We start from the raw sequence: 125631 nt of genomic DNA, 5'->3' as shown, positions 1-125631 counted from the left end.
CTATGGGTCATTAGCAGGACAAGGGAGGTGGTTCTTCCCCTCCTTCTACCATTCGTGAGACCACATATAGAATACTTTGTCCGCTTTTGGGCAACCCAATACAAGACACACGCTGACATACTGGAAGGAGTCCAGAGGGCCCCTGGAAGGTCAGTGGCATACAGCACGTAATGTAGAAGGAGAGGCTGAGAGAGATGGGTTCGCTCACTCTGGAGGACGGAAGGTTAATGGGGATCAACTTGCTAAGTACATAATGTGTGGTTCTAGAGCAGATGGGGCCAGAGTCCTCCCCTACAAGGTGCATACCAAAAAAATTAGCGGAAATGGGCAAAACTTGCAGAACAAGAAATTTTTAACAGATAATAAAAAAATATTCTTCACAATGAACATGGTCAAACATTGGAACCAGTTGCCCAGAGCGTGCTGTAGAATCTGCAGTCCTCAGAAATGTCCAGAACTAATCTGGGCATGACAGTGAGCAACATGGCATAGCCAACTACCAAGGTGCTTTGAGTGTGTATGTGGGGAGAAAGGTCAGATCAAACGTCTTCCAGACATTCCTTCCAAACTAACTTATTCTGTGATCCTGTGATCAAATGAAGCAAGTGGAAAACAAGTTAAAAAAAAAAAAAAAAAGAAGAAAAATCATACCATTTTGAGCTGGAATCCTCAATTGAATTCAACAATGTTACTCTATGCCGACATCAGAATTTTCAAACATATTTCAGAAGCATTAGAGTGCTTTGATAATCGTAAGCTCCTTTGACACAAGCATTTAGAAAGCTTTCTTCTCAGTTTTCATCCATCATTTACACTGTAGTCCCTGACACCAGAACCGCAGTCCCTAACCTAATTCTGTGCATTACAGCTCACACGTGCAACTGTGCACTGGGTGCTAGTCCTAGTTTTTCCCAGCACAAACTCACAAACTGCACACAAACCTTTTAAGCCCTGGCAGGCAAAACATCAAAATACAGAAAGATCAAAGCCAGACAATGTATTTACTACTATTTTTCTGAAAAAGACATCTAAACTTTCAATGGCTGGGAATGAATCATTCATCTCTTCTCTCACACTGCTGTTTATGCCAGAGTGCTTTCAGTAAGCTCGTTCATATAAACCCAGCCCAATAACTATCAACAGTGAAAAAAGGAGAGCTGGCATCCATCAGTACTTGAAGCATTTTTTTTTCCATTAGCTAAATTACAAAACCTATTCTGGAAGAACTTTTCACTAATTTCTGTTCATATCCTTCACGGTACAGGTCAGGAAAGCAGAGGCCAGTAATCTAGAATGGATGCAAGTTTAATCAAAATCTGAAAGAGTTCCCGTATCTGTAGTCTACCCTGCCCACTGAAACCCTGCCTCATCCTCCCCTCCTGGATTCCATCCCCCGCTTTTTCTGAGGAGAGGGGGCAATCTTGAACTCCTGTGACTGAAGGGAGTACAGCATAGAGTATAAATTATGGGGGGGTGGGCATACAATTGTCCTCAAATGTTTAAAAAAAGGACAGAATATTGGTAAGGGAGGATCGCCTAAAACCTACCATGGTTTTAATCCTTAGGGCCATACGATTATATTGCCATTATCCTACTGTTGGTTAAAGCCATATTTAAACATTTTAACCCCAGTGTGCTTTCTGGGGCTAACTATCCCATGGTCACTTTAAAAGTGCATAAGGAACACCCGACTTCTTTCCAGGCTTACCTAGTAACTGTTTGGAGTTGGCTAGACTTAGATGCTGGATGGGACAGCCCACATTACTGAAATAACTGAATGCTAGCAAGGGAAAGCAATCTGCCGCTGGCTAAGCTGGGGATGGTTTTGGCAAGTTATGGACAGTGTTCACTAGAACAGCAGCTTTGGCACAGGTAACACAGCATCCTGCAATGACCTCAAAAAAGAAAAGGAGAACTACAGAAGAAACTCCCCCTTCTGTGCCCCTCTGCCTACCTCTTTTGCCTTGTGAGAAGACCGTATTTTTACTCCCGTGGACTGGTAAGATTCCCTCTGCTCCCACTCCCCAAAACAGGGAATCAGCATCTGCAGGCAGCCGCTGCACACACGCTAGAGAGGCGTCAGATGCTCAGGCGACACCAGGAGGAGAGCTCGGTAACTGTAAGCAGCCGCTTGCAGGCATAGCAAGCTGCCTGTTTTCCAGCATGGGGAGGACACTCTGTTTTTGCCAAGTCTTTTTCAGGACAAAGTTTTATCCATCAGCACAAAACTGAAGCAAAACAACAAAGTGTTTCTTCAGCCTTGCTGCAACTACTTCCCAGAGCCTTTCTTTGCCATCCGTGTGTTTGGGGTTACGAGGGGAGCCCGTCTCTTCCCCTTTGCTCTCTCAGACCTTCATAGACAACACTTAATCAATCACTTTTTAGCTGGGCTTATTATTCAGGCAGGTCTGCCTGGCTCCAGGTTCTTAGAGGTAAGAGCATAGTAGTATAGCAAATTAGCATAAAACTAATATGTCCTTCAGAAAAAATTTAATTGCTTATGTAGAACAACGTTCTGTATGTTTCCTCTTGGGCACAATTCATATACTACATAGAGTACGTGGAATCAGAGAAGTAACGAAACTCCTTCCAAGGTCATCTGGTCAAAACGCACAGCAGATTTGCAACCCGCAGTCAACATTGCAACTTAATTTTGTAATCTTATTTTGTCTTCTTTTACCTCAGAGAAAAAACGGCATGTTGACCTTCAAGTGAGTATGACTCCTTTTCCCATAAAAAAATTGAGCTATCAGGGGGTACTCAATTAAGCTAGAAACAGATGTTAACTCCCAATCCAAAATTACTCTTCTGTTTTTGTTACTTTGCTCTTGCAATAAAAATTATTTAATTCTATGCAGTTTACACTGTGAGACATGTTCTTTGATTGCAATTTTTGGCTGTTCCTGTTCAGCAACAGATGCTCGAGCGACGTTTCTCACCAGGCACGCTCTCCAGAATTCAGCTCCCCAATAATCACATTAGCTATTATGCACATCATCACCTTAAAGATAGTGTCAAGCTTCCATCTTGAGCCTGAGGCTGGCCAGATATTTAGTAGTGCAGATGACAGGACAGCATGGTATAGATTTTCAAGCGTGTTTCGTGGATACTTAAGATGCAGATGGAAGCCATCAAACCCCTGTAGCCTCCTTCACGGTCTTGGGAGACGTGCCCAGCACTGTGACAACAACAATTTACTTCAATTTTTTTTTTTCCTTTTAGGATTTTGGAGACTGTTGCTTGTCAGTGGGACATACAGGAGGAGGAGATGAAGAAGGAGTCTCAGTGGTAACATCTACTGGCAGGTTTCATCCCACACCGTTTCCCGCATCAAGAAGGCAACTGGTTGCCCAGCCTTCCCCAGCAGGCAACCAAAATCCTCGACGCTTCTACCTGGTCACTTCTGCGACCCGGCTGAGCGCCTGCGAGCCCCGCGCTCACCAGAAGACGCGGGCAGCTCGGAGCACCTACTCCCGGTGTAACCCCACCGCCTGCCGCTTTTCAGGGCCCGCAGAGGCGGGGCAGCAACGCGGGGGGGGGGGGGGGGGGGCAGAGGCGGCGGAGAGGCGGGGGCAGCCGCAGGCCGCGGCCGAGGGAAGGACGGCGCGGCCGCTCGGCACGCACAGCGGCCGGGCAACGGGCACGCGGCGGAGCACGTCACCCTCCCCGCGCGCACACCCCCAACCGTCACCGCCCCCACCCGCCTCTCGCCCCTCTCCCGCCCACGAGGCGCCGCCCCCCAGCACCTGTCACGCGCACGCGCAACCCCTCGTGACACCTGCCTGGAGGGCGGCTCCCCCCCCGCCCCCCCGTGTCTGGTGCGCGGCTCGCGGTGACGTCACCGGCGCCGGTGGGTGGGTGGGGTGCGGGGGGTAACGGCTGCGCTCCGGGCCCCGCCCCTGGCGCTGCCCGGCCGGGCCGCGCCCCTGCCCCGCCTCCCGCCAGCCCGGCCCGGCCCGGCCCAGCTCCGCCCGGCCGAGCGGCAGCCCGGCGGCCGCCGACGAGCCATGGCGAGCGCGGCGCCCGTGCAGCCCCGCGAGCCGGAGGCGGAGGCGGGCGGGGAGCGTGGCGGCGGGCGGGAGCGGCCGGAGGCCCTCGAGGAGCGGGGCGCGGCGGCGGCCGGCGATGCGGAGCCGGCGGAGGTGTCAGGCGGGGCCGGGGCGGCCGCGGCGGCGCTGCTGGGGAGACGGGGCTGGCGGTGGGCTGCTGCATCGCGGCGGCGCTGAGCTGGGAGCGGCCCCTCCACAGCCTGGGCGGCTTCGTCTGCGCTAACCTGCTCTTCTGGTGAGCGAGCCGGGCCGGGGTGCGGGCCGGGGCCGGGGCAGGGGCCGCCCCCCCCCCGGGAGAGGAAAGCCCCTGCCCGGCCCGCCGCCGCCCCGCCCGGCGACGGGCGCCTCCTTCCCCCACCCCGCGCTTCGCTCGTCCTCCGGAGGAGCGTTTGCCCTGCTCCCCCCTTCCCCGGCCGGTCCCCTGGCTGCCCTTTGAGGGGGGCTGACCCACTCCCCCTGCGCTTCCGCGGGGAAGGTCTTGCTTTCCTCTTCACCTGCGCCATCTCTTCCCCTGCCCCCGGCAGGCCGCTCTGGGGCAGGGTATGGCCCTTACCTTGTGTGCATCTGCTTTATCGGGTTCTTTCACCCCCTACGTCTGCTTTCTGCCCCCCCCTTCTCCCCCTATTGTATACAGTAGTGAGGAGCCTCAGATCGAAGCTGACCTGAGCGGCTGCGGCACACCCCGCTGAGAAGTTGCGTTTCTTGCAGTTGAGATGAGCGATGGGCCTGCGTTTCTGTACAGAATTTTGAAACCTCATGAAATTAGGCCTCGAGCCCATAGTTAGTGCTGCGCTGCTCCTGTGGTCCATTACTTCAGAGTGCATTTTGGGTGTGTGTGCTTTTCCATATTGGTGGCCTAGTTAGTGGAGGCTTTGTGGAGTGGGGACAGCGGGAATGTTACTGCAGTGCACCAGTTCTCTTTTTTGACTAAGCTTTTTCTAGTCAGGTACAGTTTTGTTGAATAAACCCCAGAAATTAACATAGGGACGTGTTCATTGTTGTGTTTGCAACAACTCTTCTGTTTATTTCTGTAGGGAAAAAGCTTGTCTTTCTATGTGAAACTTCTTCAGGACTTTCCCCTGATCTTAGGTTTTGGCGATGCCTACGTTTTTCGTTTTCTGATCTAAAATGTTGCTGTATGCCTAAAATGCTGCATGCTTGCTCACGTAGAGCGATTTATGAATTAGGGCTCTGTCTAATAATACTGTTGAGACTGTAAGACTGAATTGTGTTTCCTTTCCTGCGACTAGAACTGCCTCCTTCCCTCTTAAGTGAATGAGAGGCAAACAAGCAAAGAGGTGGATTAATTGCAGACTCCGCTTAGTTCTCTATAACCCTAGCAGTGTGATGTTTAAACATGAGATCCAAGTCATGGAAAGAGAACTTTCTGAAGCTTTGCGTTGTACAAGAAAATCTCTCTCTGCAAATATTTTGAAAATCATTTTATCCTCTTTAATCCCAGGAGCAGTGTATGTGATGTCTAATTTAGGTTGACTTTTATTATCCATCTTGCTCCTAGGTATCCATGGTCAATCCTTTCATTGAGAAAGTTACATGGTTTTGCTCTCATTTTCTGCATACCTCAGAGATCATCTGTTCTTTCAGCGATTTGGAAGAGTCAAAATGCTTTATGTTTCTTTGTGACATGGCTCTGATAAAATTTTCAAGGACAGCGTCTAACAGAATACATTTCTGTGTCTCAAGGAATAGTAGCTGCTGGGCAACCTGTTTGCTATTCTTTTGTCCAACTTTGATCATGAGCAAGGTATATAGTGCGTGCCTTATGTAGTGCCTATAGGAAATCTCCTTTGGTAGTCTTACTGGCAACTTGTTATGTGACCAGTATTTGAAGTTATTTTATGAAAATTTATAATTCACTCTGCTTTCTTACTGTCAAGATGAGTCAGAATGGCAAAAGTTAGGGCAAGGATTGCTTTTACTTTGGTGGTATTGTACCTCAGCAGGAAGCTCGCTATCCTAGTGCCAGGGAGATTTGAGAGGTGGAGACAAACTAGGAAGCATGTAGGAGCCAATATGATGGCCAGTAAACTTCTATAGTTTGAGACCGAAGAACATCAGGAAAGATCTTGTTAGCAAACCTATGAAATCTGACACTCTGAAAATGAAACAATCGTTTAGATCTAGTTTCACGTTTCCCTGCTTTGGTGTTGGCATTGTGAGTGTTTGCAGCACAGCGTTTGCTGCTGCTCCTTTTCTCGTTTGAGATCCACCTGGTCAGCCTGGTTTGTGATGGCTCAGCCAGTCGCTACTGCTTCAGGACTGGGAATGAGAGTTCACCCCTGCTGCCTGTGAAGTCTCTCCTAACAGAGCTTTGTGCTGGCCGGAGCCTAGGTTGAAGAAACATTTCCCAGTTACTGCTTCATGTGCCTCATCTTTCTTCATCGTGTGCCTGCAAGTATCCCTATCCCCATGAAGAGGTAGTTTCACTCCCAGTGTGTAGGGCCTCTAATCTCAGTATTTCTCAAAGTTGAGAAGTCTGTATTGCTGGATGGGAGACTTCTCTCACTATATCAGCAATAGTGTTGGTGGAAGAGGGAGGAAGGGGAGGTGAAGTTTAATTTTACAGTTGGAGAAACAGTGATAGTTCCTTCCTCGCATCCCTTTAATTTTGGTGGGACTGTGTTTTCCCTCACAGTTGGTTTAGTTCTTGTATGTATGCCATTCAAAACACTTCATGTGTAAACTGTTGCAGTAGGAGCTGCTGAGGGTCAACTATTTCTCTGATGTCACAAAATCCTTTGGGTTTTGTTTTTGGGTTGGGTTTCTTATATTCGATTGTAACCTCTTTCCCATTAAAAATCTTTTAACCATGGTACTGTATATAAATGCATTTTTGATGTTTACTACTGAAATAATATTCTTGTAGGTACAAGAAATTTACTATTTAATTTCATTCTGTTTTCCTTCGTTTTTTGAATATTCCTAACAAATAATCATGGACTCTTTAACAAGGCTTAAAGCAGCTAGTTCTTGATCGTGACTTCAGGACCTTCTTAGACTAGGCAGTACTGTACCATTTTTCAGTTTCCTTGGATTTCTAACATAAAGGCTGCACTAAAGTTCAGACCCTGCAAAAGCTGATGCGATATGCTTTACTTTAATATTTTGAATAAATATATCAAATATTAATTATAATACAATTTAGATTTTATATATACTGGCATATTTAGTGAACTAACATTTCATAAAATTTTTCTCAAAAGTGAATGAAACAAGGCTGGCAGTTAAAGTAAAAAGAAATCTGGTTATTGAAAAAGCATTTGTCACTTACCACTTCCATTATTTATTCACCATGAAGAGCTTTAAGCCCCCCGCCCCAAATGACCCCAATTGAAAATATTTAAAATTAACAAGGGCTAAATATATATTATTGAGCATCTAATCATCTGAAGTGTGATATGGATTCTACTTTTCTGCTGTAGATAGTTTACAAACTGAAGTCAAAATTTCACATGAGGAAAATAAGATATTTTTTTCCTATTTTACACGCATAGTACTGAAAAAGTGAGTGGTTTGCCCAAGAGCAGAGAAACTCTGTGCTGATGCCAGAAGTTTAGTCCAGGTATTCTAAGTGTTCAGCTGCTGACTGATAACTTTCAATCTTGGGTTTAATCTTAGGCAAATATTAATAGTCAGTCCCAGATTTTAAGCTAGTATTCTAGCCTAATTATTACTTTGTGTGTGTGTATGGGGTAGAGAGGATAGTGGCAGCTTTTCATTTTTGTTCTCCCAATCTGTCATCTTAAATATTTCTATGAGGTCAGGGGCACAAATTTATTTTTGGTAATTCTGTGCTGTTATATGTCTTTTGTAGTTTGCAGATATTTGTTTCAAATATATGTTTTATATTTATAGATATATGTTTGAAATATAATACAGTAATGTCTGCGAGGTTATCCTTAGATGCACCAGTTGCATCTATTCGCCAATTGCCCAAATGACTAATTTCCATAGGGTTTCTTGGGAAGAGAGGCAGTAGAAAAACTAAGATGTAATAGATCTTTTCTCTCTTTGTGTCTCCTTGTGGAACGAATTTATTGCGTTACCCTTTTTGCTGTTCTCACTGCTAGCCCGAACCCAAATTTTTCTTTGAGGATTTTTATATGCTTTCTGATATACAAATTTGTATGTTACTGTAAGTCTGTTAACAACGTTATATAATGTTATTGTACTGGATGAACAAATTAACTGACCGACTGTGTAAAATACAAGTATCATTCCTTGATTTAGACAGGTATGCTGGCCAAATTTACCAGTAAAAAGAGTGTCTTTTGTCACCATCCATACTCAGATTTTTTTTTTGTTGTTTGTTTGGTCTCAGACCCAATGAATATTTTCATTGTATGGGAGAATTAATTAATCAAGAGAGGAAACTATTTCTTATATCTGAACTGGTCGTGTGCCTTGCATCAGGTAAAGACTGCAGTAGGAAGGTTATTCCAGATATAAAATCTAATTCCTATTTAAATGTTAGTAACAAAAACACATTCAGAGTTTAGAGGTTTGGTGTGTTTTGTTTTAAGTATCCAATTTGCTTTAAGATTTGTTATTGAAGTGTTTGTTTTGCTTTGGTTTTTTTTTTTTTAAGTATCCGATTCACTTTAAGATTTGTTATTAAAGTGTTTCTTACTTGAAATCTCTGCTTGGCAATGATAATGCTTACCATGGAGAGATCTCAAAGTACTCTTTCGTTCATTAATTTATTCTTTTGACGTAAGAAAATAGTACTGGGCTAAGCATTTCTTTCAGGTGTTTGCACACAAACTGTAAATGCTGCCACTGCTACATCTTGATGGATAGCTTGCCTATAAAGCAAGGTTTCTGCACATTGAGAGAGCAGAGTGCATACACAGTGTATGCTTGCATCTGGATTTTTATTCTTTGTTACAAGACAGAAACTGACCTATTAGACATGCAGCGGCCACATTTGCATAGCTGTTCATAACTCTATATATGTGTTGGTACAGCTATGTCATTATGTTCCATTTCGAGTGTTTGAGAAAGGGGGCTGTAAATTTCTGCCTGCTATCAACATTGACCGTGGGTACCACTGGAAATGTGGTCCTCAGGGAACTGCTCCGTCAAACAGGACATCTTAGTGAACTTGGCATCCTGAACCTTAGGAAGTCTACTGCTTGCAAACAGTTGCTTTCTTCTTGGACTTGTCTGTATTAGGTGGTCTTCTTATGCTAGTGATGTTATTCCTAGAAGGCTGGTGTGGTGATTAGTGTTTTTCAGTACTGCCTGGGGGTTGTGAGGTTGGTGGTTGTTTTCCGCCAGTAGTGTGTGTGGTCCCTTCTTTGAGGATGACTCACTTAGTCCTTGTACAAGGATCATGTGGCTTTTATCCATCCAAACCACTCCTCATTACCAGCATGTCACCAGATGTCATTAGTAAGAAATTCACAGAGACTCTGCATAGATTGTATTGGCTATCTAAATGCAGTTTTTAATTTCACTTAAACAACTCTGGATTTTTGATGAGTCCAGTTATTGAAATTGCAAGTTGCAATATATAAATGGTTTACTCCCTATTGCATTAATTCAGGTACACAGTAATTCAGCTGTTTCAGAATCCTTTTTTTTTTTCGTCTCAGACATATGCTTTCCCAAAACCACACTCAAATCTGAGAGCATACCGAGTGAAATTAATACACAAAGAATTCATTCTGCCCAAAGTTAAATCCTTAGGAAGAAAATATTTGGTTCAAAATACTTGCTTTCATTTAGAATATAAGTAGGAAATTCATCAGTGGTGGTGGGCAGGAGGGACATTACCAAACTAAATTAAGTGAGAATTGGAATAAAAGAAATCTGTGAAATCAAACCATAAAGAAAAATGCATGAAAATTAAGTGAGTTGGAGTAAGAAGGGGTACTGACATTTTGAAGCCAGTTTGTAGTATCTTGGCCTTCAGATCACTATCTTAAATTTGTAATATCTCCCAAGTCAGGAGAACACATCTATATGTTTCTGTGACAAAATGTTTTTCTTCTTATAGCAACCAGATACTAAATGTGGTTTTGAATTTGGGAAATTTCAGTCTTCAGCTACCTTTGTTATAGGAAATCTTAGAGCTACCTTTTTAGTCGTTTTGGGATTGCTTTCCCAAAATCCAAAGTATCAGGATAACACACAAGTGAATAGTTTAATACACATTGTAATCCTGCCTCAAACCCTAATAATAGTTTCTATCTCTTAACCTATTCTACTACCCTTATTTAAGGGATATGTATTGACGTATTTCTCTTGTAATTATAATATATTCATTATCAGAAAACAGAAGAAAAAAAATTCTGGCATAGGCAGTTTTGAAATTCACTGGGCATCCACACGAATGGGTTCCTTACATGGTTGCTAGTTTATGTTTCTTCTAGTCTGATAGTCTTAACTTACTTAATCTGCTGCCTTTTACCAAGGTTTTGTAACTTATTGGTATTGTGATTATTTTATTATACCCAGCTACAGTACAATAAATTGCTGTTTGTTCTGCAAGCTTAAAAAAAAAGTTTGTGGTTTGCTCCCCCCCCCCCCCCCCCCCCCCCCCCCCCCCCCCCCCCCCCCCCCCCCCCCCCCCCCCCCCCCCCCCCCCCCCCCAGGTGATATTCCAAAATACGCTTTCTCAAGTAAAGCTAAAATTCCAATGGCAGCACAAGTTGTGATATAATTTTAGGGTCTACTTGTTTTCACTCAGGCAATTTTAAGCTTATGTTCACTTTTCCAGTACAACTTATTAAAACTTTTGAAGGCTTTGGAGGTAAAAAAGTGAAACAGAAAGTTAACTTAATTTAGTTAGCAAAAAAACTTAAAGCCATCATCTCAACAGCTTTTTAGTGACAGTTTCCATAGTTTTGGCTGAGAGATTGATTTATAGGAATGAAAATTGACATTGTTTGAGAGCCAGACAGTGTTACATAAAAACCTGGACAGTTAAATGGGATAATTGAGGAACTGAGGGAAAGCAAGCATTACTGAACAATTTAGGACCAAATCCAGGATGAGGACTTTGCAGAAGATGGAAATCCCGAACAAAGGAGAATAGACCAATTGCAGCATGGCTTGGGTTTATTCTGTCTTGCTAAAACTTACAAATGCTGTGTCTAAAGCAGTTGTCTTAAGAAAGGAATGGTAATTTCTTCATGTATTAACTCAAAATAATGAGACTTTTCAAATAGTAAGTAGAATTTTGAGAACAATGGAAGTTTTAGGGGGATATGCTATGCTCCATGGTAGATGTTACAGGACTAATGAGAGCATTAAAGAAAAGGAGATTTAGGGCAGCATGGTAGAGGTGGATTGTTTAACATCAAACTGCTGCTACTGTATGAGAAAATGGGATTAAGATTTCTTCTGTACTTTGCCAGAGTACAGGTTAATTAAGGTCATCTGGGCATGTTTCTGCAAAAACAAAGGAAGCCAGGTTATTTGATGTTACGTGTTTAATTCAAAATACTTTTAACTTTCATGGAAATATCATCCCCTGTTTTCACTGATGTGACAGCAGCATTTGATGTCACAGTATACTCAGAAGGTATGTAGTTTAGGTCATTTAAACGTCCTCAATTTTTTATTTTATATGCCTATCTGAATGCAATAGGTTGCAGTAAATCTGATCCACAAGCCACAGATGTTGAAACGTGATTCTAACTGCTGCATTCCCCAAGAGGTGTCCTTGCAAACAGTGTGAGATAATTTTGCAATGCGACATTTTATTATTGACTTGATCCTATTTCCCAGATGACCAATATACTTCCAAATTTACCAACTTATAAGCAAATTTCTCTTTGGTGATTAAATGCAAAGCATTTTAAAGATTTTCTAATATTTTTGCTTAGAGAATTGTACTATTTTCATTTTTATTTAGACTTATTTATAAGTTTAAAATGTTGTTTCTTGTAGTTGAGGTAGAGAGAATATGGAATTTGAATTCCTATCCTGTGTGTTACTAACTTTAGTTAGAATTGTCCAGCAGTCTTTGCCTTTTGCCCTGCAACCTGTGCACAGACCTCTGAGAGAACTACCACTTCTACAGGTGGCGTTCAAAGTAATAGTAGTTTAAGTTTGTGGGAGTCTGTTTCTTATGACAAGAGATTTATTTATTATTCAAAAATCTTTATTCCTAATAAGTTCTAGAAGGTTTTCTAAAGAACAGCTGTCGAGGTTTGATTTGATCTGTGCTTTCTGGCTGAACAAATACAATCCTAATCTTTTGAATAAAACCTGACAAATAAGCTTCTTGAATAAAAGGTTGATGACTGAATTGTTTTTGTCTTAACAAAGAATTAAAGAAAATGCTGCAAGTTTTAGAATAATAATCATGCCTCTTCTGTTTTTTTTATTTTTGTGTACTTAATGATAGAATTTTTAGTCTTCTCGGCACTATCCAATGGAAAACTCATTGCTAGTTGGCACATAAGTCACGAATCAGCTGCTTTCCAGTTCATTCTATTCTGGTTGAAATATTTTATTAAAAATCGTAGATATCTAAGTTCCTGGGTGGCATTCTTACTTAGAAAAATCTTTAAGTGAAAAAGGTGTTTCTTCCTAATTTATATCTCTACAGAAGCTTATACTTTTCTCCACTAAATTAAAAGTAATTTTAAACATTTTTTAATGTACATATTTTAAGAAGCATTCTATTACAGTTTTTCACATGTTTTCAGCTAAACAGATACATAGCTATTTGAGTTCAAGCTGCCAGGCACCCGAAGTGGTGGTATGCATATTTTAAATCTGGATTAACATAAGATGTACAGTATATGTTTTTAAAATTATTTTATTCAACAAATTATGCTTTTTCTAGGGGTGAGGAGGTTTTTTAGACAAAATTTATAAAGTCTTTGTTCATTCTAAAATTTTTCGCAGCACGTATGCAAATATATTTTGTTACACATAATATGTTTCCCTCTCTGCAACAGGGAATCTGCTGTACCACAGTTTTTGTGTATCTTTCAGACATGCAGATTGACAGTTAAATACCATATAACTCTAATAGGATTCTACCAAATTCTATTCTATTCTATAAATAGATTCTACCAAAAAAGCGTGCATAACTTGTTCTGCCTTAAGTGAGTATCTACACTTTTTGTGCAGGGATGGGGAAAGGATTTTTGCACTGTAATTCTTGAACAAGTATCTAAATACTTCGGCTCACACCAAGATGTACTAAAGGAACAACAGGAAAAATACTGGATTATTGAGTTTTGGATTTCAAAAGTGTTGAATACTTGAGCATTTGGATTTTAATATTTATAGATGCTGCATTTTGATATTTACAGAAGCTTAATATGAAAATCATTTACATCTAAGAGCAATTCACATAGAAGTTGTAAATTCACATGTTTAATAGATGTAAAAAGCAGGTTTTGCAAACCTGCTTTGGGATGTTTTTTCAATTAGGAGAGTCAAGGTGTTAAATTACCTTTAAACAAAATATAGTTGAATTTAATATATATTATTGCTTCTTGATTTACAAGAGGGCAAACGAAATGATTAAGCCAGTGATCAGTAAGAGCACAAGCTTTCTGATACTGCCTTTGCAGTGTATTTCAGCAGTGTTCTTCAGGAATTGCATTTCGTGCTGTATTTAGAAGAAAACTAACCCTCCTCCCCTTCCCCAGACCTCTTGCTTGAGACAGGCATCAGAATTTGTTGGAACCAGACTGATGCTGATCACTCCAGCAGTAAGCATGGAAGAATGGTCTACATTCAGCTCCAATCAGGAAACAGTTACCACCGGGAAACAGTTATGACCACATCTTTTCCTTATCTACATGCCATCACTGTAGACATTTGTCTGAAACAGTGTTGGGCAGTCCCCTGTAAGAGCAGTAGACATACCTTTAAAATCAGCAGATAAAAACCCCAGAATATCCATTGTTGGCAGTTGAGCATTCTCAAAATGCACTAGAAATATTTTATCTGTGCAGGTGAGAGCCATTCTCTATCTGTTTTATGTCGTAGCCCATGCTTGCTTACCTGTGTCTTATGGAAGAAGACTGGTTCTATGGAAAACTATGGCTGGAAGGTGTTGGTGGATTTTCACCTTAGCATTTAATGAGGAAACAAGTATATACCAACCTGCGCTATTTAGAACTCCACAAAAATACTCTGAAGAGTTTGGGCTCTGGTTTTAAGATGTAAATACGTGTTTGTTGAGCAGTGAACTAAAGTCCGCAAATCACTCATGCAGCCAATAAATGCGTCGTAGTAGCTGACAGTGAAGCAAAGCTCCATGTTCACGTCTGTGTTATTCACAGCTTTCATGTATTTGTGTGATTACCTCTGTAATTCATCTAAGGATAGATGGTTATTAAAAGTGTACCTACTAAGGCTTTCCAGAAATAGCTACCTCTGGATGCTGATAGTCTGTGTCGTTTAATTCTTGATGAAATATTTTCTTAGGGTTTGTGTTTACAAAGTACAAGTCATTCATAATTCTAGAATGTGTTGTAAAAATACGTTCACAGTTGAAATGAGGCTTCTATCATCAAATTGATTTATTTTACTTAAAGCAATTTAGTAGGTCCGTGCCTTCCCTGTATCTCACAATTGCAATTAAAAATGGCTTTTGTCATGCCCTGTAAGAATTCATTATGTTTACAGACTGCAATATTGTATGACAATGTTTGCCTCTGAAATTTCTTAGCTGGCTTGTGCCACTTGAATGACTCTCAACGATCAGGTTTGTGCAGCTAATTGTCCCAGGAGCTCTGCACTGGGATGTGGCTGCTTCTTGATATAACAGATCCAATGGATGATTTGTTGTGTTAGTTAACGTATCTTGCCAGTATTGATATATGGCCATCCCATACTATAAAGAGTTGGAGAGAAGTCAAGAAGGATGAGGTACCTTAGGGTACTTTTCTGTCTTTAGGTGATGCAATATTAGATAATATCACCTCCAGGAGCAAGTAAAGGAGCTTTCTAACCAGATTAGGCCTAATCATTAGTTTTAATGTGTTGCTCTTTTACTATGTACAGTCTTGCTTTTGCCATTGGGATTTCAGCTGCATTCGTTGTCCCATCTTTTCATTCCATCTGACCTTCACAGCTATGGGAAGCTTGTCAAAAGGATATTCTTTTTTTATTTTTAGTCAGAACATGATTCTTGAACTTAAACATAACATTTTAGCAAAATATGGAAGTTGCCAAAATACTGGAAAGGTTACATTTTAATTTAGCAACTTCTGAATAGGCAGTAGAGATTAATGGCAATGTGTATTTATTTGTGTGACACTAAAAATAAAGAAGCATGACTTGCTAAGAAAAGTTGCATTGTGGGATTTAAGAAAATGATTTTGTACTCTGTAATTGTCTGTAGGTAGGAAGAAATGAAGGTGACTGAAATGCTGAAGAGCAGGTAGGGTAGCTCTCTGGAGTTTCAGAATGGTGTACTCTTTTCAGTAAATCTCACATTTGTATGTAGTATTGTAAATATGTATTATTTTAAAATTGCAATAGAAAGAGTTTACCGTTATACAGTTGAAGAATTTTGACTTTTAATTGTGGAAGTTGTCAAGTTTGACTTAATTGTGCAGTTTAGAATAATTTCAGTCCAACTGCAGTACAACCAGGCCAAGAAATAGAAACTCTTATGCCTTAAAGTTCTAAGTTCAGCATCTTACAGAAAAGCATTTGCCAGCCACTTTTAATAGACTAAAATAGTCATCGAATGAAAATATCATTCAGGTTGGTAGGGGCCTCAGGAGGTCTCTAGTCCAACCTCCAGCTCGAAAAAGATCAGTACTTAAATCAGAACAGAATGCTCAGGGTTTTGTCTTGACAGCCTTCAAGGATGGAAGTTCCACAACCTCTGTGGACAGCCACTGCTTAATTATCCTAACAGTCAATAGTTGATATCTCTCCTATTTCACTTTATAGTCATCGTTTCTCAGTCTCCCACAGTGGAGTGCAGTAGCAGGCTTGGCTCCATCGAGCTTACGTTCTTCCTTTGTAGAAGAATGTAGGTTGGAAGGACAACAGGAGGTCAGCTAGTTTGACCTGCTCAAATTAGGTCCAGTTAGACCAACTTGCTCAGGTTGTTACACAATCAAGTTTTTGGAGATCGTACTCCGTAGTGGTCTGCCATCTGCCTGCTGCCTCCGGTAGCTCTTTCACTTGACTGCTCTATACGTTAACCAGAGGACATCTTTCACAGGTGAGGCCACTGTTGCCATCAGCCCAGGGGAGAGGCATTTCTTGCAGCCCCAAAACCAAATGGCTGTATCCTGCCTCTGGAGCTGTGTCTGAGTGAAGGCCTTTCATGTCCTGGGGATACCTATTGCAGCCAGTGGTGGGGAGCAGGAGCGAGTCCTGTGGCACCTCATGGCCATTTTTGTGCAGTCCCACACTGTCTACAGCAGAGTTTCTTGCCCCCTTGTCATGCAAGCTGCCCTGTTAACTGCTGAAGTCATTATGTAAAATGCATAATTCTATACATTGTTTTAACCTTTACTTTCTGAAAAAAAACCCCACCGTATCTCTCAAAATACTGCAGAATTTCGGGGGGGGGGATGTTGTGGTTTAACCGCAGCCAGCAACTAAGCACCAGGCAACCGCTCACCTCTCCCCTCCCCCCTTCCAGTGGGATGGGGAGGAGGATTGGGAAAAAAAGTAAAACTTGTGCGTTGAGAGAAGAGCAGCTTAATAACTAAAGTAAAATAAAATATAATACTAACAATAATAAAAATAATAATTGTAATGAAAAGGAATATAACCAAACAAAGGGAAATAAAACCCAAGAAAAGACAAGTGATGCACAATACAATTGCTTACCACCCGCTGACCGATGCCCAAGCAGCAATCCGCCCCTCCCAGCCAACTCCCCCCCGTTTATATACTGGGCATGACGTTCTATGGTATGCAATATCCCTTTGGCTAGTTCAGGTCAGTTGTCCTGGTTGTGCTCCCTCCCAGCTTCTTGCACATCTGCTTGCTGGCAGAGCATGGGAAACTGAAAAAAATCCTTAAGATAAGTACTACTTAGCAACAACTAAACCATCAGTGTGTTATCAACATTATTCTCCCCCTAAATCCAAAACACAGCACTGTACCAGCTACTAAGAAGAAAATTAAGTCTATCCCAGCCAAAACCAGGACAGGACAAATCTTGTTTATGTCTCTAGTAATGGTTTTTACTTCCACACCACCTGTAGAAGAAATTAAACAATTTGAACTTCAGTCTGTTTTGTTTATTGCTTAAAAAGAGAGCATAAAAGTTTGTTGAATAAGTATAGCTATTGATTCTTCTACTAAACAGGAATATTTTTGTGCAGTATATGATGATGTCATTCTGGAGCCTTTCAGTTTTGTCAGATATGCACGTGTGTTAGAAATACTTAAGTAAACTCTGTTCTTTTCCTTAAAAAAGAAGAAGGGGAAAAAAGCCCTAACTCCTAATAATAAGCAAAAGTACCACTGAAACTTTTTGTTAGTCTGGTTGCTATGCATCATGTTGATAATTCCTGTAAGAATTTTGAATCCTGACACTGTTAGCATAATAAGTGGTTTTCAGATCCCAGCATGTTGGACTAACCTTTTGATAAGCTTATGATAGACATATGCCAAAAAAACTACAAGGGGACCGTATCAGCTTTTGACCAGTAAGGGCTTCAAGGACATAAATCTCTCTGACATAGGCTCACAGTTTTTCTAATCCATATTGCTGGAGCACCTGAGGGCTGACACACACTGGCTGTGAATGAATTCATAAGAGATGGTCTTTCTTGCAAACAGCACAGTCTAAATAAACTGTACTGAAGCAGGGGGAGGAAGGAGTGTGACAGCTAATAATGTTATGGCATGGGAAGTCCAGTCAGAACAATTCAAAGCTCTCCAAATAAGTGAAGAGCCCTTGTTTGGCAACTACATTAGCTGCTCCAACTAGATTACAGTTTTTTCCCCAAAAGCTATGGAGCAGAAAGACTGCAGTCTTGAGAAGGTAGAATGACATGACTTGGAAGCATCTTTCAGAGAGGATGCTACGTTGTTAATCCTTGGTTGCTAATCCTTGTCCGCATTAGTGCAATTGTTTTTAACAGCAGGTGACAGCTGTGATTGCAGTGAAACTAGGAGTATGGTTTAGTTGTGAGCATAAAGTAGGTCAAACGTGTTCTGTATAGTCTTTGAGAGACAGACTAAACCTTCGTAGTAAACACCTGGTCTTACCTTTAAGAACTAGTAAAAGGTGTGTGTATGTATGCACATGTGTGCATGCACACATACATAAATTTCAGTATTGATGCATTTCTTTGAAACCATTGAGGACTGGCCAATGGTAATCACTAAGTCAGGGCATACTGTTTGATTTATAAAATATTAATGCACAAGCACCATGAAGAACCTATAGAATAGGCATAGTATGAAGCCCACATAACTTAAAGGTCTGCATTTGTTATAAACTTCTGATGCCTAGAAGTTGTGTGAAAAATTCTTCATTTGGTTTTTCTATAGTGTCACATCTCTCTCCCCACCCCCTGTTATCAATAAGTTAAATAAGTAGGCTAAACAAAGTCTTCAGTGCAGTTGAACTTAATCCTTAAACAGAATCAAGGATTTTTAATGCTGAAGATTATTACCAAGAAAAATAGTGGGACAACATGATGCAAAGCTGTTAGGAGTTTCGATTTAATGAGCTATGCTTGGCAGCTTTGAAAGAGCTTACTTTGTAATCATTTCTCTCTACACATCTCTATTGGTTTTCTTGAGCTGGCTGAAATTATACAGAGGTACTGATTTCGTACTTTTTTTTTTTTTAATAGAATAGTCTTATAATTCAACCTCTGCCCAGATTAGAAACCCTTCATATTCAGAAAAAACTTTCAGAGTGAGCTTATCTGTTTGTATTGGAAATCATATCCTGGTCTGCTCAAGGTGATTGGGCATTATGAGTTTGTGGTAAATGTGAAGATTAATGGCACGGACATTTTCTTTGATGCAATCCTGTTTTCTGAGGTTTGCAAGGAATACTGGAGCAGTTTTCCAAAACTGCAGTGTGTCCTGAGCTTGTTAGAAACATCTGAAGGTCAATTTTCTTTTTAAAAATCCAAGTGTGCTCAAAGGGTGTCTCTTGGCTTCTTCCAGTGGCCATGCTTGCTACTCCTTTTCACTTCCCTTCCCGCTCTTTCTTGCCGAAAAACTCTGCAGCAGCAACTAGTTGGGTGGGCAGTTGACCTGTTTTCAGATCCGAGAGGTTTCTTGGAAACCTCCCAGCTTTGTATGATTTTGTTTCTGTTGGTATTCTCATTTGATCCACTGCCTTGGACAGTGGCTTCTTATTGGTTTTGGCTAGCCTCAACTTTTTTTTTTAAGTTAATTGTTTTTGCTCTTACCTTGAAAAAGATACTAATGTGCTCTTTATCTGTATTCAGATCTCTAATTTAAAGTGCTTGAAACAAGCTATTAAAATACTTCAGCTTTTTTCTATTTAATTGAATTTTAATTCTTTTATACATCATATCCTTTTTTGTGAGTTAAGATATTTGTCAGTAAAACAGATAGAAGAGCTAATCTCCAAACACACCTGGATAGCAAAGTCAGCAGTGCATGAGATTATAAATCATACATTCTGAGTCTAGGTCTGTTTGACTTGACTAGATATGTTCTAAGAATTTATGTAATGAAAAAGAAAATTCACAAAAGCTCATTATGAAGACAAGTTTGAGTATTATGCCATGAATGATACAGTTTCACCTCCTCTTTGCATTTTAAAGAATGATTTGTATAAAAGTCTTGAGTGAACGCAGGCCCTATAGGAAACATAAGAAAATGTTTAACCTTTTTTGTATGTGTTGTGCCAAGACAATTTATGTTAATAAAACTATAATTAATTTTAAAAGTAATGTTTCCTATGCAATAATTAAAATATTTTGTTTTCTGTACTTCCTCTGTGCTTAAATAAAAGTATGGACAAAAATCTTCTACAAACTCAATGTATGTTTAACGATTGTATCTTTAAATGAGACTATGTCATGCTTGGAGCTCTCAATGTTTGCTTCCTGTGAAAAGGTTGTGGGGAGAAACTAAATTCAATTAACGTAACATCAGTCTATTTTTTTCTCTTTATTTTCGGTACTAATAGCAGCTGTCAGTTTACGTATGCTTCCAGTAAGTTTAAAAGTATTCAACATTTATTTCTTCTTGATATTCTAGGTTTGTTGCACTGACCCCTTGGAGAGTGTATCATCTGACTTCTCTCATAATACTTGGAGTGCTAATTCTTCAGATAATAAAGGATTTAGTATTCTCGAGGATAAAAGGTAAGGCAGCATACTGATAGAGTTCCTTGCTTAAACACCTGCAGTTCAGAGCACGTTAGTTCATTACTAAATCCACTTGAGTATTACGATTGTTGTAAAAGTATTAGCTAATTTCAGAGAGAAATAATATATCTATGATGATCTATTACCATTTTCAATGAAGTTTTGCTATATTTTATAGAAAGGGCATTAGGAGATTTGTTTTAGCATAAGTATAATTGGTATCAGTGAACAATCATTCTTGTTTCTTAACTGCTAGGTCTGAAAATGCATTATTTTCTAAAACATGAAGTTTTCCTAAACATTTGTACTTCTGACATGACTCTAATCACATCATTGTTGGAAAGTTCGGGAGACCCAATATAAATTGGTCAACTTTGTAAATAGATTGAGAAATGACGTATCTTAGCACAGTTGAAATAAGAAGTGAGCAGTATTTTTTTCTGCTTTATGTAGTGTTTAGTTTCCAGTGTGTGTAAAGTCTTATGTGAATACAACCAAGTTTGAAAGGGATTTTGAGTTTGTTGGCTGGGCTGGTGGTTTTTTTTAATTCCTGTTCTGTACTTCATTACTGTCTTGAAAATTCTTTGGCAAAATGCTCATCATCAGTCTGTAATTTTCATTGTCAGGAAGATTTTTTTAAAAGTGTCTTATTTTGCCTTTTTTTTGATGTTGAATCCCCATGCAAAGTGTTTGAAAAATCACCTGAACATAGTACAAAAGCAGGAAATAGGTGTCCGAGAAGCATGGTATTCCTCTTTGATGTACTACCACGTAATTTCTGACTGCCAAAGCCTATTGCTCCCTGCTAAGTTATGGCAGTGATTTGCAACCTTTTCTGAAGCATGGTTTATTGTCATTGCCTTCTCTGGAGTCTTCATTACAATTCCGTTTCCTGCCTGAGCATTACAAGCTCAGAGGCCAACTTCTAAGGCTTAGCAGAGTTTAATTTTTAAGCTCCGTGTTGTATAAATCACCACTAATGTTGAATACCTCACTAGTTGGAATGTGGTGATTTACATAAATTCTGTCTTAGCTGTAATTACTACTATTTTTGTATTGACTAAATCCAAGATGTACCAATATTGACCAAGCTAAGAGAGTAAGAATACCATCGCATCTTCATTTGTGTTTCACTCCTGTTTCTATGTGATTATTTAACCATTCATCACAGAGATGAAGCTAGGAATACCTGTGTTTCCCAGCTTACAGAATGATTATTTTACTATGTTTTTTTATTTTACTATTGCCTTTGATGGCATTGTACACAGAGTTCAAGAACAATCAGGTTCTTGAAGTAACACTGTAGAAATCTTGTGGTAGTGACTTGAAATCAATGAAGTGCCACTCCAAAAAGCAGAAAAAAATTCTTCCCAGTATAACGCTTCTGTGTAGCTACTTCACACTTCCAGCCAGCCACTAGATGGCAAGACTATTACAGATTCATAAGGAATGTAGAAAGTGGTTGTCAGTTTGTAGATGTAAAGCATAAGTTATGTTGGTTATCTTCTCCTTCCATGTGAAAATATAGCAATATAAGATACTGATTTTTTCCATTTACATTTTCAACTGGTATGTTAAGTTTACAGAAAACAATTCAGGAACTGTTACTCTTAAGTTAATATACCCTTCCTGTTTTGACTGTTACAGAGACTTCCTTAGTCATTTTGTCCCAAATTTGAACATTCCTTGTGAATACAGAAAAAAAAAAAAAATTGTTTCTGTTTTAGTGCATTGTGTTTCATCTTACATTCCCACAATTGCAGGTGCGCAGCTTTGGAGGACCATCACTGGCAAGTAGGTATATTATTTTTGATACATTGGTTATTTAATATCTTTTTTATAGTTAGTCTGGAATTTAAAAAATAGTCTATTTTCCCTCTAATTAAAAGAGAACTGAATTATTTTGATCTTAGCATCTTTTCTAAGTGTATTACTGCTTGTTCATCAGTTTTAATTTTTAATAATTTTTAATAACTTTGTAGAAAGTGTATTTTTTCCGATTTGAGTTATATTAAAGTATACAGTAACATATCAAAATAATTTTAGAAATGCTTTTTCTTACAGTGGGATTATCATGATTTGTGTTTTCTGGGAATTGGTGTTTTCTTTGAAGTTGGTTATTAGGGAAAAATACTTGTTGGTTAAGGAAGTAACTTTCTTTTAGAACATCGTTATACCAGTGCTGTCTAGAAGTAGGTAAGCTTGCTGGGGTTTCCCTTTATCTCTGTAGTAGCCAACACAAGTAATTGATCATTATAATTTCAAATATATATTAGTTGATATCCATAGGAATAGAAATTAATCAATAATTGTGAAGTCTGTTGACTTGCCATTGGACTATCTTAGTCCACAGGCAAATGTTTATATCATGTTGTTAGTGTAGAGTATATAATTGATTTAATTTGTTTGCAGTGTAAACAACATCTCTAAATGGCTTACAGACAATCCATTTTCAGAATAAAAGTTTGTATATTTAAGGCATTATTCTTCTAAACAGACCACCAGGAATTATTGTATATCTGACATAAGTTGAAAGCATATCCATTAGTATACTATTGCATTACACCCTGACACTGAGGAAACAGTAATGCAAAGTTGAAAAGGGAAGATGCAGGTTTTTGTTTTCTGCCTAGAGATAGATACCGATATCGTGGCAGTTACAGAAAGCAGTTCAGATGTGCAGTCATTCCTAAACTTCTAGAGGTACGAAATATCTTCAGGCTTTCTTACAAACCTGAAGTGGAGCTATATGGAACTGATGACAGGTTAGTTCATGAACTGAGCAGTATAAAATGGTTCTTTTACCATAGCTAGTGCTACTCCATGTATCTGTGTAGACTGGCAGTGCTTCAAAGATTTTAGTTGAGAAGCCGTTGCTGTGGCACAATAGATTAGTGTGATTTGTGTTTCATTCTTTCTGAGAGAAATTTACATAATACTTACTATCTTTGGGGGTTTTGACATCTGAATTTACCTGTCTGTTTACATTCTAGAAGAGGAAGGCAAAAAAAATCAAATTGCTTGTGGAGTAGAAGGAAACATAGGCTCTTAACTGCCTTTTGTTTCCATGAAAAATAATTCTGCAGTCTGAGACAATTTTTTTCTCTCACTTCCCAGTTCATCGGATCCCAAAAACAGAACAGTTGATTTTCAGAAAAAGAGTATAAATAGTACTTTCAATATCTTGGGTTCAGGTTTTCAGGTGTCCAGAATCTTGGACTTGACGCACTGTTCTGTGGGAAGCCAATACAGAGAGTGGAAAAGAGAATTTGATGAGCTCACCATAGCCTATGCCATTGGGTAATATAATACAAGCGTTGTATGTCTCTGTGTAAAATAATTTGCAATGGTAAGAACGCAAGGTCAATCCATAAGTCCATCTAGCCCAGTATCTGCCCTCTGAAGACAGCCAGCCAGGAGAAACATGGCCTCGGGTAGCATATAAAAGCAGGACAAGCTTGCAAGGTACTTCTCCTGGTGTACTTTCCCAGTCTCCAGCAGCTTCCAGTTGAAGGACTTCTAGGTACCAGAAGTTGTGTCTTTGCTCCACCCTGCACCAAGCTGTTCTAGGTGGCCCTTACATGAATTTTGTCTCATTGCTTTTGTTCTTAAAAACTTCTACTATTCACAACATCCTGTAGCACAGATATCCACAGCTGAATTATGTGTTTAGTGAGCACAGCCTTGTTTGTTTACTGCTATATAATAGTTTCTTAATCCCTCTACCTTTTTTTGTGTTGGAAGAAATAGTGAGCAATCACTCTCTATTAATATTCTCCAGCAAGCTGTGACTTTATAAACCTCTATCCTGTCCTGTTCAGTTCATGACTACTTAATTGTTCCTAAAATATAAGTTTGCTGTAGCTTTGATCTCTTCATTGTGCTTTTCTGCACTTTTCTTCCATTTCTGTTATCCTTTTTGTTGGGGGGGGGGCAGAATTAGAAATAGTGTTCAGCATTCATGGAGACCCTTGGGCTATATGTTGGCATAGGACTACACATTGTTGTAAGAATGCCCTCTCTTCTTTTCAAGATAAATCCCAATGCTTGATAGGCTTTTTTAACCTCTACTGAGCTGAATTTCTGTTTTCATGGATATATAATTATCTCAAGATTATGTTCCTGAGTAGTAAAGGTCAGCTTAAAGCCCATGTGACTTTAAGATTATTTTTTTTCCTCTGTGAATCTCTTCACATTTCGTCTGCCTTTTTGCAAGCAAATCACTTGATACTTGGTTAAAGTTCTGCAGTTCCTTGCAGTTGGTCTCTTTACCAGAATAATTCCTCTCATATCCCATGACTTCTCAGTCTCCGTAAGAGCATTTGATGAGAGACCTTGTTGAAAGCCTTCTCAGAAATCCAGGTGAATTTTTATGGATATCAGTGTTCATCTACAAGCTGGTTGACTCTTTGAAAGTACAGAAGGTTTGTGATGTGATGTCCTTTACAGCGTACCATAGGACAGGCATGCATGTCCTTCATTACATTTCCTGACAGTTTGCACAGAGCAGAGATCAGTCTTTACTGGTTTGCAGTTCTCTGGCTCTTGCATACCTTCTCTAAAAATAGATGTTGCTTTAGACACTTCACAGTCCTCTGGTGTTAAGGTAGCTTTAAGAGAATGAAAATTCAATTTAAGAAATGAAATTTCAACTGTTGCACCCTAGCGTTCATTTAGAAGTTTTCTAAGTTCACATAAAGACTTTGCATTTGTTTGCACTGTGGGTGGGTGTTTGTTTTTTTCTTTTCTTTTTTCTGAATGCTAACATAAATGTGCCTGTTGATTGTGTTGAAATTGGAAGAACTGCTGTAAGATGTTGAGGCTGGGTGCATGGTTGCTTTCCATTTTACTCAAGATTGGATATGAAAAACTGTTTTCGTGTTATCTTATATAAGCAAGCTGTGTCAAACGTATCCCCATACTGTCTGTTTACAAAGAACACTACCCGGCAGAGAATCACACACTCTTAAATAACATACAGAGAAAAAGCTTAGTAGATCTGTGGTACTTTGAATGAGAGGCAATGCCTATTCTAATAAATTAAATGTGTTCGTGATCATTCTCTGGCATCATGGCCCACAGGCACAAAACAACTGTGTCCATAGCATTTAACTGCCTTACAGTCCACGCAGAATGGCCCTGTGCAGGCTGGGAAGGATTCCTGGTCTGTGCCAACTTTGCAGCTACCTTAGGTTGTTTGTGAAAGTGCTAGTTGGCTTGTGCCAAAACCGTGCCAAGAGCTATTTTAATCATTTAACTGCATAAGTGACCAATTCTAGTGCCTGACAGCGTTGCCACACGCAGTTTAGCTTATCAAAATAGTCAGAAAGTAACAAATGATCTGAACAGACTCGTTTCCTGCCTTACCTTTGTGTTATGCAATTCTGTTTTTGAAAATTAATATCAATCAGTCACCATCACGCTATGATGTTTCATAAATGGTGGCACAGCTTTATGATGATTTTAATAGTGAAATGGTATGCTTTGTACTATTATTTTTGCAAGCAAAGCTTGTGGTAGTTGGAGGGTGAATGACTGCTTATCACTGTTCTGAAACTTGCATTTTGTCAACATTCATGTGCATTTTGCATCCCTTCTGCTGCACATACACTCCAAGCATCAGAGATCAGAGTACTTCAATGAAGATAACTGTTAATTTGTTGCACTTGCTTTTGGTCCTCCTTGATCTTTGTTGAGCACTGCTGACTAGTTAAAGCAAGTGTAGCCTCACTTCTTTTTCATTGCCATAACGCAAATGGAGAATGCGTGTTGTCTCCCAGGTAAGAAGACCGGTGCTTTTATTTCTAATGGAGTCCTTTAGTACTATTTTAAGTTAAAAATTTTCAAACTGAAGCAAAATGAGATCTCATCCTGAACCTTTCTCAGTGAAGCAGGCACTTGTAGCGCGTTCTGTTTCTGAATCTGCTTCTGTTTCTGAGGAAATTCTCTACTGATATCTTTCCTTTTTTAAAAATGGATAACAACTGTTAAAGGAGCACTGGAGAAGGTCACTTGCTAAATTACTCTTTTTCTTTGTTTTATTTCTTCCTATGCTAGCAAGATTTCTTTGACACCTGATGCTTCTCTAATCAGTGCTAGTAGATGTATTAGAATATGCACAGGAATTGTGGCACACCTTTGTTTCTTGAGTGGTCAAACTTAAGGAGGTCAAATTAATATTCATTCAAACTTATCCTTTTATAGCAAGCCTAAAAAAAAATCAGTTGCAGCCTGAGAAGAGACTAAGCAACAGTCCTTTAAAATGGCCATCAGAGAGTAACTGAAGAGAATAAGCCAGAAAGAAAGGAGTTAATGCTGTGAAAACTGGCAGCTCTGCAGAGCTAGTTCTCAGGCCCCCCTATGCTTTATCATTTTCTTAAACAAATTAAAGCTACTGACTTCTGGGAAGAGACTTGCCTGACCAAAGATGGTGTTAAGCTTCCTACTGCACTAAAAGCCGCATCAGCCGCACAGACTGCAATAGGTGTGTAGTACTTACTACATTACTATACGTTGAACGTCTTGGTTATAATTCTTTAGGCCATGAAAATTAAGTCCTGGAAGGGTTCTCCTTGCCCTGTAGTTTGAAAGAAAGACTTTTTCTTCCCAGAGGGGGGCTTTCCTCCCAGGTAGACTTGCATGCTCTGTTCTGTTTCCAAGAGGAGGGAAAAATAAGAAAGCGCAGCACCATGAACAGCATGTCTCATCCACTGGTGCCCATATGATCAGACCGATCAAGACTTAGACCTCTGTAAGAAGAAACAGGAACATTACAAGAAAAAAGGACACTTCTTGGTTGCACCTTTTGACTGGCAGTTGTCTTTATTGAAGCAATTTAGGACTTGATGTTGAAAACCATGGGTTAATATTGAAGCTCTCTTGAAGCTCAGTAGTTAGCCAACTGGGATATTTCTAAGATAATAGCCTTCACTGACAGAAGGTGACAAACAGACTCACAGAGGTTACTGTCCAAGTCCAGGACGTTCCTGTTTCTCGCCACCCCCCTTCTCTAGTCCCTGCTTCATGGATTCCTTTTATGAGAGTTAACTGTGGTGATACTTGTAGACTCCCAGGGCCATCAAAGTTGCTGCCTGCTTCCAGGGGAGTGTTACTCCTTGGTAGGGAACTACATCCATTATTGGGCCAGCAGGTGCTAAATCCCTGTTGTGACAGATGAGCTTCAAATTCAGGTTGTAACTTTCCGAGACCTGAATTTGTCTTTCGACCTACACAAATTCCACACTTGCATCAGCCCAGCTCATAGATGTTTGTATGCATTGCAGTGGTCAGTGCGCTCCGGAGAACAATATTCTGTACTAGCACCGTTCAAAGCTTGACAGACTCTTCATGTTATCACTAAAGATAAATGAGACAATTTCCCCTTTCATCTAATTACCATGCTTCATTTATTATGTCTGAGGCTTTACATGCCTCTGATTTGCATATGCTTTGCCTGCTAGGTTTGCTTAAGACAATCTGCAAGTCATTTGCCTAAAGATTTTTGATGTAGTCTGCCTAGTCTTATTTTGTGATCAATGGAGAAAGAGTTGAAATACTTTGTGAGATACATAGCATGATTCATCTTGTCCTAAATGAAATATCTGTAGGCCGATCAGGTACATTGTACCTTAACGGTGGCTTTTTGTTTCCCTTGAATATATACAGTAAGCCTAGAGTGGTGAGATGAGTAAGAGCATTTACAACCCTTGTGTCATTATTCCCTGTTGGTCTGAAGGCCTGTCTGTCTTAAAGATGCCATTGACTGGTGCTCGTGGTTACAATGAGAAGCTGACTCTTGCAGCAACGTGCTGGAATACCATTCCACAGCAGTAACAACTGCAGGGCTTGACAAACAAGCATGAGGACTAGATTTACCTCTGTGTCTGTGTATGCAAGCAGTTTCTCTGGAATAAATCTCCAGCACAGTATGATTGTGTATTTAGATCACTCTTGAGACCTTGAGGATATGCTGCTTAATCGTATCTCAAAAAAAATGTTCTGTCCTTCAGGGTCTTGCGAAGAGATCTCTTTGCAGATGAGCAGATTAGGAAATAAGAGGTCTTTTTCCATTAGGAAATCTAAACAGAATAAAGGTTGTAATGGAAGTGTTTCTGTTTCATGCTTGTTAATCCATTTCCTTGATGTTGTAGATAGGAACAAAGCTAATGTAAGCCGAGGCCAGTCGTGTGGGTCAGTCAGTACCGAAACATGGGACTATCGGTATCAGTTTCTGTTGCACACTCCTTTAGTCTTGGTTTGGTCATCCAGACGAGATCCATTCTGCACATGGCTGTACACAGCTGCATGAAATCTGGTAACAGACTGAAGAAAAAACTTCCTGTGGACCTACAGGAAGGCAGAGGGCAGAATATAGTCTAATAGATAAATAGATAAAAGTAGGCTTCAGAGTGCAAATATTTCATTCTTCAGTTGTTTCAATATAATCTGAAGGCATCTAGTGTACTCAAAGACTTCCACTCCTGGTATTTTGTAATGTTTGCTCTTCTGTGCATTTCAGCTCGTATATTCATATGAGTTTGTGCTGGAATATATATATATATATATATATGGCTGAATAACATACCTTAAATAATTATTCTTAAAGACATGATTCTCCCAAATGTTCTTAATATAAAAAAGTGGTTGCAGTCCTGCAGAAAGTGGATGCATACTTGTGGAACTGTAGTCTTAGCAAATGGAAATTGAGTTTTATTTGCAGTTTAAACCTGTATTTTATTTATTCAGTAGCCACTGTACTGTTCAAATATCAAATTGTAATTATCCTTTGTTTTGTATAATGCATTGTCACAACTCAGATAGCTAGCAATATGCATGGTGGGTTTTTTCCCAAATCACAAAGGCACATTATATATAAATGCTCAAACCTCCTGCAGATTGCAGACAGACTTGTCTACATTGCAAAAACTTCCTGACACTTGTATTTATTTTTTTTTTTGTTCTATTGCATGACTTTATTCCTGCTTTCTGGCTAGTTATTTCCAAATTGTTAGCTCACTTCTCAGGTAATGTGTTCTTCAGGGGTTTTTTTTTGTATTTGATAAACGATAAAATCAGCATTCTGGTACAATTTTGTGTGTTCGTTTTCTTACATGAACAAAAAATAATAATGTTTCAATAGGAAGGCTGTAGCTTTGGCAAAAGTGTCACACTTAAAGTCTGAAGACCATTTAATACATTTTCCTACACACTTACCCTTGGTTTTTGGTTGGTTGGTTCTTTCTTGTTTAAGGGGAGGGGAAATGAAGGAGATGGCACAGCCTTTGTAGGTGTTATGTACCTCACTGGTAGAAATAGTTGGTTTGTTTGGCTTGGTTTTTTCCTTATATTTGCCAGAAATAATGTGTGCTGCATATAACCGATTTCGTCTCACATAGAATGGTTTGCCAACTTTTGAAGTCAGGCCTACTATCTGTGGTTCTCTAGTAATTTGGTTATACTGTGATTCTGCCTTAGCCATCACAAGACATTTTCCTCTCTTCCTTGTCTCCAGGAGCTCAACTTACCTTTCATTATGGAGGGTGCATGGAAGAGATGAGGAGAAAATGTTGGAATTGTCCAGCCTCTTTACTACTACCAAACAAATATTGCATACCTCTTTCTGTAAGCCTTATTTGCCTTCTGTCCCTATTAGCTACAAATAAAGGTTAAACATTATCGTGGCTGCAAGAAAAGAGTCACTTCTGAGGAAGTAAGGGCAGAAACAAAGGACCAGCAGAATTTTAGTGGGGCTGCTTTAACTTTTTTTAACAAGGATATATTCCGTCAACCCAATTGAATATTTGCTGAGTCGTGAGTTATGTTTTCAGAAGCTTTTATCATTCATGTTTGAGTATCTGTATTGCTCCTAGCATGATGCTCAAATCGAGACGTTATCAGTATCGAGTAAAAGAGATGACTTGTGCTGTATACCATAAATGTCTTGTAAATGCATCCCAGGCATAGATTTATTTTTTCTAAGACTATTGCAAATGACTCAAGTAGCTTATATTCTGTTGGGAACATTCTCCTTTTTTGCTGCACTGCTTGTTTAGTAAGTTGTTTCCTATTTTGCGTTCATGCATTTGGCTTGTCAAATATAGTATGTCCCTGATGAGCTTGGCTGGTTGATTGTTTCATGCCATTTTCCAGTTTGAGCTCCTCTTTGAACCCTGTTTCTGCCCTCTACAGTGTCTGCCACTCCTCCCAGGGTATTGCCACTCACTCATCTGAAGGATTAGTGCACGTACTGAATGAAAATGCTAAGGATGTATCAATCTCATATAACAAGACACTTCTAATACCTGCCCTTTGGTATGGCTTTTCAATTAAATGTGAAGTTATCTCGTGGGGATTGCATATAAGCTGTATTTTTGCAGTTTGCTTTTAAGTGTCATTTAGGAAATTTTCAAAAGCATTGCAACAGTTGAGATGTATGCTTCTATCTTTTCTTTAGGACGGGCTATGTACTTTTTTAAAAGAAATACACTTTCTTTTTTACTTGCTTGGATACTGAATAATCCTCGTTGACTGCTTTAACAGCTTCTCAGCTGTGTTACTAACTTGGTCACTATCTCTCCAAGTATCCAAGTGAGAGCAGTTGATCTGAAATTGCTTGGATAGCCCTATTTTTTCTAGTTTTAACTTCATAATTCCTTGAGAGATGTATTACTCTCTTCATTTGTCCCACAATCCTGTCCCTTCCTCTAGCCCATTGGCTAGTTGTAGTCAAAATTATCAAGGATTATTTTAAACTTTTTATTCTATTGAGAGAGCTCTGAAAGATTTCCATATTGTATATTTTGGCTTTGCAGCACTGAGATACTAGGGAGTCATTCAGAAGATTGCCATTGTTTACCTCTGGGAAATTTTATTTCTTCTGTTCTTCTGATAACAAAAGTGTTTTTATAGAAATATTTAATTAAAATTTCAAGATACAGGAGAACACCTCACATAGTCTGATTTGACAGTTGTTTTTTGGTCTCACTGATCTCTCACAGACAGGAGACTTCAGTAATCATTTCTAAGCATACTGTTTGAAAGCTTTTGGGGTTTTTTTTAGTGTTCTGTTTGTATCTTCTCAGGGATAAACAAATACTATTCCTTGAATAAGTCAGAAGGAGTAATTTCATGGAACAACTTCAGGAAATTTCATGTGGAGGCTTCTAAAAATCCTTATACCTAGCATTATGGTTGGACTTGATGATCTTACAGGTCTTTTCCAGCCTAAATGATTCTGTGATTCTATGATTTTGCCAGTTTGCCTTCATGTTGGAAAAAAGGTCCTCTGGGCACCAGCACAGTGAGACATGTGTTTTTACTATACTTAAATAAACTAGGTTTGAAATACTTTTATTCAAGTGAAGTCACTGCATCCATGATTAAATGTGTGAAATAAATACCTGACATAAGTGCAGTCTTTGCAAACTGCAGGGTATGCTGCATCCTGTGCAAAAGTGACTCAGTAATTAATTTCCTTTGTTACTCATTGGTAAAAATTAACTGTTACACTCAGTTGAAAAATGCTAGCTCCATAATGATGGGAGGATGGAAATACAGCCTTTGTTCGTCATTTTTTATTTAAACATAAGGCAGTTTTTCCTCAGCAATTTTCAACATATAGTAAAGCCAGCTCTATTCAGTGTTTAATTTTTTGAAGTATGGAGCTGCAGTCACCGTTCAATTATTCATGAGAGTTTTGCTTCTAGATCTGCTGTGTCAAAAATGCAGTTCTGTTAAAGGTGTCTGTGAGGGCAGCCAGGTGGATTTGTACGTTGTGAACAACCTAAGAACTGCTAATTCGGAGCTGACCCAGTTCTGATAGCTCTGTGTCATGCTCGCTGGCATGTCACGTAATACCCATATTATCATCACTGGGGAAAAAATGCAGCCTCCCCACTGCGGCCTACCATCATCTAGGCTGTCTCACATTTTTTATTGCTATGTGTCGTGGTTTAACCCCAGCCAGCAGCTAAGCACCACGCAGCCGCTTCCCCCTGCCCCCTCCCAGTGGGGTGGGGAGGAGGATCGGAAAAAAAAAAAGAAAACTCCTGGGTTCAGATAAGAACAGTTTAATAACTAAAGTAAAATAAAATAAAACACTAACAATAATAATAATACAATAATAATAATAATAGTAGTAATGAAAAGGAATATAACAAAAAAAAAACCAAACCCAAGAAAAGACAAGTGATGCACAATACAGTTGCTCACCACCTGCTGACTGATGCCCAAGTGGTGATCCGGCCCTCCCGGCCAACTCCCCCTGGTTTATATACTGATGTTCTATGGTATGGAATACCCCTTTGGCTAGTTCAGGTCAGCTGCCCCGGCTCTGCTCCCTCCCAGCTTCTTGCACACCTGCTTGCTGGCAGAGCATGGGAAACTGAAAAGTCCTTGGCTTAAGATAAGCGCTACTTAGCAACAACTAAAACATCAGCGTGTTATCAACATCATTCTCACACTAAATCCAAAACACAGCACTGTACCAGCTACTAAGAAGAAAATTAACTATCCCAACTGAAACCGAGACACTATGTTTATTGTAATGATAAAATGGTTCTTTGATCACAGTATTAACTAAGCATTAAGTACAAGATATGTAGAATTGCAGGTGTTTTGGTTTTTTTAGTTCAGCTTGTTTCCAGGACTAAGAAAACAAAACAACTCCTGGAAGTTGATGGGAGTTGAAAGGAAAGTGATAAAGCAAATACAGAAAATTCCATCGAGGAGGTGAGTGGAGAAACGAACCAGAGATTCAGAAAGAGAAAATCGCCAAAATGGTTAGTGTTACTCTGGAGCTCTCCCATGCTACTTGTCCCTTTCTCAACTTTGCACTATCTCAGTGACAACTGCTTAGATCTACTCTTCCATCTTAGACAAGAGCAAGTATGGAGGTGCTGCATTTGAGTTTGCTGATTTGTACAGTGCAGCTGTGTGCCATTTGCCAAGTTTTCCCAGTTTTCAGCAAGGGAGTTTGGAGGTGTCCTTCACTTCTTAATATTTTCATGTTTCTTACTGATACAGCAATATTGGCACCAGTATTTTTCAGCAGCAGAGATAAAGCTTTAAAAGTCTAATTACAGGGAAAACAAAACATACCCTCTTCTGTGTTGAGTTGTGGGCCACACTTTGGACATACAATGAAAGCTACAAGCTTCTCTTAAAGTATTCATCTATCCCATCTTCGTGGGTTGATTTCTTAACCCTGTGAACATCTCTATAGAAAAACCGTATCTGAAAAACTGCAGAGGAATTGTGCTGGTACCATCCATCTCAGATCACTTTTTCTGTCTGTCTTCAGGGACCCCTCTTGAAGCAAGCAGTTAATCTTTGCTTGTTGTGGGGTGCAAGACCACCACGGAGAGTATCAAATGAATTAAAAGAAAAGGGACAATATTTGGGTACCTCCTGAATGTAAGAAAATGTTGTTCTCTGACCACTTTTGAGCAGATCAGCTTTCTCGTGCTAACCATAGCATCTGTTATTCTTTCCCTATTTATTTTTCAAATCTGCTTGGAAATTGTCAGCTACTGGCAGGCACACTTCATATATTGCTGTCAATTCTCAGTATTACTGCACTTCCACTATAAAGCCCTTGCTTTGTTTCTTTTTTCAACTTGTTTGTATTTACGAAGTGTTTATTATAAATAGCATACTTCAGAGGCAGGGTGTAGAAGGGTATACTCTTATTTTGGCTGCTAGCCTAAATAGCATTCTAAGAAAACCTGTCCAAGGAAGTAATTGACAGGTGTTTCCTCAATAAGAAAGTGAAGCTTGGAATAAAGTGTATGTGGGGGAAAGTGACAAAGACCCCTCATATCCTAGATAAAGGTTCTTCCAGTTGAAGGATCCAAAAGGTTTGCACATACTCGTATAAAATGTCAGCCAAAAAGTAATGTCCATTCTTAGACAGGTGTAGTTCAACTCACGTGTTGAAGTTAGGCTCAAGTTATGAACTGCCTCTTGAAGGGTAGCAAAAGCCTTCCTATCCAGCTCAGACAGGGAAAGGAGAAGACTTGGATGCAGTCGCATCATTCTGAATGGAAGAGCTGGTCAGCCCTCACCCTGAATATTTATCCCTAATCCATAAAGACTTTTGAACAAGTATTTGGTATCCTGGGATTTTCTAATTTATGGTGAGAATCCACGTCAAATGTCTTGCAATTTGTAGTTGTGACTATGCAGAAGTAGCTGCATATCGGTACACTAGAACTAATACTAGGTTACTCATTGGAGTGCAATCTTTAATTCTTTATTTTCAAGTGGAGGTGCTGTATTCCAGGGCTTTGCAGACAGCGCAAACTGGAAAAAGTCAGTTCCTTGTAAAGAATATCCTTTTTTTTAGGGCAACTCTCAAAGTTAGCAAGGCTATCTTCTAGTTAAAAGATTTCAAAAAGCTTAGGCAGGCTTAGTAAAACGTCTAGACAGGTAGACCTTAGCTGCATATTGTTGTATCTTTGAACTGGTTAACAAGCAGTAGTACTTTTTTAGAGTAGCAAGGTACCAAGCCCTGTTAAAAAGAACAGAAAACTGACATACAGTCAAAACATCCTTTTTGTAACTCTTTGTAGGGTTATACCATACAATAAATTTAACTACCACTTAGTCCAGGAACAGCCTGTCTGATTGCCACAGAGCTGTTCGGTATGTTTGCCTGCCTCAGAGGTTTGTTCTGCTTGCAAATGTAAAGTTCATATTTTTCACCTTTTGTATATATTTTAAAATGTTCTTTATTATATAATTAGGTGGGTTGCGTCGGATTATTATTAATGCCTAAACCAGCAGAATATTGTTGCAACAAGTACCAGACAGATCATGAGTAGAGAAAGACTGCATTTCTGATCAGTGTGGAGCTTTGAACAGAATGACAGACCTCAAATTGCTCATCAGGAGAGAAGTTCGCAAAACTGACCTTTTTAAAGGGTAGAGTGTAAATTTAAGTGGAAAGATTAATGTTAAAATGGTCATGTGTCCTATTCCCTATGTTTATTTCATTGCACATGTAACATTTTCACCATGGGTATTTTTATTCTATTCTTACCGCTTTCCATTTTAACAGTTGAACAACTGTGAGAGATAACTTACAATCCTGAAGTCATTTGACTTGTCATCTTAAAGGGTATTTATAAACTATAGCATTCAGGGAGCCCCCAGTGTTACTTTAAATAGAGAGACTGCTTTTAGGATTAAGAAAAAAACCAGACTGTTTCATTTTGGAATTGCTTTTCTTAAACACAAGTCAAATCACTCGATAAAAACAGACAGCAAGCTTAACCATATTCTGTATTTTCATATTATCACTAAAGACTTCATGAAAAGTAAATGGTATGACTTATGCCAAACATAAAAATGTGAAAAAGATGTTTTTCTCCTGCAAGTACAAATAGCTTTTTTCCCCTTTTAATATTGGTCTATATTATCTGTTTCCTGTAGGCAGAAATGCTGCTTTTGTTTGTTTATTATTTTGAGGAGAAGAATAGGGTTTGTTCTGCACAAAAAAGTTACTGAATCGAATACCCAAACCTGCCATAGATATATTTATCAGAGGCATTTGTCTCCCAGTTTCTGTGATCACTTGTCACAGTTGTTGCCAGTCACAGATTTTTTTTCTTGCCACACAAATCAACATCAATCTGATTATGAGAATATATATACATGATGTACAGAAACGGTTCTGGGGCCAGTTGTCCCTAAGCATTGATTTCATCATCGTGAGACCAGCTTTCAGGTCACTCTGCAGACAATGCAAAGGTTTCTAGAACCTGAAACCCAAGTCATTGAGTTGGTATCTGTTTTTTCTGCTTAGAAAGCTTGCTTTTCCGTACTATTACATGTGGTTTGAGAAACTGAATTGTTTAAATAATATTTTGTACTGTCTTATATCGCAGCAACAAGAAAAAAGATTGAAAATTCTATAGTGCTACACAGTTTTCCATATGCAATATACCCCCTGTATGCAGCAAGAATACAGAATTACATTTTCAGTTTTGTAAAAATGCTGTTTTTCACAAGGAGAAAATATGTGCAGGTCATATCTGCCGATTGAATTCAGTCCTGTCAAGTTTTCAAATTCTAAAAAATTTATAAAGCATATTGGAAATTTGAGGGTAATAAGAAGGAAAAAGAAACAAGCAATTTCAGTTAATTTGAGAATTTGATAAAAGAAGCAAGAAACATTTATGATTAATGAAACAAGGTATTTATAAATATATACTACTTATTGCCGTGGAAGGAAGAGGACATCATTGCTTGGAATCTTTAGAACGGTGATAGGAGAAAGATCAGAGTAAGTAGAGTTGAGTTCATATAGTAGTCAGGTTTTGACCTTTAATTGCATCTGGTTTGCCAAATACAAGCATTAGATTACAAAACGCACGATGGAAATTATTTACAGGGGTCATGAGAACCTATAGTCGTAGTCCTTTTTTTCTTTTTTTTTTTTTTTTTTGTTATGTTGCAGACGCCTGGGTTGTTGTAACACGTGAGGGTGTGTTTCCCAGCACAACATCTGATTAGTCACTAATTTAGTAAGGAATGTCCTGGCACACAGTTTTGTTGAAGCATGTGAGCCTATCAGCAGAATAACATATTATATTCTTTTAGGTGTTTCAACATACGGTTGATTAAAACAGCTCAGCTGTTTTGAAACAAACATTATGATATTCCTTTTTTTTTCTTTTTTCTTACTAGCAGAAGAGATGTTGCATGTTTACCTATTGAAATATATTTCATGCCTTAATTCTTTTTTTTTAATTAATATTCCAAGATGGTTTACAGTCTAAATAACACTGGAAATCAGCTCTATAAAGCTACATGTCTTTTATTTTTACACTGTGGAAAATAGAGGGTAGCATATGCTCATGTTTTTCATGCTCTGCAAGTTTCCCCACTCTTTGAATACACATGATCAGACATATTCAGGAGACCAGTTTAATAAAAATTTTCAGAGATAAATATTTACTGTAGCACAAAAACACGAAAGTTCTCTCAAGTCCACCTGAATGTTATGGTCACAGCACCGTATGACACACACTTCCTTTTCCTAGCTTAGATTTGATATAAGGAGAATAATACTCTTTCAAAAGTTCATCCTTTTTTTACCGAGTGCTTGGATTGGTAGTACAATTAGTAGATCACTGACGTAGCTGTGGCCATTGATGTTACTGTAGGTCAGTTCATAGTGTGAGGTAATGCTTAAGAGAATTTCATGGTGAATATAAAAATATGCAATATGAAAGTAGTAGAAATATTTTTTAAATACTTTAAAAGTAAAATATTAACATTCTTTAAAAATCTGTGTTAAAAATTTCAGATAAGAAGACTGTGACAGAATGCTGAGTAGAGATTGATGTAGTCCAGTTGAATTTCCAAAAGGCGTTAGCTAAAAGCAAATAAGTAACTCTGGAATGTGAGAGAAGATCCTCCCATGAATAAAAAAAACAGATGGAATATACGGAACAGCAGTGAGAGTAAATGGCTGGCCTTCGTGTTAATGGAAGGTCGGAGAATGAGTCGTGCAGCAGTGTGTGCTGGAACCATTCTGATATATGTACTCATAAGTGATCCTGAAAAGGCAGTGAATAGTGGGATGGCCAGGCCTGCTGGAGGTACCAGATTATTCAAGGAAATGAAGACAAGGACCGATTGTGAAGAATTTCAGAAGATCCTTACAGGATTCTTTCACAGTAAAACAGCATACGAAATTCAGTGTAGGTAACTGTAAAGTTATGCAGGAATACCAGTCCTGAATTCACATATAAAATAAAAGTGTCTGAAGGTGACTGTAACCCCTCATGAATAAGACGTGGTCTCACAAAACCAGCATTGATTAACAGACTGAATCTACTGTTAAGTATCAGTAAAAAAGACATACAGGGCAAAAGTAAGCACAGCCAGCTGCCACTCTTATGAATTTGTTGTATGTCCACATCCTGAATACTGTGTGTGGTTCTGATCTGCTACCTCCCAGAAAAAGATACAGGAGAAAAAAAGACCAGAGTAGAGCAACAAGGTAGAGCAAATATACGGAACTATTTCCATATAAAGAACAAGTAAATGAGATAGGACTTTTCAAAAGAGAAAAGGAATAATTAAGGGGAAATATAATAGAGGTCCCTAAGATACCATAAGGAACATGCCTTCTCTCTCATGCTGTTGGAATGAGGAGGCATCAACATAGCAGGCAGCAGGCTGAGGAAAAATAAGAAGATGTAATTAAGCTTTAGAAATCCTTGACACAGGATTGTTGTAAACATTAGAACTATATGTGGATTAAAAATATAAATTACAGGACAGTTCTTTGAAGAAAATTAATTGAAGGCTATTAAATAAAAACTCACTACCTCTGGCTTTGAAAGTCCGTGAGTTGCAGATCGTTGGAGGCTATATTGTATTTTATAGAGGTGTCATTACGTATTTTCCCATCTTCTTACTCTGTTGCCAGGGTATCCCTAGGTATTCAATTTTGGCAACTGTTGAAGACGGGGCACAGGGCTGGATGGACCTTTGGCTGACCCAGTATAGCTGTTCTTGTTAAAAGCGTTACAAGCATTGACTTTTTATTCAGTTAAGTGACATAGTAAGACTGAAATAAATACATCTATTTATTTCTCCATTTGTATATGTTGTTAATAATTTGTATATAAATGTTAAAGTCTGAGAAGTCCCAGAAGGGCACGTGAGATAGTTGTTGCCCAATTTTAGACTGAGTGTCTGTTGCTACCACCACATTCCATGGAAGTTGCAAGGTCAATGTGTTCCTTAAGAACTTGCTTTTATGCATTTAGGCATGAGATCAGAGTAATAAAATCAATCAGAGCGGTAATATCTGAGGTTTGCACATCTGATCTTTAAAAAAATACTGTAAACATTTTTAAGCAGTTTTAGCCGAACGCATGTATATGTTTTCTTAGAACGCAAACTGAGACAAAGGCATGTAAGACTGTTGTCTTGTGTATTGATAGCAAAGGCTCCAAATGTGTCTCAACAATTATTGTATGAAGTTCTCGTGTCAGAGCTGTACAGGAATAAAACTGTTTCCATTGTGAGTTCACCATAAGCAGACAATTTTCCTAGGATGTGTAGCTTGGCAACTTCTGTCCTAACTTGTTAGCTGAATTAGATATTTTGTATTATAATCAAAGTCTCAAAACGTGGGAATTCAGCTGAAAACTCCTTAATCTGTTGATAAATAGAAAAATAAAGAAGTTTCTGAAAAGGACACAAACAGAATTTTTTGTTAAAGTTTCAAATACTTTGCTCAAAACCCTTCCAGATGTACCTTGGAAAATATTTATTTCATCGATCAGTAACCAAACAAAAAACATACTGAAGAGGCTTTTTTTGGTAAAGAATAACTTTAGCATATGGAAATTAGTCTTCCGGGGCTTTCTTTGTCAGTCACTGAAATGAGGTGGAGAGAAATGCAGGATACCTGAGAAGTAGTTGAAAGATGATGTATTTAAAGTGCTCTGAATATTTCCCAAGTAAAGTCTTGGGGTTTTTTGGTGGTGTTTTGTTGTTTTTTTTTTTTTTAAATAAGAAAAACTCATCTCACTGGACTAAAGTAAAAGTCTGAGTAAAGCGTTATTTTTTCACCCTTCTACTTCCCTCCTCTATAGGAACATCTGTAGGAACATCCAGAGAGTTGGACTCAATGATCCTTATGGGCCCCTTCCAGCTTGAGATATTCTATGATTCTGTGGTCTGTATATCAGCAGAAAAGGTTTTTCAAAGCAAAGGATGCTTTCTCATAGGTATCTCAGAGATCAAGATTCTGAAAGAAACGGCAAAAGCTGTGATAAAATATCATGCATTTTACAGATTTATATAGATAAAATACATGTATTAATAACTTCTAAATTGAAAGCTTAATTTTTCAGTCTTGTGGCAGCAAAATGTACTATTGAAATTTATTTCCTACAGCTTAACAAAAAGATTTCTTTAGAAATCTTTAGACATCCATAAAAAATGAGGGAAAAGGAAGTTTTAACGGTGATAGGAGCTGCTATTGTGCTGTGCAAAACAAGGCGTTCCATACATGTGTTCTAAACCACCTTATGAAATGGATTGAATTTAAATAAAAATTAATGATAAAGGAACAGGGAAAGGAAAATTTATGTCTTTTATACTTTGAGACAAAAGTCTAGGTAACTGAAGTTAATTTAGCTTCCCAGTTGTGCTGTCAGCCTCTCAGCAAAATGTCATCCATATTATCATCCTCTCGAGGCAGGGCGAAGGTTATCGGGTGCTCAGCACTTCTGGCTGAGTGTTCTGGCAGCACGCATGCACCCAGCCAGTTCAGGGGATTCCTCTAAATCACAGATCTGCCTGTGCCCTTGATGACAAACGAGTTAAGCTGCAGGTCTTCATTGATCATCGTTCCTGGTCTGAACCGTTCTTGACTTGTATTAGCCCAAGAGCCATTTAACTCTGTAGGTTTTTTGGGGGGTGGGTGTGATTGCGGGAGGGGGTTGAGTTCTCTTTTGCAGTCTTGGCTGCCCCCTTGCCTTTTCTGTGGAGCTGTGTGGTGTTTCCTTGGCCTCCATAGCTTTAAATTTGCAGTTGTTTCACAGAGGCCTGGATGTTAAAAGAGCAGAATAGTTGTGGTTTGACAAGTATTTACTTTGGAGAAACTCCGGTAAGAAATTGGGCACACCAGTTGCTCCAGGATAAAGTTAGTTTTGTTTTCATCAGTGCGTCTCAGAATTAACCATCCTATCTAGTCTGCAATCGTGTACGTGTATGAAGTGTCATCGTGTGAAGCATACCGTTGCTTTGTATAACGTATTTCTTGCTGCTGTTTCTCATTATTACCTATCTTACCCTTCTGCGTTGTTGCCTGTGATATTATGCAGGACTATTTTCTTTAAGTTTTGATGTTAGCATTTAACAAGGTTATAAGTCTGTTTTCTCTTTCCAGCTGGTAGAGCTATAATGTGAGATTAAATGGTAACATGAACTGTGGTGAGGGGTTCCTATATTTTTTTAATATTTTTTTTAAACAAGCTGGTTGATGAACATACACAAATATGTGCCTTCTAAAATGGCATGCACTCTGACATTTTCTTCCCTGATCTGTTTTAGTTTGTAAATTCTTTAAATTTACATTTCTTTGCTTTCATTGTAATATATCAGATTTGCTAATGTGCTGTTACATGTGTTGGAGTTGGAAAGTACTGACAGGTAGCACACAAATTACCAGTTGCTCCATCAGATAAAAATATGGCCTTGAAACTGAGTCAGTGACAATTTATTATTTTTTATGTCACAGTTGCACAGTTTTATAAACTACCACAGTGAGACTGAGTAAAGAAAATTCTAATGAAAAAAGCTCTTTTTAAAGGGAAAGAATATGATTGTAATTTGACCATCAGGCATATTAAGCACTAGAGACTTTATCTCTTGTCACACAGTAAACCAACAAATAATAAGTTGATGTTAATAAGTTGATAAGTTAACAGTGTAATTTAGTAATCTGTCTCACTTTCACTATATAGGCATTGAAAAAGGCTGTGGCCTTGAAGGAATCAAGATGAATCATATTTAGTATGAAAACATTTGGCTAGCAATTCTGATTATTAATCAAAAACTTTGGCTCTTTGAGCTGGGACATAAGAATAGGGTTGATGTCAATGAAAATGATTAATAATATATAACTGTGTGCTGTGCTTCCATTATAATGTACTTGAAGTCCTGCAGTTATTCATCCTTAAGCTTGTACGGTCTAATTCAGGACTGGTGACCTGAACTTCGATCTAGTTATGGCTTGCAATTGCACTAACCACTCTCTGGTGAGATTTTCTTACATTGCACCGAAGAATAAATTATATGATTAGATGGAAAACTGGCTCATATCCTCTTCTTGATAGGATGATAGCAGCATCAAAGTAATGGTGGGTTGTCTTAGCAAACTGTGAGCATACCAGCAAAATCTTTCAGACATAGGTATTGTCAGTATGTGGCTCTGAGTGTCCTAATTATTTTAGAGATTCTGTGTAGCTGAGTGACTTCTTAATTGAATTACATATAGAATTGTCTTTCTCATTTTCTTGGTAGCTTGCTGGCAGTCTGTTTTTCTTGCATTTTTTTGCGCTGTGTTTAATACTTATATTAGAAAACACAACAAACTTCTCAGGTTTGTGCTTTAACTCTTTGTATCAACACTTGAAAAATATTTTAAAGTCTTCGTGCATTCTTAACTATTTCTAATCTTTTGACCAATTTGTTCAATGCAAGCTGATTTCATTGTATAGCTATCTTGCTATTTGGTCAGCCTTTCATATAGTTCATCTCTTTCCAGTGGGGAAAGAAACCAATTGCTGAGAAAAAACAGATTCAGATTGCTACAAACCAAAAGAGACAGGTGGAGGGGGAGGTTTCAAAATCTTGAGTAGCATGTGTGCCTAGGAAAAAAAATTGCATTCTAATGTGACTTTACTGAATTACAGATCATGATTGTAGACTAACTAGTACGTAAGTACCTTTGTAGGTCTTACGGTAAGTAGGAAATGTGGTATAGTAAACAAAATAATTTCATGAAACAGTTTGTAAAGAGTCTCTTGAAGAATTTGGAAAAACACTCAGTTATCTTTAGAAATTGCTCAGAAATTGCTAGGTGACGTATTATGTATCTTTTTTTCCCCTCCAAAATCTGTTTCTTTTATAGCTGTTTAACAAGATCCCATGGCCAAAAAGTCCCAGAGCAGTTGAGATTTTCACTCTTAGTGGTAAGATCTTCTACCGCCCTGTCTCCACCTCTTCTGTTTGTCACACAAATCCAGCATGTTCTATCATATTTGTACCAGAGGAAGATGTGCTATCTTCATGTGACTAAAATGTAGTCATTTGCTTTTTAAACTGCAGCTGAAGTGTCTCTTACTTCCTTTAACTCTTCTTTCTGCTTGTGTTTGAAAACTTGGAAATACTTTCATGCACCGTGGCGCATTATTATGCGTGCTTTATGATGAAACACTGAACCTCACAGTGACAATTCATTGTTGCTGATACAAATCAGGTTTTGGTGTCTGTTGATAGTCAGTTTGCTTTCATACTCAATTTTTTATGATTCTTCAAAAATACATATTTGTGTGCTTTGTTCTGCCGAGTAAACATTTCTTGCATGCGATATCTTGTTTAGCTTTTTGAATGTTGCATTACTTTATGTCAAAACTTAATGCTGGGGTTTTTTTTCCTGAATATGCAGTTTGTGATTTAAAAAATGTTTTAACAATTAGTTATTTCATCCAGGTGCAAAGAAGAGTCCTGCATAATATGCAGGATTCCATGAAGAAAGAAAAATCTTCCTGAGTGCTTATTTTGTTTGCTTTTATTGGTCTTCGACTGCTGAAAGATTTTTTTTTAAATTTTTTTTTTTGCCATTCCTAGTCCTAGGTACAGATAAATACAAAACTATGTTCTGTGTATAATAGGTGTCTTAAGTTTTTTTAGCACACTGCTTACCAGGTTGAGGTTATACCTGCTATAATACTCCAGCAAAGAACTGAGCATGTTCAGGAGGTCTGTCTTGATGATTTTTCATTTACACTTGTATGAAAGGCTTCCTCTGTTCTAAAACAAGCTTCCTGTGTATATCTTATAGTGTATGAAGAGATCTCAAAGTTAAGTAAGTATAATAAGTATTTGCCATTTGAAGTCAGCTTTACATAGAAAGAATTGGGACAGGTATCATTCAGCAAATTTAGATGTTGAAAATATGGGAAAATTGGGTGTGCACTTCAAATTGATGATATACAGTAAAATGTATACTTTCATGTGTATGTGGTTATAAATACATAAATGTACACATACCTGCACACACACACACAAATATGACCAGTATATTCAGTTTTCTATATTGAAAAAGAGGGGAAAAAATAGTCCATTTTGGGGGACTTCATGTATGTTATTAATAGGAATCTTTTCAGTAGCAGAAACATGCATTTCAAATTAGTTTTAATCCTAAACATGCCTTTGACAATGATGGTAATTTTTAAACACATGCTCTTGCTGAAGATAATGTCAACATAAACAGTCTACAAAAAGTAAAATGTTAGACTTTCCATTCCTTCTGGAAATATGAACTGAACTAGATGTTCTTTTTGGAGTGTGATTTTTTGCTATGAGTCAGTTGAGGTTTTTTAGGATGTCTTTAAGTATACAGTATGGTGTTTATTATTTTTTCATCCATGTTATTAGAAGTGAGACTTGTTCATAGCTGAGTAATTAGAAGAGGGTTATATGTTGAAAGCACCGTCTTACTCTCCTTTTAGATGAGGAGAGACCTAGAAGGTGGCAGTGATTGTGACTAGTTCTGGAGCTGGTTGACCAGCTAAAGCGTGCCACAGGCTGACTAATTAAAATCTTTGAAAGCTTGCAGACTGGGTGGGGTACACCATCTACCACGCAATGCCAGATCATCCCCCTTGCACTCCACATGGACAGCACGCTGCCCTTCACCCACCTGCTAAAGCTCTTGAGCATCTTCAGTATCTGAGTATGTACAACAGTGCATCCAACACCATTCCCCATCCTCTCAGCTACTCAGTAAGGCTGCTTCCTTGTCTCTGGCAAGAACATAGCTTTTGTTTTCCTTCTTTTGCTGATGACTTCCTCTGAAGTCTTTGGTGCCTGCCTGTAAAAGGAAAATTTCACATAGATGTCTATACTGTTTGGGGGGGAAGGCCATTTACTTGATAATTATGATACATGTTCAGTCCAAATCTGTGCTCAGCAAGAGCAAAACTGGTAAGATTCCCTGATCAAACAATATGTCAGGCTGGCATCTGATCTGCATGCCAGCACATCTTTTGGGGTATCTTAATATCTGATGGTAAAGCGAGGCGTTACTTACCAGCTATCAAGGCAGTTTTGAGAAAGGTCTAGAACAGGTCTGTTTAGTTGAAGAACAGGGTAATGGAGATGAACAGAAGTAAGAAGGATTGATTCTTGAAGTTATCCAAATAAAATAAAGACGACCATGTACTCTGGAAAGCTGTGTGTAAAAATGTGGTAATGAGGGCCAACAGAGCATGAGGAACAACTCACAAAAAGGGTCAAAATGTGTAAATCAATAGTATGCTGTCACCGGGAATAATGGTGTACATTTCTGGTCTCTCCCACCTTAGACTGGTTATAGTAAACATAGGAAGAGTTTGGAAAAGAACAGCCAGGATGTTTGAGAGCATGCAACAGCTTACATGCATGAAACAAGTGAGCAAAATAGGGCTTTTAAAGCTGAATGAGCTGACCAAGAGCAGAACATGATCAATAGTATCTTTCTTCTTTTGATTACAAAGTCAAGTGCTTTCATGTTCCTTTCAGAAGTAATGGGGCTAGGGGGAAGAGGTTGTTCCTCCTGTGGAGGAACCAATAGAGCCAAAGGGAGAGAAAATTTCAGAAAATGCTGGATGCAAGAAGTGAGAGAGACATAGCAAGGCTGGAAGATGGCAGCTCAAGCAAAGGTTGCTGAGAGGAGCAGGGATTAGTCATGTGAGGTGAGGCCTCAAGAGATGGCAAGAAGGAACTTACAGAGGACAGACAGGACTGACCAAAGTCCTCTGCAATTCAGAAAGTTGTAGCGTTAGCTGCAACTAAGCAAGGAAGTAAGAACCTCCCTGAAAAATAACATGGGTAGGGAAAGAGCTTTTCCTTCCTCAGTTCTGTCATTTCTAGTCACTTTGAGTTTTCCATGTTGAAAAAGTTTAAAACTGATTTTTAGCAATTCTAATACCAGGCGAGCTCTTTTCTGGGCAGCTCTACCTTTCAATTCTGCAGTCCCATCAAAAAGAAGATGATAATTGTCTGCAAAAATGTTAAATAGCTGTGAAAAGCTAAAGAGAAATAACTGTCATCTACCTGTTCCAGTATAAGACTTCCCAGAAATCAGTTGAAGTGGCTAGATAGAGCAAACAAAATTAGGTGGGGTTTGGTTGGGTTTTTTGTTTTCAAACAGTATGTAGTTAAGCTGCAGAAGTCCTTGCCACAGGATGGTATAGATGGTATCACAGAATGGAAATCCACTTGGAGCTAAAAATACAGACATCACTGCTGGTTCAGGAAACTCATGAGCCACAAGTTGGAGTCTGGAAGACTATTTGGAGAAGGCAGCAATGCATTTTTCCCTAGGCTACGCTTTTGGACACAGTAGGAGATGCCAGAAGCCCTTTGGCCTGATTCAGTACAGTACTTTTGCTCACCTGCTGCTGTTCCACCCAAGTGTACTTGGAGAGGTCATTCCATCTTGTGCGGCTGTGAAATAGTCTGGAGCCTGATCTGCTGGAAACCTCCAGATGGGCCAATATAAGCTCTAATTCCCTCGGGTGTGGAAGAATTCAGAATGATCAAAAAATTGAGATGAATTTTCTAGATAGTCATCTTTGTGATACTAAGCAAAATACTTTAGTGTGATTGCGGTTCAGCTAATTATGCGCTTACGCTGTTCTGAAGTCTGATTTGCAAAAATGATGAGCAGTGATATCAGTAGAAACTAGTCTTTGAGTATTGAAGTGTTTTATAAGCGCTCTAATTCCAAGTTAACAGGTCCTTGACATTTCAGTTAGGTACTCATTTAGTAGACACTTTTGAACCTAATCTTTCCAGGAGTTGCTTATCAATAAGTAAATAAGGTGGTATTGTCCTCCTTACCTCACTGAGGGCCGGGGAAGAGTTCTAAGGAATTGTAAAAGTAAACAGTGAACCATTTTTCTGCTGTAGCGGTGGGCACTGTGTACAGAGTGTGACAAAGAAATGAACAGTCCAAAGTTGTACTTGAAGAGTTAGGAGTACATCGAGTTCCAAGACTGAAATACAGGGATAGACACGATACTGAAAGCTTTTCAGCTCCTGAGTGTGATCATCAAATGCACTAAAAAAGAATATTTTGTAAAAAGGCATTTTACATAGTAAATGCATGTGGCTCTGTAAGACTATATTGCAATGCATGTAAACAAACAAAAGCAACTCAGGTTGCACAAGGGGTTTAGTTTTGCTTGCTTTCATTTTTGATGCTACATTTAAATTTTGAATTATGCTTTTGTGTGTTTGCAGGTTTCAGTTATTTCTTTTGATTCTTTTCCTAATTAGAGGACTTCAGAATTTTAATCTGAAAATGAAGCTGTCAAACAAAACCATCTTATTAATTAAGATTTTTTAATTTAGCAGCTCTGTTGTTTCAGGGTAAGCTTGAAGGAAATTCAGCTCTAATTATTTCAGCTATAACTATCAGAAGTAGAAAAAGAAAAGAAAAAAGAAGAGAGGATGATATTGGAATATGCAGGTATAGGTGACCATGGAACGTCTCTGTTGTGTAGGGCAGGACATTTATTAATACGTATTTATATATTGCCTTGCATAATTTAGACATAGGACTTTATTCCTGTTTTTCTTCTCCCTCCTTTCTTTTAAAAGTCTGGTATGATTAAACTGCTTCAAGAAGAACATGTCTTGTGAAAGACTGAGGAAAGGTATGAATACGCAAGACTGGATGAGAAGAAGAAAAGGAAAAAGGAACTCACTGGAATGTTGGGTGAAGGGTTAAGAAAGTTGTCATTCATAGATAGGCAGCATTCCTGTTTCGTTTTGTTTTCTCACCATTTCCTGAGATAATTTTATTAATTCAGATACATAGTAAATATAAATCATGCAATTTAAAGGAACAGATCTATGATTATATGGTTTGGGGAATTTTTGCAATTTTTATCTAGATCTTAGTAGTCATTTTGAAGCATTTTATATTAAAATAAGAAGAAAGGATAGAATCCTTTGTAGTTTTGAAAGTTAAACAGCTTTCCAGTGAATGAAGCATTACCCACAATGCACCAAATACAGCTGACCAAATCAAAGCTATGGGGTGCTTGTTTTTTAATCTGACATACCTTTTGTTCCAGCTTTGCGTATTTTTTTTTAAATTTATTTTTAAGATGTGACATCCCCAGGACAATTCCTACTATCTCATGCAGGAGAGGCGGGTCTAAATCTTGCTGGGTTCCTTCCTAGAAAAAAAGATTTGTATGTGAAGATCTCTGGATGTAATATTTATTTGAAAATATATTAAGAACATATTTATTTGAAAATGTATTAAGAACAATAGGTCAGGCTGTTTAATGGAAGAAGGAAGCCGTGTGAAGGAGCAGTGCTGAGCAATGTGCTGAACAACGTACATTTGTGATCCTTGGAGTCTTGGGCTGCGTGACAAAGCTTCATCAGCACAGATAAGGTTGCGGGGGTGTTGAAAATTAATAGAGACGTAGCTGGTGTAGCTGGAGTGACAGAATCTCTGTCATGCACGCAGCAAAAAGCCATAGGAGGGAAGTGAATTTGTCAATTCACCTTAGGTTGTTCACAGAGGCATTCGAAGTATTTTGGCAGAAAACCTCCTCCTGTCGGCATACTTTCAATTTGAGGACTCTTCCAGTACAATTTGCTGGTATTCCTATGATAGCTAAGACTGCTTGTGGCAGACAAGCTTGGAATCGGAACTTTAAAACAATGCAATTAATCTTCGTTGAAAACTTGCCTTCCTATTCCTTATTTTAATAGAATTGCTAAGGTGTTTTTTTCATCTGTGAATTTAGTCAATGGAGAATAATTTTGCTTCTCCTGACAGCTTGTGACTGACACTTTGTGGGGAGGAGAAAAAGGATGTTTTTACAGTTAGAGTAAGCTCTTTGCTCTTCTATTTTTAAGCATGTTACTTTAACGTTTGTGTCATTTCGCTTCCTATCATTTTGGTTGCTGCTCACTTACACCTGAGAAAAATGGGAGACGTTGAGGAAGATTTCCAGTGGAAGCAGAAAAATAAAATGTACTAGCTGGGTTGTGATTCTCCCTCACATGACCAGAAGAAAAAAAAAACAAACTGTTTTGCTTTTGGCTGTGCTTGCTACTAAACACCCTGTCATAGTGTGTGAGGTGAGTCACGACTTGTTTATTTATAGTCTTGGCCAATCAAAGCTGAACTCTCTGAACTTCATTCAAGACCAGCAGGCACTTAGGATGTCTTGTAAACATTTGCTCTTTGAGCAAGGAGTGCTCTTCTCGGCAGCAAACGGGACAGGTGCCTGGGTTGTCGCTTCTAAAACACAAAACAGGCTAGAAGATCGTTGCCTGGATTATCTAGATTGGTAGAGAGAGGGAGATAATCCCTTTTTACATCTGAAATGCCAGACAGTGAGGATCTGGGACAAGATGAAAGGTACTGTACGTTGATTCTGATGGCCTTCTTGTGCAGTGCAGTACGGACCGAGGCTTCGTGTAATTAATCTGTGTGCGTGCGCTCCTGAGTTCTCAGCCTAAGATCAGTTTTCTCTGCGTTGTAACAGGTCATCTGATTCTTGAGGCTGCCTCTAACGCTAACCTAAGGCTTCCTGGGAGAGAAGTATTACATCTTAATGTCTGCATAGAGGTTAAATTGTACAGCTCTTATGTGTTTCTTAAACTAAAGCTGAAGGGAAGAAAATACTGGGTGGTTTCTACCTAGTCACTCTTTCCAACCAGGGGACAACTTACAAGCCTCAAAATGTCAGAGACACAAATAGTTTAGTCGGAGCCACGTTACTGACAGAACCATAATTCATTACTCTGAGATAGGGCACTGTGTCCCTTTGAGGTATGCCTGTCTTTCTGAAGTTTAACTTTTATCTTAATTGCTTATAAAACCAACAGTGAGGACAAGAAGCAAGTAGTTGGATCTAAAACTTAATAACAATTTAACAAACACTCTTTTCTCAAATATGATCCAGCACATTCCTATGAAATAAATGCACTAACTAAATTTAGCTAAATAGACAGATTTTAAAATAGGTATTTTAAAAGTCGATGTTATTGATGTTTGGCTATGACAGAGTTTACAATCTAGGTTTATTAAAGTCCACATGGTCTTTCCATAGTTGCAGTTTTTACTGTCCTGATGCTAATCAAAATGTTGGCTCTAAAATGGTGTTAATGAAATTAACAAAATTAAATATTGCAAAAAAAAATTGTCATGTATGTGGAAATACACTTTTTTTTTTTTAGAAGTTAGTTAACAAAATGCCAGAATACAGAGGCAAATTTAAGAAATTACAAGAATCAGAAGCGAGCATTTCATTATGGCTTCGGATTTGATTTCTTCTAGTGAGATTTAAATTTGAACATTTATGTGGATGTTTTTCCGATACGTGTGTCAATGTGGTGTTGTAAGACAGGTGAAATACAGGAGACATTTCTGGTTGTCTGTTGTAGATCAGTATATTCAGGCATGGTCACCTAATTGGATGAGTGTGGGTGAATGGATCCCCAGTGGCATAACTGGGTCTCTGCAAGGGTGGGGTCACCTACGCATTTCCGTTTGCAGGGATCTAAGTTGTGCCCTATATATGACATAGATTAGAAGTAATTGTAGTAGTAGGTAGCATTTTTTCCTTTTCTTTTAGGGAAATGTTGACTCATTACTGAGAGCCACCAAAGTGTTAATTGCTATTCATTAAAAAATGTTCAGCTGGATCTCCAGTTTGTTAAATTGTATATTTTTCAATACAGGAAAACAGCAATATGCATGACATTAAAAAAAGAGGTTTCAGATCATAATCACCGTATTTTTTCTTTTGAATCAATTTGATAAAGGATATGCATCATGTCCTTCCTTGAAAACGTGTAGTGTTTTTTTTTTAAATCAAGATGGGAGAAAATCTTACCAGCTGAGAAGAAAAATAATTTTGAAAAAAAAAATTATTTCAAAATTCGGATTTGGAGGGGGAAAAAAAGCAGCAGTGTTTACCAATATGTAAAAGGATGCAACTGGTATGCAAAGCATACAAGCTTTGTAATATCTAAGCAGCTACCTTTGTTTACAATTCTTTCTCTATAAGGGCTTGTAGCAAGCCTTGGCAGTTAAATAGAAGTAATATTAGGCCTAAACCTCTAAGACTTCTTTTTTTACGAATCAAAGCTGTTTGGGGTTTTTTGTTTGGTTGGGTTTTTTTAAACAAAAAGGATGAATGTTTCTAAAGCAGTAACCTGAAAAAGCATGATAATAGGGCCTGCTCTCCCCATTTATCATTTCTGAAACTACCATTACATTAATTGACGCTGATCCTAGTCCCTCATCCTTTTGTGTCTTTGCTATTGAGCAAAAAGGTTTGAGAAAATAGTTTAATCAAAAGGTTCCGATTTTTTCTGGAATTAATTTGCCTTTTTGTCTTGGTGGTAACTAATAGTATGTAACTGGAGAACATTCCTACAGAAGTGCTAATGAGATTTGGTGGAGGCTGGAATATTTTGGTCCAAGGTAAACAAGAGGGAATAGAAGGAGGAGCTATGGGAACTATACTGGAGCAATATGGGAACTGTACTGAAGCAATTAGTTTTAGAATCGCAAAAGAAGAGAGTAATGTAAATGCACAGATAGTGGGGTAATTTTGAGGGCACACTGAATCAAAGCTACTGCTTTATATATTTTAAAAAGGAGGGCAGTGGTTTCTGTAGAAGCTGTAGAATGAGCTTTGTTCGCTGATCGGTTTCAGCGCGCTGCAGTCCTTGTAGCTCCTTCTCAGATGCAAACAAATACTTCTTAACATCCTCTCCCCTCTTGAGTTCCTGTCCTACTTCAGAAAATATGTAATATTGTGTCACAAGTGTATTTCATGAACGTTAGAACATCATAGTTAAAGATGTGGCATTGGTCAATAGTCTGTTAGTCATACTGTGAATTTAAATGTATAATAAGCAAAGGAACATACGTACAAATCCTTCTTAGTAAGGCTAGTAAAAAAGCTAAGAGTTGTGAAGATTAGGTACCCACTCATATCTTCTGTTTTGTTTTGTCATATGATCCTGGGCAATAGCAGATCAAGAACAGTGAGGAAAGATGTGGTCAAAGGTAAAGGATTGAAAACAGTTTAGCATAAGGACAATATTTTCCCCCAGTAATTCTTTATCATCAGGTCCTCTATAGTTTTGGTGTAAGATGGTATAATTTATTTAAAACAAAAATAAAAAATTGACAACTCATGAGGAATCTAATGATGGTCAAGAATGTATATACTGTGAATAATCAGTCCTGAAGTGGTGGAAGCACATAGCTGTAGGTGCTTCAAAGAGATACTGACGTGTAACTTCCTCTACCAGAACAATGTCTGTGGTGTTCTAATCTGTGTCACCTGCCTATTATTGAAGAGGATGGTGCACTAAACTGTTAGCCAGGAACCTTTTATAACTTGAGTAAAAATGGGAAAGAAAGCTAAGTTATTTTGAACCAGTTGATTTTGAACTACAGTCTTACAGTGCATGACCTTTCTCAGTATGTGCTCGGACTTAGAAAAATGGAGATCCAGTGTAAAGTCAAATCTGCATGTTATTTAATTACTCAAAGCATGTTGATTTGTAATTATATAAGAATATTTGTTTCTTCTGCTAGTATTAGTTAATAAAGTGGAAAGTATTTGACTTCCTTTTATGATTGAATTCAGTGCACAAATGTAGGCAACAAGTGGTTAGCTCATGCCAGGAACTCTAGTAATGCAGTAATGCTTCAAAGTAAATGGTCACCTGCTCATACAAAATACATTAAAACCCATTGAAAAGAGTCAGAATGAAGTTCCACACAGAAAGAGTTAAAGCCGCCTTGTAATATTACACAAAAAGTCGTTTTCATGTTTTTGTGGGTTAAAAGTATTCTTTGTCTGGCACTTGAAAATCCAGTTTTCCGTTTTTTGTGCAGCTGCCCTGCAACTCAAGGAATGCTCAGCTCATCTTTCCTAGCTGTTTGACTTTGAGAGGCCTTGAACTAGGAGTATCCCAGCTGAAGAATGTGGAGGCTGAAAGAGGAAAATGAATTGATTTTGTGAAAAAGGGTTAAAAGAGTTGTCTTTGCAGGAGAAAAATAAATGTGAAAGAATTGCTTCCAACAGCTGGGCAGAGCTGTTTAAAGTTCTGCAAACAGAACTTTACGCTCTTGTTGATAGAAACCAGTCGTCCTTACTTTTCTGAACAAAAATAGTGCAATAAAAATGTCTCTTTTGCGTTACCAGTTTCTATTACAAATGGGAAGCTGACCTGGAGGATCCCAGTCCTTGTACTGTCTTGGTAAAAAGACAATAGCACGTAGTAATAGCATTATAGTCTTTGCTAAACAGAAAGCAAGTCTATAATAGTATTTATGTGGCACTGAAACACTCAATTTTCATGCAAAGAGACATTTAAAAATCTACGCTTATTGACTAAGTCGTGACTTTGGACTAATAACACTTGACTATCAGATCACATTTCACATTTTGAATGACCTCGAACTGGAGTAGCTGGTGTTCTTCTCAGGGGAGCTGGACAAGGGTAGTACCGGTCAAAGGAAGGGTTTCCCATGAGAGCTGACCTATCAGTTTGCTTAGAAGAGTCTGTGTAGAGGAGCTGGACAACGAAATGCTCCAAGTTTAGTTGGAGTATGTTTTGTTTATTTCAGCAGGACATTCAGCAAAAAGTGACAACATTTAGTACAGTCTGCTGTGTTGAGGAACTTGTGTGCTGGAATCACCTTCAGAAAAGTTGTAGTTAACCAGTTTGTATCTGATCAGGTAAAGACAGACAGTACAGCTCCTTGTTAAGACTTTGTAAGATGACTAATGTTATACTTGAATAGAAGAGATGAGCACATACCCTCCAAAATAAAATCCTGGTAGTAATGGGTCATTTTTTTTTTTTTTTTAAGCAACCTGGAGGACAAGATGCGTTCTCCTGTCCCTTTGCAGAACACTTGAGTGTATTTTTATAACAATGGGATTGCTTTTATTTTCAGAAAAGTTTGTTCTTGATTAGTAATATAAGCAAAAAATACCTTCATTTATGGGATTGATATTGTTTAGCAGCACACCAGTGGTAAAATGTTCCCATGTCAGTTGAACAGAAGAAAATACCATTATGACTTCAGTTTAACACACTGTGCAAGAAGCGTATAAAGTCAGGGATGAAAGGTTGCTTACATTATGTTTTGTTGAAAGTCACATGTCCTGACCAGTCTGCTGTGTAGTCCTTTGAGAAAAACACATCTAGCCTCATCAAATGCTGATTATTTAAACATATTTCTTGTACAGTAATATTACTGAAAAATGTTCTTGGTCAAGAAATAAAAGGGGCATGCATGTTACTGAAAGCTGTGAAATAAGATATTTTTTCGGCTTTTTATTGCACACTTTCCCCTGGAAAAAAAAAACAGTAACAGCAAATTGGACTGACTCACTGTTAATAAAAAGCACAAAACTGAAGTGTCAGATGAAGATAGACAAGGTCAGAAAGAAAACACTTTAAAAGCTTGAGAAGCAATGTTGCACGGTATTAACAGAATTCATTTAGTTCTTAGAAATTATGTATTTGAACTATAGGAGAGGTGATAATTAAAGGAGATTTTTGGATTGGGAAATGTTTTTAGTTACTCTTTAAGGTTGGTAACCGCATTCTCCAGCTTCAATTTAAAAACAAAATCTAACTTTGTATATCTTAGACATTCCAAGTGTGCCCAAGCCTTAACATTGAAGGGATGTCAAATGTGATCGGTTAAAGGATGTTTGCCACAGTATTACATGTTGGTGAAAAGCCTAAACCTGTGCAGCACATATAGATTAGCAATGGGAAATAAAGTGCATATGCATATCTACAAGCTGGAGAGATTTCTACTAGAAAAGCTTTGTAGAGTTTGTAGCAAAAAGTTTGTAGATGAAAATGCGCCCTGAAGTTTGAGAACAGAGTGTATTTGTGGATGATTCCTGTGTTCCTCGTTCTTTCAGTGATACAGCATCCTTTCGTGGAACTCTTTGAAGCAAGCAGGACTTTACATGGTGCCCCAGTGATTCATTTAAATTGCAAGTCTTGTTGACTTGGTCATAGCCACGTGACACAAATATAATTATTTCAGTATACCTAATGATTGCATAGGATCCAAAAGTGGCACAGGATAAAGCACAATTCTACATAATCACCTTTTAAATTAGCCACATAGTTCATTAAGGTGCTATGCTGTGAGTTCAGTGGTGCCTTGCTATTATGTCTTTCCACGTAGTGCACATAACATTCACAAATTTGTTACATTGTATTACAATAAGGTTAATCAATATTACATTGTTAGATTTTAGAGGTTTTGCCATTGATACTTTAATACACTTAACTGTAAAATGTGCTTTTTACACTTTTATATTTTGGAGAGAGAGGGATGGTTATTTTCATTTTGAGTATGTGGTCACCTGAAATTTAAATGTAAAAAAACATATAAAATGTTTTTCACAAACTTTTTTTATCTAAATACTATTTTATATCCCTTATCTCTGTACCTGAATAATTTAGAAGACAAATTTTAAAATATATTTTTGGCATAGGTGTACAGGTATAAAATGTTTGTTTCAAAGAAGGGTAACTGCATCATTATAATCACTCCCTTCTGCACTGTGGTGAGTCCTTTCCTTACAGGAGAGACCTGTGAAAGCTCTGGAAAGGTAAACCTGCTTGATTGGGTTTTGCTAACAGTTTATACATTTGATTTCATTTGGTCAAGTTTCATACTGAATTCCTGGTTGCCTATGAGGTTTGTCCTTAGATATCCACATCCCTTATAGCTGCATCATTCTATAAGCTCTAGATAGTACTTTTTAAAAGACTACAAAATAGCCATATTACCTATATTTTGATTTACATATCTTTGGGAATGTAACTTTCAGCTCTTCCACCTTGACTAATACATTCTAAGTTACCCTTAAAATTACAGAGTTTGCACACGTGTCAAGCATGTGTGGTTACAGTTGGGAAATCAAGAAGGTTTAGAAGCTCTGTAATTACTAACTCTTTGTTTATGTAGGTGCAGTCCTTCAGATCCACCACATCATGGTGTACTTTGTCACTGCTGCAGTTCTGAGTAGCGTATCTACGTGCAGATACATATAAAACTGTGTACACATAATTAAAAAAAATCCAGCACATCACGAAGAGATCTTTAAACCAGTAACATGAGAGCTACTGACCTTTCTGAGAGCAATGTGACGGGGCTTTGCTTGAACAGATGTCTAGATACAAAATGAGAGCATGACACCATCAGTCATTTTTAGAGAATGTAATGCCACTGACTCTTCTGGCCAGAGTTCGTGACTGTGATGGGTTGAAGCATCTGGGGCAGGAGGGTGTTTTGTTTTTTTTTTTTTTTGCAGCTACTAGGTAACAGTTTATGTATTTGCTCAGTTTTAGAAATGATGCAGTAGGTAGTCAGGAGGATATGAATAATTAATTTTCTCTCTGAACACCTTCAGTCTTATTGACAGTAGTTTTAGAATAGAAGTGTAGTACTTTATATCAAACTCAGGATACGCGATGGGAACATAAAACTTTATTCTTTCTAAATCGTGCACAAAAACCTTTGAAGGTGTTCAGAGAGAGTTGGCTGCTTAAATCCTCAAAGGAGCACCTGGACAGGAGTCCCAAAAGCTGTTTTGGCAGGAAGTATAGGGTTCACATTTAAGTCATTTATTAAGGTACTGTAAGTAACTCCACTAATATTATGCTGAGGTGTTTTTTTATGTTCTTGATTGACTGATGTTGTAGTCATGCACTCCACGTTCATCATCTACATCACTTCACGTATATTCTTATTTTCCTTTTTGTCTTTAAATGTGATCATTGAAAAATTAATTTGTCTGAAGTACGCATCATTATGTGTCTTGTCAGATTTTGATCTAATGCAGGTTTAATGTTTCTCTACTATCTTTGCATACGTACAGCTATATGTTTGTGCCTCCTTTCTTTGTCCCTCCCCCTTCACCAGGATCTCAGTCGCTGCCCCCTTGTTCGAGCCCTCTGGCCTCTGGGTAACACTGCCGCTCAAGTGGGCTCTGAGGAGAAGGGACGGGAGGGACAGAGGGGGAGAAGGGACGGGAGGGACAGATGTTGCCAGGGCTGGTAGTTGTTGGGAGGCGTGAACAAGAAGAGGCACCATGTGCGTCTGATTGTCGTACTGAAGATCAGCAAGCTGACTTTCTTAGACCTCTAGTTGCCTAAGATCAGAATAAGGCTTCAAAATAGGCCCTGGTGTTCCTTGTAAAATAGAAAAGTGTGGCTATAGTAGAACTGACAAAGGTGTCTCGTGATTTCTTGTGGCCTACAAGAAACTGCCAAGTATTCTTTTGCAGAGCAAGCTTAATAGTGGGTTTGTAATGTTTTGAAGCAAACTTCATCTGTACCATCCGCTCTCCTCGCTTGGCTTCTTCTTTGTCAATGCACCAGATGCGGACCATGGGCCCAAAGCATCTAGCAATACATTTTATCTGCACTGCAGCTCATACTTTCAACATCTTTTCAACTTGGCAAGAGAAAGCATTATTAACAACCAAGAGAAGCAACTCCAGAGAACTTTCCCTGCAAATGTGCCATTTTTCTGCATAATTTGCATGTTTGTTTTGAATTGTTATTACTTACCCCAGTATGCCTTGTTGTATCTCCTCCTCTTTAATCTATATTTTCTTTATATTGGTGGTTAGCATATATGAAAATAGTTTGCATTATTACTGTAGTTTATGCTTTTATCTCCCCCCCCCCCATTTTTGCTATTAACTTAAACTTAGTAAGCCAACTATCTACAATTGTCCTATGTATTTAAAAGCTCTGTTTTGACAGTAGGCATCAGGCCTATCCATTTTCTCTCTTTGTGCTTCCACGAAGTTCCACTTTGATTGTCAACAATTTTAAATAAACGATAGGAGTAAAGTCTGTAAAAGGATTTTGTAATTCAGAATACTGTCATAATAGTAGTTTTCAACACTAGAATAAACAGGCAACTCTTAAAATACATATTATTAATGCTGCAGAATTATTTACAAAAGCTGGAAGTGATGTTTCTTTAAGGAGAGTAGCCTGTCCATAAAAATTGCAGTTCTCATAAGACAAAACCCTTGTATACTACTTTTCTCAAGCCGCTAATTATCAGAGAGGATGGAAATTGAAATCGCTATTGTGGATGGGAGGAGGACAAAAAGTTCTGTGTAACATTGCTAATCCCTCCTGCTGGGTTCCTGCAGTGTTCTCCATGAGTTATTTCATGGTTTTATTTACATCCTCTGTCAGAGGCAGATACCTGAATGCAGTGCCATGCATGGCTGGAAAATATGTTGCATTTTCTCTGTCTTACAAAAGTCACCTAGTCCAAGACATGAGACTCTCATCCTATGAGTTTCAGGTACACTATTTAAAAAAAAAAAACACCTCACCCTGAATATTTTGTAATGTAAGAGGAAATCACAGTACTGCAATACTATAAATACTATACTACAATAAAGTCAGGAATAGGGCAACAATTTGGGTTTTGAACTTTAATCAGTTTTACACCGTTGTTGAATATGAATCCTCCATGCATGCTATTTATGTTCTGTATGAAATGGCTCCCAAACCTTGCTGTAATACCGATGTTGCTGTGTCACCACCTCGTGGCGAAGTTGCTGTACGGTAGTTAAATATAGAGGAAGATGAAGTTTCTCCATGTGTGTTTAACTGGACATTTTTGACCGAAATTATTCCTGACGTTTTACAAAAATGAAGCTGTGGAGACTATGTATCTGAAAATAGGAGAAGGTGGCTAACCTCCATTATGTTAGGAAAGCAGCTTCCAAGTAATCAATATGTCTGCAGTGCAACAAAAAAGAAGGTATGTAACATTCCCATGTACAATAAAAATGGCTATCATGTATGTGGGAGAAGAAGACTTATTCCTGGCTTAGATGTAAGTATTTAAAAATTCACAAATTTAAATGTGGGCAGCAGCTGGACCAAGTGTACAATTCAACATAAGCCCAAAATCCTCTTATCCTGTGCGTTTAGGAGAAATGAGAGCAAGAATTTATAATTGTAAGAAAAAGTGGCTTTAGACCTTGCTGAATTGGATGTCAGACATGTTGTCTGGGGGTTGGCTGAAATGTTAGTTAAAGATTTTAAGGAGAACTTAAGTTTGGTGTTCTTTTTGCTGAGACATCGGATTTGAAATTCAGAGTTCCCTTTCTCCTTTTATCATAGTTTGTAAAATAGAAGTGACATAACTTTGGGTTATACAACTGAAAATTTATAAACAGATTTTTTTTTAGTTGGAAAATAAAGTGAAATAGACATTTATATATATAGTTACTTATAATTTGCCTAGTCTTGTTATTAATCTGTGACCAGAAATCTGAGGTAATAATGTAATCCCAGACTTTTTGTTTGATGTTAGAATGTAATAAACGGTGTGGACTACATTATTTTACTTGCTATCATGATTCATTGATCAAAGCTTCTGCCTAATTTAGGCCACTTGACCCTTTTAATAACGGTCCTTTCAGTGCTGTTAGTATATCTTGCATGCTGCCATTTGAGAGATCACTCCCCTTTCAGTGCAGTATCAGCGTATAGCCCTAGCCCTACAAAGAGAAGCAAGTTGGAAGCTTATCTTTTCAGGAAAAATCAGTATGTCTCTTGTAGTCCAGTGCAATTATACATGTAACTTTCAAGTAAATAATTTCCAGAATTCAAATCCATTTTTCCTTCAACCGTTATCTCCTTGGGCTGTGTAAGTAAACCGGTTGCTCTTGCTAGAAAGATCTGCATTGCAGTTCTTGGTCCAAGTGGCATGTGAACTCATGCCCATATAAAAACATTACTGTACACTGTTGCTTTATAGACTGAAAAAGTAAAAAGTAACATGAGGGAGCAAAATTTTTTTTAAGCACTTTTTAAAAAACCCTGATTTTTAGTTTGTGGGTTCCTCCAAGTTTGTGAACTGTCCTGGTTTCAGCTGGGATAGAGTTAACTTTCTTCTTAGTAGCTGGTATAGTGCTGTGGTTTGGATTTAGTGGGAGAATAATGTTGATAACACGCTGATGTTCTCGTTGTTGCTCAGTAACGCTTATCCTAAGCCAAGGACTTTTCAGTTTCCCATGCTCTGCCAGCAAGCAGGTGTGCAAGAAGCTGGGAGGGAGCAGAGCCGGGGCAGCTGACCTGACCTAGCCAAAGGGGTATTCCATACCATAGAACACCATGCTCAGTATATAAACGGGGGAGTTGGCCGGGGGGGCGGATCGCTGCTCAGGCATTGGTCAGCGGGTGGTGAGCAATTGCATTGTGCATCACTTCTCTTTTCTTGGGTGTTATTTCTTTTTTTTTTTTGTTATATTCCTTTTCACTACTACTATTATTATATTATTATTATTATTATTATTATTATTATTATTATTATTAGTTAGTAGTGTATTTTATTTTACTTTAGTTATTAAACTGTTCTTATCTCAACCCATGAGTTTCACCTTTTTTTTTTCCTCCTCTCCACCCCACTGGGAGGGGGAAGCAGCTGCGTGGTGCTTAGTTGCTGGCTGGCGTTAAACCACGACAGTGAGTTAGTTCTAGGAGATCTGCAAAATGTTTATGAGGAAAAATAAGCCTATTTGGGTAGGGTTAAATTTGCTATGTAGGGATCCACATCTGTTTTGAAAAATGTTAGGTGTTAAGCAAATTAAAAAGCAGTACTCTAATTTTAAGTATCCACCATTATGTCTGTCACTTACAGGCACAAAACCCCAAAGTAACACCTGAGCCAGGGGTCTCGATAGCCTGTGGACATCAGGACTGTTGTATATGTGCATCAATATTGCCAGTGGCTCACAAAACTGCAAACATATGTTCAAAAACTTTAAAATCTTCATGGCTTTCCTTATATCAGGAAATGAGAGACATGAACAAGTTCATATCCTAAAACATAATGGCGCCTCATTAGTAAGAATGAACATTAAATCATAGCTAATAAAATACAATACAGCAAAGGTAGGTTATGCGTGTGTCCTCAGTAGAGAAGGTAGACAAAAGCAACCTACTAACCAGCTTTCAACTGAGAGAAGTCCAAATGCTCATGATGGCTTTTAATTTTTACAATATGTGCCAATAAAAATGACTAAGCAATCTGTTGTTGAACAGATATTAACGTGGAAGTTTTTAATCACTACAGGTATTTTTACAAGTGATGATAGATAATTTTTTTTTTTCAGTCTTCTGTTCACTACAAAAAAAAAATTATATCTTGTTATTCCTAATATGAAAGCAAATGTTTAAATGTTACTTTTGAACACCAAGTTCATACAGGGTAAAGTTTGAACAGCATAAATCTCGTCAATCACTTACTGATGCTTGCTAAAATTTAAGTTGTCCCAGGGAAATATCAGAGGGCATTTGCATTATGAATAACATGAACTATTAACAGGGCCTTGTGGTGTTTTAGTAGCTAAATAGCAGAGTAATTATTTGGAAATACGAGTTGGCAGTTTGATCTGACAGTCTATGTATACGTCCTTATTGCTACACACTGACCCTTGTACATTCATTTTTTTCATAATGTAGTTTTTGATTTATCCTGTAATTTGATCCACCTATGACAAAAGGTTTACTATTAATGCAATGATGCATTGGACATTTAATGGATTATGTATCCAAGTAAAATGACCGTGGGATTGTTTATGGCTGACTTGCATTCACTGTGATCAAAGCTGTGTGTACTGAGCAGTGAATTATGCAAAATACAACTGTCTAAAGCTGGTGCAGAATATACTTCAGATTTTCAGTATTTGCATGGTGGTACATCCATACTTTGTACCAGTTTGATTTGACATTGACTGGCTTGTGTATGTTTTTACTTTCATTTGTTGTTTCATAAAATGTCTTTGTTGTAGATGTTTTGTCTACTCCAAAAAGGTATACGATGTGATCATTTAAACTGGCTATTGTCTAAACTGACCAGCCCCAAATTAGATACCTATGCTTTCTCATGTTTTTCAGCAAATTCTTCAGTACAGTTTTTTAAATTTTATTAAAAGGACTGAACAGTCACAAGCTAAGCTTTAGAAACAGTCCTTTCAATATAATAACAAAAAATCAGTAAGGAAATTAATGTAAACATCAAGACTTCAAGAGCAATTTCTTTTTTTCCTAAGATGGATAAAAATCTCTTATGGATCACGATAGGTTGCAGAACAAGACAAAAAATAGAAAAGAAAAAGCACAAGGATTATATGCATGAAATTAAATGTATTAATATGTGTGGACATCCTGTGGCAATGAAAAGTACTGTGGTATATTTTTTTAAGAAAAAATAATATTAAGAAACACGTTTGGGGTTCAGTAGGTTAATTGAGATGACAAATGTGCCTTGACCTTGGTGTTTTCATATGGCCAGAAGGAATAAGCAGTAGTTTCTTCCATAATTGCTTGTATAGACTGAGAATTGCTACTACTGAGCAGAATTTTTTTGATTAAAAAAGATCAAATTAGCCCAATATAAAATATGTGGAAACAAGCACAGGTTTCTGTAGCATAACAGCAGCCATTGGATCGCTGGAGGCTATAGTGTTACAACATGGTGTTTTCAATCAGTTTCAACTTTTATATGAGCTATAACCAAAGTTGTTGGGTATTTTTGTTTGTTTTATTCAGCTGGAAAGTCATCAGTTCCAGGCAAGACTACAGACCCAGAATAAGTCAGTGCATTTCTGAAACACTGATGAATTTATTTGTATTTCTTCAAGAAATGTCCCACTTCAAGGAACAAAACCCTGGCAAGGTAAGCGCTCCCAAGTAAGATTAACAGTTCGATATTGTTTAATAAAAAGGTGAGATAGATTTTTTATAAAAGCAAGCAAGCAAAAAAATGAAAAATAAAATACACATTATGATACATTCAGTCATGAGTTTCAGCTGACTTTTTGCTGTGGAGAACACAGGTAGGTCATCAGTGAGCAAAGCTGCTCACAGTCAAGTTTATAGCAACACAGTCCCTCCCCTTACAGCTGCTGGAACCTCACCAGTCATTCCATGGAAAGGAAATTTATAACATCACAATTCAATAAAAACTTGAAAAAGCAGGAAAAGTATACAGTTCCTAAACATACACATGGGTTTTTTTCCAAATAACTAGTTTTCAGGAATAGCTGCACAAGTATTACATAATAGAAGAGAATTCCTCATATTTTATTGTGATAATTTTTCTTCTACACAGATATAGTTGGTGGTTTTGGTTTTTTTACTGGAAAGACTGAGCTGGAGAAACCAGTTCATGAAGAGGCAAGCAAGAGTAAGGTTTCTTCCTTCCAAATAGGAAGAATATCATGTAGTTCTAGCCAAAAGTGAAGCAGCTTTCTTTTCCAAAGAAAAATATAAATAATGTAGAAGTATGTCATGTCAATAGTAGATTTCATTTTTATATTTGTATTGCTAAATACAATTTAAAAGGAGATTAGGAGGCTGCTTCTCCTGTTTTGATCTCAATTAACTTTGCCACAAAATCTTTCCTCAAAACAGGCCCTTCAGAATTAGCAAACAGGAAGTATGTAGTACCACACTCAAATATTAGAAGTTTAGAGTGAAAATACAGATGAGCAACAGGATGAAATACATTTCAAAGATGAATAAATTGTACAAAAAGAAGTTACATGTTTAGGATAATAAAGTTATATTTAAAAGAAGTATGTGTATATTGAGGTAAGGAAATGCAGTATCAGTATACACAATCCTATAATTTTGTCATGTGGTAACATGACACATTAACTGTATTTTAAGATATATCTAATCCTGATTTAGAAAAGCTAATTTTGACAGCATGTTTTCCTTTCTTTTTCCTGACCTCATTCTCTAAGCCATGTCATTATTTTACTGCTATAACTACAAGCAAATTAGGCACTGATGGTGTGTGCAAAATTTCTTTGAATTAACCATTTTATTGCAATTCAGCTCCAAAAGCAAATGGATTCTTTCCGTAAACTTTCAACAGATCAATTCTGTACTCAGCATTGTGCAGTTGTGAAAGATGCACTGTATGTCTCAGCCACCGCAGAGGCCGAATTTCAAGTTTTATACTGAAAATTCAGCTCAGTCTTGTTGTTAACGGGGATGCTAGAGTAGCCAGCAAGCATCAAGAGAATGCTTGCCAGTATATGAGAGAAAACAGTTTCACTAAGCAACAAAACAGGGGAGAGAACTGTACTTATAGGAAGGGTTTTTTGCTTTTGTAAGCATGCAGAAAGTATGCATTGTAATATTTCAATTAGTGATTTGGGTTTTTTCCTGCATATCAACTGTTTAGCCTTTCTTTGTGTAATGAAGGTGAAGTAATTTCTAGTAATTTTAGCAATAACCATGAGCTTGTTACACCTTTACAGTAAATGAATAAAAATAGCATATTTTTATAATAGAAGAGGGGGTACATCCTAATTAGCCAAAATGGGCTGTTTGATGCTTATTTGCACCAGAAGTGTTAAAGTATTTCCTAATTTAAAAAAAAAAACAACTTCAGTTTTCCACTGCATTCTAGATTTCATTTAGCATGCAACATTTTTCTTTTGCAAAACGATCTACATATTTAAACAGTGGAAGTGTTAATGACCAATTTTAATGTTTTTGCCAGTTTTGCCTATTAGTCTGCAGTGTATGTACATTTTTCACTGTCTTGGGAAGTTACATTCCTGGAGTTGTCCTCTCCTATGTCCTGCGTAAGTATAGTCTCTTTTTCAATCATGATTTATGTATGTGGTTTGCTCATTATTTGGTCTCTGCGTAGGGAGTATTTGTTTATTTGTTTATTTATATTTACACACACGTGCAAGTTTGCAGACGACACCAAGCTGAGTGGTGCGGTTGACACGCCTGAGGGATGGGATGCCATCCAGAGGGACCTGGACAAGCTTGAGAGGTGGGCCCATGTGAACCTCATGAGGTTCAACAAGGCCAAGGGCAAGGTCTTGCACCTGGGTCAGGGCAACCCCTGGTATCAATACTGGCTGGGGGATGAGTGGATTGAGAGCAGCCCTGCCGAGAAGCACCAGTGGATGAAAAGCTGGACATGAGCTGGCAATGTGCGCTCGCAGCCCAGAAAGCCAACCGTATCCTGGGCTGCATCAAAAGAAGCGTGGCCAGCAGGTCCAGGGAGGTGGTTCTGCCCCTCTGCTCCACTCTGGTGAGACCCCAGCTGGAGTACTGCATCCAGCTCTGGAGTCCTCAGCACAGGAAGACATGGACCTGTTGGAGTGGGTCCAGAGGAGGGCCACGAAAATGATCAGAGGGCTGGAGCACCTCTCGTGTGAGGACAGGCTGAGAGAGTTGGGGTTGTTCAGCCTGGAGAAGAGAAGGCTTCAGGGAGACCTTATAGTGGCCTTTCAGTACTTAAAGGGGGCTTATAAGAAAGGTGGGGACAGACTTTTTAGCAGAGGCTGTTGCAACAGGACAAGGGGTAATGGTTTTAAACCGAAAGAGGGTAGATTTAGACTAGATATAAGGAAGAAATGTTTTACAATGAGGGTGGTGAAACACTGCGACAGGTTGCCCAGAGAGGTGGTAGATGCCCCATCCCTGAAAACATTCCAGGTCAGGTTGGAGGGTGCTCTGAGCAACCAGATCTAGTTGAAGCTGTCCCTGCTCATTGCAGGGGGGTTGGACTAGATGACCTTTAAAGGTCCCTTCCAACCCAAACTATTCTATGATTCTATGATATATATATATACACATATGTATGTAAGTTCTGACAAGTGCTTTTTGTCATATGCAAGTCAGCTTACAAGTTTTTTCAGCGTGTTGATTCTGGCACAATGTTGCATAGTCATGTTTCTCAGGTAGAGATATCAAAACCAGACTAAATCAAGATAATGGTAAATGTTATAGCGATCATAAATCGTGCCTTACTGGAAGTAAAAAAGGTGTCGATTGATATGAATACAATGGTATTTTCTGTGACAAGTAGGAATGGCTCCTAGAAACTGGGTTTGACATTAACAGTTTGTCTGACATGGGCATTTCACAGTGCGTTTTTATGTAAAACTAACTGTATTATGTAAAATCAGTAGTTCCCTTATGCAAATGCATTGTTTAAGCTTTATTGAGTAACTTCTTATAAAGCGATATTTCAATACAATTTTTCTCTTTGTCTTCATTTTTATCACAGTATTGTGTGCCTTTTTATGTCCCTTCCTTAAGTGCAATGAATTTGGACAGAAAGTCTGCAACAAAATTAAGACAGTTCTGATGAAACTAGATTTCGGAATAGTGGAATATATCAACCAGAAGAAAAAAGAGAGATCTGGTGAGTAATTAAGTATAGTCCCAAGTAATATATTTCTGTATACAGAGGAAATTTTATTCACATTGCAGACAGTTTGGTTTGTCCTGTGAAGCCAATTTTAAAGGTATTTCTTGCTTTGAACGTGGCTACCATTCTTAGCTTTATAAGGAGTGATAATGTATGTCAGATGTCTGGGTATGGTAAAAAAAAAAAAAATTTTTTCATGGAAGGAAGCAAGACAAGACTGATGGTTCCTTTCATACTTGATTAGATGTATTGCTTGTAGGTCTTCAGAAAAAACTATTTGCTGTAAGTATGCAATGTTTAGGTAAGGCAAACTTATCCAGGAGAGAGACTCACTGAAGAACACAAAATACGTACATAACAGAATTTTCAGTAAGAGACTGAACTCTGTTCCAGTATCTAAATCTGCCTTGTTTTCACTCGCAACAGCAACAAGAATTTGTTTTCCTCCCCAAATACTCAATAAGCATTTAAGAATTGCAGTAGGGTAATAGCTACAAATTAATGGAACTTTTTAGTTAGAAAGAGGATAAATCAGTTTAAAACAAAATCTCACCTATCTCACCTGAAATCTTTATAACATTGGAAACTTTTAGATTTTAAGTAATAAAGCTATTTCAAGAAAAATATTTATATGATGATGTTATCTTTAGTTTGCTTTTTGTGTGTGCTACAGTTTTGGTAATTAAACCTTTGTAGTGTAGTCACATTACTTGCAGGTAGCCTACCCTTTTTAGTTAGTGTTATATCAGTAGATTTCATATGTGCTTTAAAACATGCATTTCTTGTAACAGTTCATCATACAATGTGCTGTTCCTAGACACAAGGGGAACCATCTGCCTTTTCCCCTTCTCTTACATATAATGCAGTAGTTGCTGGAAATAAGGAATAATGCATTGAAAATTTTCCTTCGTGTATTACCCCACCTTGTCCTACTCTTAAGTGAAACTGGCAGAGAGAGAGATCAGACTATTGTTTCATAAATTTCATAAGCCAGCACTGGGAAAACAGTTGAGGTTAGATTCGTTCTTTCCTGCCTCTCACCCTCCAGTTTAATTTAACCCAGACAAGTTCCCTACCTTGCTTCACCACTTGGGTTCACCACATGGGTTCACAAAGCCCTGTACTGGCACAAGAGAGGAAATATCAAGTTGTAAAAATAGGCAACCAAGAATAATATGACTGTGTTCTTCAGCTTATATTGGTTTAAAATAGTCATGAGGCTATTCTCAGGCAGAGAGAGGAGGTGAAATTTGTGTCTCTGTTCATCTGTGAGGAGCAACATTCTACCAGACTTCAGAGGATGCTTTGTATGTGTATTTGTATATAGATGTGAATGCAGGGTAGCTGGGTGCAAAGAAGGAGGATTTTGTGAATGAAGATTACATGCAATTATCCAGAAAATTGCATGTTCTCATGTAAAAGTAATGTGCTGGGATAACCACACTGCCTGTTCTAACAATATGTTACAACTGCATTGTACCAGCAGTGTAGTTTAAAAGATAGATATATATTGCCAGGGCAGATAACATTATGGTGAGCAACAGAGACTTCTGAAGGAAGTACAGTACAGGTAAATAAATCTGTTGGAATGTATTTCAGAGCAACATTATCTCTCCCGCTTTGGCTGCTGCACAATATATTTTGATAAATATCTAGCCTCTCAATCAGCCTTGTTTCCCTCACCTTAGTAGCATATTACATAAATGAGGCACTGTGTCAACAGGTGAAAGTTTACTGTACTGTGCAAGCTGTGTGACAGAGAACACACACTGAACCTGGAAGTCTGTTGTCATGAGTAGGATAAAAAATGTTTGGTTTTTTTTTCTTTCAGAAACAGCAAAACCAAAACCCACAGAAGATGACAGTGAATTAGACATATCAGCTCTGTGTCCTAAGGTGACTTTTTTTCAGTCAGCCTTATCTTGCTTTTAAAATCTATATAGATAATGGAGAGTATCTAGACTACTGTCTCTGTTGTTCTGTGGAAGACTTTAACCTGCCCAGGAGGCTGTGTTCCTGAACTAAGCAGTATGCTTTAAAAGTGATTCATAGTCTCCATCTTTAGGCTTATACTAATTAACTTACTGCATTTGTGACTTCTGGCCTTCAAGGTAATGGTTTCTTTGGCCTAGTAAACTAAGAATGGGTTTATTTTGTATTGGCTGTAGAATGATTAAACTAGAATTGAATAGCAAAGGCGGCTATTTTTATTTGCAACAGTGAAATTGCAGTTAATTTTTATCAAATTAAAATATAAAAGGAACACGTTTGTAGAACACCTACATAATTTGTTAGATACTTTTGTAATCACTTGTCTGATAATTTTCAATGATAGTGTAAATCAGTATATTATCTATAAATATCGTTCTAGATATGTATAAGAACACTAATATCTCCTTTCTCAATATTCTAAATAACTGTATGGCAAAAGATTTTCCATTCTAATCAGAATACTTGTTGATATAAAAAAATTCAGATTAATAGGAATTCTTATGCAGTATTTGGTCAGTAGTGTATAGAGCCTGACTTTGACAGTGATCGCTTTGAAGGTGTTTTTGTATTCTGAAAAAAAATAAATTTATATCCCATGGGATAAAAATTTGTAGCTGACATAATTCGATATTGTTGGATAAATTCGTAAAGGATAATTTTTTTTTTTAGCTGATTTTTGACTGTCTTACAGATAATGGGCTGTTTTTTTGATCCAAGTTTATGCATTTCTTTACATTTATGTGTATTTTGTATTTGTAGGCTCATTCTGCTTTCATTACAGTAGGATATTACTTTCAGAATGAATAACTGGAATTTTGTATGCTTCTTTAGTATAATACAGCTTTCAGTTATTACAAAGAGGGATGCTTCACTTCTAAGTATTGTATACTCCTATTATTTTCATGTTTCTACAATTAAAGCTTAAATAGGAGGTGATGTATATTGCTATGACATGCAAGAGGCTTCTTTTTCAGTATCTAAGCATTGGCTTCCTGTCGTGTGATTTTTTTGAGTATAAGAATACCATGTATGGGACTTTTTTATGTGTAGGTTAGTCCTGCAGTTGTTGCCAAAGAGCTGTCAGTGTCTGACACAGATGTATCAGAAGTATCTTGGACCGATAATGGGACCTTTAACTTATCCGAGGGGTATTCTCCACAGACAGACACATCTGATGGTATGTAATGGCTTCATCTATTTCATCGATGAATCGCAGTCATGTAAGTTACCTGAAAATGATTAGAGAATTTGAAGACAGAAGTTTTTTGGGTTGGGTTTTTTCCCCCCCAATAATGAATTTAAAATTAATTCCAGTGTTTTACATAATTTTGGATATATCTTGTGTAAGAACTGTCCTCATCTTAAAAATACTAAAGTACACCAGTAAGTGTCTACGTAAATATCTAGTGGTGGGTAAAACAGACACATTCAATAAGTGCCAGATTTAGCTCTCTCTTCCACCAAACCTTTTAAGCAAGTAAACCTTTTACGTTAGTACCAATGCTTTTGTGGGTAAGCTATACAAATAAAAGCTGAGGAAGAAAAAGTGAATACTTTGAATTGCTAAACAGCCAATTAAAGAAAGCATTATTAGGTTTTGTTACTAGAGTGCTAATGAAGACAGCCGGCAATGAGCCTAAATTAGATGTGAAGACTAAGACTAGGAAAAGATTTCTCAAGCACTTGTCTTGATCTTGACCAGATCTTGTAAGTTCTTACTTTTTACAGACCAAGCTTTCAGTTAGCACTTTGCCTGAATAAAGATTAAGGACAACAGTAGTTTGGTGTAATCTTATCTGTCGATTTGTTGCTCTGCTCATCTTGCATTTCTCCTCTTCTAGGAAAAGTTCACTGTAAATGACAAGTAGGGTGATACTACTTAATGACATCATACAGGCCAAATTAATAATTTAAATTATTTTGTTAATATTTCAAGTTGTAAACAGACAGCATTGTAAGATCACGGAATCATAAATTGGAATGAGCCATTGTTGTTCATCTCATCTAACCTCCTATTGAAAGCAGGTTCAACTTTATCAAGTTGCTCAGGGCTGTGACCATTTGAATTTTGAGCATCTCCAGTGGTAGAGATTCAGCAACCTCCCTGGACAGCCTTTTTCAGTATTTGCTCACCCTCATGATGAAAAGGTGTTTTCTTATAGTGAGTCAAAATTTCCCATGTTCCAGCTTGTGTCAATTTACTCTCATCCTTCCACTATGCACCTTTAAGAAGAGTCAGGCCCCATCTTGTCTATACCTTCCCATTAGGTAGTTAAAGACAACTACGTGATCCCCCCTTTGTCGCCTTCTCTTAAGGCCGAACAAAGCCCATTCTCTCAGCATCTCCTCATATGTCCTGTTCTCCAGCCCCTTAATAATCATGCTGGCCCTCCAGGGGACTCAGTCCAGTCTTTCATTGTCTGTCTTACACTGGGGAGGTCAAAACTGGACAAAGTACTCCAAACGTGTGCTCTCAGGTGCTGTATAGAGGGGGAAAATCCCTTCCATTGACTTTCTGACTTTGTTTTTGCTAGTATAGCTCAGTATGTGGTTGGCCTTCCTTGCTGCAAGGGCATACCGCTGACTTGCCATCCACAGGTCTTTTTCTTGAAAGCTGCTTTCTACCTCGTTGCCCCCAACCTGTACTGCTGCGCAGGTTATTCCATCCCAGATGCAGGACTTCACATTTGCTTTTGTTGAATTTCATGATGTTCCTTTTCAGCCTGTTCATTTCTCCAGCCTGTTGAGGTCCCTCTGAGGGCACCTTGCCCTCCAGAATTTCAAACACACCTTCCCCACAGCAGTTCCTTTCTGCCCGTGAACTTGCTGAGAGCGCGCTCCATCCTGTCATCCAAGTCATTAATAAAAACATTGAACACTGTTGGTTTCCGTACCTTTGAGAGACACCACTAATAACTGGCCTCCAGTTGGACATTGCATCACTGATCACAGCCCTTTGACCCTGGCAGCCCGGCCAGTTTTCCACGCACCTTACAGTTCACTTACCCAGTTCGCTCACCAATTTGGCTGTAAGGATAATGTGGGAAACTGCGCTAAAGGCCTTGCTAAGTGAAAAATAAACAACATCCACTCTTCTCCCCTACGGAGCATTTCAGCAAATGGGACATACACACAAGTGCAAGACCAGATGGGATGCATCCGAGGACTGGCTCATCTCCTGTCAAAGCTCTGTGCATTTGAGCCACCACTCTGCATACAGCACAACCCTTCCTCCTCACCTTCTCAACCTGTTTTTCCTAAAGAAAATGGAGAAAATGACATACGAGACATTTTTAGGATTCATTTCCTTAGCCCTTATGAATGCTCCTATTGCTTGTTTTCATAGAAAGTAAGTTCAAACTGATTATTTTTTACCTTCTCATTCAAATACTAGATCAAAGTATTCCCTTATGCTCATTTAGGCCTCTTCCACAGGCCATGTACTGTACAGTATGTTTTACACATTTCTAATAACAAATATCATGCCGTTAATGCAGCCATTAAAATCTAATATTTTATTTGTTTACATTTCTGCTTTTTATCCTCTTGAAAACATGAAACAATCCCGGTCATCTGTAGAGTTTCCATTTTCTGTTTCCTATTTGATACAAGCATTGGTCAAGAAAAAGTTATAAATTAGGTCTTTACATTGGTTTTATATCTTTATTTAAATACATATTCTTTTTTTTATTCTACAAGTGTATTAAAAGCTTGTAATACATTTGTACATGCTTACATATTTGTAATTTATATATATTGTGAAGAAAAAGAGTTGAGAGACCTGTTGTCACATCATAAATTTTAGGACTTTATGTGGTTGGTATATTTAGAACTAGCTGTGCTAAAGATATGCATGGGTTTTTTCATATACAGCTTGATACCATTTTAAAAAGATATTTTCCTCAAATAACTTTCTGAGTTAGGTTGATACCGGGTGATTTGTGGTACTCGATTTACGACCTCAAAACCATTTTATTTTAGATGTCACACAAAGCTCCTCTGCATTGAGACTATAGAACACTACTAGACTGTGGATTAGGAAATGTATTCAAAGGAACACTTACTAATTGCATTTTGACATTTGGCTGCTTTTCTGGGAAGCCTTTTCTGTTTGCTAACACTGTTTCCTTCTGTTAACCCTGTAATAGATTTTGACCGACCCAGTGATCATGAAGAAGCTTTTGCTAGAGATCTTTCAGAATTTCCTTCTTTAGAAAATGGTGCCGGAACAAATGATGACGATGACTCAAGCATCGGTATGCCCATCCAGCAAAAACGAAAAAAAGAACAAACATATTTCAAGGTGGATCACGCTTCCAGCCAGAGTAAAGAGAGACCGTCCACTGCTGGGCTCTCCTTGCCTTTGACCAGCGACCAAACCTTCAATTTAATGAGTGGAATTGCTGGGGATGTCATCGCAGCTGCGGTGTCTGCTGCCATCAAAGACCAGTTGCAGTCCGCACAGCAAGCTCCCTCACATGCAGTGCCCAGTTTGAGCGAGGAGACAGACACAGAGGAAGCTGATGATTTTGAACTGCTTGACCAGTCTGAGCTTGAGCAGATTGAGAAAGAATTGGGACTTTCACAAGGCCAAGAAGCAGAATCCCAGGAGAAGAAAAAATCTTCAGGCTTCCTTTCAAATCTGCTTGGAAGTCATTAACCTGGAAATTGCAGCTGGTAACATAGAAGAAATAAAACATAAAACACACACAAAAAAATCAAATGCAAAAAAGAAGGAAAATTCTGAGCTGTAAGCTTTAACTATCCCTTTAGATGTGTTGTAATAATTTCCCTTATGCAGAGTGAATTAACTGGATAAATATCAGCTGATACTGATAGTTTAATGTTTCTGGTAGTTATACCTCAATGTAATAGCATGGCAATGAATTATCTATCCACTGTTTGGTTGCAGATGAGTGTTGGAGGTCAGTTGTTCAAAAGAATTGGGGGAGAGGGTTATTTTATCTTTTTGCCAATCATGTATTTTGGGGTCCTGAGCCAAATTTTCAACATCGGCAGTTTACTTACTCTTGGTTGCCAACCATGTAATACAATTAATGATGCACATGGTGAGGGTAAGTTATCAGAGGATTGCAATGAGATTAACTAAATCTCACCTCCTTCAATCATACCGAAAAGTATGAATCCCTGCAGTTAGCATTATGTATGGTGCATCTACTATATATGAAACACATTATCCAGCACAACTCTAGTTTAAATACATGTGCAACACTATCAAAGAACTTGGTTTTGTACTTAAAACCTTTGAATTATTTTGGATATGGTGATGCATTTCCAAGTTTTTTGCTGTTTTAGGCTTGTAGAGTTGTAAAGTGGCATGCTATTTGACTGACCACCTGCTGTGTTCCTTGATAGAGTCTGGTCCTTGGCAGTATTGCCCATGTAAAGTCAGCCAACACATTTTTGTATTTAAAAGTTAATATCATGTAAACTGAACAACTTTTTTGGGAGCAGGTGAGGGTAGTTATTGTTTGGAATAGAGGTTAGAGGTAAAAAAAAAAAAAGAAAGAAAACGCTTTTTTAGGTGCCACTTCCTTAATTCAAGATTCTGTGGGTTTTGGGTTTTTTTCCCCAGGAGAGCTGCCATCACTTGCAACAAAAGCTGTGTTGCAAGCTGAATATTTTGAGATACTTAAAAGTATTTGGTGAGGTCATTTGCTATAGAAGACACTCAGAATCTTCTTCTTGGCATGTAATTTGAAACAAACAAAAAAGAACTTGTTTAAATTATTTGCCAGTTTAAACTCCACATATGCTGAGTGAGTGGCATGGGATCTTAAGCAGGTAATTTATTTAACTTTTTCTAGGGCTTTTTTGTTCACCTGCGACAAAATTGAATTGTAATACCAGGCAATAGTAATCAAAGAAATAGGGAGAAGTAAAGCTAGTTTTTTTAATGTGATGTAAACCATTAGCAAAGTTGAGGGACCATGTCAGCTGCTACTACTACTCAAGTGATTTTCCATTTGCTGGCATTTGAAGAGGTGAACACTGTCATCTAGGACCCTCAGAAAGTACAGCAACAGATTATAAAAATCTTCCACTAACATATATGTGTAGGTAAACCTGTGTTTAAAGTTAACCCCATTTCATTTTTTTTCCTTTTAAGGTGAAAAAATAGGCAGATGGCCAAAAAGAGTGTAGCGAAAGGAAAGATGCTGAGAATTTTTGACACTAGCTTTATTGTTGCTTGTGCTTCTGTGTCAGTAATGCATATTGACTGTGTTTGCTGTCCTTTACCAGTAAAAAAGTGAGCCTGTGCCTTCATTATCAAATCCATTACGAAGTAAGTGGATGCTGGATATAGATCCCACAAGATGCAGCTTTTGAAATTACGACATCTTAACATTAAAAGCGAGTTTCTGGAAATTATTAAAAAAACATGGCCACATCACTTCCACAGTGTTGGTTGCTAAGTTTCCTTTTTAGCTTCCCCCAGCCTGTCCTTCCCATTTGAAAAAAATAAAAGAAGCTGGGAAATCAGTAAGTTTAAAAGCCATTTAAATTTCTCAGATGAGTTAAAAGCCTCATTTCCTTGCTGCGTGTTTATGACAGTCTATACAGTTAGAAGAGTACAACTTCCAAGTTGCTGATGAAACTTTGTAGGACACCCAAACCAACCTGCGCTTCCTTGTACAGGAGTACTGGTGCCAGGAGGGGAAACGGGTTACGGGACAGGGAGAGGCAGGAGGCGGGGAGCAGTCCTTCACAGGCTTTTCTGGAGTGGATTGACAGGATGGACTAGCTGGCTGTCAATGGTGGCATTATAACAGCGTGCACTTTATTGTTGTTTTATGATGAAGAATACTTGTGGTTATAGAAGTACGTAAAGCAGGGGCACTCTTCTAGAATAATAGATTAGATCAAGAAGGAAAAGCAGTTGGAGGAGTTTCTTGGACTTTTTGTAAATGATCCATTTTCTGGTTTCAAGATAGAAAAATAGATCGATTTTTCTCCAGTAGGAGTCTCAATTTATTTTTTTTTTCCAGAAAGAAAAACAAAGCAAAACTTGAACAAGCAAATCCTTAAAGTTTAGGGGCATAATTGCTTATTTGAGTGTCTTTAGAATTTTGTTTTTCTGTTCTCGTGGTAGTTGATTACATTCAAGGCCCTAAATACTGTGTAATGGGAAAGAGGTAATTCTGTAACATTTAATATTCTTCCTCAGGTAGTGGACAGATGCTTAATTTTCTGCAGGAAATTACCTCTTCCCTCCTAAACAACTGCACATAAGAAACACTTTGCTCGGACACGATACATTCCACTGCCAGCAGTTTGACAGCAAAACACAAAGAAAACGTTTCTCTCCTTTGTGAGATCCCTTCCACACTGCCTTCAGTTGGAAATCCCTCGAGAAACCTTCATTTTGCTGTATTCTAGCAGCAGCCACAAAATAGCAGTTACTTGAAAATTCCCATCACAGTGGTCCACAGCGTCTTTCCTACCGAGCACTGTCGTCACCTTCCATCTTCCAAAACGGAATACACGGACAGGAAGAAAGGCAAGCGAGTATGAGGCAGCACGTAGCTTTGAAACGTGTGTTTGTTCCATGGAAAGCCTGCTTGCTTGCAGTTTGCAGTCCAAAGGCAGTACAGTCAGCGTAGAGGGCGAGATCAGAGAGTGTGGATGTGTGAGCAAGTGCCATGGGGTAACACAGGGTATGATCTTGCCATGGGACCCGTTCTGCCTGCATTATCTGGTGTGCTCTTACCTGGCAGTAAATTGAGGGTGCCGTGTATTTTTGCAGTAGTGTGGTTAAAGCGCTCACCCTCCCTCGCCTTGCAGTGGCTTCTTCACGCATCCCTGCTGGAAGAAAACGACGTGTGTCAGGACAGGGTCTGTGGGATGCAGTTCAGTCCTTCGTACTCGGGAAAATTTCCCCTTGCGTTAGTACATCTGAGTGACAGACGGAGCGATCGCCATTTGATCGGTGGCCTTAGGTGTGTCAAATCCAGCGTAAAAGTACCTGTTTTCAGCACACAGGGCTTTCATGTGTATGTACTACACACCTACTTACCATTCTTCAGTTTGTTCGTGAAAAAAAAAATTATTCTATGCAGAAGAGGGGAAATAATTTTAACCCAAAGTAATAGGATCTGAAGAAATACTCGTTTTACTTGTTTTTTGTTCGTTTTGCACTTTTTCCAGACTGTTTAAGCCTTCTGAACAAATTCCCTGCAGCCTCCGTGTCTGTTGTCAGCACACGAGCAGCCTAACAGTCTGTACACACCACCTATCCGGGTAACCAGAAACTGGAAAATTACAAAATGTCTTTATTTAAAAATATTTTGCAGCACTTTACCTAGCCTGATTACTATTTTGTAAACATGAATTATTATATTGATTGTTTGTAAAACCATTTAATAAATATGTGTTAGTTTTTATCTTTCATCGTATCTGTTTGTATGTTTGTTCCCAAAATAGGAAACGCACACACACCCCGCACCCCCCCCCCCACCCCCCCCCCAAACCCAAACCCCTTGAGTGGAGTTCCTGCCCTTGTTTCTTCCCTGCCTAAGCCCGACGTGGGCCCGCACCCAGTAAACGCTGACCTTGGCTCTCCGCCACAGGCCTGACCATGCTAAATTATTTTCCGGGAGCAGAACCGGGACTGCCCGGCCTGACGGCGGGGTGGTTTGCAGGTGGGCAGCAGGTGGGGGCAGCAGAGGAGCCCCCGCTCCCTGGGTGGCCCCTCCGGCCCGGCCCGGCCCGGCCCGCGGTGGGCGCTCCCGCAGCGGCGCAGGCCCGGGGCGGAGAGGCCCCGCCTCCCTCAGACCGGCTGAGGCGGCGGGGCGGGCAGGGAGCGCTGCGGGACCTCCGCGGCGGCAGGGGGCGGCAGCGGCGGCGCCGCCGGGCGGGGCGGGCCCGCCTTTCCTGCTGCGTGGCGTCTTCCTGCTCGCGTCTCCAGCGGCGGCGGCACGGAGGGAGCTCTCGTCCCACGGGCGGCGGGTGCGTGTCCCGCGGGGCCTGGCGGCGGGGGGTGCTCGGGGTGGGGCGGCTCGGCTCGGCTCAGCTCCGCTCCGCTCCGTTAGGGGTGGCGGGGACGGTGAGGCCCGGGACGGTGAGGCCCGGCCCGGCCCGGTCCGGCCCCGAGCGGCGGCGGGTGGGCCGCGCGGCCTGGGGGTGTCGGTTGCTCTCCCTTAGGGCGGAGCCTGCCTGTGAGTCCTGCCAGAGTCACGTCTGGCGGCGGCCTGGAGGCTCGCGGCTTCCGCCTGCGCCCCTCCCTGTGTTTTATTACATTTTATTTTGTTTCCTTCCCCACCCCCCCCGGGTTCAAGTTGTGCTGTCACTTCTGGTGTCCGTATGATAAGCCCCTGCCTGTCAGTCAGGCGTTTTTGTCTTGTGTCAGTCTTATGGACACCAGCTCCATTTAAATTCACATAAAAGTAGCTCATATCAGCCGTAATAAAGACCCTCTAGGGAGAACCAGATTTGTCTCGAAGGACTTGGCTGTGCCTTGGGCTGAAGGCTTGTGAGTGCCTCAAGTTTTGTTTTCCTGAGCCCCACGCAGGGGAAGGTTCTGTGCTTTGGTTTTGTGGGTTAAAATGGTAGGTGAAAGCACACATGGGTAACGAGAAGTGCTGGCGTAACTACACGGGATTCTGCAGGTGCTTTTTCTGCTTTATGCAGCTTGAATTGTAAATGTTATTTCTCCATTTAGTAGTCAGATATGAAGGTTTATGGTTTTAGATCCTCTCAGTTACATACCTCTTTTTCTGATCTGTTTTTTTGAGTTTTTTTAATCGCCCCCAGGGTAATCTAGTGTGTAGCTACTGTCTACCTGTAATAGACCGGATCAAACCGTTCTGTCCCTGAGGTTTCTGTGAAAAGTTTGTGTTTAACAGCTGTCCTGGTTTTGGCTGGGATAGAGTTAATTTTCTTCTTAGTAGCTGGTACAGTGCTGTGTTTTGGATTTAGTGGGATAATAATGTTGATAACACGCTGATGTTTAAGTTGTTGCTCAGTAGCACCTATATTAAGTCAAGGATTTTTCAGTTTCCCATGCTCTGCCAGCAAGCAGGTGTGCCAGAAGCTGGGAGGGAGCAGAGCCGGGGCAGCTGACCTGACCTAGCCAAAGGGGTATTCCATACCATAGAACATCATGCCCAGTATATAAACAGGGGGGAGTTGGCCAGGAGGGGGGATCGCTGCTCAGGCATCAGTCAGCGGGTGGTGAGCAATTGCATTGTGCATCACTTGTCTTTTCTTGGGTTTTATTTCTCTCTCTTTTTGTTATATTCCTTTTCATTACTATTATTATTGTATTTTATTATTATTATTGTTAGTGTTTTATTTTACTTTAGTTATTAAACCATTCTTATCTCAACCCATGAGTTTTACTTTTTTCCCCCGATTCTCCTCCCCATTCCACTGGGAGGGGGGAGGAGTGAGGGAGCAGCTGCGTGGTGCTTAGCTGCTGGCTGGGGTTAAACCAGGACAACAGCAAACGTGATTCTGCGTCAGTTGGTTTATGGTGGTAAAATACCTGCTTGGGCTAGGAAAGGGATAGGGAGCTCTGCAGGTGGGAGGGAAATGCTTCAGAGAATAATTGAGATCCCTCGATGGGCAGAGAATGCATTTTCTTCTGAAACAAAAAGCTTCTGTTACAGTGAATGGATGCTTACAGTATTTCAAATAAATAGTATGGTCTTTATTTTCTGTTAATGTATTTTCTGTCACTGCAGGATTACAGATAGTGTGAGCAGTAAATTAGGAGTCCAGTTCTTCCAGGGAATGAGCGTTTCATAAAATACTTTTCAACTCCTTGCATATTTGTATCTTTTGCTGCTGCTTCTCCCCATTGGTAGCTTCTGGGAGGGGCTGCTGTTCCTCTACCTGCTTTCAGACCTCCTCTTCCTGATGTATTATTTATTTTTTTCTTTCCAGATTAAACCATAGTTTTTCTAAATTGGTTAAAAGATGGGGGTGGCTTTAGTGCTCTCCAGTTAGAACACGCTTTTTTGCTCTTTGCTTTTGGAGTGTTCAAGGGATTCCATCAACTTTCTTTAAAAAAAGTTAAGTTTCATTAGGCACTGAAAAGGAAGGAAATGTGTGGCTTCGGAAAGGACAGCATCAGTTACAGGTCACTGCCCTCCAGTTGTCCTGTGACGGCCCCAGTAACACAGCTCAGCTGGATGATGGGAAGTGGAGGAAGACCAGGGGTAGCAGTGGCTTCAAGCACTAGATCTAGGCATGACTGACTGCGTCTCCAGATTAACAGTTCTGCGGGGTAAAGTGTTGTCGACAGTACATGCACTGCTCCAAAATAGCTGAGAGGGTTTTATTTTTAAATGCAGTAACTTTTTTTTTTCCATTTGGTAAGGCTGTGGAAAATGGAAAATAGGCATGAAAGCAGGTTTTCCCTTTTTACTCTTATTTTGGAGCAATCACTAGACTCCTCAAAGGCTACAGTTGGCAGAACACAAGCTTGATAAGAACCTTTCAGTTTCTGATCTTCAGTAAAAAGCGCAGAGCTTTCGAAGCACTGCTGCTAGGGCTGAGAACCCTATTGTTCTGTGTCTGAGCCCTGACAAGCACAGTGGGTGCTGCGTCCAGAGCTGGGATGCTCAGATGCTGCTGTGGTACGAGTAATCTCTGATAACTATATCAAAATCTTTTATTTTTTCTTCTTTTGCTTCTTCTAGTACATAACATGCTGTTTGCTAATGCTGGTGTTTAATAAATTTAATTCTGTACAAGAGCTGTATGTCTTATGCTGCCTTACGTGGGTGCTGTCAGGATGTTGTGTTTGGGGTTTTTTGTGGCTGTTACTTACCTTTGTTAGCATGATTATTTTTTTTTTTCCCACTTTCTAGCAATGGCAACCTACACTTGTATCACTTGCCGTGTGGCTTTCAAGGATGCTGACATTCAGCGTGCCCATTACAAAACTGACTGGCATAGATACAACCTGAAGCGTAAGGTTGCTGACATGCCTCCTGTCACTGCTGAGAATTTCCAAGAGAGAGTCCTAGCGCAGAGAGCAGTAGCAGAGGAGCAGAACAAAATCACTGCCACTTACTGCACAGTTTGCAGCAAGAGATTCTCCACCTTCAATGCCTACGAGAATCACTTGAAGTCCAAGAAGCACCTGGAGTTGGAGAAGAAAGCTGTTCAAGCTGTCAGCAAGAAGGTGAAAATATTAAATGAAAAGAACCTGGAAAAGGGGCTGGCCCCGGAGAGCGTCAACAAAGATGAAATGAACACAGCTATTCAGCAGGCCATCAGAGCTCAGCCATCTTCGTCTCCGAAGAAGACACCTTTACCTCCTACTAATGCAAGTAGCTCTCCAGTTTCTACCAGAAGTGCCAGCTTATCACAGAGTAGAGAACGATCAGAAAAACCTCCACGGCTACAGTGGTTTGAACAGCAAGCAAAGAAGCTGGCCAAACAACAAGCAGAGGAAGAAGAGGATATGGAAGAAGGTAAGGCAATAAACATACTGACAGGAGATAGCTTGGGGTAGGCTATGTAGTTGTTGGTTTTGTGTAAAAGCCTCCTTTTCTTTCTGTAGTAGCATTTTCCATCACAAAAGGTCTTCATGTTGATTAAATTTTCAGTTTAACAAAGGAGTTAGGGTTGGTCCATGCTTGCAGTCAAGGACTCTGTGTTAGTGTCTGAACTGCAAGCTGCGCAAGATACTAATGTGTGTGAAGGTTGAATATAAACAGTTACTAATACGAGCACTATTTCCCATGTAAAATTCCAGGGGAAGTTTCCTTTAAGGAAGGTTAACATAAAAGGTTACCCTAAAACTACTTCTGAAAAATAGATGAACAAAAATCCAATCATGATCATTTGCTGTTGTCCCATCAATCACTTTACTGATCTGTTGAAGGGAGGTTGGAGTGGGGTTGGTTTTGTTTTTCTCTGCCCATCAAGACCAGAAGAGAAAGTTTGCTCCTTAGCGTCACACTGTGTGGCATAGCTTCTCAGCATGTTGGCATCTATATTAAAATTGGTTTAAGAGTTGCCAGCCCAACTGCCTGTTCCTGCTGCTTCACCCTCACCGCTTGTGTGGATACAGCTCTTTGTTGGAGGTCGGCCTGGAAAGTGGACAACTGAAAAGATCAGAGCTTCAGAATTCCCAGAAAAGGGTTGTTTTTAACCTGGACGCTTTCAGTGCTGTAGTTTACAGTGCAGCTCCTAATGGATCGAATGGGGTGATTAAACTATAGCAAGGGAACAGGTATGAATGAAGTGGGAGCATACTATGCCAGCTTTATTACTGAAACCATTGTGTCATGTTATTACATCTGTTACAGCAGTTTTATGCTGGTGAAATTTCAGTTGCAATTGGGAGAATCTGTTCTACAGGAGAAGAAACTCTGAACATGCATCTTAACATCTAAAGAAGGACCCAACTTGCACCTGTTTTGTATTAAAGTGTTAGTCATAAATTGTAATGCTACAATCTCAGTAGGTTTCTGAATGTTAATTTTGCTTTTAAGTGTTTGTCCAGGAATGTTTCCTACAAGTCCTGTTAATTCAGTGTCAGGCTTTTTAAATTGTTAAACTGTATCCTATAGCAAAGATCTCTAGTTAGCAGCCTACAACACTGGGGAGCACTGTGTTCCCTGTTCTCAAACACTCTGCGCGCGTGGCGGTTGGAAGGGGACCAGTAGGAATAGAGTACTGGGAAATGCTCACTGCCCCAGATCTGAACTCCTTAAAAAAGATTTCTAGACCCCTCTAGCAGTATGATCAGATTGCTGGTTCATCTATCCATTAATGAGCTCTGCAATAATCTTGCCAATGTGTAAAATTGTTAGTATATCTTGGTATATAGTATATCATAGTATATCTGTGACAGCTGGCTTTGTTCTTCTCTGTTGTTCAAGAAGGATGTGTGAACAGGAGTGTGTTTTCCATCACTGCTGAGTGACTGCTAAAAATGAGTATTTTCATGATTCTAACAGAGTTCTATTGTTTTTAATGAGCCATGAATATGTTCTTGTGCTGTGGTGAATTAAATTTTAGGCTTTGAAACAGCAACAAAGTGTTAATAGTTGAGAAAATGGAGGGGAAAAAAATACTGGATCTGCCAACTCTTGTATGAGCAGACTTGAGCTTTGCTGTACATCTTACAAAGAAATGTGTTTTACTGGCAATGGTATATTCTTGCACCTGGAAGTGACTGTGCAGCACTTAGCTGTAAGAACAGAAAATTCAATATTTTCTATGATAACTTTTTCTAACGTAATTGGGACTTGTTTTGCTTGGGAGAAGTAATCATATAAATAAATATTTTTTTTAAACTTCCTTTAAAAGACTGGGAAGATATGGATTCTGATGAAGACATCGGCTCTGAAGAAGAGATAGAGAGTGTGGGAGAAGAAGAGGAGGAGCAGTCAGAAGCTGAAAGCACTCCTGCTGTTGGGGCCATACCAGTCACGGACTGCTTGTTCTGTCCCCACCATTCAAGATCTCTTACGAAAAATGTGGCCCATATGACAAAAGCTCACAGTTTCTTCATTCCAGACATAGAGTACCTTGTCGATCTCAGAGGACTAATCAAGTACCTGGGTATGCCTGTAAATGTTCTCTGATTTTTTTTTTTATCAGGATAATTATATACTTTTATTGCTTATTTTTACTTGGATATGACCTAAAATGTTTTTGGGTTTTTTTGTGTAAAATCTGAGTGCTGTCTAGTTCAGTATTTTGGTCGTGAACAGGACCACAGGCTTGCCAGGGAGAGTGAGAGAAAACCCCGCTGAGCAAACGTGGTCATGTACCCTGTAGGTCTCACGTAGTTTTCTCATGTTGAGAAAGTTGTTCAGCTAATGTGAAATTTAGGACAAAACTATTGCTAAAGTGTGCATATGAACTGTGTTATCCTACTAATGAGCTGCAAGTATTTGCCTCATCGGTTTATAATACTTGTGAGAGAGCTAGAAGCTAGAAAATATGTATCTTCCTTGAATTCTACAAATAATGATGAGAATAAAATAATATTGGAGTATCAGATAGAAAACTGTGTTGGAAGTATGAAATTTGTTATTGAGAATACATAATGATCCATACCTTTGTCATATGAAATCTTTAAATACACAGACTTGTCCCTGATGGAGCCATATGGTCAATGCATAGGAACAGCAGGGCTTTTCTGGAAATGAAGGGCTCAAGGCTCTTCCTTGGTCTCTCTGCCTGCAAGCTGGGAAGCCTACATCACAGAAATGTTAATTATTGACTAAGGAGGCTCTATTCAGACCAATAGAATTGTCAATGTTTTCTGCAGGAGAGAAAGTTGGTGTTGGGAAAATCTGCATCTGGTGCAATGAAAAAGGGAAATCCTTCTACTCTACAGAAGCAGTACAGGCTCACATGAATGATAAAAGCCACTGCAAACTCTTCACAGATGGAGATGCTGCCCTGGAATTTGCAGACTTCTATGATTTTAGGTGAGGATGCTTTTCTTTGAGTGGAGCACAGATGGGGACAGACAAAAGGATAGTTGAATATTACATCAGAAACTATTATTCTTAAAATTTAGTCCTGTTTCTGGTTCTGATGCTTATTTTGTATAGCTGGTTCACCACTTTGCTAGGTAAGCATAACAACATGATTGGTTCTCCTGTCCTGTGACCCCTAAGACCAGTTCTACATGAAAATATATTTTGAATTCTGTTTTGTATGTTTGCTGTTACTGAGTTTAGATTTCAGTGCACCAGCGAAGACTGTAAAAGGGCATAACTGTCTCTTCCATTACCTTTTAGGCAGATTGTGGGCTTAATACCTACTGTGGATTTTGTTCTGAGTAGCTGGAGTTAAACAGGACTGCTGTAATTTAGAGACCTGTTGTTGAACTTCGTGTAACTTATCCTAAGCTGTGTTCATTTTGGTCAGAAGTACCTCCTGTAATGGTAACAGGTGGATTTAGTGGAACTTATGGAGCGCTCATTCAGTAGCTGTGCAGAGCTGGTGGGCTGCACAGTGGTGGCTTTTCACCGTAAGTCACTGTTAAGTGTGCAGCAGCAGAACCGTGCTGAGTTATAGAACCGGCTGGAGGCAGGGTGGTCCTTGTCTTCAGCCTCTGTTCAGGGCAGGGTGCTACTGGGAAGAACTCTCAAACCAAGGTAGGTGAAACGTGACAATGTTTGTGGCTTGCTGTAGCTGTGCATGGCAGTTCTTTTGTGTAATGGGTCTGGATAGCTATGGCTGCTCACCATGTATAAACCATGTACTGCTACTCTTCCACAGGAGCAGTTACCCTGATCACAAGGATGGGGAAGATGTGGAGGTGCCTGGAGAGCACCCAGCAGAGAGAGAGTTGGATTATGACGATGACACCATGGAGCTGATCCTTCCTTCAGGTAGGCATAGGACTTGTGTTACAACGTACTTTCTCTGCATTTCTCATAGCTGCAGCTGATACCTGCAGCATACGACATTGTTGTAAGTGTTTTCCTTTGGCAAGGGAGAAAGTAATTTTGCATCTAAGCGTCTTTGGGGTTTTGTCCTCACCTTCCATTAGTCTCACTACCAAGTAGTTCAACTTCTTCAGCATTAATGTATATGTGGACTGGGGCAGGGAGTTCCTTTGCCTGCTTTACCTCTTCGTTAACATGTGACTCTCATGGTATACTGCAAGAGTTTCCATATCTTCTTTTAGTGCAACTCGGAGAGGCTATAACTTAGGTTATCTAGTGTAGTTTTTTTGCAGAGAGGCAGCTGGTAACTAATTTAGTAAACTAGTTCAGTAAAATTAATTTGTTTAAACAACTTTACTCTTGCCTTGTATGGTATTTGGCACTCTTGCTGCAATTTTTTTTTTGTTTTGGTGTTTTTTGTATGAGGGGACCTCAGCCCTTTCATTCTGAAAAGTGCTGCCAACTATGCAGTTACAGAAGATATCCTGAATGTCAGCACAGTACTTCCCTGGTTACTTGAAACATCATTGCCTCTCTGCTCATTCCCCTAATTAAAATTTTCTTTTCTGATAACTGCCTGTTTGTTATCTGAGCTAAGGCGCTGTTGAACAGCAGCACTCTTTGTTTTTTTTTTTCTTCAAGACAGAGTGCAGTACAGCAGCTCTTAGAGTAATTACATTGAGTTCCCAATAATCCTAAAGTTTTTAAGGTTCTGGGCCTTTTAAAAGCATTTCTCAGCATAGGGATTTTCCAGTTTTCACAATATGCTTGAATACTGCATTTCAGAAGCTGCTTCATTACGCATAATAATCCCCTCTGAACAGGTGCAAGAGTGGGTCATCGTTCTTTAATGAGGTACTACAAGCAACGGTTTGGTCTGTCAAGAACAGTGGCTGTTGCGAAAAATAAGAAAGCAGTGGGTCGAGTGTTGCAGCAGTACAGAGCTTTGGGCTGGACAAGTCAGACAGGTAAGTGACAATGCGAGGTTTTTGCAGAGGAGGAGGTTCTAGGATGTCATCACTCTACAATTAAATAGGTCGAGTTTGTTTCACGTTTGTGGGGTTTTGTGCAGTAGTTTGTCTTCCACTCAGTTCCCTTTCATTCGTGACGTCCCAGCAGAATAAGTTACAGGAAGTGGTTTGTGTCTAAAATCCATTACAGCTTCTGTGCAAGCCCTTCAGTTCATTAGCATGCATGTTTGTGATACTTGGTGACTTCCTAAGATTTGTTGGTTTCTGCCTGTCAAAACCACTACTCTTGCTATTTAATAATGTAGCATCAACCATTCTTTGACAGTTAGAATACTTTTCCAGTTGGGGAGCAGTGATGTGATCTGTGTCCACTTTTGAAATAAAAGAATCGCACACTGGAATGCAAAACAATCTTTTCCCTTAATCACTGCCATGGGTATTCATAGAGGGAACTGGCCTTTCCCAAGAGAAAAGTGAAAAGAAGTGTGCCAGTATGGGAAGGTAAACATATAGCTAACTGCTGGTGTAGATGGACAGATTAGCTGGTTTGCATATAAGTAGTAAGTAAGCTTACAGACATTTATCCCTCTTTCTCTTCCTCCTCTCTCTCTGAAGGGGCAGTCTTTGCTCAGCAGCGTGATATGCAGTACCTGCAGAGGATGAAGTCAAAGTGGATGCTCAAGACAGGAATGAGTAACAATGCTACAAAGCAGATGCATTTCCGGGCCCAAGTCAGATTCTGAGTTCCCAAGAGAGCTGCATGCAACTGGTTTTGGGAAGGGGGATTTAATGGTTTCTGGATCAAGGATTCTGTTATTAAAATGGACTTGGTACCTATCAAATGGGCATGTGTATGCTGGTGAGCCTTCCTGTCTATGAGAAGAAGAGCAGGGAGCTTGTCTCTTCCAGTGAAATGATGGTTGGCCTAACTTAAAAAATAAAATGTCTTAAATGGAATATGTGGCAAAGTAGTCATGGCTATGAATAAAGATGCATGCATAGTCTTGCTGCCTGCCTTTGTGAAATCCATTTCTGTGGGGCAGTTGACGTTGTCATTTGTCTGAATATCTTCAGTTTCGGATTCTGCAAAACAGTTGAGGCCAAGAGAAGATCCTAGATCTAAGAGCCTGAGATGGAGTGTATTGAAGGTTTTCACTTGTGGTGCCAGACGTAAGTTAGCTGGGTGTTCTGGACTTCTAGCTTGCACTACTGAGGTGAAAATTTGAAAGCAGAGATTCTGGGAAGGTTAAGTGATAACTGTTTGAAGAAATGCACTGATGGAAAACGTAACTCCAGGATTAATATTGTCCTCAGAAGTTGACTGTACTTGCTTAATGCTCCAGCTCAGGGCTGGATTAATAATTTACAATGCAGTTGTTTTATGTTGAATTTAATGAATTTTCATTACCTAAAAACTGCTCAAAAGTACCATAACATTTAGATGAATGTCAATCAAAATTTCTGATGATTTGTTAAAGATTTCCTGATTAAAACTCTGAAGTTACTACTGATGACAGCTTTTGTGGTTCCCATTGGGTACTGGTGTTTCGTATGATCTTGCTGAAGGAAAGTGACCCAAGACATGTATTGGTTAGAATGGAGGCACGCTCTCCACTTAAGCAGGTGAACTGTTAGAGGCAGGTGTAGAGAAAACCTGCTTGTTAAAGAGCTGAGGCAGCAGCACTAATGTTGGTCCTGGTGTTGTAGATGTTAAAAGCTTCCACAACCTTACCAGTTCTTCTGACCTTCATGTAAGGAGGTGGGCACTTACACACAAAGGTGTAGGCTAGCTCACGAAGGCCCGAGCTGTAGTGTGCTGGGCACTGTGAGCGTACGCAACAGGAAAATTACTGTTTGTTTGCCTGTCCGTTCATTGTGAAGGCAGCTGCAGCTGCTGGTTACAGTCAAGTTGCACTTCCGCGTTCTAGGATTACTCTGGATTCCCTGGTAGTGGCTTTCATTGGCATGGTTTTAATGTAAGTTTTCTTCCTCTCCTGTGAATGGTGTGTGCATAATATCACTGGGAATGGTAGGGGGAGACTTTGTCAATTAACACTGTACTTTGACCTCTTAAAATAATCCACTAAAGTCTCCCTGAGAAGTAAGTTCAGAAAAAGTAGTACTGTTGGCATATCAGCACTTCTGAAAGAGTGGTATATTTAAGGGACTCTTAGAAAAGTGATCATTTCACAGTGGAGGTGCATGCTATGTATTTTTGTTTTGTGGATTTGTCTGTGGTGTTTTGCTCTTTGGGTTTTTTTCCTTTTTTAGTAAGTTCTGCTGCCTTGGAATTTTTTTGCTGTTCCTGCTTTTACTGAGAACACAGGACTTGATCAGTAATGCAGGCTATAGATTTGACACAGCATTTACTAAGTCAAGTGACTAATACATTAACAAAGATACAGATTTGAAGGGAAAACTGAAGCAGAGAGAATTTTAAAAAAAGGCCGTGTTCACATCCAAAATCTTAAACTAAAGTTGGGTTGATAAATGAGTACCTCCTTTTTCCTGGCAAGGCAGAGTTACTGCCATTGTGTATCCATAGCTGCATCTAGCTCACATGTGAATTTATTCTAGAGGGTTTGGTCTGGGTTATTGAGCTCTACTCTCAAAGTCAGAAGTAAGAGATCTAGTCTCAGCTATGTGACTCAAGCTATGTGAATCTTAAGACATCATATCCTTTATTACACTCATAACCTGGCCCAACTTGCAATTATGGTATGGATTTCTAGCCCTGAGGGTATATCCTACTTGTATTTGTCAAGCCTCAGCATCTGGCCCTTGGGAACTGCTCGTATCTTTTTCTTTGAAGTTAGAGATTAACTTACTAACTATTAAATTAAGTATTAAAGATTAATTATAGAGATTCACTATTAAAGGGTCTTATGCTTATGGACAAGTTAGATTGTCTTTACACATAGAGCAAAATGAAATGCCACAAAAATGTAGAAATAGAAGGGTTAGACTTCTTAACCAGAATCTTAACTTGAAGCCTGCTGAACTGGCTTTGAATGCCAGTATAAGTCAGCAGTGAGCATCAGAGCAGTATTCAGTCTGGAGCTTTTGGAAAACACTCGTGGAATACCAAAACTTACATTAAGGACAGGACAATTATCCTGGAAGGGTCTTGGGCATAACCTAGTACAGCTGCTAAAGTCTTAGAGGTAGGTGTTAAAGGAGTCTTGGCAGTGAAGGCAGAAATACAAGGAGGTAATTGATCCCATGACAAATGACTTTGGGTCCCTAAGGGTCAGGCTGAAGGTGCATGGAGTTTCCTGCTCTCAGCATGAAAGGGCAACCAAAGGAAACTCCTGTTCTTTGTGCAGATTTGCTCCAAGAAGCCTGCTGCTTACGAAAAGATGGGGGTTGCCTGAATTTCCTGAACAGTCTAGTTCAGAAAGAAATGCAAGTAACCGAAAATTAAAACTGGTAGTCATTTGGCAAGTCATAGGGAAGCTGAAGGAGGCAGTTTGTATAGCATGCACCTATGATTCTGTCCTATACGTCTTACTGCAGTTTAGTCAGAAGAAAATGGAGGAGAGGTATGGAAACCTGCTATTTTAAAGGAAGAGGCTGAAAATGGGTGCCTTGGAAAACCAGCAGAGGGCATAGGAAAGCTTTTCCCAGAATTGTGTTTACTATGAAAATAAATGAAGTCTAGTAAGAGTACATTCATGCAGAATACCGGTAGGGTGAGAAGGCAAAGCTTGCCACTAACATGAGTTAAGATTAGCACTAGACTTCTGTGAGATGAATTGTTGTTAAAATCTTTATGTAGGTCCAGGGAGAGCATTGCTAGCAAAGGGTAGCTAGAACAAGTATGCAAATTGTGTACAGTATTCAGCAACAGTGCTACAGTCTGCACAGCTTCTAGGTAACTCCAGCTATGCCAAAGCATCTGAGAGTGTTTTTATTAAACACACTTCACAGTGTTACAGTTTAGTCTTTTACCTCCCTAGCCTAAATCCTAAAGATTGTACGAAGGATAGCTGAGGGCAGTTGTTTGTTTCCTAAAGGAATTCCAAATGATGATGGCTCCCATCAAGGAGCTATGTTTCCAGCTATGACCTAGCCTTGCACTTGTGCTCCCCTGCTCTGACCTTGCATTTTTTGGCTCTTACGATCAGAATGAGAAGAAAATAAAGTCTAGAGGCAACCAAGTAGATTTGAGAGTGTCTCTGGATATAGTGGGTACTCTGGGGCAAGAATTTCCTGCTATGATTGTAATTCAGTGGGTGTGCTGTTCCCAGAGGAGGAGATGATCCCTTCTCAAGCTGGTGCATCCATAGTAGGAAAGGCTGGGAAGAAGTACAGAAAAGGTATCCTGTTTTGGACAAGGTTGGGTTCTGCCTGCCTGTCCATCCAGTAAGAGCTGAATGTTGAAGTGGTCCCGATGCTGCGTCAGGCATTGCAGAATCAATCAGCAGAATGAAAGAAATGGCGAAGCTGATAGAGTACATCTGCCATCTCCTTTTGGAAGTAGCTCTTGTGTTTTGTACACTTAAGTTATCTAAAAGCAGCCCAAGTGGTACTAGTGGGAAAAACATGTACCCATTATCTGGAAGGGAGAGGCTAGGAAAGAGAGAGAAGCATACGCAATGTAGAGCGGCAGAGACACAGGAGAGTCAGATGTGTAAAACATCCTAACAGCTTATTACGCTGAAGCTGCAAGTCAACAAGTAAATCATCATAGATCATAGAATGGTTTGGATTGGAAGGGACCTTAAAGATCATCTAGTTCCAACCCCCCTGCCGTGGGCAGGGACACCTTCCACAAGACCAGATCTATTTAAAGTGAGATCTGTTTAAAGTGAGCACTCCCTTTAAGACTGCATTATTGATCCCTAATCGGTTTCCACAAGGTCGAGGGCCTGAAATGTAAAGGAGTTGGATCATTGCCCAGCTAACATCTGATGCTTGAGGGGCATCTGAGTGAGATTCTTTGCTACAACTTTTAAGAGTTATTTTTGATCTATTAAAACTGAGGCATCCTGTGCTAATGGGCTTCATCCGCTGAGGGGTTTGGTCATCTTCCTCCACGCTATCTGTATAAAACTGCTGGTGGAAAACTGCACTTCAGAGACCCAAGTGCGTTTATACTATTATGACCTGTAATAAACGAGAGGTTAGAGAGAAGCTTTAGGGCACATCTGACTGAAAATTAAAAATATATCTTAAAAGCTTTGAATCTTAGTGGTTAATTGCTTTAGTCCAACTGACTACCGTACTGCAGCTGGAGAATAGCAGTCACCAGACTGTCATCACATCCTGAATCCTCAGCAGTCAGCAGAGCCTGGATAGGTAAGATGACCAACGGATGGCACTTCATGTGTCGGAGCAAGCCAAACCATCTCTCTTCAGGAATCTGACCCAGAGGAAACTTCTGTTGTCTCTCCCACTACACCCCAAACTGCCCTGCGTAAGATGCAGCAGCCAGGCGCCTCAGGAGCAATAGAAGCAGCAACAGGAGATCTGTAGCCAGTTTTGCGTTAAGGATTTCTGCACGTGTCTGGGGTACTAGACTAAAAGCAGAGTAATAAATGCTAGCTGAGCCAGGAAGGGAGTCAGAATCACTCTCCTCTAAAAGTAGTCAGCGCTTCCCAGGGTAAAGTTATGTGACTCTTCCCAAAAGCAAAAAGGGATCATTAAACAGGTTTTTAAACAATGACATTATCAAACAAACATTTATGTCTCTGTACAGTTCTCTGATGCAAGAAAAAGGGTTGTCTAACATTGAGACGTATTTTCTATCATTCATTACACGTGTTGTGTTGGAGTCTTACTTGCTTCCCACTTTATTGGATTTCCTTTTTCAACTTTTTTATCTTTGCCGAGAATTTATAGCGGTAGATTCCATAACCTTGGGTATGGAACTAAGAGGTTTGCTCCTCCTGCGTCATGTGTTAATAGACCAAAGTGAACGTGTACCAGGACTCAGAAGAAGTGCGTATTCACATCATCAGATGACCTCATATCTTCACATTCCTTTCTTGAAGGATCTTCAGGAAACAGGTCTGGGTAGGAATTACTGACAACCAATAACCTGAATAACAGAATTAGCAGCAGCAAATGCTATTGGTTAAAGAGGGGAAAAAAAGAAAATCCTTAGATTTCTTATGAGCTCTAGAGGCCACAAAGAATAACCTAATGTTTTACAAAATGAAATTTGTAGCAAGATACATTTCTCCTTGGAACACTTCTTTCTTTATTCTGCCAGCTCAATGAGAACTTTTTTTTTTAAATTTAATAATTAAAGCATGCCTGGAAGATCCAGCTAGAAGTTTACAAAACTAAGTGGCTCAGTAAATAGTCACTAGACCAATAGAAGTTGCATTTCTAAACAAATGGGTAAACCAAGCACCTCAGATGTGTAAGAAGAGTGCTGCAGGATAGGCTAGCACTCAGCTCTGGGGACACTTTCCAGCACGCTGGGAAGGAAAAAGGAGCCTTCCTGAGCATACACTCTGTGGCACACGGGCTGCAGTGCTCCAGAGGGGATTTCAGCCTCTGCAGCACACTGATGTCAGGCTCTGCAACGCACACAGGTGCAGCCCCAAATACAAGCTGAGGCCTGAGTGTGGTGTCCTTGCCTCGGTTTCCCCTGTTATTTGTGGTTCTTTTAAGCTAGAAAAGAGGGCATGCTGGTAAACCTCGAGGCCAATTTGCCTTACATCGCTCCACCTCAACCAAATCGCACCACGCAAAAACAATTTCCCATTTCCTATCCCTGCCAACCCCTGTTAATGATTTGGCAAGGTTTATACAGTCATCTATAGATATGTTGGTGTCATTTTTTTTTCTGGCTTGGGTAGCTTTCCACCCTTAAATTTCTGCTGTTTACAGACATGAAAGCAATCTGGCTTTCCTGGGCAAGATCTGCCTTTGGTCTCGCACAGTTCTGCTACACTAACCACCACTAACGCCTTAACAGGTAGGGCAACTATGTGCTTGCTTATGTTATATGCACTGAAAATCTTGATAAAATATTCACTGAAGTGTTCCAAAATCCAGATTTTTTTCTGACATCTTTCATAGGTGCAGTCATACCTAGCTTACTTAATTCCTTGCAATCAAGGTATTTCAATAAATCCTGCCATTCAAGTCACCATATTTTAACTAAACTATACTGATGAAGTGTATGCTTTCAAAAACAGGAGATGAAGAATTGTTTCAAGGTATTTTTCCACGAAGTGTTAAGCAATACCAACTGAAATTACCTTAAACTGGCCATAGAGCAAGGATGAACCTGGACTGTTATTTTTATTCAAATGATGTGTGGTAAGTTGATCCCACATCCAAGTGCTTGGTAAATGGCATCTTCCTTCTTCATCTTTAATATAGGACAGTTGCCAGCTGCGTCTGCTTTCCTGCCAGTAGAAGGTTCATTGTCCCACAGGGAAGGGAAGAGCGACCTGTAAGGTGCAGAGTTCTGTCCGTCATCCTTGAATGCTTTAGAGATTGGCCGACTGGTGTGGGTAGAAGCCCCATAGTTCATTGTACAGTCTATTTTTGTTTGCTTACTTGTCTGCTTAGCTCAGCCATGCCTGCCATAGCTGCATGAGAGAGAGAGCATGTTACACTTAAGTTTGTCCTTGACTCTTCCAACACCTAAGTCACCATGGTTCTTCCTGCAACACAGTTCCTGACAGAAAAACAGCATTTTATAGGAGAGGGGAGGAGCAGAACAATAGTGGCTTAGTCCCGTAGCCATTTACAGAGCACAAAGAGAGGATTAGGTGGCTCAGCCGTGGCCACACAATTCTCTAGCAAGGAGCCATCAAGAACTAATCAACAGGATCTAATGCAACATCTCACCTTGTCCCAGGGTCTGGGCACCTATCTTCAGTTGTAATCTGAAGCAGAGAGTCCTCTCCTGAGAGCAGGTGCTTTTTAGATAACTGACCAGAACTGGTTTGAACGTTTAAGTGCTTGCAGGAGGGTGCCTACTGCTTAATAGGCCGGCTGTTCAAATTCTTTGTTACTAGGCAGTTAAATATAGAAATCAGCCAGATGCCTTTGAAGTTTTATTTTAAATGACTCGGTCTTTTGGCCTCGTGAATCATCCATTTTTTCCTGTACTGTGGCATAGCTCCAATAAGCTATCCCAGTACAGCCATTAAGAATAGCTGAGGTACTTTGGGCGGGATTACAGCCGAAGCTGTACGTGCATACCTAAGTTACTCAGGGTCGTGTATACAGGGAATTAGTGCCAGAAACGGCAGTCAGCCCACCTCAAACATTTATCATGTCTCAACGGCAAGATCACCCGGACTTAGGAGGTCACGAAGCATTGAATGGTTTGGAAATCCACCTGTTCTTACCGATGGTTAGATACCCTTGCACTGTGCACTTGTTTTGCTGCTGCTCGTATCACCTTGTTTCTAGGGCATCTCAAGCTGGCTAGTAGATCCCAGAGCTCAGTAGAGTAGCCCCAAGTCTATGCTTTGTTCCTTGACACCAGCCCCGTTAGGAAATTGAACTCCAAGTGAAGTAAAAGAAGCCCCTTGATAACTCCAGCAAACAACCAAAGGAAATCTAATAGCAAAATAACTTTTTACATGTTTTTCTTCCTGCAGTTTGTGTCAGCGGAGTGGATCACGGCTCACATTCTCACATGCTCGCTTAAGCGAGGCATTCCAGCATGAACTTCCAAGCCCATTTATATGCCTATCTGTGACAGCTGCAGCTATTAACAGCAAATCATTCAAGCAGAGAGAATAAATAAATCCTCTGTTATTCTGTATAATATTTTACTGGCTCATTGACTGTGAGGAAATAATCCCGTTTTGACTGGCTAGGTTGTTTGATGTCCGGTTGCAAGTGCAAGAAATCACCATGTCTAGGACTGAAGGTCATACAAATGTATTAAATCGTGTGTCAGGAGCATTCAGCTTAAGTGTGCCCCACCTGCCCACGTGGTCAGTAGCTCTTATGAACCATTTTCCCATAGGTCTTTCAAACCTTCACACAAAAAAATATCCTAAGACGATTAAAAGGCAGTGCTTGCCTTGACATGCTTGATCAGATCCTGCTCTCTGACTTTGTTTAAAAGCAACATTACAAGAGCGTTTATGGGCTTTCCTCCCTCATTAGCATTCCATTCTTGCTAAGACCTTGCACCTTTAATAAATCTTTGCTTCTCAGGGTTTTACTGTGTACCAGTTACATCTGGGATGCTTCTGATGTCTGCATGACCAAGGCATTCATTCCCCTTGGCTACTATCTCAAAGGGAATCTCTTGAGAATATTCTCAGGAATACACACATCTTTATCTTCCCTGTTTTAATTCATTAGTTGCTAACAGCACCTCTCAAGGTTATCAGAGCAAAAAATGAAATCTGCAGCACAGCTTAAAGGGTTTGGAGGAAAAGAAAAACGTAGTATGAAAAGAGGATGAGATTTTATGCAGTCCAAGACCCATGCATACTGAATGTGTAAAGGTTTGCAGCCTGCAAGAAAAGAGTCCCAGTGGATCTTTAGGGGATAATATTTACAGAGTAGTTGCTTAATGTTCTAAAAGTCCATTGAAGAAGCAGGTGAGCTATTCCTATAAAGTAACCACATGCTTCAGAAAAATATGAACTGCACCCACTTCAGCATTTTCCAGCTATGGAATTGGTGACTGGTTCTCAAGTAGATGTAATTTATTTGATTTAGTTCGTTTTTAACGTCTTTGCTTCTCTTATTTCTTAGTTATCAGGTACATGGGGCTTTTGCCTTTTCTCTCTGTACTGTGCTGTGACGAACTATTTTATGGAGCCATTGAAGACTAAACTGGAATTCCTTCATTAATACAACAGCATCAATTTATGAACAAGTATCCGGCAGGTTTTGAAAGACTGTCTTCCTCCTTGGCCAAGGTGATGATAATGCAAAAAGCCTCAGCATTCTTGCATGCCTGTTCATCTTCCTATCTGACGTGCCCTAGCTGGAGTACAGCTACAGATCAAGGTTACAGCAAGAAAGAGGTAAATGTATCCAGACAGAAGGAAAAATAAATCTTGCAGTAGGAACCAAGGTCTCTTCTACAGCTTGGAGGCCACACAACACTGGGGATGTTCTCCCCAAAAGCTTAGCTTTTTGGAAGGACTCCAACTCCAGCTGATCTTTGAAGTTGGCATAACATAATTTGTATTATTTACAAACAGGATTTTCGTTGCTCAGTACCTTTGGTTAACATGGGACATGCTATCACCTAGTTGCTTTCCTCTTCCTGCTGTCTGTTGTCTGCGTAAGTCCTGTATTTGGAGAATAAAATACAGAGAAACCCTGCTAATTCAGTCATCGGATCAGTCCCTCAGGCAGCAATCTCTAAGCTTACTTCCAACAATGTCTCCTATCCATTCAGTTACGGAAGATACTCATCTTTGCAAGGACCCAGTACATTCAGAATGGCTTCAAAAGGGACAAACCATTGCTTGCTTTTTCTATAGTTGAGTTCAGTGCCTCACTTGGAGACAGAACTTGCTTTCTTATATCCAAAAATTTGTTACAGTTTTGACTGGAGTTGTACAACTTTATAGATAGCACACCAGCCTCACAGAAAATGCCAGCTTCTGTCCACATACAATAGCAAACACACAAATTGCCTTGAAGTCAAATATAGCCCACAATAGCAACAAGAAGACAGGGCAGACTATTACTTTTTGTGATACAGTGGTCTGTAGTACAGCTATTAAAAAGCAAAAACATTTCTGTCGCAGGGATAAGTTGTCTCCAGAGGTCAACCACCACAAAGTGAACTGCAACCAGCTGACTGGAAGCAGATCAGTCCAGCTTATCGGGAGCGTAAGAGCTTCTGTGCTGTACCTTGACAGCTTTAACCGAAAGCCAGCTTCCATCACAGCCCATTACGCTGCAGAGTGTCTGCATGAGAGGGAAAATACTTTCTCCTGCAGCCCTGGGGAAAGCCTGATGCACCCCGCAGAGCTAAGGGGCTTGCATAGGAAATCCCGCCTCTGCTTCCAACCCAGGCACGTGCATTGCACACGCAGTGGGAGAATCCAGTGGAGGCTGCTGCCTAGTGCTGGATCTCTTGGGTCTCAGTTCTTTGTGCTGAAAGCAGAAAGTAAAAGATCTGACTTTCCTGAACCTGTGCTTGAAAACAACACTGAGTCGTGAGCAAATGTTTTGATAAGGGAAAATTTTCCCTGAGAGCCCTGAGGTAAGCAGGTAAAAAGAGGGAATGGGGCAAAACACGCAGGAAAGACCCATGGCTGGGAAAAAACAAGTCTGTGCACTGTGGTAAAGACCACCTCACCTTTATTCATCCAAGGTGATCACATTTCTGCCTAGCAGAGAGACACGGCCAGGACTTCAGGCCACTCACGCTGCCTGTTTCAGCTGACATGTCGATGTTACTCCGGACACAGGAGTGCTCGACTGACAGACCAAACTATTTGCCACCGTAACAGAAAACTGATCTTCAGTAAGGAGTATCAAGACGGGTGTTTCAGAAAACACGGACACCAGTTGTGATGCCAGTCTGGCAAATAATGCCGGCAGGACTCTTGAGGACAGAGTCTCGCCTCTGCTCTCTCTGCTTTCACTAGGCTGTTTGTCCTGGAACTACTTCCAGCTTGCCCTCGCACGGGTGATGAACTGGGCAGATGGCATGCGGGGGCAAGCGGATGAAGAGTTTCACGTTTGTTAGGAGCAGCCTTGTTACGTTTCCCTGAGCTTGGTACTTCACGCAAGTTGAATGCTTCTAACGTTAGCTCAGGCACCGTATGTGTGGGAAGCGTTGAGGCTTCCTGCGTGGAGCCAGAGGAACGTGCTGTAGGCGCCTCGCGCGCTCCCTCTGGCACCCGCTCTGTGGGACCCTTCGCAGCCATGCAGCTGCACTCTCCGCTGCTGCCTCCCCCTGCTCTCCTCCTAGTTTCACACATAGTGTCTCCATCTGCCCCGCTCCACTTCTGCTCCTGCAGCCTGTCCGCAACCACGTTTAGGCTCTAACTGGGTGTTAAGCCCCGAGGATTTTCAGGCAGGAGAAAACAAGGGTTAGCCTTTGCATTCCAAGCAGAGCTGTGTCCAAGGCCGGAGAAATAACAAACTGGACCTGATGGTCCAAATGCAGTAGTCATAAACCCTGTGTAATCTTAAAGGAAATGATAGCCGTTCTGTCCAGCACGCCTTCCCCAGCCTCCCAGCTGAACTGTGACAGCTTTTAGATTTGTTGCCCGCTCACAAATGCCCTTTTTTCCTTTTTATCTCCTTTCAGGACTGTCTTCTTGTATGATTAAATAGGAGTCAATAGTGTCACTGTATGAGATCTAGATAGCTCAGTAGTATAGCATATGCTGATACACCTAGGATTGCTTTTTATTTGGCTTCTAAATGCAGAAGCCCAGCTCATCAGCATACAGAGCTTTATTAACCATATTCATGAGCTGAAGTTTTTATCTCACTTGGAGCCACATTCTGTAAGTGATAATGAACTTTAAAATGTTTGTATTGAGAAGATAGCCCTGTAAATCAAAACCTTTTTTGCATATTATTAGCATTGTTAAACAAGCTTAAAGCAGTTAATGACTGAATGGAGGAAGAGCAGCATGCAGAACATCAAGAGTGACGCTGATCCAGCCGATCAGCATTAATTATTTGTGAATGGGAATTGTGCTAAATACCTTATCACAGTAGGCACAATGTTGTAGACTGAGTGCCTAGGTGTTCCCTTTTGCCAGTGCCATTTCATACGTACTGTACTTGCGATCCTTGGCAGCATCTTCCATTATCTGGGCAGATTAGCAGGCTCCATACTCAGCAGGAGAGCTTTGTCCACTACCTTAACTTTTCCTCTGCATCATTTCTAGAGGTGTAAGACAGTATGGGGACTCTCTTGGGAAGGGGAAATCAGGAAGTACTGGAGAAATGGCTCCATCCAGCCTAGGGCCTGGTTATCCTTACAATCTACAGGAAATCCCCTCAACCCCTCTGAAAAGTCTCCTCTTCTGAGATCTAGGCTGAAGTCAAGAACAAAAGCCCAAGACGTTTTGCAGCATTTTAGCAGCGTTTTGCTTACTGATGGCTGCTTTTGGCAAGCAAACATCCCTGGGAGAGTAACAGATAATGCAGAACAGCAAGACACATGATCATTGATCAACAGGGCTAAAATTAATATGTTAATCAGAAGAATCAGCCTCACATACTGAATTACATGTGATGTATATTTATGTGGAAAGTCTGTGCTTTACAAGCCCACAGGCTTAATATGCAATTGGAGGAGTGCCAAGGCAAGAGAGAGGAATATTAATTTTCTTACTACAGTCTACTTTAAAGTGCATTGGTACTGCAGCTTGAATGATGAGTCCAAACTTCAGGTTTTGATTGTTTTCCTTTTTAATGGGAAGAACTCCATGCTCTTGTCTTAATGGACTAATCTATCCTGTTGCACTTTATATTCTTTAAAATACGTAACTGCAGCACTGGAAGAGGTTCAGTCCTTTCAGAAGAGAGACTACAAACGATTGCTTTCATCTTTCTCACAGTACTGTAGAGACTAATAAAAGTCGACATTGCACAGACCAGTGATGCACCTGGTGCAGTTCCCTGTCTTGGTGTGCGCTGGCAATAGCAGCTCTGTACCACCTTCTCCACTCTCCAAATCCTTTTTTATTTTTTTTAAATTGGGAGAAAAGGGAAATATGGCAGAAAAGTTGCAAGAACCCTTTAAAATGTTTTCATGCATAGTTGGATTAACTTCTTTCCTTTTACATGGCACTGAAAAAAGCCATGAAGAACAGAGGAGGCCCCAGTGTCACAGAAGCAGGTTTTCATAGGAATCACGAGTCTTATCTCAGTCCCCACTGTCTGGAATACCAAACCCTCCCCTACAGCACAAGGAGGCAAATCCAACCCTCATCTCCTTCCTCCAGTAGGGACCTTTAGGATGCATATGGATTGTATTTTTAAACTTCTCTGCAAAGAAGGGAGCAAGAGCTTTTATTAACTGTCCTTCTCCCCCCTGCTGCCCCAAAGATACTGATTTTCTTACTACAGTCTATTTTAAAGTGCATTGGTACTGCAGCTTGAATGATGAGTCCAAACTTCAGGTTTTGATTGTTTTCCTTTTCAACGGGAAGAACTCCATGCTCTTGTCTTAATGGACTAATCTATCCTGTTGAACTTTATATCTTTAAAATAACTGCAGCACTGGACTTGCAGGTTACCCAAGTAACCTGCTTGGTTGATGTGGGGCGAGCGGTGGACATCGTCTACCTGGATTTCTCCAAGGCTTTCGATACAGTTTCCCACAGCCTCCTCCTTGAGACACGGATGCATTACGGCCTAGACAAGCGGTCTGTGCGGAGGGTGGGCTGACAGGCTGCACCCAGAGGGTGGTGATAAATAGCTGCTTTTCAAACTGGCAACCTGTCACAAGTCGGGTCCCCCAGGGATCAATATTGGGCCCAACGCTGTTTAGTATCTTCATAAGTGATCTGGATGATGGGATCAAGCGTACCCTGATGAAGTTTGCCGATGATACCAAAATGAGTGGGGAAGTGAACATTTCGGAAGGGAGAGCCACCCTGCAGGAAGACCTGGATAGGCTGGAAGAGTGGGCTAACAAGAACCTTATGAAGTTCAACAAGGACAAGTGTAAGGTCTTGCATCTGGGAAAACATAATCCAGGAGTGCAGCACAGGCTGGGATCTACCTGGCTGGGGAGCAGCTCTGTGGAAAGGGACCTGGGAGTCCTGGTGAACAACAAGCTCAATATGAGTGAACAGTGTGCTGCCGCGGCAAAGAAAGCCAACAGGCTGCTGGGTTGCATCAACAAGTGATGCCCAAGTCGAGTCTGTTTTGCCTGTGACCATAATTGATGAGTGATCCCTCCCTGTCCTTGTCTCGACTCATGAGCCTTTCATTGTATTTTCTCCTCCCCATCCCACCGGAGGGGAGGAGTGAGTGAGCGGCCACATGGTGCTTTGTTGCCGGCTGGGCCTAAACCATGACACCTTCATACACTTTTCTTGTTATCTTTTCAAGAAAGTGGGTTCCCTTGAAGCTGCTCACCACGGACTTCCCTTCCCTCAGCCCAGTAGTAACCTGTATCCTATAAGCACTTTCAATTCACATCTCCAAGGATGTAAGACCATGAAAACAGATCTATTTTTTGAAGGTTTCTAAGGCTAGGTTTCTAAGGACAACTGCTTGTGCTAGACTACAGTTTTCTTATACTCCTCCACACCTGGGTTGCTCCCTTTGTGTGCTGTTTTAGACTCCTGCACACTAAGGCAAGGACAGTCTTTTAGTTCACGCCTTGTGATGCAGGTCAGAGACCTGTAAGTCTGGTTCCTCCTTCCCCTTCTCAGTGCCTTACATCAGTGTCCAATGTCTGTCTTAGAAGCAGCTGAATAATGATGATTGTCTTAGAGGCAGGTGACTCAGGTGTTACATCCTCCCTTGTCTGACTGTGGTGAAGTTGAGTTTGACTCTTCTCAGGCTCCTTCATAAAGTTGGGGCAATTGTTTTCATCCGCTGCTTTGTTTTTTGACTCAGCCCTCCAACTTGGCCATACTCCATGAAGTTGGCTGTAGGGCAAGAGTCTCACAAACAAACTCAGTGCACAGTCACCTCTGCTGAGCTTTTCTTCAGTTGCCCTTCTCTTCAGAGAAGCAAGTCACAGCGTTTCTTTCTGGTAGTCCCCAGTAAGAAATAGTTTGGTTTGTTCAGATCTGTCTTACCTGGACAAGGGCTTTTACATGTTTTTTTTCAATTTTCCAGCTCTCTAGGAACATGAGAACATCTGTACTGGGTCAGATCAAAAGTCCACTTAGTCTAGTATCCTGTTTCCAGTAGCAGCCATAATGTTGTGGAAGGTCTACTCAGACCAATGGCCCATCCAGCCCATACTCTCTCCAGCCAAGGCAATAGGAGACACTATTCAGCAAGAGTGTGTGAGCCTGGCCATTTTCAATGATCCATTCTCCTCATATTCCTTCAGCAGTTACACTTTTTTAATAGCAGTGTTGAAGATCCCTTTCTGCTTATTTCCTTTAGCATCTCTTCATGGTCCATGAGTTTATTGTTGAACCTACTGACACAGTGTGCCTCCAACAGCTGCCGGTGGTAAGTTTCAGAGGTTACCAGTGAATAACCTCCCCCATCTCCAAACTGAAGCCCCAGCCTCTGTTAGCGTCTTCTTACAAAGGCAGGTGCTTATTCCCTTGATTTTTGCTAAACCTTCTCCAACTCTATTATGCCCTTTCTTGAGACGCAGTGAACAGGACTGTACACAGTACTTAAGACGGTTGTGGTTGTGCAAAGTCTTTATTAGGGCCAAAAGTCTTGATCCTTCATGATGATTCCCCACATTTTGTTGGCTAAATGTGCAGCAGCCAGCGAAAGCCAGTTTCAGAGAACTGTCAGTGATGACTCCAAGATCCCTCTTGAGTTATAACAGCAGGTTCCAAGTTCAGCATGATATACATGTGGATTAGATAATTTTCCCCCTAGATGCGTAACATGTATTTATCTACCCTGAAGCTCATCTGTCCCCACTCCCACCACACAGACACACAGTTTTACAAGGTCCTTGCCATCAGGCTGGCATTTTGCTACTGGAAAGATTCTCATTATCTCCATGATTTTGGAGATTTCAGTGTTCCTTTTCCGGGGAATTGATGAAGACATTGACAAAAACTGATCTCAGCACTGGTTCTTACGTGAGCCCTTCAGTAGTCCATCCTAAGAAGTCACCATTAAGCTAACCCTTTGCTTTCTATCCTTTAAATCCACAGAAGGAGATTTCCTTCAAGGCAGCTCAGCATCTTTAAACAGCTTTGACATGGAACCTTGTAAAAGACTTTTTGAAAATCCACATGTATGAGGCCGACTGGATCTCCTTTATCCACGTGCTTATTGACACCTCCACAGAGGTCCAGCAGGCGGGAGCAGAGGTTTTCCATTACAGAAGCCATGCTGGCTGTTTCCCAGCTTGTTGAGTTCATCCCGTGCTCTGAGATCCTATTTTCTAAAACAGAGTCCCTCTTACCAGGGGTGGGAGAGAGGCTCACGAGTCTGTGGTTACCAGAACCTCCTCTGGGCTGTATTTGTAGATGGGACTTACTTACCCTGGCAGAACGCGTGCGTGCCTGTGTAGCATTGCAGCATTGCTGGCCAAGGTATGGGATATGCTGCACAGCCACATTCCCACCGGACTCCCAGGTGAACATCAACTAGTCCTGGTGAGTTGTTAACATTAACTTACTCATTTCATCTAATACTTACTGTGTGGTTTACCTTATATCAAGCTAGCTTCTCTGACCTATCTGCTACACAGAGTGGGGTTGGGAGCAGGCCTCTCCCCACCATCTTCATCAGCAAAAAGAAAAGAAAAGAATTAACTGAGCTTCTCTGCCATGGCTTTTTCATTCCTGAATGTCCTTTTTACACCTTGGTCATCCAACCATCTCACAATTCCTAGTGCTTCCTGCCTTTGAGTATTTACATAACTTTTTTGCTGTCAGCATAAGCATCCATTCCAAGGTGCTCCTCAAGTGCTTTTTTAGCCCTCTTAATTTCATGTTTACATTTGACCTGACTTGCTTTATAGCCATTCTTGTTCCCATTTGAGCATTTCCATTTTTAAGTATTGACTTCCCTCCCCCCTTCCAATGGTAACCTACCTGACTTTTCTATTGAGTCTTTTCTATTTTCTGTTTCCTATTTTCTTCTATTTTCTACTTCTGTCCAGGGTTTTTATTGTTCTCTTTTTCACTTGTGCTATACCATTTACTTGGATTTCTGATATACTATCTTTGAACAGTCTCCAGGCTCCTGGAAGGCATTTGAATTGGTCTTTATATGTTTGATCAGTTCCCTCATTTCTACATAGCTCTCTTATTTGCAATTGAATAGCTATGGCTTGACTCTATTTGGCTTGTTCTTTCCCACTGTAGTGTTAAACCTAGTAGCATTATGTGTACTGTTACAGAGCAGCCCTTTAGCTAGTATGTCATGAACTAGGTCCCACACCCCTTGGGGAGACTAGGAAAAAGTTCTTAAAACGCTTCCTGAAACTATTTATTCTGTGTCTCATCCTGATGATGCATTTATTCTCTCTGTGTAGAGGCAGCTTAAGAATTCTACAGTCACCAGTCATAAATTCTCAGGTTTTCTGATCTGAGATAGCATTTCCTAAACGTTATCATCAGCCTGATCATGGTGTTAGTACCATCGCAGTATTTCAACCCACAAGCATTCTACAATGAGTCTCTTTCCTATGATATATTTCTTCTATTAATTACAGATCATATAGTCCTTCACGTACAGTGTCACTCCCCCATCCGTATGCCCCACCCTATCATTCCTGTAAAGTGGGTAGTGTGGCAGAGCTACCATTGATTATCTTCCTCCCACTGCATCCCCAAGGTGCCGGTTTGATCAGGATTGCCATTTGATGCCAAGTGTTCTGGCTCCCTCGTGCCATTTTTAGACTTCTAGTGTTGGTGTAGATGCACTTGCGAGTACTGCCCTTGCTCTGTCACTCAGTATTGGCATTGCAGGCAGTTTGATTTTTTCTGTTCATTGTAATTGTGCTATTTATTTCCCTTCTGGCCTTTTCAGAGGCCTGATGAGTATTAGCCATGTCCCTTCTGAGGAGTGTGCCAGCTGTAAAAAGACAATTTGCCATGCCCATCAGCTCCCTCAGCCCTGGTTTCCTGCACCAGCAAACTGGATTTGTTTCTGTTAAGGTATAGCCCATCCATCCTTTACAGGTTACTCCTGTCTCCTGGTCTTAACAGGCATAAATCCCTCCTTTCTACCCCAAGACTCATCCACACACTGGCACTCAGGACCTCTACCTGCCCCCAGGGTCTCTCCCAGGAAACTAGAAGTATTCAGAAAAAGTCAGGATAGAGGTCTTGGACTTCAGTCTCATTCCTAACAGCCAGACCTTATCCTACAGCTTACCCTCCTACCCTTCCCTACCATTTGGTACCAGCATACCTACACAGCTGTGGGCTCATTCTTGCACCCTTAAGTACCCTCCCTCGGCATCAAGCTTCACTACCTTGGTGCCTAGCAAGCAAGTTGCCATGCTGTCCTCTCAGCTGCCACAAATCCAGCTGTTTGTTTCCAGTAATAAACCCACTACCACTATCTCCTTCTTCCTGTCCTTGAAGGTCCCCTTTTCCAATGGATTGTATTTGGTGCAAGAGGACACTAATATGAGCTGGAAGACAAATTTCATCAAAGACAGTAGATCTTTCCTTCCACCAGGATGCCTGTCTTCCTGGAGAAATTGCTAAAAAGCCTGACCAGACCAAAGGTGCACAGGGGACTGGTGAGAGAGCATCTGTATCCATGCTACGATTAACAAACAACCAGTATGAACCACCCATGGTCAACAGAGTTAACTCTCTTCAAATAATGGCTTCTGTATAGGCTTTTCTGTTCAGATGGATACATGATGGTGATTCTCTCCAGTGTTCAGTGTTCCTAATGTGCACTGCTCAACAGCACATGTAGTCTACCCCAGAGGTGGCTTCGTTTCACTGACACAGTACATATAAAGTGCCATTGGACTGATCTTGTATTAAATGCTCTTCCTTGTGACCATTGTTCTTGATATACTGCCATTGCAGATCAGTCTTTTCAGGAATTTTTTTTTCTTTTTAAATGCAGCTATAGATTTTATGGAAGTTATGCTGGCAAATAAAACATGAAATAATAGTAAATGGGCTTCACAGTCAGACTGTGCAATGAAAAGATGTTCTTGCACTTTTGAAGTGTTTTAATGGCATGGACCCTTTTTTTTTTTCTTGCTTGAAAGGATTCTGATTTCTCATCTGATAGCAAAGCAATGTTTGATCCTCTCTGTGTATCATCACCATGGTACCAAAGTGCCTTACAGGGAAATAAGGCAGGCGGTTGGCAGTCTTTTCCCTGAGACTTCCAATAGGAGAAGTGGCCCTTGCAGGATTATGATAGCCTGCCCATGTCAACCTACTATTATTACTATTATTATTATTACTATTATTATTATTATTATTATTACATTGGCACATATACGTCAATGAAACAAACCCAAGGATTTCTGAGCTGCCTGGATGCCATTGTAACGATGGCTGGAGCAGGAAAACAGCCCAGAAAGCATTTCTGCATGCAGTAGTGTTGCTAGTTGAAGGCAACCTGAAAGTGTTTGTTCACCCTGAGAACATTTTCAGATGTTTTAGAGGATGGACCTGTCATTGATAATGTGGTCAATTTAGTGAAGTACTAAATTTTTGTCAATTTCAGAGATAGGTTTCCAATGTCTTGGGCTGAGCTTGTTACTTAATGGAGAAATTAGCACAGATATATTTGCAGTCTCCATGAGAGGCTACTCTCCACCCATCATCACCAAGGGAGCAAGTTCCTTCAGACTCACAGACAGGAGAGACTCTTCCAGTAACACGTAAAAGTACACATTTACATTCATGAAAGTCAATAACAACAGGTCAGAAATGTAACCCCCAACAATGGATAGGAACACTTTTTAATCAAAATTAACTTTTCTAGTTCTCTTTCTCCTTTACCACCCCTCCCACGCACACATTTTCCCCTCCCCCCCTGCATGCCAGCTTTTCCAGTGGCTTCTGGGGTGCTGTGCAATCAGTACACAGAATTTAAGTAGCTCTTCCCATTCTGCTAATTCCAGTTGACTGCAGATAACACGTAACAACAGTGCTCATGCCGTTTCGTGACCAAAGAGAGGATGCTGTAATGTATTTTCTGAAAGAAGAACACTTATTTTCTGCATTGGGCTCATCCAGCTGAAGACGGACCTTGAGCTTGTAAGTATTTTTACTTATCATTGTCCTGCTCTTTCCATCCTACAGCATTTTCTTTCCTTCCAGGAGCCACAATGTGGATAAAGTGCCACAAGATTAAATCTAATGATAGTTCAGTTTCCAGAAGGTGGAAACAGTTCAGTTTCCAGCAGAGGGTGGATATGCAGCTCTGGTGGAAACAACAATTAGTCAGAGGAGAAATACGCATGTGTTCATCTGCAAGATATCTTTTTTTAGTTAGGCAACATCAACACAGATGTAAGGGAGCAAATACCTGTAAAGAAAGAAAATATCTGGCATGAAATTTACGCTTACAAGTATAAATACCAAATACATCAGATGTTTGGACAACAGATTATATTGCTCCCTTACCACTAACATACATTAAGATGATAGAAAACCCTTTTTACCTGATCCACTATGAAACATGAGCAAGAGAAGGATTAGAAAAAAAGAAAAGCGTCATCTTAAATTTTCAGAGGATTCTTTAAAACCTTGGCACATGTCAGGCAGCATGTGGTATATATTACAGATAGCTCAGTTGCACCTCACAAACATATCTTAAAGGTTTGATTTTCCACATACCATTTAGCAACAGCTGGCATGTTTTTTTTTTTCTTTTTTTCTCCCTTACTAATACAAAGTTCTTGAGTGGGTTGGCTGTGCACTCGCATCTTTCTAAGCAGGTAAGCACCAAATTCTGCTTTTTTCCCCATTTAGAAGAGCTAGACATAAGACACAGTGGAGAACTGAGGTGAGAGAATTGATTTCTACATCTGATGGAGAGCTGGGTTATAGCGAAATCTGGGGTGGTCCTGTGCAGAGATGAACATCAACAATATCTCTTCATGAAATGATGTCTCTCCTTTTATGAGAGTAAAGAAAACCCTAGAGCCACAGACACAAATGTCACTCTGGATCTCAGGACGCTGAGAATCAGGCATTTCCATTCTCCCCATGCCCATCAACAAGGAGGGCGACCCCGGAGCTGGGCAGAAGAACAGTGGGAAAGCAGACAGGTTTCTAGCAGAATTCCTGACAAATTCCAGTGAAATCATGTAATCTACAGGAATTATTTCTATCTGAAAGAATCGGCAAATCTGATGAAAACATGTCTGTTTCTGAGCAGACCTAGCTGGACTGGTTTATGGTCTAGCAGCTCTTAACAGTCTCCCCTCCCTGCAAATATCTTGCATGTATCAGCATATCTCCTCCTCTTATTAATTTCTCAATAATTTTATTGTTCTTGTTTTAGCTCTGTGGGCACTGTGCAAATGAGGGAAATCAGACTGAATATCAGGACTTTCCCAGCCTTAGCTGAGAGAAAGACTCACAGGGGAAAAGTGAAGATGGTAAGTTAGCTTCAGTGAGGACACACAAGCTGGGCACCATTCTTGAATGCAATTCCACTTTGGGTAGAGAAATTGTAAAAAATGGCACTCCAGATCCTGAGGAAGAGTCGCCAAGTAGATTAACTGATCCGAAATACTAGGGAATGAAACTGATGCTTGAAGACGATGGGATGGGGAGAAGACAGGAGCCTGCTTCAACACCCAAGCTAGGTTCATTTTGACAGGTGCCAATCTGGTGAGCAGTAGACACAATCATAAGTATATTTCCAAAGAAGAATTTTAAAAGGTCGATAAACATCACAGTAATGTAAGCTTCCTGGTTACTTAGAAACAGAGCTCAGTGATTCAGAGCCATTTCTTAAACATATCTTTGATTGATATAGTCCCTCCAATGCAAGTAATAGAAGACTGATTGAATCTATCTATCTGACACAGACTATCATCAAGTCTGTGCTTCCCCCTGTTCCTCCCCATCTCCTTAATTTCCTTCTCTGAATCAATGTATTTGTGAATCTTGGACTGGATCCCAGCCAGGAATATCTGAAAATGCAGTCTCATATTGCCCAAATCTATAAAGAGGAAACTATTCAGACAATTGATGTACCTTAAGGGCAGAACATTAAATTGATCCTTTGGCAAGGAACACCATGTGTAACTTTACACAGCAATTCCCATAAATACTAATAAGATTATCAGCCAAAGCATAGATTACCTAGAGCTGTGGTTTTGTTTTAGGAGCAGCTATGAGGATAACGGTTTGTACTGTGTGCAAGCACTTGCACGGTCTGTATGCTCCCCCAGCCTCACCCGGTCTGTGCCTTAAGAAGAGCTCATGACCGTGCATCATCATGTGTATTTGAGGTGGCTGCATTACTGAAGCATGGCAAATCATCCAGTGGAAATAGCACTAGTAGATAATCAAAAGGCAACGGCTCAGATCTGCTGCTGCCCTAAACGAGTGGAAGGGAAGTAGCTGTTGCTTCCTACATCTCCCATTATTTTTTTCTAAATGTTGGAAGACCTCAGGGTAAAAGTCAAGTTGTGTGGGGTCTTTCTGGGGCAGCCTGAGTCTCGGTTCCCTTCCTGCATTTTCTCAGCTGAGCGAGCAGCCTGCTTGCCACCACTGTAACACGGTGTTCCAGCTCCCCCCCTCTCTGTCCCTAGATGCTTTCCAATCGAATTGCATTTCTGGATCAGCACTGAAGGGCATAATATATGCAGCTGTGTATACACGTAGAGTTGTATATATATTCACGTACACACTACAGATCTGAGTTACAGTTCGAACTACAGTCCTAACTCATTTCCTGAGTCGCCTGCATAGTTCTGCAGAAAGTTACTGCTCCCAAAACCATTTTGCTTGGAATTTAAATTTAATATAAAAAAGCTTTGAAAGGAGCGTTTTCTATAATTTTTTAAGAGAGTCTTAAAAAATTAGCATATATTATTAGCACCTTTTCCTAGAAACCCTTCTGGCTGCCACTATACATGCTTGCATGGAATAAGAGTTTTCCTCTCTGTTTGAGAAACACAAACATGACTCTTCAGTATTTTCAGCATAATATTTATGACCCTGTATTCTAATGCACATTTTTACCACTTGGCCTCTCTTTGGAGACTGGTTACCTATTGAGCCATACAGTAGCCTAAAGAAATTCACTCTGATGGAACATTCTTCGTGATCAGTATGAATAAAGTGTTCATTTTTACTCTGGATGCAGGGTACATTTTTGAATACGCCCAGCTATTTTTTCACTTGCTTTTAAGTACTTTACTAGGTAACAATGGCACGTGATGTCATTGTCCGTACCAACCTCCACTGGTATTGAAACGGTCCTCTGACTTTTTAAGTTGCTGTATGGTCCCATCTGATACAATAAACATATCACCATCTATTCATGAATGCCTATGGATAAAGACCCTCCACTTAGAAAAATAGCTGAACCCAAAGTTTCAGAGCTAAAAATTGCCATGCATGTTGTCAGGCCCAAAAATGAAAATTTGAAAGCATGACATGCTACTAGAGGCTTATTTCCACTCTTCTGATGGTTATTTGAGCTTATTTAAGAAAATCTTTTGGAAAGAAATAGCAACTCTGGCTTCCACATTACCTCCAGTTCCTTACCATAGCAGGCGAGACTCACGCTGACAGTAGGAATGTGTTCGCATGGTTTCCAACACTGAAACGCAGGGCATCCTTTTGTGAGTGGTTGCCAGGTAGAAGATGACTTGCATGTTTTCCCATCAGATACCACCTTTTCATTTCAAATAGCAGCTATATAAAAACTCGCCCGCCAACACTTGCCATATTAAATAGTAGCTTTCCTTTTAGATTTCTGTGCAAATAAATATTAATGAACTGGACTAATTTAATGGATTAAAAGACACATTCTACAGGTTGCTCAAATCCAGTTTGTGCCCATGTCAGAATATAACAGCTTGTTGATCATAATTTTGCCAACTTGTACCCATGAAAAATCAAAACAAGCTTCAAGCAAATATTGCAGATAGATAGAAATTTGCCAGACTCTTACATGAATTGTGGTGGCAAAAATTATGCTCTAAGATGTAAATTCTGCACATTACAAGTTATTTTAATCTTTTAATCAAAAAAGAGGAATAAAAAAGTGGGTGCATGCAGCATGTGGCAGATCTACCATTGCATCACACCAAGGAAAACCTCCATTTTTGCTTTCTTTAACTCTTTCCTAACTGAGGGTCTGATGTGAAGTTCACAGAAATCAACAGCAGATTTCCCCATGACTTCAGAAGAATCTGTATTAGATCGCTGTTCTTTGAGTTACCCTGATATCCTCTTCATTAAGAAAAATACTTTTCTAATCTCTCAATAACTGTGTGGCATGCCACAGAAGGTCCAAAAAACCAACGTTAACTGCTTCTGTCAGCAGTTACATCCAAGCTGGTATATGATGGCATAGCTCCAGTGAAATTGCTAAGATTCAGTGGCTTTTTGACTTTTGGGGGCTTTGAGTACCTTTTGAAAGATTCACAAGGCCTGACTTGTAAAGAAGGGAGCTAAATAGATTTCCTCCGTTCACGTACATCTCTCTAGAGATGCATAAACCACAAGAGATGTAGAGATACGAATCAACTTCAGTGTTGCAACTGAAGTTCTCGTGACCAGGAAATCTAGCTGGCAGATTAAGAAATCTTACGATACAGCCTTTCAGTTTTGTGTAGGTTGGTGATATCTGCATTTTCAAATTCCTGCTTGCATTTGAAATCAGGAATAACATTGCTCTGAAATTCCACCCTCAGAGGGCTACCAGATTTCTCCATATGTACAGCATGAAGGATGAGGAGTCCTTTCTTATTCAAACTGATTCATCTTTCCTTTACACAAGGCTCTGAAGGAGTTAAAATCTCAGTCTAGTAAAGACTGAGATCTTGCCAATCTTTCTTTTTTTTTTTTGTAAGGTGCCAGACATAAAAATAAAGGAGATGTATCAGCACACTTCCTTAGAAGCTGAGCTTCCTGATTAAGAATAAATGCAGGATATACAGTGTATTTCATGCTGAAATGCATTCCCTGCTAGAATTTCATGAATGCAATTAGCCATTAGCAACATCTCTACACACAGAGAGGACTCAGATCAGGAAATAATAGAAACAGCCACATACTGCTAAAATGTGGAAAGGGAGAAAACCACAAAACAAGAGCCAACTGTTGAGTTAGTATTGTCCTGATGCTGCTCCATTTCTGTCTCTAGTCAGGCTGAGGAGAGTGAATGAGCGATCGTGTTGTGAAATGCCCAGCAGGAACTACGATGCAGCAGTTTTGTGCTCATTATTACTGTGCAGCGGTGATGGTCAGTCCTGGAATGCTGCATTTCACCAGTTTAGCCCAGGATACCTACATGTCACTGCTTTTTAGGAGTGCCTCAAACATCCACAAATTAGAATGATTTCAGTGACAGGAAATCCTTTTATTTTTCTGATGTCCAAGTGCTACAAATACTGGTGACAAGCCTGAGCACTCAAGTGTGAAACTTAATCTGAAGGTTCCCTACATTTGGTGCTGCTTGGGGCCATCTCAGCGTACAGGAACCTTTTCTGCTTGTTTCTTTTGTGATTTCTTTTCCCTTGAAACATTTTCCTTGTTGGGTGTAGGAAGACTTCTACTGGATTGGCAAGTGCAGCATTTGCACATGTGCCTGGTTCTGAGCTTCCCTCACCTGTTGCCTGCAGTACAATAGGAAACGTTTACTCTCTTTGCAGAATCTTTACATCTATGGTGTATAGAGAACCTGGCTGCTACCAGGTTTAAGACACAGGTTTAGGCAATCGAGCATGCTTCAGCTTTCTTCAGTGCTTGGGGTTAGCTTGGCGTTACCTGAATCTGGTGCTTTGAGGAAAGTCTTCTCTATGTACTTTCTACTTTCTATTGAGTGAATTGCAATGTTTTCCATTTTAATGTGTAATACAACTAAACATTATGTCTTCCAACAGTACTTCCAGGTATTTCTCACACCCTGATGAGGAGCCAGGTTCTATACTAGGGCTAAAATGAGCAGAAATGCATTGGGTTTGTGTCTCTGGTGGCTGAATTTGTGAGGTAGCATCGTAGTTTGGACTGAGTACTGTAAAAGGAAAGATACAAAGATTGATGCCCAGAAGCTGATGTGAAGCATCCACTCTGCTTATTTCAGGTTCAAAGGGGATAGTTTCAGAGGACTTTCTGATGTGCAAATAAAGACCAATCTTCACAGATCTACAACCCTCCCTCCTTAAACTACAAAGAAACATCTCCCCACATACTTATAATTTTTTTTTTAATCGGGAATTAATTTTATTGTCCGTGTTTTAGTGCTACAGCTGGTTCTTATGGCTGAGGAATTTTTTTCTTCTCCCACTGAGTCTAATTTCCTCAAAACTGAAACAAATCATATAATTCTCTCCATGATCGTGCTGCAATGATGTTGTCATATTTATTTTAATCTTCTCTTGAACAAGCCATATTAAATAGTGAATATTGCAAGGTTATTTAATTTAGACTTAATTGGCAATCTGAAACCTACCAACATTTTTTTCCCGTTCATCATAATGACTTTAAGGTGTACTCTGCCTAAATGCTGGGTTCAGTAAATCAGGAACAGGATATAGCTCTAGGAAAAGAAAGAGGCCTAAGGAGGAAAGTAAAACCTCTAGGTAGAACCCGCTTGAGATCCAGCCACATTCCTATGGTGAGGCAAGGCTGGGAAGTTCATTCCCCAGTAATAAATTGCAATGTTCAGTTCTACAGAAATCTCTGGTGGACAGATCAACTGAACAGGCATTGTAAAGGTTTGGGAGAGTTTGTGGCTTGTATCAAGAAGGGAAAAGAAACACGTTGCTGAGCAGGACTTTAAGGTAACCATATGTTCTCAATGAGTCTTTTCTTTCTGTTTTCCTTGGTGAATGGGAAGACCCAAACCCGTACCTCTGTTTTCATAACCTAGTTATGCTCAAGAGAGAGTAATTATGCCAGCTGAACTAGGAAAGCTGTATACAGGCTAGTAGTGCCATGCCAATATGCACAAGAGAAAAACATCAAACTGGATAGAAATTCCTCTTTGGAAAACCTCTGTTTCTGAACTGTGCTTGAGCCCTTTTTGCCAGAATTGCCCCTTACTCGCTTTTCTGACTCCTCACCAGAGCTGAATGCTGTGCCTCCCATGCCAGTTCCTACTCGGATCACAAGCCTTTGACCATTGGGCTTTCATTCTGATGCTCTCTCCATAAAAGTAAACACAGAGCTGAAGGCCACTGTGTAAAGCAATCATGTTTGCATCTTGAATAAGCACACCTTCTTATTTAAATGTTCAATACATTGTATGAACATGCAAGGCACAGAAGTTGCCTCCCTCCCACCCCCCACTGAGATCAATGCATACGAGACTGGAGAAAGACACTGTTTTTCTAAAGTTTAGGATTAAAACTGAAGTTTACTTCCATGTCTTAGTTGTCCTGGACTACCAGATCCCTCCTTGGTTTATCTAATTGACCCTAACATAAGTGCTCTTTGAGGATTTCTGAACTATATATGTAACGTAGTACATATACATACCTAAAAGGAAAGAAAGAGAGAAGGTTAAAATACCTGATTTAAGCTGGCCTAAAGGAAGGCCATTGTGCTACCTATAGATTAATTGACACAATGCCTACTTTTTTTTTTTTTAATGTTTCACTATATGACCCCAAGGCTCAGACCCTTATCAACAAAGTCTTATCAACAGACTCTTTATCGACTTCCTTCAGCAAGCAGCTTTTGCTTTAGTGTACTCAGAATCTGAAAACAGCATCAAGGGTTAGAGAAATCTGAAATTCATCATCTACAGCTCCTCAAGTGTGAATTTAATATGAGAGTAAAGCTGACAGTATTATTGCTGCCAGGGTGCATGGCTCTGAAACCATTCATCAGGGCCAGAATGAATTAGGTTTCTATCTGAAAAGGATGCCTATTGACAAAAATGCTTCAGCCCATTTCTCAAGGGAAAATCAAAACCATTCTTTTCCAGGATTCACACACAGAGCTTTGGAAAGCATTTATTTTACAAACAAAACCAGACATATTGCTTCCTCTCTGTGCTGCACTCATCATCTCAATATTCTAATAGATTTAACAAGAAGCACTAATAAAAACCATGGTTTGAGCTGAGAAAATGATTTATAATGAATTACTTACTTATAAACTAGATTAATTTAGTCTCATTCCCCTTAAAGCAACTAGTTTCCCTATGGTGGTGTTTCACCTTACTTTGTAAGCAGTCCCATTGCTAACAATGAAAAAGCTACCTTTCAGGATGGCTATGAGTGACCAGCTCCATCAGAGTCACATTCAGATAGGCTTATTCATCACACTGCTTCCTTCTTCTTCCTATTGCTGTTGGAGTAGTTGCCTTAAAGTACTTGAGATTTTAGTATCTGAACTATGGGATCAGTTATAATTCACGTGAAATTGTTTGTTTCCTGGCAGGATGATGCCACGTCTGGGGATGTGGGTAAACTGATTGTGATGACTGTGTTTCTCCCTTTGGATGAGGAAAAGTTGAAAGAAAAGCTGAGGAAGCCACATATGCTTCTATTTCCTGAGTAAATTGTGGCAATTTAAAGCCAGGTAGCAGAGAGAGTTACAGAGCTTAAACTAATAATATTGATTTTCATTTCTGGAACACACAGCCCCTCTCCAAAGCATTGTTCTGAGAAAAATATTAGGCATCTGTCCCTATAGCTGGGCTTAGCAGACGTGTTTGTGTTACTCTTAGACTGAATTAAGCAGGGTGACGTATAGCAAATATGTAGCAATAATTATATGGTTTACTAATTTTCACCATCACTACAGTTATTCTTGTAATTTTACACATACTGAAATTGCAGAGATTTAGCAGAGGCCCTAATATTGTCTTTTAAGCTTTTAGAAGCTACTCTTGCACATCTCAGAGAGCACGTTTGCATAGTTACATATATATGTTCCTGTCCATATTTTTGTAACTAAAAGTCTTTTTATGCATTTTAAAGAAACTGGATGAAAAAAGAGTATAGTAAAAAAGGACTCAATTTCTTTCTCCATTTGAGGGAACATGGTCAGGATCTACTGAGCTGTAATATGGGGAAGGATAACTACTGATCAAAGCAGCTGCAAAATTACATGTAAGCCAGGGATCACAGTTTCAAGGACTCTGATACATTTCACCTTCTTTTATCCTCTCTGGATAAACTGAGGAGTGCCCAGGAGAGCATACTCTCAGAGCGTACCCTCAGCAAGTTGGCTGATGACACAAACTGGGAGGAGTGGCTGATGCACCAGAGGGTCGGGCTGCCGTCCAGAGGGACCTGGACAGGCTGGAGAAATGGGCTGACAGGAACCTCATGAAGTTCAGCAAGTGGAAGTGCAAAGTCCTGCACCTGGGGAGGAACAACCGCATGCACCAATATATGCTGGGGGCTACCCAGCTGGAAAGCAGCTTTGTAGAAAAGGACCTGGGGGTGCTGGTGGGCACCAGGTTGAACACAAGCCATCAATGTGCCCTTGCCACAAAAGCGGCTAACGGTATCCTGGGCTGCGTTAGGCAAAGCATTGCCAGCAGGCACTCCTTCCCCTCTCCTCAGCACTGATGAGGTGACACCTGGAATACTGTGTCCAGCTCTGGGCTCCTCAGTACAAGAGGTACATAGGCATACTAGAGAGAATCTAATGAAGGGCCACTAAGATGATGAAGGGACTGGACCATCTCTCCTATGAGGAAAAGCTGAGAGAGCTGAGACTGTTCAGCCTGGAAAAGAGAAGGCTCAGGGGGGGATTTTATTAATGTATCTAAGTACCTGAAGGGAGGGTGCAAAGAGGAGGGAGCCAGGCTCTCTCTTCAGTGGTGCCCACTGACAGGACCAGAGGCAATGGGCACATACTGAAATACAGGAGGTTACCTCTGAACGTCAAGAAACACTTTTTCACTGTGAGAGTGACCAAGCACTGGCCCAGGTTGCCCAGAGAGGTTGTGGAGTCTCCATCCTTGGAGATATTCAACAGCCGTCTGGACATAGTCCTGGGCAACCGGCTCTGGGTGGCCCTGCTTGAGCAGGGGGGTTGGACCAAATGGCCTCCAGAGGTCCTTTCCAGCCTCAGCCTTCTGTGATTCTGTGAGAATCACAGGCCAGACTGACCTAGTTAGGATGCCAAAATGGCCCCTTGGTTACGATCTCATTTAAGCAGGTGACTTCTGCTTGAGGGCCTATGGATGGAGGCAGAATGGGAGGGAGGAGGAGATGTAGGACTGCATGAACGTCTGTGTGTTCGAGACACTAAGTGACCTGGCTCTTGGAGTGAGAACGAAAAGAGTAGGAACCTGGGAGAGATCACAATAGCTGCCAGCAGCTCTAAAGAGCAGATAAAAAGAACTGGGTAGAGCCTGCCCACAAGGCCTATTGCTAAACCATATTCTCTGATGTGGGTGGTTCAGTGAGATCAGACACCACGCCTCTACACCTTCCTAAACAGCACTGTCTTAATGCTTGAGTGATCTCCTGGGTCCCACTCCCTTTATACTTGCCGTTTCTTCAATATATTGATTATGGGAGTGTAATAAAGGGCACAGCAAGTGCCAGAGAAAGGAAAGACTTGTGGGTCATGCTGTAGAAGCAGTACTTGAAGGAGAAGGTGACAGCAGCTTGTAGACCTTGAAGACATGATGAGGGAGATGATACAAGATTTTCTGTTGATTAAAAAAAAAACAGTGTTGCACAGGCAGACCCTTCATGCTGATCTGAAACCATATTTAACAACACCAGATTTCAAAGGGTCAGTGATACAGGGTTTTCATAAAAAAGGTTCTGCAAACATGTGAGAAGACCTGTGAGATGATTAAGAAGAGTAAAATGAGAGGAGAAAAATGAAGTTTTTTAATTTTGTCAGGAATATGAAAAGAAATGTTGCTGCAGACTTTCACTGCTTTGCAACTTATTCTTCTTAGGTTAGGCTTAGATGTCTGGTAAAAGCATTTGATTTTCATTTCCATATTAATTTCAAGTATTGCTACAATTGGGAGAGAACTTCCATGGTGAGAGAGTTATGAGTGCAGAGTACAGACCAAGCTTACCTTAGTCCTTGCTGCCTGTGTGAAACGCTGTCAGGTCAGAATGGTAGCTTTTATATCCAATTCTCTTGATATAAATGTGCCAAATGGGAAGAACTCATCCTTGAACTTTGATATACTAAGATCTATATTTCAATTAAGATGTAATTTGACAGTACAACATTCTTCTAACATTAATAAATGTTGTACCTTTGGTGTAACATGAGATGATATTGCTAGTCACAACATGAAGGTTCTGCAAGTCTTTCTCTAACTGGCAGAACAGAAAACATGCCAGGTTTTGCAGCCCATGAATTTTGGGAGAGAAGTGAAGGGAATTGGAGACGGCCTATGAACTGCCTTTGGCAATTACAAGATTAAATGAAGACACATGTCAGTTCTATATAGATTTTATCAGTGTACAGAATAGCCCAGCAGACTGCATTTTCCACATTTTCACCAATCTTACACATCTTTTTGCAATTAACACATGGTTCAAAGACTAGAAGAAAAAATCTTTGATACTTTATGTTTATGTCATCTGGCATTCATCCATCATTTCTCACTGAATTATTCCATGTTGTCTGGGAACAGCATTTGACAACAGCAGTCTTCAAAGGGTTAGTACTGCAGGAGCTGTGTAAAGCAGATTCTGCAAACTCTTACATGGGTAGTCCTGGTTTAGTCTGATGATGATTAACAAGGAGAGCTGATCCAAAACAATTAAAGTAATGTAATGTCTTTTTAATGATTTCAGGCTGCGAGGCTGAAATACATGATGTTGTGAAACTCAGTGGTGTAGTGCCCAAGAGTTAGGTGTCCATCCAACAACTCAGGATCTACAGCACTCCAAGCAGCCACGTTACACATGTGCAGGAAAAGCACTTCTACCTAGAAGGGACCCTTCCACAAAACTACAGCGTCTAAGGGTGCGGGAAGAATGAAAGCTGCAATTTTTCTTAATGTCAGTCACATTTAGATTTTCAGTGTGTATTAGCTTTAGAGAAATTCTATCTTGATACCAAGTCTTGATTTATTTTTTTCTAATGAGCTTAGGTTTCTTACCAATTATAGTGGTCCAGGTTCTGATATTCTGTTGAGTCATATTTTTTCTGTCAGTATTACCAAACAAAAACATGAAAATGAAACCAACGAGGACCATTCTTAGAGAAGGAGCTACTCATTCAAATCGTGGCAAAATTTGGCTTCTCAAAAAGAAATAAAGATTATTTATGCATTGTTGAATGTTGTTATGATTATTATAACACTGTATTCTTACAAGCAGGAAGGAATTTCTGGAACATAAAAGTTTGATATTATGATGGTGGTTTGTTAGTACTTTAGCTAAAAGCTATGGCAAATATAAAGAGGACCAGTCCTACATCTGCCATGTATAGACATAATTCAAAGTTTATGAAAGTGCATTGATGGATATCAGCCTCTGGCAGAGCATTACTGATGTGAATGGCTGCCTCACATAGATTGGCACAGGAGCAAAACACTGGGCTAAGGCTTGGCCCCAAATCCATTGTACAGCTCTGCCGAAATTACTTGCAAGAAATTATAATATGCAGCAGCATAGTCACTCTTTTGTACACCAGCTTAGCATTGCAAGACAGGATATTTCCAGGGGATGTGCAGAAGTATTTGCGCAATTGCAAGAAGTATTGATTATGTTTAATCTAGATGTACAATGAAGCCAAGATAGAATAAATGCAAAGAGAAATATTAACAAACACCCTCGCAGCTGTGGCAAGCCTATTTGTGGCAAGCAAAAACTATGGATACATCTACACTGCAAGATACCTGCACTTTGTAGCTGATTGAATGCTTCTAACCAGCTAGACCACATTGTCCTATGTGGCAAGCAGTGGTTGCATCACCTCAAAAAGCCTGGTGCTGACAATGTGGGGTGGATATACAGGGTGAACTTCTCAGGAGTAGCCTGATTCCGTATCAGGATGAGCCATGGGTCATACCTTTCCCCTCCTGCACGTCTGGTTTCCTTTGCAAAGACCCAGGAGTGCAGGCAGGAAGGCAGATGCAGCACACACCAGCAAACACCTCAATTTGAACAAGCACCAGACCAACCTCACCAGTGTGAGGCACACTGTGGAGTGCATTTGCCCCCTTAGGCACAGGAGCAACCACTGTGTCTATTAGTGGTCATGTCTGGGATTCGTGGGGGCAGGACTTAATGCCTCATCACTACAACAGCAAGGCTGTTATAGAAAATAATATGTAATGCATTATTAGGCATTGTCTTTAGACAAATCCAACAGTAGATTTATTTTCATGCTACTTGATACTTTACTTTTGTACCAATTTGCAGGAACAGAAAGAGCCATGAGGGGTCAGACCAATCAAATGCAGATACTTTGCGAAGGGTATAAGAACTGGGCAAGCTTATATGATACTTCTTAGTTTTACTTTCAGCCTCTAACCATTTGAGAGTCAGGGACTCCTCAAGCCAAATGTGGCTCCTGCATATTTAGTTATCCTCAAGAGATTTCTCTTCCATGAAATAGACTCATCCTCTCTTAAACCAGTGTAAAAGCTTTAGCAACTGCAAAATCCTGCAGGAAGGAGCTCCACAGTCAGTGTAAATATTTGGTGTGAAGAACCACTGCCTTTTTTTTGCTCTGAAACTGTTACCCACTACTTTCATCTGATATTCCCTAATTTCTACCATGGAAAAGACAATGAACAATTGATCCTCCTTCCTACTCGTAACTCCATTAGATGAGCTGCTCTAGTCAACAGGTGAACTACCTATGCTGTAGATAGGGAGAGACCTTAATTTGTGAGACACAAGAGTAAGAAATGCAAAGACTGAGGCTGAAAAATTAGGGACAATTTTAGCTGATACTATGACATTGCCATCAGGCGTGCACTAATGTTTCTTGAAAGGCTGAACAAACACAACACAAAGGATGTTCTCTCCTTGCCAGTCTAGGGTAAGTAGCAGTAACGCCAGCACCTCTGCCTAAGTCATGCCTCTATTACTCACTGTGTATGATAAGGTTTAAATGACTTCAGTGAAAGTATCAGGCAGCAGGTTTAAAATTAAACAAAAGGAAATACTTTTTCATACATGACTACACTGTAGATTTCAATAATTCTGCATGGTGTCAGGTCAAAACTACAAGCAAGTTGATGAAAGCCTTGGAAAATCCTTGAATGCATTAGAAGATATCAGCTCTAGATGTAACCTCCAGCCTGAGAACCCTTAAACAGGCCTTAAACAGCTAACAGAAATTGGGAAGCTGCAACAGAGGCATATAGAAAGACTATGCATTAGTTTATACTTGCCTTGTTTCTTATGGTTAGAGTCAGAGCATTAAGCTAAATTAACCTTTAAGAGGGTCTGAGATGTATTTGCCCAGGTCCCTGAGTACCAAAACAACCAGTTAAAATGGATGATAAGAGAGGTTACGATACTCAGCTTCTTACCTGTGTTTTTTTCAATATTTTTTTTTCTAGTTTGTTATTTAAAAGCTCTGTTAATGAGAATGCCACTGTCTTGAGAGGCATTTAGTATCTTTATCCTTACCCTTACCAGGAAAGATTTCCCAAGGAATTAATTTGCAGTATCTTGCTGCAGAATATCACTTGAATATCACCGGACCCTCATGGAACCCATTCAATACAAACTTCCATGTTGACTGTGCCCCTCAGTAGCCTCTCTGTCTCTGAGAATGGCTTTTCCAATGTGGGTTGTGTCTGTTCTCTTCTAGATTCATCTACATCATGTTTTCTAATTTGCTAAGGAGAATGTCATGAACAACAGCATCAAAAGCCTTTCTGAAGTCAAGAAATATGATAGCAATTGCTTTTCCTTTGTCTGCAGCGTCTGTTACCCATCATAGAAGGAAAGTGGATTATTCCAATATAATCTATTCACACAAAAAAGTGACATTGTTTTTTACTCTCTCCTTGTTATCCTTCAAGAAGTCTGCCTAGTTACTTGTTCCACTACTTCTGTTTCCAGAAACAGAAGCTTTGCTGACTGGCCGCATTTTCTTCCTTTCTTTTTAAAGCTCTCAACTTGTTTACTCTTCCCATTATCTGAAATGCCACCCATTCTCCATAAATTGTCGAAGGTAGTTCTTAACAGCGCTGAAATTTTATCAGCCAGTTTGGTATGTGTCCTAAGACACGAAGGTGCTATACTTGCCTTGACACCGACCACTCAGCTAACAAAGCTAATTAGCAGTAGTAAGGCAACCAGCTGTCTGATGATGGTGGAGGTCCGTGGAGCTACAACGAGGTTCATTTACTCACAGACTGGGGCACGTCAAACATGCTGATAACAGCTGCCATTGAGAGAACAGGGTTTTCAAACTCTGCTGAGAACATGACAGGACATTCACACCCTTTGTCTGAGCCCTTGAGTGGGACTGAGAATATACTGCTGAGACCTTGCAGGGGCAGATTCATCAGTTCTCATATAAGATTCACTGGTAAAGAGAATGCCACCAAGATGATAAAGAGATGAGACATGTACATGCTTGGATAAACTGTGATGTTTTCCATCTCAGCTTGTTGCAACAGGATGTAAGTAAGTATTGTGACTATTTTGTGGGATAAAAGCTATGAAATAAAATGTTGTCTTGTGTTCCTATTTTCTGCTACCATCGATTTCAAAATCTTATAGTAGCACTGTAAGACACACAGAAAATTTAATTACACTCTTCGTAGCTGCACAGTGATAGTAGACTGCACATTTTGAAGGTTAAAGGCAAGACGGTGGTGTTTCTAAAGTACCTGGGATGTAAATGTTACAAACACCATTTTTGTGCGTGTGGCCATCTGTGCTCTGTGCAACATCTGTAAAGTTGTAAGTGACTCTTTCCATATGGTGAAAGATCTGGAAATCGACAGACTAATTTGTGCAACCAGAAAGTACTCATATAAATAATATTACACTAGGATCTGGGGGGCAAGGGAAATTTCCAGTGCCATATGTGTTCATTTCTGTGCCAGGTACAATGATTTTAATGAATAATCCACTGCAATTGTATGTGCTTTGCTGGGGAAAATGATGCTCTGGATATCTTGTTCTCTCTGCTGCATTTCTGAACTTCTCAGACAATGAGAATGCTAATCTCTACTTGAATAAAATCGCATATATTACGTTAGTCTCCATGCTTGCTTGCTTGATTACATAGCATGCCACAAAACCAGCTTTTGTAGTATTTGCTCTTTTCCACCATTTGCCAAAGAGGGTAATGCCAATTTAATAATTTTGGGGGGATTTTTGGTATAATTGTTGGTGGAAGGCAATCATAGTTTTGTGTGCCTTGAATAATTTCTGGAAGGAAAGGAAAAGAACAAGGCAGACAAATCAGCTGGCTGCAAGCAGTAATGAGTTGCGCTTTTTATGCAACAAAATGCAACCTTGTGGTGGGTTGACTCTGGCTGGACCCTAGGTGCCCACCAAAGCTGCTCTATCACTCCCCTCCTGAGCTGGACAGGGGAGAGAAAATATAACAGAAGGCTTGTGGGTCAAGATAAGGACAGGGAGATCCCTCAGCAATTACTGTCACGGGCAAAACAGACTCAACTTGGGGACAAAAATTAATTTATTACCAGTCAAATCAGAATCAGAGTAGGATAACGAGGAATAAAAACAAAGCTTAAAACACCTTCCCCCCACCCCTCCCTTCTTCCTGGGCTCAACTTTACTCCTGAGTTCTCTACCTCCTCCCCCTGAGTGGCGCAGGAGGACGGGGAATGGGGGTTGCAGTCAGTTCATCACACGTTGTTTCTGCCGCTCCTTCCTCCTCTGGGGGAGGACTCCTCACACTCTTCCCCTGCTCCAGCATGGGGGTCCCTCCCATGGGAGACAGTCCTTCACAAACTTCTCCAACGTGAGTCCTTCCCACGGGCTGCAGTTCTTCACGAACTGCTCCAGCGTGGGTCCCATCCATGGGGTGCAGTCCTTCAGGAACAGACTGCTCCAGTGTGGGTCCCCCGCGGGGTCACAAGTCTTGCCAGCAAACCTGCTTCAGCGTGGGCTCCTCTCTCCGTGGGTCCACAGGTCCTGCCAGGAGCCTCCTCCAGTGCAGGCTTCCCACGAGGTCACAGCCTCCTTTGGGCACATCCGCCTGCTCCGGCGTGGGGTCCTCCACGGGCTGCAGGTGGATATCTGCTCCACCATGGACCTCCATGGGCTGCAGGGGGACAGCCTGCCTCACCATGGTCTTCCCCATGGGCTGCAAGGGAATCTCTGCTCCAGCGCCTGGAGCACCTCCTCCCCCTCCTTCTTCACTGTCCTTGCTGTTTGCAGTTGTTTCTCTCACAGATTCTCACTCCTCTCTTCGGCTGCAGTTTGTTGCGCAGTTTTTTTCCCTTTCTTAAATATATTATCCCAGAGGCACTACCACTGTTGCTGATGGGCTCGGGCTTGGCCAGCATCAGGTCCATCTTAGACATGGGGGAAGCTTCTGGCATCTTCTCACAGAAGCCACCCCTGTAGCCCCCCCCACTACCAAAACCTTGCCACGCAAATCCAATACAAACCTGTAAAAAATAGAAGACAAGGAAAATCAGTGGTGCAGTGCTCTGCTTATTTTCATTTCATGCTTGTTTCTCCTGCTGTGGAGAGGGAACTGTGCAGTGGGTAAGGTCTGTGTCTGCCCACCAGCTGCTGGTGGAGTTGTCTCTCCTACAGAGCTAGAGGTAGTTCCAGACTCTGACCAGGCTACACACGTGGTAGCTGAGCAGGGGTGTGGGGAAGCAGCGAGTTGCAAACTTTGTTAGTCTCAGCTAGACACTTGCAGAGAGACTTGTAGTAACAAGGCTCTCATGCTTGCATAGGGATCATCATCAGAGCTGACATCCAGAATTGTGGGACATCTGAGTGTCAGGACTCATTTAGGACCATTGTTAGTAAGTGTGAAGAATATCCCACTCCCTCTCCATAGGCAACATAGCTCCCATTCTTTACATTCTTATCTCATTCTTTCTTAATTCAGTGCCATTTTCTGGCACCTTTCCAACAGTCTTGTTTTCCTCTCAGTAACAGTTTCTGGATGCACCACTAGGTAGAACGGCTGGAAATGTGGCTTGCAAAATATCTGTATAAACAAAGAAATGCTGGCAGGCCTTCCTCAGAAGACATTAAAACATACAAATATGCAAACCGAAAATCCTATCACTCTTTTAGCTAAATAAAAAAAACCCAAAACCAAAAAACAAACCACCTCAAAGGATAACTCTAATAGGCATAGAAGTTTTATTTTGAAATTGCCAGTCAGTTTCTTGCACTTTCCTACACCCGTTTCTCATGTATGAAATGCAAATGCCGAGACATTAGTAGCTTTATCATCTATATTAGTGTGGCCATGCTGAACAGTTTATACAACCAAGGCTCCATTTGTTTGTATAATAACGAATTGTGAAGGCACAAGCAAAAGACTGTGAGAACTGTTTTGACTGAGCAAGACGGGCATGTTCCATGAATTTCTCACTATAAGCCCCCTCCTGATAGCTGAGCAGATACATACAGATACTTGGCTATGAGGTTTGACAGGAAAGGAAATGCAGACTGACTATGCTGAACTCTACAAGTTCTGAGTATAGCATAATTTTGGACACTGTCAGTGTCCCTGTTAAAAATTTGAAAGTATTATTGAAGTCAAAGTGGGATTTGTGATTTATTTTCCCTCGAACAGACAGATGAAGAAGTCTTCACAAAGTCTATTTTGACAGTGACTGTAAAAGTATCTAAAGTGAAGACTGTCAAGATGGCTGAGACCACCTGTAATTCATTGGTTTGGACACCCTTCTCTCCAGCTGGACAGCTTCAGAAATTCCTCTGCTTGAAAGAATTACTTGACCAACATGCTGTTTCCAGACCTGATTTGTTTTTCAATGTAGGTGCAAATACAATAAACTCAAGTAAAGTGAAATGAACTGGCACTTGAGATTAATGTCAACAACTGTGTGCAAATACTCACCATCACTGGGTAGCACTATTAGCTATATCTAGTTTATTTAGATAGCAGTATTTAGTACTGCAGATTTCTCTACATTGCAGCTGCAGGCTATTAACCTAGAACTTGACCTCTTTTACTTTTTAGTTAGGGCAGTAATAGTAGTCATACAGATTACAATGAAGATCCCTTGAGAAAAAGTACAGTAATTAAACTCTATGTC

At 40.0% G+C, this 125631-nt stretch overlaps 2 protein-coding genes across 2 annotated transcripts; both read left to right on the top strand.

The window, feature by feature from the left end:
• The first annotated feature begins 4007 nt into the window (after nucleotides 1-4007).
• On the top strand, nucleotides 4008-76812 carry RETREG1 (reticulophagy regulator 1). Its single transcript, XM_050891801.1, is given in 10 exon segments — nucleotides 4008-4178; nucleotides 4181-4284; nucleotides 20223-20329; nucleotides 22096-22126; nucleotides 62771-62897; nucleotides 64737-64821; nucleotides 66267-66404; nucleotides 68242-68306; nucleotides 69453-69579; nucleotides 72551-76812. Coding segments are annotated over 10 exon segments (1467 nt in total). The 3' UTR covers nucleotides 73063-76812.
• Nucleotides 76813-77312: 500 nt separating this feature from the next.
• ZNF622 (zinc finger protein 622) lies at nucleotides 77313-87278 on the top strand. Its single transcript, XM_050891198.1, has 7 exons — nucleotides 77313-77372; nucleotides 80240-80848; nucleotides 82695-82949; nucleotides 83665-83827; nucleotides 84627-84739; nucleotides 85621-85764; nucleotides 86383-87278. Exons 2-7 carry the CDS (start codon nucleotides 80242-80244, stop codon nucleotides 86508-86510), a joined length of 1410 nt encoding a protein of 469 aa, XP_050747155.1. The 5' UTR covers nucleotides 77313-77372; nucleotides 80240-80241; the 3' UTR covers nucleotides 86511-87278.
• The last annotated feature ends 38353 nt before the right edge of the window (nucleotides 87279-125631 follow it).

Source organism: Gymnogyps californianus, chromosome 2, assembly GCF_018139145.2.
Source record: "Gymnogyps californianus isolate 813 chromosome 2, ASM1813914v2, whole genome shotgun sequence".
Taxonomy (NCBI): domain Eukaryota; kingdom Metazoa; phylum Chordata; class Aves; order Accipitriformes; family Cathartidae; genus Gymnogyps; species Gymnogyps californianus.
Note: the sequence above shows the minus strand (reverse complement) of the source record. Positions and strands in the feature narration are given on the sequence as shown.

Coding starts and splice junctions, on each gene's coding strand:
- ZNF622 (XM_050891198.1), top strand. CDS start 80,242: ATGGCAACCTACACTTGTATCACTTGCCGTGTGGCTTTCAAGGATGCT. Junction 80,849..82,694: donor AGAAGAGGATATGGAAGAAG/GTAAGGCAATAA, acceptor TTCCTTTAAAAG/ACTGGGAAGATATGGATTCT. Junction 85,765..86,382: donor GGGCTGGACAAGTCAGACAG/GTAAGTGACAAT, acceptor CTCTCTCTGAAG/GGGCAGTCTTTGCTCAGCAG.